Source organism: Ascidiella aspersa, chromosome 4 (genome assembly GCF_963924565.1).
Source record: "Ascidiella aspersa chromosome 4, kaAscAspe10.2, whole genome shotgun sequence".
NCBI lineage: Eukaryota > Metazoa > Chordata > Ascidiacea > Phlebobranchia > Ascidiidae > Ascidiella > Ascidiella aspersa.
In genome coordinates this window covers 33,554,214-33,698,392 of record NC_139450.1, presented here as the reverse complement: position 1 = coordinate 33,698,392, position 144,179 = coordinate 33,554,214, and the positions used below count along the sequence as shown (strand labels likewise).

At 35.4% G+C, this 144,179-nt stretch overlaps 9 protein-coding genes and 1 long non-coding RNA gene across 10 annotated transcripts in view; 4 read left to right on the top strand and 6 right to left on the bottom strand.

The window, feature by feature from the left end:
* Positions 1-294, bottom strand: part of LOC146157611 (lysosomal-associated transmembrane protein 4A-like) — a 7,404-nt gene extending 7,110 nt beyond the window's left edge. Inside the window, exon 1 of the mRNA XM_083386602.1 lies at positions 155-294. Coding sequence (XP_083242728.1) covers positions 155-238 — 84 coding nt within the window. The 5' untranslated portion in view covers positions 239-294. The remainder of the gene's footprint in view (positions 1-154) is intronic.
* A 2,132-nt stretch (positions 295-2,426) lies between these two features.
* LOC146157610 (lysosomal-associated transmembrane protein 4A-like) lies at positions 2,427-7,605 on the bottom strand. The gene is made up of 7 exons (XM_083386603.1): positions 7,456-7,605; positions 6,382-6,463; positions 5,798-5,871; positions 5,280-5,399; positions 4,148-4,309; positions 3,435-3,512; positions 2,427-3,035 (listed from the first exon to the last, which is right to left on the bottom strand). Exons 1-7 carry the CDS (start codon positions 7,528-7,530, stop codon positions 2,943-2,945), a joined length of 684 nt encoding a protein of 227 aa, XP_083242729.1. The 5' UTR covers positions 7,531-7,605; the 3' UTR covers positions 2,427-2,942.
* A 6,339-nt stretch (positions 7,606-13,944) lies between these two features.
* Positions 13,945-20,129, bottom strand: LOC146157609 (uncharacterized). Its single transcript, XM_083387311.1, has 4 exons — positions 19,972-20,129; positions 19,197-19,367; positions 17,272-17,358; positions 13,945-16,276 (listed from the first exon to the last, which is right to left on the bottom strand). The coding sequence occupies exons 2-4, from the start codon at positions 19,344-19,346 to the stop codon at positions 16,205-16,207; spliced, it is 309 nt and encodes a 102-aa protein (XP_083243437.1). The 5' UTR covers positions 19,347-19,367; positions 19,972-20,129; the 3' UTR covers positions 13,945-16,204.
* A 4,641-nt stretch (positions 20,130-24,770) lies between these two features.
* Positions 24,771-28,386, bottom strand: LOC146157608 (uncharacterized). The gene is made up of 3 exons (XR_014494813.1): positions 28,271-28,386; positions 27,621-27,705; positions 24,771-25,355 (listed from the first exon to the last, which is right to left on the bottom strand). It is a non-coding gene; the product is annotated as an uncharacterized LOC146157608 (long non-coding RNA).
* Positions 28,387-31,859: 3,473 nt separating this feature from the next.
* Positions 31,860-79,673, bottom strand: LOC146157605 (collagen alpha-6(VI) chain-like). The gene is made up of 37 exons (XM_083388275.1): positions 79,550-79,673; positions 78,763-78,919; positions 71,620-71,708; positions 71,064-71,179; positions 68,577-68,720; positions 68,166-68,238; positions 67,910-67,986; positions 59,000-59,103; positions 58,091-58,193; positions 57,062-57,184; positions 56,226-56,369; positions 55,395-55,535; positions 54,530-54,648; positions 53,521-53,677; positions 52,849-53,011; positions 52,155-52,295; positions 48,146-48,336; positions 47,328-47,421; positions 46,616-46,759; positions 45,930-46,075; positions 45,343-45,528; positions 44,784-44,856; positions 44,144-44,305; positions 43,695-43,803; positions 42,904-43,068; positions 41,847-41,958; positions 41,159-41,279; positions 40,485-40,682; positions 38,822-38,935; positions 38,294-38,359; positions 37,095-37,245; positions 35,574-35,712; positions 34,749-34,892; positions 33,419-33,610; positions 32,729-32,824; positions 32,467-32,533; positions 31,860-31,984 (listed from the first exon to the last, which is right to left on the bottom strand). The coding sequence occupies exons 1-37, from the start codon at positions 79,671-79,673 to the stop codon at positions 31,860-31,862; spliced, it is 4,770 nt and encodes a 1,589-aa protein (XP_083244401.1).
* Positions 63,154-63,609, top strand: LOC146157607 (peptidyl-prolyl cis-trans isomerase FKBP1A-like). Its single transcript, XM_083387255.1, has one exon. It carries the CDS (start codon positions 63,209-63,211, stop codon positions 63,533-63,535), a length of 327 nt encoding a protein of 108 aa, XP_083243381.1. The 5' UTR covers positions 63,154-63,208; the 3' UTR covers positions 63,536-63,609.
* Positions 63,735-64,061, top strand: LOC146157606 (peptidyl-prolyl cis-trans isomerase FKBP1A-like). Its single transcript, XM_083387353.1, has one exon. It carries the CDS (start codon positions 63,735-63,737, stop codon positions 64,059-64,061), a length of 327 nt encoding a protein of 108 aa, XP_083243479.1.
* Positions 79,674-87,628: 7,955 nt separating the features above from the next.
* Positions 87,629-97,718, top strand: LOC146157604 (uncharacterized). The gene is made up of 16 exons (XM_083386655.1): positions 87,629-87,806; positions 88,651-88,721; positions 89,230-89,381; positions 89,526-89,628; positions 90,407-90,462; positions 90,723-90,838; positions 91,453-91,573; positions 91,892-92,008; positions 92,353-92,406; positions 93,270-93,329; positions 93,651-93,694; positions 94,180-94,501; positions 94,808-94,934; positions 95,608-95,675; positions 96,279-96,481; positions 97,572-97,718. The coding sequence occupies exons 1-16, from the start codon at positions 87,723-87,725 to the stop codon at positions 97,683-97,685; spliced, it is 1,812 nt and encodes a 603-aa protein (XP_083242781.1). The 5' UTR covers positions 87,629-87,722; the 3' UTR covers positions 97,686-97,718.
* A 1,266-nt stretch (positions 97,719-98,984) lies between these two features.
* On the bottom strand, positions 98,985-103,245 carry LOC146157603 (ribonucleoside-diphosphate reductase subunit M2 B-like). The gene is made up of 9 exons (XM_083386443.1): positions 103,054-103,245; positions 102,605-102,691; positions 102,501-102,533; positions 101,433-101,555; positions 100,888-101,138; positions 100,296-100,524; positions 99,979-100,083; positions 99,612-99,725; positions 98,985-99,343 (listed from the first exon to the last, which is right to left on the bottom strand). The coding sequence occupies exons 1-9, from the start codon at positions 103,132-103,134 to the stop codon at positions 99,191-99,193; spliced, it is 1,176 nt and encodes a 391-aa protein (XP_083242569.1). The 5' UTR covers positions 103,135-103,245; the 3' UTR covers positions 98,985-99,190.
* Positions 103,246-104,257: 1,012 nt separating this feature from the next.
* On the top strand, positions 104,258-130,438 carry LOC146157602 (uncharacterized). Its single transcript, XM_083388273.1, has 30 exons — positions 104,258-104,352; positions 104,806-104,934; positions 105,336-105,444; positions 105,677-105,813; positions 106,896-107,019; positions 107,850-107,955; positions 108,199-108,263; positions 108,912-109,086; positions 109,789-109,859; positions 110,215-110,299; positions 110,620-110,722; positions 111,107-111,214; positions 112,143-112,225; positions 112,685-112,795; positions 116,571-116,705; positions 117,422-117,479; positions 117,939-118,084; positions 119,075-119,278; positions 120,193-120,359; positions 121,283-121,379; positions 122,031-122,155; positions 123,035-123,188; positions 123,555-123,685; positions 124,093-124,226; positions 124,610-124,677; positions 125,472-125,601; positions 127,054-127,180; positions 128,160-128,254; positions 128,466-129,262; positions 129,888-130,438. Exons 1-30 carry the CDS (start codon positions 104,262-104,264, stop codon positions 130,113-130,115), a joined length of 4,293 nt encoding a protein of 1,430 aa, XP_083244399.1. The 5' UTR covers positions 104,258-104,261; the 3' UTR covers positions 130,116-130,438.
* The last annotated feature ends 13,741 nt before the right edge of the window (positions 130,439-144,179 follow it).

The window sequence follows — 144,179 nt, the reverse complement described above, 5'->3', positions numbered from 1 at the left end:
CCAGTTGTTAATCTTTCATAATTTTTCAGATATTATTGATCTGGGAAGTTTTTAATGGAAATCCAATTGAAAATATTGCCTTACAAAGATTTGGCACTGGATAATTGGAATTTAGGAGGAAATTGAAAAAAATAGAATCAAACATTAATCTTACCAACATAAAGCCAGCTAGGAATGATGTCCCCGCTTTCACGTGAATACAAAAGCAACATTGCGGTTCTTGGTTAGAACGGCTCATCTTAATTTATTTTATCAGACTCTTAATAATAAAACGTTTTCTAGAACACTGTAAACAAATCTACATAAGCGCATAAAAAATATATTTTAATTAAACTAAAAAAAAGTTGGAATATTATTGAAACCATTTTATGGGATATTATGGAATCCATTTTAACTATTCTCACAAAATCGTATGAATATCACAAAAAAAAACAAGTTGTCATATTACCAAAACAAATTACATTTGTTAGAAACATCTTGTGAACAATTTAAGACTTTGAACATTTATAAAAAGGCAAAGTGTTAAATTTGAAAACCACTGTTTCCAAATATGAACCAGATTGACCTATGCTTGCATCTACAATGTAGTTTGATAATATTGATCAAGCCAAAAGGGTCGAGTAGATCGACAGCCTTTGTATAGAGACGTTCTAATAATAATTGTCTCATTATCAGTTAAAATGACGATTTTTAACTGATTTTAATACAAGTTTGTAGCGAAACATTTTTATCAAGATGATGTTGATTTGATTTACTCAGCCTTTTTGGCATTGACAATTATTATCAAGATACAACTATAAATTTAAAATTTGAGTGGATCAGAAGTTAATAAATAAGAACAGCGAACACCTTACAAACCCTACGAACTGTCGTTTACAGATACAAACGTACAAAATACTAGACGTAATTAGCTTAACATTCGGCTTAGACATTTAAAATTTAACTAACTTTTAAACACATGTTTTTCCTTCTTACAGATGCCATCATTGTTTTCTAATTAAATAAAACACAGTAGTTTCTAGTCAAAAGCGTTTAGAAAACTAAACGAATTACGCAATGTCCCGTAATAATGGAGAACTAGAAGTTGAGACGTCGATACTTAACAAAAGGCAAATTTTCAACTCGTCAGCTTTCGGAAAGGAACACCTTTATTGCGACACAAACAATTAAATCACGTGACCGCACGCTTCGGCGCTTATGACTGGCTGAAGTGAAATCAATTGTTTTTGTAACCTTGGAAAATCAATTTTCTATTTCCTTGTGCTGATTTACCGCCAATGCCGATTTTTATGCTTGTGTCAACCTGTAAACCGTCAAAAAATTTTAAATTTTGGGCAATTTTCTAATATTATTTCTGTTTAAAATACTTTTGATTTGTTTAACAAAACAAAATTTAATTTTTTTCAAACAATTTAGAACTTAATCCAAGGTAACCGTCTGGGTTCCACCACTAAACGTTTTTTTTCGGAGTTGCACGATTTCGTATTTAAAATTGAATATTATCGATGTGGTCATGACTTTGAAGTGAAAACTTGATTTATTATTAAAGATTTCCAATTTGTAATGGATTCACACATAAAAGGTATTTCCACAACTATAAACACCTTATATTTATGGGCCAAACCCCTAACTTAAAGGAAACTTATTTTCTCTTGGACCTTGCCATCTTAGTCTCCACTTTTTAGATATTTTACAATGCCTTTCGAAATGCACCACTTCTTGACCTTAGTTAGGTACAAATAAGCAATTACCAAAATCAAATAATTTTTTTAACTTAATAAACAAATATATTTTCGGTTAAATTACCCAATTCCCCTTCATTGCATACACGTTGTAGATTTTGCTTGAAATATGCTTTTGGCTGCTGGTTAGCCAGGTAACTTTGACATGCTACAATTTTTAATAAATCAACTTCAATCTTGTTTGTCACACAGTTCAAAAGTTCCTCTTTATGATAAATGGCTTCAGGACACATCACTGCTGTTCAGTCAATTACTTCATTAGTCATAGTTTTTCAATTTCACTCTTCTGGACACAAGTAATTTAAGTAAACAACTGGACATACATAATTCGAAAAGACGTTAGACTTTTTAGTAATTTTAACAAGATTTTTACACATCACTGCCATAAAATAAACCAAGGTACAATAACTGCACGCCCAGTTTTTCTTAAATTGAAGTGTTGTACTTATTTTTACAGTTGTTCACCAGTTTAACATTTAAAAGTAAATAATAAACAAAATAATATCTTTTCATTTTCTAAATTACACCTTTCATTACAAATTTAGCGTAACACTAATTTAAGTTCTTATAAAAACTTGTCTTAGTAGCAGTTTGCCAACATAATGTTCAACCACTTTCAGAAAAGTAAACGAAGGCTAAACTCTCACAACAGGCACTATTGTAGTATTTCACCAAATCAACAAATACACTTTGTGGGATGGTTTAATGTGCAAGATCCATTAGCAAATTCTCTTCAATGTACAACTAACTGAAAAATGACTGAAAATATACGAAAAAATTAATTTGTGTATTTAACTTAAAGTATCTTTTCTCTAGTCGACTAAAAACATCTATCGTGTATTTGGTTTTGCTTTACCAAGTAGTGACACATTTTTTTTAAGAAGTCAAAGAACACAAAAGCTATGTACAAGTACTGGGTTGAACTTAAATGCATAAGATTGGCAAGTACTAAACATCCTGACAAAGTTGCTAACAGTGGCATTTGAACAGTATGAACTTTTCTCTGAACTACTGGATGGTATAAAATGTGAAACCAAAGTGCAGTTAAGAATTTTAAGAAAGAAGGTGATTAAGAACAGAAAAAATGGAAACCCAGTAATAGGCGAGCAAAAACAAGCGACACAAACAATGCTTAAAAGTGTTAATAAGTTGGTTTTAATCCTTTACAGAAACTCTTGTATCCTCTTCTTCACCAGTCATTCAAGCAATGTACTGACTGGGCAACTTCTCGTGAACATAATCATCCACATCAGTCACAAGTGGCACCTTCTGCTTGTCAGAGTAGGCAGGAGGCTGAAGCGTTAATGAATTGCGATTAATTTTACAATGGAACACTTTTCTTAATGGTGTCCTCACGGTCACTCAGGGGGGCAAAAGCAGGAAATCGAACCGTTTAAAATTTGAGCAATTTAAAATTTCCAGTTCGACAAATTTATTTTTAAAACAGATATACTGAAATTAATTTTGTACACTAATTGCGCATGCAACTCAGCCAAATTATAGAGTGTTTTGGTTCTCTGCTGCACACACTATTGGCACCTATGCTATCAATATCCTGTTGTTAATATTGGGCAATACATAGACAACACCGCACATACTCAAAATCAAAGTAATTAATCAAAACATAATATCCCACCGACTCATAGCTTTGGTGTTATCAGGGTCTGATCTTGGTCTAATTTTTTTACTTACAGCATAAATAGGTCCTGCCTCCATTCTGATTTCTGGGGCAGACTGGAATTGGGTGAAGTTGCCACTTGACTGGGAACTCTATAAAATAAAGAAAACATTTTAGATTGGTTTGCATTTTGAACTCAACACGTTTTTACCAGCTACAAAGAACTTTAATTTTCAACAAACTATTTTGGGCAATTTTTTTGAAAAAAGTTAATTTTAACAAATTAATGACAAAAAAGTTGGACAAGTTTTCCAAATGCAACTAATTTTATGTTGTTATTAGTTGGCTCCACAATTTGTTATCTGCCACAAATAATTTAAACCAGAGTTGTTATGACTTCAGTCGCTGCTTTAAAAAGACTAACTTAAAAGTCATTTGTGGAAATTTTAAGTGCTTTAACATTGCATTCCAGTAAAATTAGGTTATTTACATACCTAATAATTGTAAAATAACTAAATTGCTATAAGTTTTTGAGGTTTTTTAGAGAAATATTGCACAAATGAAATTTGTCACTAATTTGTCGGTTTAAGCTTTATTTTTGATGCCAAAGACTTGACTTAGATTCAACCTGTTACAAGTTGACTTGGAATTTGCTAAAAGTATTGCGAATGACTTGAGTGGGACATAAGCCATACCAAAGTGACTAACTCACAATACTGATTATAAACCCCTAAAATTCCTTCTGCATAAGTATTTTAAACGTTAAAAATAACCACTTTAACCTGACCTGTTTGGCAATAAACTTGTAACATCTGAAGACCACAGTACCAAAGTAGACTTGAAGCAATATGTAAGCAGTCAAACTGCTGAAGACAATTGCAGGCAAAGCACTCGGGTTCTGTTGAAGCCATTCGAGAGTTTTACCATCCTCGTTCATCATTTCAATGTACTGAGTAAAAAATACCATTTGTTAAAACTTTTGTTGTAGACGCTTTACCATTTTTTTGGTCTAAAAATATTATGACTAATAGTATCGCCTTCGTCCTGAACTTTAAACTTTAGAGTGAAACAACAGAATTGCCAAGTTATTAATTAAAAGTAAAAACGGTAGTTTTATTAAACAATTTTCTTTTAGCTAGACATCACCTTGATAAAGAGGTTTTGATATCTGCTTGTCTCATCATCAGTGAACATTAAGTAGGTACCAAAACGTTTTTTTTCTTAAGATGATGTCGGTTTAAACTTTTTGGTTTTGATATTCATTATCAAGCTACTTTAGAGATCTGTGCATAGTGTATCTAAATTTTGTATTATACAGGGTTGGGTTAAGTACTCGCCAATGCGAGTGCAAATCGCTTCGGGCGAGTGCTGATTGACACTCACTCGCCTGAGTGGCTTCGGCGGAAAATTTATATAGTTGGTGCGTGTTAAGCACCACTACTAAGCGAAATTGTCTACTAAATTGTCAGTGTTATTTTTTCACTAAAGATTGTAACAAATATTTTGTCTAAAAACATTGTTTTAAGGGTAAACTGCTTTATGGGGCCATTCATTTGTTCACCCATGCATGGAAATAAACAAACAAGACTATTATAAAAACAAATGTTTACGTATGGATACAACAAGACAGATTAACGATAACCCAAGAAATGACTGCGCTAGGACGAAAATTTGCAGACGGCGTGCCAACAGTTTTGGCGAGTGTTGTTTCGTCTGGGCGAGTGCTGATTGATGCCACTCGCTCACCTGGCGAGTATAAATTTTTGCTTTGGAACAACCCTGTTATATGTCAAACTAAAATAGTACGTGACACATGACAGGTCATATTTTGTGCAGTCCTTGAAATTACTTAAATATTCCATGTCTTTTAAACCTAATAAGGATGTTTGGTTTAAAATGGTTGAATCTTGGCAACTTACAAGGTAGATTTGTCCTTCAATTTTAGACCAATAGATAGCCAGCAGTCCAGTAATGACAGCATAGCAAAAAAGACCAAGCATTTGAAGAACAAACATGGGCAGCAACAGGTGGTGTTGGTTCTGTTTAAAAGTAAACACAAAAAGAATCGTCAACAATGGGCTATTGTTTTTCTTTATATTGAATAACAATTGAGGCATTGTGACTGGTCTTTGTAGCCTATCAAGTTGCATAAAAGTTGTGTTTAAAGTTTTTGGGGTTAAATTACAGCAGCAAATATATAATAGCTTTTCAACTAAACTGCTGCGCAGTAAACAGTTTTATTTTATCGAACTTAAAAAGCATTTATTTTTTAGTGACAAGGTTTGTAGTTAAAAAAAAAACTAGTTACAAAAAAAGTTGTTCTAGTTAAAAAACACTGATTTAAATCACAATAAATGTACGGTAAATAATTAGTTTTGTTTGCAATTTGTTGGTTAAAAGTGATTTCATATAAAGGTGTTTTCCGTATAAAGCATACCTTATTAATTCCGTGAAGAGCCAAAGATGAAAATAAGAGAATCAAGACTCCAATAACAAGTGTAACCCAGGACTCTAAAAATTAAAATGTTTTTGTCAAATACAACAATAAACAGTGTGTTTCAAGAGTTGGGTAAAAACTATCTTAACAGAAAAAAACGTAAAATATACAATAATATACAATAGTAATATTTTCCTTTACTGTAACCTGGAGGCCGACAGATTTTTTCGACCAATACTTACCCTCTACTAAAAGCAATACCCTCTACTAAAAGGGGTATTGCTTTTAATACCCTCTACCAAGCAATACCCTCTACTAAAAAATTACTCAAACCCAACATATTGCAAGCAAATGTTTTACGTGCAAATTTAAATAACTCAATTTTATATTAAAAACACTTTATTTCAATCAACACATTTGTCAAAAGAAACTAAGTCCGGCCAAGTCATGTTCAAAAGATTTTAAGGAAAGACAAAGTAGTTTGTCCAAAAACCTAAGTTAAGTCATTTTAAAACCGCGACTTAAGTGCCCTAGTCATTGACTTAAGTCATTACAACACTGGTAAATAGTTAACAACGACATACGGGTAAGGCCATAGGAGGTTCCATAGTAGGAAGCTGCCGACACACCTCTTGCACCTTTGTACACGTCATACGCTCCTCCAAGCTGAAGTACACTTAGGAGGTTAGAACTAGAGTAAGGATATATGAACTGTTGCAACCAAGAAAAGTAATGTCAATCAAAAACAGCTCCTCTGGTGATTTTAATTCTTTACCATTTATCGCTTATTTTTTTTATCGTCTCAGTGCTCGCGTTTTTTTTAGTTTATTTTCCATTTATTGTACAAGCGTTTAGTGTCATTCACCCTGACGAAGGCGGCTTGCATAGGATGCCGAAACGTTGGTAAAGAATTAAAATTACAAAAGAAGCTGTTTTTGATTTACAATACTAGAGTAGGGACATTTTATTTCTGGACATTTTAACATTTTATTTCGTTACCTAATATTTTTAACGTAAAGTATCGCAATCCAAACAAATACCAAATGATGTTATTAGTACGCTCAAATAGTTAACATGAAATTAAAACAGGAGACTTAGCTATTTTTTGTCAGGTTATTAGGCTAAAGTTTGACATATCAGTGAAAAAGTTTGATTTTTCCAATCTCCAGTTATTAATCTACTATCTTCAGATAAATTACCTTTCAAGGTAGAATCGCTGCGTTAAATTACAAATTAAAGCTTAAATTTCTATATCAGTTTGATATCGGATCGGGAAAGAAGTTGGGAAATACTGGGAATGAATTCATTTAATCAGCACTATTTTCTAACAGTTCTTTTTGAAATTTTTGTTAAAATAATCAATAATATACAAACGAATTGAAAACCAAACTTTTTTACCCAAAATTTATTTTTAAATTTTATAACAAAGTTTTTAAGTTGATCTGTAATAAAAACAATTTACATTGTTTGAAATCAAAGCCGGGCGGCCTATATATAAAAAAGTAAGTTAAAGTTTAAATAAAAAAATTGAAACAGATTACTACGTTAAAAACATAATTTTGATCATGTTGAAATAGAATCAGTTTAAAGAAAAAAAATTTAAAGGATACCATACAGTATAGTAACATAAAAATAATTGCTACAATTATTGAACTTACCAAATACAAAACCAACAGCACGATGGTTCCGGTCTTGATTCCACAGCAACAACATGTAGGTGACTTTCCAGACATGATTATTGTAAATATTTCTTTCTTATCGTTTTTTTAATAAAAATACTAAATAAAAAATACATATAAAGAAGTGGACAAAATGTAAAAACTTTCATTATATTCCATTCCAGGAATATTCAATACCTTTTGACAAATTAATGACTGGCACCAATATCAGGACATTTTTGGGGCTGGTCTAAAATCTTACCAATTTTTTTACACTTAACAAAATTAGCCAAAAATAAAATTTTGAGCAACAAATAAATATGGAAGATTAAATATAATAATAATACTTGACCAATCCAAACTCAAACAATCAAATATTAATATGCGTTGCAGTATTTGTACTAAAAAGCCCTGAAAATCAATTAATTATAGAAAAATTCTACCAGTTACTGTAGGACCACAATTAAAATATATTCGTCTCTTAGTCTTAACGTAGTTACGATTGAACATAACTCTACTTTCGAGAAATACGTGCTTAATAATTCAAGCTAAAACTTCATATTAAAACGATATATAAGCACATAATGAAATATAACATTATGAAAAACTTGACAATTTGTCATTAATAGGTTAAACATTAATAGCTACTAAATCACTGCCCAGCGATAAAAGTGCTGCGTTGTAAAGTAGAAAAACAACACGCAGCCTTTAACCATGAGTTGCAATGGCGAAATAGGGTGGCAGACAGAAAGCAGAACCTCTCTTATCACGAGACTATTGACATGCGCTGACGTCAAGTTACCAGACCTGTTTCATTTTGCTCTTGTGAGCGCCCATTTCTTTTTGCTCCTTGCGTTTTTATGGCTTTGAAGGCGCTCAAAGAACTTAAGCAAAGAAACGAAGCAGCGATAAAATGGCAAAAGGAAATTCTAAATCCTAACCACTAACAATGGCGGACTTGAGATGAAATTAGCTTTGTAACGATCGGGAAATAGAATACAATGGCAAGAATGAGAAGTTGCTTGCAATATATTTCGAGTTCCATAGAATTATTATGCCTTTAATTAAACATACCTAGCTTTTATACCAAACAGGCAAAAAATAAAAACAATAATTAGTATGCACGCAAGCAAACGGCATTGCTTTTATTAGCCTACGTACTAGGTTCATAACGAAAGCGCTTTTTATATTCCCTTCATAATTAACATACCTACTGTACTATAACTTGCATCCAATAAAGGCAACACATAAAACGGCAATTCGTCAGCACGAGGAATACAAATCAGTTTTAATATACGTGCTGGGACTCTTCTATAACAATAAAGTTTTTGACTTTTTAGGTGTTTAACTAGATATTATAAGGCCATAGGTCTATCATGTGGTTTTTCACAAAGCGTTTAAGGGCAGTAAAACAATTACAAGGGTCAGCAGTCAGCACGGCACCTAACTCTAACAAAACTTAAAAATAACTTTAACTATAAACTAGGGTTAATTACAAGCAATTAAAGGCTTTTTCGATTTACGATCTGCGATCATAAAATCAAGGCCGCAGTCGCTTTACCGACGATTCTAACCGCTCAAAAGCTCCCAGTCAACACGAAACAGTCTCACATCCGACAGAAAACAACTAGGAGTCGGCCGTTGCTCAGTCGAGAGAAAAATGAGCTGTTTGGTTTTCCCCAGGAGCTCAAACTCCAGCACCTCTGCATACATTATTCAAGGGAGAAAAGAGCATCCTTGAAACCTACGGCGTTCGTAAACACGCCTTGGCGAAATGCGCCGGAATTTAATTCTCTCTTAGTTAAAGCAAGGGCCTTCATTAATTCTTTCCAGTGGGGTAGCTGACACACAAAAAAATTAATATTGTAGTGTAGCGGCGCTCTATGTCTCGCTTCAGTAGCCTATATTGTAAGGATCACAAATTTTCGCGAAAAAACGGAAATTTGTACAAGAGTTGCGAAGGAAATACTACTTTAAACAAGAATATAATTTTTCAGCATAATGGTTGGTTGTTTTAGTTAATTAGACGCATAGTAGGAATTTTAAAGTCCATATAAAAGTGGCTAACATTTTAAACGTTTCGAAAATCTATTAAAATTGAACAAAAAGATATTTTTAAAAAGCAAATAAGTGTACATTTGAAAAAATACGATCCAACAATTTTTTTTGCGGGACAGCAAATTTATTTCAATCTTGCAACTTTTGAATCCGCAAAAAAACAATATTTTTAAATAATTTCCAGGGGGGCAATAACCCCCCCCCCCTTAACCTGTTACACTCGCCCGCGCCAAGAAGTTTCACCTCATGACCACAAAGCGTGTTCCTGCCAGCCTTTCGTAGCCTGAGGCAACTTCATACTGAGAAACCTAATACCAGCCAAGTTGTGAGGAACCATTACCGGCCCTATGTACGACTGTACGTGCCGGTAGCCTAATGCGAAGTAGGCCGAATTCATGTTCCGTGTGAAACAATCTCAAACTTAAGATTGAATATCAGAATCCATAGCCTTTATAAGGTGGGATTTTATGAAAGTTCCGGATAAAGTAGCCTATTGAAAATGAATAAACATTTATTTGTTACGTTCACAAAATGCTACCTACTTCTGTATGGGATTTACTAACTAAATCATTCTACGTCTAACTACAAACTCCAGTCATTATATTGAGAATTATTCAACACATTACAAAAATGCTACCTACTTCTGTGTGGGTTTTAGTATTAATTCCACGTCTAACTACAACCTCCAGCCATTATCTTAAGATGTATTCGAAACGTTCAAAATGCTACCTACTTCTGTGTGGGTTTTTATATTCATTCTACGCCTAACTACAACCTCTTCGTTACATAATTACCCGATCACGCACATTGTTGTTTGCTGAACTACTAGTTTATAGTTCAAACTTTAAACACAATTCCGGATTGATTAATCTCATAAATAACATAACAGATGAGTTTAATATTTACGCCGTTTATCAAACAAATTTGCAATAAAGGTAATACAAAGTAATATATATATAAATACATAAGTACCGGCGTTGTCCATTTTTATATTGTTTAACCACAAAAGTTTACGTGTATTTAGAGTTTTAGACGGTGGTTGTTGCAGTAAAATAATTGGACAAGGCAAAAACGAAATAAGAAGCAAAGTTTGGTATAGCACGGGTGACTTTGTCACAGCAAAGCTGCTGTGGGCAAATCCACGCTGCTTTTATCAAAACTCCTCGACCCAATCGATAAAGGGGGCTTACAAAATGCTCTATCCCCACACCTAAGAAAATTATTCAGCCCAAGTTTGCATAGGTTGTCTTTAGCTGGAACAAAATATGAAAAAAAAAATTCTTATTTAACATACCATTGGAATGTTAACCTCTCTCTGAAATAGATTTTTATTTGACTTTAATGGGTAACCTTTCATTTGATTTAAACGAGCAATCCCATATAAGCCAATGCACTTTTATAAATAACAATTGCCAGGCCAGGGTGGACCCAAGGAGGTCACGTTACCATGGCCTTCCCTAAACTGTATTTTTTGCCTATTTGAACGCTAATGCAAATTAAAAAAAAAAATGGCCACCTTAAAGAAAAATCCTAAATCTTGTCTGCTAGGAGATCCATCGTTTTACCTCGTTATTACAAAATACTTGCTGGCTAAAAACAAGATTCAAAAACAAGGAAAAGTTCCATTTAATCTGTATGTAATAAACAATTTTTAAGTCATTTTGATGTTTATTTATTAATTAAGAACAGTTTGTAACGTTATAATTTAAAAAAGGTTGGTTTATTTAAAGAATCTCACGACAACCTACTTCTGTTTGAACTTTGTTTTTTTCTTTTTGCTGATGATTGTAAATTTATTATATTTCACCCCATTATTATTCAACAAAAAAATCCTTCAATATGCTTGTTAAGGCCCAAAGACGTTTTATCCGACTTTAAGTTCGCCGACGGCGCTCTAAAGTATCAGATAAGTGCTAGTATCGACTTAGATCGCTCCAAATCCGATATTATCACATTCCCCTTGTCTGAAGAAGTTCTTAAGACCACGAAACATAAATCTCGTGCCTGTATGTTTCTTAAAGTTTGTTGCCAACTTCTTTTCAGCGGTAAGGGACTTACTGTCTATGGTTAACTTATTTATCTCAGGTTGCAAATGAAAATGCTAGCCTTATTAGGGCTACATTGCCTTAATGCAAGTCGCCATGGTTTGTAAAATGGTAACAACTGATTCTTTAGATCAGTGCCTTTGGTAACCTGTCGAACCCCATGTTATTCTGCAATTGTTCGTCGAACCCCAAATTTATGCTCAGTATTCGTTTCTTCCTCCTAGCATCTGAAACTGGGCATAATCAAATTATAAACTTGCATTTATATAGGTTAAATTAGCCAAACTTTCAATTTATAATGTTACACGACACCTTGGCACATAAAAGAGATTCGAATTTAGCTTGAAATAACAGCATTTATGTTTCAGAGGACGTTCTCGCCGAACCCTTGATGCGTCGAGGTCCAAGGGTTCGATCGAACCCTGGTTAAGAACCACTGCTTTAGATTAAACTTTTCGAGAATGTATAAATCCAAAAATGTTCTTCAGGTTAAATTTTATTCCTATGTCAGGTTTTTCATAACACCAAGATATACAACTTAACTTTCAGTGTTGTAACCAGTTATGTAATTCCGATTCAAACCAATTCAAACCCCACTACAAATTATAAATTAAAATTGTAAGCTGCTTAGACGATTAAATATATTGTCAAAATACGTCATTTATGAAACATTCGAAGGTTCCGCTATTAGTAACAAGAGCTTATAATAACATGAATCATGGGTACACTATGCACGGATCTGTAATGTAGCTTAATAATAAATTTCAAAGCCAAAAAGGTCGAGTAGATCGACAGCATCTTGATTAAGACGTTTCGAAACGAACTTGTGTCATCTTCAGTTAGTGTGGCTGAAAAGATTTACTTATAAAAGGTAGGACGCAATTGTTATCATCAGAGTTTTTACAGTTGGAGCCAAAACTCTGATGATAACAATTGCGTCCCACCTTTTATAAGTGAAGCTTTGATTTGCTTTTCAGTCACACTAACTGAAGATGATACAAGTTCGTATCGAAACGTCTTAATCAAGATGCTGTCGATCTACTCGACCTTTTTGGCTTTGAAATTTATTATTAAGCAACATGAATCATATTGTTCAGTAGGAGAAATTGGTCAGCAAAGCTTTGTTGTTATAGTTTTTAAGTCGCCGCAATAAGAAGGACTAGATACAGTGTGTTGAAAGATATTATAGCCAAAAGGCTCTGCCTTGGGATAAACTGGTTACAAAGCTGAAAACCGTGACAGGACACATACAGGACAAAAAAATTAACCAAGGGAGGATGATTTAAACAGAGGTTTCCTCTACATGACAATGGTATGCAGACATGCCAGACCTTTAGCAGTCAATAAAACATTATTAAGACCAGCGCGAAAACCCGCTTCAATCAAACAGCCCACGCTGTGCCTTCGAAACCGAAACTGGATGACGTCATTTGCAAGCCTGCCGCATTTCGAGCGATCGCATTTGACCAGTTCCAAGTATTAGAACCATTAGCTTCCCACAGTGGCTAAATGATTTTCGAGTATTTTGCGTTGCGTATACTGTATACGTGTTATTAGCCTGCAAGTCGTGTTTATATGTAGTAATAATGTATATAAAGCTCATACAGAAGTAGGTAGCAGTTTGAACGTTTCTAATAACTCTTTATTTATTTTCAACATCATGCCATCTATATCCATTCTATGTCTAACTACAATCTACAACCTTCAGTCATTATCTTAGGATTTATTCGAAACGTTCAAAACATCAGCTACTTTTGTATGGGCTTTTTTATTCTTACTAGAGCTTACTACAACCTCCAACTATTCTAATCTAAAGTCATGTTTACTCTATCCTTTTTATAGATTTTTTGTAACTTCATTCCGCATACATTCTGCGAGCTAACTCGATAACCATCTGTTTTTACTTGATACTTTCGCTATCGTGTTTAAATTTGTGAAAAAAAATCAACAGTATCCCCTCATAGGTTAACAGCGCACATTTATTTGGCGACCAAACCACGACAAAACAGCACACACGATGATAAAAAGCAAAAGCTTTTAGAGGCATTTGTACAACAAGTATATATATGGGAGAACGCTCGAAATTGTACAATTAAAAAAGTTGTGCTTCATACACGCAGTGGAATATTATTGTCATACAAGTTGAACAACTGTGTCATTGGCCTAAAAATGCTGCGAATGTCAAAGGTTCCACTTTTGTTGTTAGTTTACAGCAGTGATTCTCAAACTGTTGGCCGCGATAAATTCCCAAGCGTGCCTTGTGATCGTTTGTAATTTGATAAAAAAGCACCCATCAGCTTACGTATCAAAACGCTGTTAAAACGATTCAACGAATTACTGCGCAGTTTATTTGTTAAATGCTTCGGCATAATATGCATGAGTTTTGACTTTAAATCTGTATGCTGCGTGCTATTTCGAGCAAGTAAAACAAGGTTAGCTACTCGATAAAAATACATGAATGTAAGTTTGTTACAAGGGAATATATGTTTTGAAATATATTGAATAAGAAACTGAAGTTACCGTTTGGCGAGAAATACGTATATATACCCATAAGCCTAATTGTTTGTTTTACTCGGGTTTTTAAACTTTTTGTAGTTGAAAGCCGTAATCGTTGGTCACAAAGCGACTTTAAAAAGGGCCATACCGCACTTGTTGCACGTATGTGTGTATCTTTCACTGTGCCGCGTAATACTTATTAATTTGATCAAAAGCACCCATCAGTTATACACGTTAAGGCACAAATGCGAGGCACAAATTTAAACTGCATGTTACTTCAAATATTTATCGAAGATAAACACACAGACATGTTCAACAACTGTGATCTACGTATGATACGTAAGTCGTTATAGTTTAAAAAAAAAAAAAAACGAGTCAAAACTCGACTTCAGTAATATAGAATACAGTTGTTAAACACGTATGTGTGTATTTTTCACTGTACCGCGTAATCTTCAATCTACAAAAAGCACTTTACCAGTTTTGCAACGTACAGGCAAAAAGAAGGAAGTAAGTAACTTCAAATATTACAAATATTAAGATACAGACACACATACATGTTCAACAACTGTGATCTACGTATGATACGTAAGTCGTTATCGTTTGGTCAAAAAGGGCTAGATCACAGCTGTTGTAGGCTACATGTATCTTTCTTTGTACCACGTAATTCATGTATAGCAATTTGACAAAAAAGCACCCCAGTTTTGCACGTACATGAAAAACATGCGAGGCATGTATATGCACTGTAAGTTAGTTAACTCACAATATTCAAGTATTATTTTCCAGTGATGTCTGATATTTGACACTTTTTCAATACTGATGCCTCATAGTTTTTTTTTTATACGAATTTTTATAATGTTTTTAGTGAGCCACAAGCTGGTTTGAGAACCACTTGCTAACAGTCTAGCACAAATTAAAAAAAATAATAAAACAGTCATTGTAACTACATACAGAGAAGTGAGAACCAATAAAAGGGGGCTAGCACTCATAAAAGGTTAAGAACCACTGGGCTATGTGTTCAATGGAAAATAACAATTGTAAAATAAAAAAACAAAAAATAAATTGTTTATTTCAACATTTATTTAAATCAACATCCTAAGGAAAATAAATACTGTGATGAAGGTAAGTATTATAAACTACTTTGTTGCCCTGAATTATTTCCAAAGTGCATTAGCTTAAAGGCCACCGTTAGAACTTGAAATCTTTAGCTTTTGTGAAACTGGCCAATTAGGCAAAGTGAGGCTTTAGACTAAACACCCCTGAGGGTAATATTTGTGGTAAACTCGTTTATGTGAGACTTTTTTTAGTAATTTACAGCGAAAGCACAAGGGTTAGGCAGAGTTTTATATTTCAAATTGAAAATAAAATACCTTAAAAAAAAGTAATGATTTGTAATAAAAGCACGCTAGTTCCGATAGGTTAAAAATTCAGGGTAAACAATTTGAAATCACGTAGTAAGAATATCAAAGCCCATACAGAAGTAGGTAGCATTTTGAACATTTCGAATAAATCTTAAGATAATGGCTGGAGGTTGTAGTTAGACGTAGAATGAATATCAAAGCCCATACAGAAGTAGGTAGCATTTTAAACGTTTTGAATAAATCGTGATTCATTTTCAACATCAATTTGAAAAATAAATGCAAACACTGTAAATCCAGGAAAATTACTCAACTCCAACAAAACACTGAACCAAGGACCTTTGCATAATTAAAAATACATGTGGGCCATTCATTAGTTGACTAATCAACACTATTATCCAAACCAAAAATAAAAAAATAAAAAGGTAAATGCTATAAATTTGTTAATATCAATATAACTTTACAAAAAACTTTTTAAAAACGTTCTAGTTTTACTTTTTTGAGTTTGTGGTTAGAAGTGTGTGTATCTTGTGGTTGTGGCAGAAAAAAGCAAAATGTATTTACAGATGTTAAAATGTGAGCAAGAATATGCATTTTGGAAAACTTTGACTTAAAGTACAATTGCAATACCTCAGGTAACAAGTATAACATGGCAAACAATTTTTATCGCAATATTAAATAACTGAACACTTAAGAAAAAATCAAACATTGTCTTACATTTAGAATTGTGAAGGATACCATGCCTTAAAACCTGAAATGTCATTTGAATTCTTTTTCGTTTTGGAAGCTTGGGATTTAGGCAACGTATACAGGTGGATTTTCGTTGTCAAAATTTTCAAGCAGTTGTTCCTTCTGGTTAACAGGAGCCTGAAATAATATAAATAATTGTAATAATGACTTGACAAACCCATAAAAAAGTCCCTATCAAGAAAGCAGTATACAGACCACACAAATAATTTTTGTTTGGTAGATAAAAACATTAATCAATAATATATTTATTTATGTTTCAACCATTATAAATGTAAAGTACTGTTATTAAATCTGCATGACATATCATAATTTTTAATATATAAAACCATACTACAAAAAAACACCTTTAATTTAAATATGTGTCATTTAAGATAGGTGGAATTTGTAGCTTAAAAATCGTTTTAGACCCTAAATAAAATAGGATAAAGTACTCTTGCACACAAGTTATGTCACCAAGAACTGATAAACAGGATGGTTAGAAAAAAGTTTTTAGATTGCCTACTGAGTCGCTATCTATCCAAGACTGCAGGTTGACACCTTATCAACACCGCTGTACCTGTTCAACACCTGAAGGTGCTAAATAACGCCCCAACTTTCAAAACTCAGATGATAACAATTGTGTCCCACCTTTTATAAGTGATGCTTGAAATGCTTCTCAGTCACATTAACTAAAGATGATACAAGCTCGTATCGAAACGTCTTAATCAAGATGCTGTTGATTTACTCAACCTTTTAGGCTTTTCAATTTATTATCAAGCTACATTACCAGTGCATAGCGTACCCTAGTTAGAAAAAGTTTGTACCATATTGTACAGGGCTGTCACGTCACACATTTGTATGAAATAAACCCCAAGGCATTCAAAGACTTTTCATGTGTAATTCAAAAACAAATCAGTATAAACACCACAATTACAAGTAGATTAAAAATTTGTTTTGCTACAGCTTTTCAAATCACCTAAATTTAACAACTTGAAATAAATTAAAAGAATTGGAAAACTCAGTTGTCTTTCAAAGATGTTTATGAACTTTTGTGCAAATAGCTTTAAAGACATTTAAAGATGCAAAGACTCTGTTGCAACAATAAATAAAGTTAATTTCAAATTAAAGCTTACTGTGTATATTGGTCCTGTTGCTGCCATCTTAGTTTCAGGGGCCGATCGCAACTGCACAAAAGTGGCTCCTCTCTGTTCCCCGGAATTCTGTGTAAAAAACAAACATTTTTGTTATACAACAATAAATTTAGTAGAGGCATAGCGCTAATTAAAATGTAATGACATTATCATGTAAATTTATTTAAATAATTATCTTAGCTTTTTTATTATTGTGATTTTTATAACAACAGTGTAGTGCAAAGCACTGACAATACTTGTATTTAACACACCCAGAGCCTTGAACAAACTAATTTAATAAGCATTTTCTTGGAAAAAAATGTAGTGATATTGAGCTCACAAACTCTGAACATACCAGGACTGTCATTCTTTTAACTAAGCTACACAGGCTCAGAAGAGAAAAAGTCAAGAAACAACCAGGTTTCAGTTAGATGCAATAGGAATAACAAAGCCCAAAGAAGTAGGTAGCGTTGTGAACGTTTCGAGATGATGTTAAAAATGGATAAAAACTTGAAATGTTTAAAATGCTACTTACTTATGTGTTTTGATATTTTTACTACAGCTAACCATAGAATTGTTGTTTGTTGTATCCCGTTATTACAAACAAACCTCATATTCATAGGCACCGAAAATGGGTGTGCAGAATTTTTTTGTTAGACGCCCTGCCAAAAGGGAGTAAAACGCAATGAATTTTGAAAGTTTGGCGCCTATGCTCATATTCAAGGATATACTTCTATCCATTTTGTTGGTAATTTATCAAAACAAATTACTGTATGGTTGCGAGAAATTCTCATAAATTAAATAGTGCCAAAAGAGGTTTAAGGTGTTCCCTAGGGCAGGATTTCCCAAACTTTTTGGGACCATGGACCACTATTTGTGAATCTGTTTTTTCGCGAACCACAAAATTTCATTTTAAGTTAGCACTCATAATAACTAATTCAGTATAAACACACAATTAAATAATGGCAGTATAAACACACAATTAAATTATCCTGTAACTTCACTTTGTTTCTTATATCTGCCTCACAACAAACTTTTTGCTCACTAATCTTCGCGGTGCAAGTAAGATTTGCGATACTAGATAGCAAAAGCTTTCAAAATTATTAGGTTGTGAATAACAGCGGCTAATAACTTGGAAAGGGTACATACTGTACAACGCATGTGTGACTTTTGAATTTCTTGTCATATCGCCTCGGACCACCTGAGAACTCTGCCCTAGGTACTAAGGATGTCCATTACTTGACACTTTAATTCCGATACTGATAACAATATTTTGCACAAAAAGTTTTGAGAACCAAACCAATAAAAATATAAAAGCCATAATATTCAATAAAAACGACATTTCGGAATTTACAGAGGTTTCAGCAATAAATCTGTCATCTCATGCCATCATTAGTGCAAAAATGAAGTCAATCTAATACCAAAGTTTTAAAACAATCTAAATAGACAAAATCAAAATGTGTCCAAAGATCATTTTACTAATTTAGTAGGCCAAAACTTGCTTAAGGATGTTAAGTTCTCCAGTTGATAACCCACTGTTTTTAAAAAAAGGATGATTTTTACAATGGAATCGCAAATCACGGCTGAAATTCTTGTAAAAACTTGGCTCGGATACCGGCACCAATCCAATATTATTGATTATGCCTAGTATTTATCAAGTTGCGACAACTCAGGGTATGTTTTAACCAGGGCTGGGGAGCCGGAGCTGGAGCCCGGAGCCATTGTTATTATTTTTGTGGAGCTGGAGCCATTTTTATTATTTTTGTGGAGCTGGAGCCGGAGCCAGAGCCCTTTTTATTATTTACGGTGGCTCCCCACCGGTGGCTCCCCAGCACTAGTTTTAACTGTATTTTCATAAATGCTTGCACAATTTACTGACATTGGAAAGCCTAACAAGTGATTTACTGTAGACATAAAAATCCTCCAACCTTTTCTTTGATGTACTTGAAGCATCTGTAGAACACTGAGAAGAAGTAGGCTTGTAACAACAACACAAAAGTCAAAGTACCAAAGAAAAATCCTGGCAGAACGGCTGGATTCTGGTCGAACCACTGTTGGACCATGTTCGCTTCATCCATATCACCACTGTCGGCAAGAGTCTAAAAGATTTAGGCATATTATTATTTACATCTTATGATGAAAGACGTTATAATGTTTTATTTTATTATTTTAGTCTTATTAAATATTTATATTGATTATCCTAAGGTCTGATGTTAGTCATTTTGCTCAGTTAAACTTCTGTCTATTCTACAAAATTATATCACATTGTATCACCAGACATACAAATACAACTGACACTTGAGATTTGCAAAATTATAAAACATACTGCACATAAAATCCAGTAACGTTTCACAGCCAGAGTAACATGGATTTTTCTAACTACATTTTGTTTTGGCGGCGCAAGGTATTAATTCAGGAGATTTTTGACGTGGTCAGTTTTCATTAATTGGACTGTGTTTTTGTCTGCAGGCTAACAGATGTCTTTAAAACATTTTGAACCACATAATATGTGTCGTTACAAAGGAGATCACAAAAGGGTAATGTTCTGGGTAGATTGTCTAAATTACTGTAGCTGTTTCATCATAAGTAAATGTTAAAACACAGAATTTTGTGGGTGCAGAAATCAAGGTATAAAACGATTGAAATTTTACAAAAATTAAGGGGACAAAAGTCTAACTAATAAAACTACTGATATAGACTTACATCATTGATGATAAATTGTTCATAATAACTCCAGCCAGCTGCTAGCACAATTATCAAGACAAGGATGCCAAGTAATCCAAGACCTGTTCCAATCAAAATGGGGAGCAGCAACCAATGTAGGCTCTGGTTAGAAATAAATATATATTATTTATAAGGGGATTAGGGGTAAAAAAATACTATTGGTGAAAATACAGGTAAGGACTATTTAACAGTTCAAAATTAGTAGTTTAGAATAATAAGCAAAGTTAATCAAAATAACTTTTGTTTTAGCTAACTTAAAAAAAAAATTATCATTAGCTTTGAAGTCGGCTGCTTAAAACTTATATCGCTACAGCATCATTAAAACAAAATTTCTAAGCAAAAAAATTTTAGGCACAAAAATATTTAAAAACTAGACAGGGTGTGCGGTTTTTGTATATTTTGCTAGGGGGTTATAGCGCGGTTCTACTATATTATACCAGGGGGGGGGTATAGCGCAGTTCCACTATACTTTACCAGGGTGTTATTCCTTGGTTATTCTATATTCTTTCAACGGGTCTTATTTGTCAGTGTCCATATACTCCTAATGTTGTGCTTCCAGTTTCGGTGCTTTAGCAGGTAAAAGCGGATGTGGCCCGAAGTTGCGTGTTATAGGTTGGACATGGTGTACTTTTACAAGATTGATTGCCAGTGGTCTTAATATAAATTTGGCTGCGAAGCAAACCTATAACTTGTCTTTATAATTGAAAAATATTTGGCAATTTTTTCTTGCACCCCTATACGCCTCTAATTGGGGACAAAAATCAATAGTGTGATGTGTTCGATTTAGTTCTTTACAGCTATCTACTCTAATCTAGCGGCAGAAAACCTTCAATACAGAATTTGTTCATAGCGCTTGCCTTATTCTGGCCGCGAAGCGGCTGGCTCCCTGCTGTGCTTTTTTTGTCCAGCGCGTGCAACATCCATTGTGCAAAGTGTCTCATCTTAGTGAATTAACTTATTGCTCTTACAAAACAAAATATTTTACCGCCGCAAGTTTAAATAAAAAATCTGCCAGGCAGTGTACACCACTTTGTTTGCAATTTTTTTTCCATCAAAAAATCACTTTAATTTCTATATTTTTGGTTAATTATTTTCACCCATGGGTTAATTATTTTGAGTTGAAGGTCAAAATTTTGCTGTGAAGCAACCTATAATTTGTCTTTATAATTGAAAACAATTTAACAATGTTTTCTTTAGTTTTTTAGACACCTCTAAACATAAAAACGGCCGAATTTTAATTTTGCCCCCCTAAAATACTCCCCTATTTTCAAGAGGTAAAATGTTTATTTTAACATCAGCTTTAAATGGTTCTCTAACATTTGTGAAATTTTCAGATTTTTATGTCATTTCCTTCTAGTGTAAATATATCATTGAAATTTCCTAAAGTGTTGTGCATTTTGACCCCCCGGATAAACAGTTCAGGTTTAATGTTTAAAATTTTGTTACTTAGCATTTTATATGTCATGTATCCATCATCCATAAATATATCAGATTTTTTTTACATTTTTTCATCTCTGAAAAGTGCCGAAAACCAAAATTAACAAAAAATGACAGTTTTGCCCCCTAAAAACCACCCCTTAGAACCTAGGCAATTTTTTTTTATATTAGAAACAACTTTGGGAGGGTATTTAACAGTTGTGAAAATTTCATGTTCCAACTATGTTTTTTTCCTTGTCAAAAGTGAGCCATAAAAAATTGACTGAAAAAAAAAATAATAATAACTAGACAGGGTGTGCAGTTTTTGTATATTTTGCTAGGGGGTTATAGCGCGGTTCTACTATATTATACCTGGGGGGGGGGGTATAGCGCAGTTCCACTATACTTTACCAGGGTGTTATTCCTTGGTTATTCTATATTCTTTCAACGGGTCTTATTTGTCAGTGTCCACATACTCCCAATGTTGTGCTTCCAGTTTCGGTGCTTTAGCAGGCAAAAGCGGATGTGGCCCGAAGTTGCGTGTTATAGGTTGGACATGGTGCACTTTTACAAGATTGATTGCCAGTGGTCTTAATATAAATTTGGCTGCGAAGCAAACCTATATCTTGTCTTTATAATTGAAAAATATTTGACAATTTTTTCTTCCACCCCTATACGCCTCTAATTGGGGACAAAAATCAATAGTGTGATGTGTTCGATTTAGTTCTTTACAGCTATCTACTCTAATCTAGCGGCAGAAAACCTTCAATACAGAATTTGTTCATATCGCTTGCCTTATTCTGGCCGCGAAGCGGCTGGCTCCCTGCTGTGCTTTTTTTGTCCAGCGCGTGCAACATCCATTGTGCAAAGTGTCTCGTCTTAGTGAATTAACTTATTGCTCTTACAAAACAACATATTTTACCACCGCAAGTTTAAACAAAAAATCTGCCAGGCTGTGTACACCACTTTGTTTGCAATTTTTTTTCCATCAAAAAATCACTTTAATTTCTATATTTTTGGTTAATTATTTTCCCCCATGGGTTAATTATTTTGAGTTGAAGGTCAAAATTTTGCTGTGAAGCAACCTATAATTTGTCTTTATAATTGAAAACTATTTAACAATGTTTTCTTTAGTTTTTTAGACACCTCTAAACACAAAAATGGCCGAATTTTAATTTTGCCCCCCTAAAATACTCCCCTATTTTCAAGAGGTAAAATGTTTATTTTAACATCAGCTTTAAATGGTTTTCTAACATTTGTGAAATTTTCAGATTTTTATGTCATTTCCTTCTAGTGTAAATATATCATTGAAATTTCCTAAAGTGTTGTGCTGTTTGACCCCCCGGATAAACAGTTCAGGTCTAATGTTTAAAATTTTGTTACTTAGCATTGTATATGTCATGTATCCATCATCCATAAATATATCAGATTTTTTTTACATTTTTTCATCTCTGAAAAGTGCCGAAAACCAAAATTAACAAAAAATGTCAGTTTTACCCCCCTAAAAACCACCCCTTAGAACCTAGGCAATTTTTTTTTATATTAGAAACAACTTTGGGAGGGTATTTAACAGTTGTGAAAATTTCATGTTCCAACTATGTTTTTTTCCTTGTCAAAAGTGAGCCATAAAAATTGACTGAAAAAAAAAAAAAAAAAAAAAAAAATAAATAAATAATTCGGATAAAAACAACATGTGTCCAAAAAAAAATTTTTTTTTTTCGGGCCACATAACTAGACAGGGTGTGCGGTTTTTGTATATTTTTCCAGGGGGTATAGCGCGGTTCTACTATATTATATCAGGGGGTATGGTGCGGTTCTACTATATTATACCAGGGGGGTACAGCGCAGTTCTACTATACTTTACCAGGGTGTCATTCCTTAGTTATTCTATATTCTTTCAACGGGTCTTATTTGTCAGTGTCCATATACTCCCAATGTTGTGCTTCCAGTTTCGGTGCTTTAGCAGGCAAAAGCGGATGTGGCCCGAAGTTGCGTGGTATAGGTTGGACATGGTGCACTTTTACAAGAATGATTGTCAGTGGTCTTAATATAAATTTGGCTGCGAAGCAAACCTATAACTTGTCTTTATAATTAAAAAATATTTGACAATTTTTTCTTGCACCCCTGTACTCCTCTCATTGGGGACAAAAGTCAATAGTGTGACGTAATCGATTTAGTTCTTTACAGCTATATACTCTAACCTAGCGGCAGAAAACCTTCAATGCAGAATTTGTTCATATCACTTGCTTTATTCTGGCCGCGAAGCGTCTGGCTGCCTACTGTGCTTTTTTTGTCCAGCGCGTGCAACATTCATTGTGCGAAGTGGCTTGTCTCAGGGAAACTAAGCGCGTGCGACTTGCCTTTTAAAAAGAGGCTTCTCTTAGTAAATTAACTTATTGCTTTTACAAAACAACATATTTTACCGCCGCAGATTGAAATGAAAAATTGTGGAGGCAGTGTACACCACTCTGTTTCCAGTTTTTATTCTATGAATGAAATCACTTTAATTTCTATATTTTTGTTTAGTTGTTTTCCCCCATAGGTTAATTATTTTAAATTGAAGTTCAAAATTGGCCTGAGGAGCAATCTATAATTTGTCTTTATAATTGAAAACTATTTAACAATGTTTTCTTTAGTTTTTTAGACATCTCTAAACACAAAAACGGCCGAATTTTAATTTTACCCCCCTAAATTACTCCCCTTTTTTTCAAGAGGTAAAATGTTTATTTTAACATCAGCTTTAAATGGTTCTCTAACATTTGTGAAATTTTCAGATGTTTATGTCATTTCCTTCTAGTGTAAATATATCATTAAAATTTCCTAAAGTGTTGTGCATTTTGACCCCCCGGATGAAAAGTTCAGGGGTAAGGTTTAAAATTTTGTTACTTAGCATTGTATATGTCATGTATCCATCATCCATAAATATATCAGATTTTTTTTACATTTTTTATCTCTGAAAAGTGCTTAAAACCAAAATTAACAAAAAATGACAGTTTTGCCCCCCTAAAAACCACCCCTTAGAACCTAGGCAATTTTTTTTTATATTAGAAACAACTTTGGGAGGGTATTTAACAGTTGTGAAAATTTCATGTTCCAACTATGTTTTTTTCCTTGTCAAAAGTGAGCCATAAAAATTGACTGAAAAAAAAAAAAAAAAAAAAATTCGGACAAAAACAACATGTGTCCAAAAAAAAATTTTTTTTTTCGGGCCACATAATAATTCGGACAAAAACAACATGTGTCCAAAAAAAATTTTTTTTTTCGGGCCACATAATAATAATTCGGACAAAAACAACATGTGTCCAAAAAAATTTTTTTTTTCGGGCCACATAAATATAGTAGATTTATTGGCCTAGCATTTTTTGGGCAAAGATATAAAAAATTATATACTCATATATTTGGTTTGTACCGGAGTGTTGGCCAATAAAATTAAACTAAGATAACAAAGCCTGAATTTCATTATTTTTATGAAATGATGTTGCATCCAACAAATATTAAGAGTTTAATAATAGTCGCCAGTAATAACAAGCAAATTAAAATAAAATAACTTTTGTTTTAGCTAACTTGAAAGAAAAGGTTATCATTAGGTTTTAAGTAAGGTTCTAAGACTTAAAACACTACAGCGTCATTAAAAAAAGTTTTTTAAGCTAAAAATATTTGAAAAATTTAAAATGGTTTTTGGTAATAAACACAGAATTTTTGGAAGAGCAAAAGTTAAAAAAAATACTGTATACTCTGATACTGGATTTGTACCCATGTATAGGTTAAAAATGAAAATAAAATAACAAAGCCCATCTTTCCTTGTTTTTTATAAAATTTAATTGCATCCAACAAATATCTCCATAAGAATAAATATATACAAACCTTTCTAATTCCATGAATAGCCAAAGATGTAAAGATAAGATCCAAAACACCGAACACAAGATTGATCCATGGCTCCGAGTACACTTTAAAATAACAGGTGAAATCTTACAATACACAACGATGAGTTAGTGACAGGTATGGATTCATCTTATTTAAAAAGGGAATCTCAAACAACATACAAAACTAATATTTTTCTTAGCGACATAACAAAGAAATTTTGTGCAATGACGGCTCCATGTCAATTTGTGTTGAAAAAGAGGTTGAAAATGAATAAAGAGAAATTCGAAACTTTCAAAATGCTACCTACTTCTGTATGGGCTTCGATATTCTTACTATGACTTACTACAACCTTCAGCCATTATGTTCCAATGAATAAAATGCATGATGAATTATGTATCATGCATACAAGTGTAACCGTGATCTTACTATTCTGAAAGCATGATGAAATACACTATGCCGATATTGGTGCCGATCTAATGCCAAATGAATTGTAGCATTACCAGTTTACAAGCATGTTTAGCAAACCAACGTACACTTTTCTACCTTAAAAGGTAAAATCTTAGAGAACATATTCAATCTTTAAAGAAATATTCAATAAAACACATATTTATTGCTTTAAATGCCGACTAAATCAGACATGCTGGTTTACAAAACAGTCGAACTGCACACGACTTGCAAGTTTCCTTCATTTGGGCGTTTATTGAAATGTTCAAAAAAACTTTACGTAACCAATAAGCCATTGTTTTAAGTAGCCTGTGACGTAACATAAGCCGTATTAAACGTACCAACAAAAGCAAACTTTTATAATTATGTTTTAAAACACATAGGTAGAGTTAACATATTTTTAACCGCGTCACAATTTTAAATCTCTCAGGGCACAATGGTCGAAAGGAAAAAAAATACTTCTAAACACAGTGTTTTTCAACTTTTTTTAGCTAAATGCAATTATGTACAAAAATAGAATTGCTTGTGTGCGTACCAACGCCCAACCAACTTACAAGTGGTTATTTGAAGTTTTTTTACGATTTTAGCAAATATGTCTAGTAGGTTCCGAGTTACAAACTAAATCACACATGCTGGTTCACCAGAATTAATAAGTTTGACTTTTATTTAAAAGTAGCTAGTAGTACAGGGGCGTATCCAGAAATCCAAAAAGGGGGGGGGTCCCAAATTTTCAACTTCGGGAATTCCCCGTTTTTCCGTCTGACGTAAATGACGTCATAAAATATTGACAGATATGACGTCATAAAACAGCCATTGTAATGACGTCATAAATAATAAAAAAATCATCAGAAACAGCCAATTAACGTCCAGCAAAAGCAAACTTTTAGACGCAAAACACAACGTCACACGTACATCGTTGACACTCCTCCCAGACGCCAGCTGCGAAACCCGCTTAGTGTGCAATCTTTAACTTTAGGAGAAAAACGAAAACAAGTCCGTGGAATATATGTGATCGATTTTGGTAAATCCATTTACGGGACTACGCTAAATTAAAAGCACGTCTTTCGCCACCTGCAATACTAAACAAAGATTGCTTTTCCCCGGTGTTATTTCTTTAGCGCAACATCTGCGAAAACGCCACTTCAATAGTTAATCTAGTTCAATGTTTTCAAGCTTTTTAAATGAGGACACACCTGGCGAGCGAAGTGAGCGCGATTTTTTTTTTGGGGGAAAATGGCATTTGTTTGTTTAAAGTTTTTATTACATTGCCGAAAATAAAAATAAAAGAAATGTTGAAAAATATATGTCCAATATTTTTTAATACGTTTTCCGTTTGGCCGCAAGGCACTTGGCAGCCTTCCACGGCGCAACGGTAGAGAAGCGCTAATCTAGTTCAATAGACAGCATCAAAACGTAAAAACCGGACGTAAAAAGAACATTTCGCGACCGCTTGATTGACTGTTATTAATTGTCGAACACCCACTTGTTCATCAGCCAACCCGAATGAATAACGAAAGGCGAAAGACAAAAAAATATCCTGCGTTTACGGTCCAAACAAGAAACGAAAAAGGCGTTTTGCCTTTGATTTTGGTTTCGCATTAGCAAGACATGTGACCCAATTACACTGAAAAAAACACGCAGCTTCGGACGGTGAGGTAAACCCTGACAAAAACGAACAATAAACGTTAATGTCACTTCCGAAAAGGGGGGGGGGTCCGAACCCCCAACCCCCCCCCTGGATACGCCACTGAGCTTGGACAATATTTCCTGTAGAACTAATGGAATTTAACTATTTAAGAATAAAATCGATGTTTTAGGGATTTAATATTTTTGCAATTCCTACTTATTATTGTTTGCGATCTTGTAAACGAGATGTACTGACTACAATGTTAAACGCAACTCACAAGCATCGAGAACATTTTTAGAATTTCCTTCTTTTCCCTTTACCAAGCCCTGGATACCATCAATGATGTCCCAAATACTAAAAATCTGCAAAAATAAGTGTAAGATTTGAAAATTTTTATTGAAAATTTCAATGATTTAGTAAACCATGTTTATGCAAACATAAAAAAAAAATACTGAATTAATAACCCCAAAAAAAAAATCCCAGACCCCCTACTTAAAATCACTTTTTGGAGCTGGTCTACAATCCTACCACAGTTTATTTTATTTTAGGTTCAGTAACTAAACGAGTTGTCAAAATTTAATTTACATATTGGGAGAATAAAATAATAATACTTGACCCATTCGAACCCAAAGTAACATCATACCCCAAATATTATACGTTGTTTTGATTTAACAAAATGTAACAATGCGCTAGGGAATAAGCCCAAACTTGGGAGGACATAAAATATTTTTTTTAGGGCTGCACATTGTTTCAGTTATTGGGGTAGGTTAAAATTAATATTATATTTATTCCTAAATATCTATTTCTTCCATAAAAAAGGGTAGGATTCAAGTGCTTATTTTTCTAATAACTGTTAAAACAAAGATAATTAATTAATACAATCACAAAATGTGGTTACAAAACATTTTTACAAACAATTAAACTCACCACAAAGAAAGCTGCCAAGACTTTTGTCCCAGTTTTTATTCCACAGCAACAACAAGTTGGTGAATTTCTTGACATGATTAAAAATGTTTTATTTTAAAGGTAGTTAGAAAAATTCTGAAAAAACATTTGCGTGAATCAGTTTCAATTTGCAAACAAGTTTAAACAACTTTTTGTCAAGTTTTCAAAAAACAACAAACTGAAGGAACACTAAACACCGATCTGTTCATAATCTTCAGTAGAAAGAGTGGCCACGTTGCGGCAAGTGCTTATGCCATCTTTAATGCGGTATAAGCACTTGCCGAAATTAGGGTTCCTCTTTTCCCCGGATTTTTTCACTCCCGGGAATCGGGATTGAAAAATGAAACTTCCCGGGAATCCCGATGAAAAAATTATACCTAAAATTGCGTCATTATGACGGTTGAAATTATTTTATATTAGCTTCAAACATTTAATTAAGCTCATTTATGTTCTGTAGTATTGCTTCTGCCATCTTACAAGACCTTCTCGTATTAAAGTCAGGACCCTTCTTAGTTTTAATTTAAAAACAGCGCATGCAGTACAATTTTTGGCGCTCCTTCACTTCTGCACGTATAAATTTATGTAAAAAAAAAAAAAATACCGCATACCATAACGCACAATATTTGGGAGCGTTTGGGTGAAGGCGGGTCAAGTGTTATTATATTTATTATTAATAACACCTGACCCACCCCCATTCAAACGCGAATCCGCACCCCAACCCAAATAATGTACGTTATGGTATGCGGAATTTGCAGACCGCTTTTTTGCATAACTTTCTACGTGCAGAAGTGAAGGAGCGCCCTATTTTTTCTTTATATTAGTCAAAAAGACAATTTTTTCAAAGGTTTGCAATATTGCCGAATACCCGGGATTATAAAAAAAAAATTCCCGGGATTCGGGATTGTTGTTTCGCGGGAAATCCCGGGAATTTCCCGTCGAAACATTCCTAGGGAGGAACCCTAGCCGAAACGTATGCAAATAAAATAATGAATCTTTTATCATTTATTTGGGTCACTCTTTTTCAAAATCAACAAACTGAAGATTTATCGAAAAAAGACCCTATAGCTAAATCTGTAAGCTATTCAAATTATCTGCCTTCAATAATTGTGATCAAATAACCATTTTTTGAAAATTAAACTGAAAAAAAATGCTGAACTTCGAGGATTATTATTACAAAAGCCTTATACACTTTTATATACAAAACTTAACAATTACTACAGGCAAAGCAAAATATAAATACCATAAACTCATTAGTAGTTATCAAATGGCTACCTTGCACATAGTCACACATGTTTGGCTGCATGATTATATGTAATACGAAAAAGTTGTTTTCTAAATTACGAAATTTTAACGATCTCTCCATGCACACAGTTTAAGCATAACTAATTTAAAACCATGCAATAAAATCTTTATATATCAACCCATCGCCCAAATCAAAAAACACGTGTCAATATCACCAGGTAATGCATCAATAGTAATTTTCCATTTGTCTGCGCCATTTGCAATTCAGGAGCAAGAATCTACAAACCAACATGACGTCACATGTTTAGCTGTTTACATCGTCACGCGTCAGTGGCCCTACGGCAGTTTCAATCGAGAAACTTTTCTCTCAATCGGAAAATTGAGCGGTTTTAAATCAATATGTCGCTAAAGTATAAAATAACTCAAAACAACAAAAAAGAAGAAAAGTATCATGTCGTTATATTAGTACGAAGAAGACAAAGAGAAAATAAACAAGCCAGGGACAAGACATTTTGAAATGATGAAGGTTCCAATAAAGTCATTTTTGAAAGAACTGAAGTCTAAATTTAAGTCATTTTGGGCAAATAACAAAACAAGTCGCAGTCCAGTCATAATTACAACAAGACAATTTAAAGTCCAGTCTTTGTCATAAAAACTAAACGTTAAACCAGGGAGTCGAACCGTTTGACTTTTCCGGTTCAGGTTCGGGTTCAAGGATTTTTTCGGAATCCGGTTCAATTCCGGTTCGGCTCCTTAAAATCTTATAAACCGGTTCAGGTTCGGTTACGGTTCGAAAAAAATTGACCCAAAACCGGTTCATAAAGTTCCGGTTCGACTTCCTGCGTTAAACTATCCAAATTGTTAAACTCGCCTGATTATGAGCAGAAACTTAATTAAAAAAACAACATAAAACAAGTGTAGATGTAGTTGATAATGAGTACTCATTTAATTGCCTTTTGTGCCTCGATGTATCAATCTTACGACTACAATGTAGATACTGATTTAAATAGAATTGTTCATTGTCGACTGCTTCTAACATACGAGCACTTCAATTGGTTCCTTGAGTAACAGACAACACTTTATTCGATACGGATCTTCATAATAATCATAATGTTAATGATTCACAATACTAATGATAAAGAGTCTTATAACGCAAGCTTATAAAGGCGTTACAAGAGATCTGTATAAAGGAAGGCAAGACGTACATACTCAATGAAATAGTTATTTGTTACATTATAATACGTAGGCGTCACGTGATAGTTGGGCGGTTCCAGCTAAGCTTTTTCTCTCGACTCTCTTATACACGGAAATAACATTTTTGTCCCAATATGGCCAAAACAACAGCCCTTCCATCGACAAAGCCACGTAACGGGCCAAACGCATATTCGATTCTAAAAATACCGAATTGTTGACGATATTACGAATTTCAAAACACGCGTTAACATTAAAACGGATGTAGTATGAGCCGGCGAAGCCTGACTCAGTGAAAAATGGTGTCTTTGCAAAATCTTGCTAGATCGGCAATTGATGTTTTTTACAGAAAAATTTCCATGACGAAATATTAAAACGGTGATACAGCGATAAAACAAAAAATCTCTGTGATAAATAACAATGTGGTGACGTGTCGCTACACAAGCAAACTGTTTTGTGTGCAAGGCATAAGATAAATAATCCATTTCTGGGGCAAATAGCTTAGTGAAAACACTTGATTTCAACATAAGTCATTTGTCCAAAAGACTTAAGTCAAGTCATTTTTGTGAAATAAAACCTTAATGCAATTTTTTTAATTGTTAGTGTTCTCCTGAAATTCGTTCTGACAATTTTCTGGAGAATAGGGTAATCACGTGGCACTATATAAAGACAAATTGTATTGAAATCTCGACAAGCTTCCACACAACCGTGCCTTATTAAGCCTTACAAAGACTGTTTGAGAATGTCCACCACTTTTCTATAATCTGTAATGTTTTACAATTCACTTGCTTAACATTAAAAAAAAAACATTGCAACTTTTTCTCAGTCGATTTTTAATCGCAAAATGCTGAAGAAAAATTCTATCAAAGTACAATGAAGCACACAGAAAGTAAAATTTACATATTTACAAAAGATTCACATTTCAACACAATAAATGAATGGTTAATTAAATATAGTATGTTCATTAACTTTATTACATAGCATAAAAGCGAAAAATCGCACATTCAGGGTTAAAAGTGTTATTGTTAGGTCTCATGTGCTAAATAAAGCACAGTTGACTACTATACGCGTCAGTCAATGTTAAACTCAGACAGTTGTTAATAATCTACAAAACAATCAGCAGAGATTAATTGTGCATCTAATTCCTTCTCCTGTGACCAGACGACCTCCTCTGTAAGGCTTGAATGCTCCGACGAACATCGTCGTGATTCAGTAAATCTTGTGCAGTAAGCCCCAGGGAAGAGATTAACTTGGAGAATTTTTCTATACAGGGATGCATCCATAAACAGCAATTAAGTATTCATCAAGCGCAGAGTTAACATTTCAAACCAGCAGGATAACCAATATATCTAATCCCCTGCTATAGGTCTACTTTGCTAACTAGGCAAATGCCAAACTTTTTAGAATGTCTTAGCCCATTTTGATAAAATGCGTGGTGCGTCCAATCGCACCCTCGAAACTGAAAGTTTTTGCAACTTAAACAATATAAAGGCGTTTTTTGTCGATTTGCGCAAATCGATAACATCTTGGGAATGTAGCTTTTGTTACTTCTTTAAGACCTCACGTTAAAAATTGACGGCCAAAAAAATTGCCCCCAAACAAAAACCTTGGACCCGCGTTGCTGGAATAGTGTTGGCCCCGAACCGATGTGAAATTAAAATAGGAATTTCAGTCATGCTGGAACAATTAACGCAGCGATTGAAATCTTGGTCGAAAGCAAAATACAAATTATCGGAACTTCTTACCCTCCACAATCCGCGTTGCTATGCTCGTTGCAAGGGAAGTCATTTGCTCAAGTTCCGCCTTACGAACCTGACGTAACAACAAATAAAGTTAGAAATATTCCAAGAAGTTGCTGCAGACATTATTTTATCACATATCAGTGTTTTTTGAAATGTCTTAATCCGCAACAAAGCCATGGTTGGTTTTATTTTGCTTTTCCTAAACAAAATTCAAATTTACTCCAAGCCACACATGCCATTATTACGTCACACTGGCAGCCCCCACCTGTGGGCTTTTGTCATCCGGCATACATCCACATGACGTCATCGCAGAAGCCGATTGTGACGTCATAAGCCGGCCAGCGCTGGACCGCGACGAGCACTGTGACGTAGAAACAAAAATATGCTGGATTAATAGAATTAATGCTTTGCAACAAATATCCAGCGTCAGTTTTTCTTACTGAAATATTTTCAAACTGTTCGAATGTTTGTTCTCTGAGCGTTAAAAGATTCTTGCGGTGGTACGTTAGGTTATATAAACAATTAAACATATATACATAATTACATATAGTGTTATGTAGGAGTTTTTATTATCCCAATGTAAGTTTGTTTTCCATTATGGAAAATAGTAGACAACATGCAGATATGTGTTGTATGTTAATAACCTATTCTAAATTTATAATTTTTCATGGATTCGATCCAGCATGTTAAAATCTCTATTCTTGTGTTGCCGTTCCAATGTAAATCACCAAGATTCAAGTTTTATTTTTTCGAATTATATTTTTTCTCCCCATCCACGCTTAACGCAATTCATAACTGAAAAGTAAATAACGTTACCGGATTTGGGGAAGGACCAGGATTACACCACAAGTGGTTATACAAAGAGACCGACCCTTTCTATTTTAGTAATATATGAGTTTGAATTTGCAAAAAAAGAAAAAAGCAAGGAAATAATCATATAAACACAACAACCAACCGTAAGTCCTGGAATCTCGCAGCAATCCTCTATCGCGCCGCCCTCGCATTTGATTGACAGGTCCTGGATGTCGACCAGCGCCGTGCCGTTGCTTTGTGGGAGGATACGCATCACTGCGCCCGAGTAGTCGCTACTCACGTGACTGAACTTAAGCTGGGTGGGAACTTGCATGCAGTCGACCATGACCGTTACCTGTGACGTCATACAGGCATAAGTTACACAATAAAAGTGTTTCTTGGACCATTTTTTTGCGGCGACTCTGACACTAAACGTAGGAATTAATTGCAGAAAAATCCTGACCAACCGATTATCTTCATTAAACTTTTTGCTTAAAGTGAACAAAACATGGGACATTAGCACTACAGTTTGAATTTAATCAATAAGTGGCGCGTCTTCTTATTGCTTTCATAGTTTTCTCAAATATTATATAAAACTTGCTCTTGATCAATCTCAAAATGTCCAACCAAGTGAACTACTGCAGTCGGCGACCCAACCAAATCAAACGGCGGCAAAATGTTAAGTTGTAATCTAAAGCAGGGTTTCCAAAACTGTGGTCCGCGACGACTGCACAGGTGGTCTGTGGCGATATAACAATAAATTAAAAAGTAACATATACGTTGTACAGTACGTACCCTTTCCAAGATATTAGCCGCTGTTATTCACAACTTAATGATTTTAAAAGCTTTTGCTATCTAGTATCGCAAATCTTTCTTGTTGCGCGAAGTCAGTGAGTAAAAAGTTTGTTGTGAGGCGAGAAACTAAATGAAGTTATAGGATAATTCAATTGTGTAGGTAATTACACTGGCATTGGATTAGTTCAGTAACTTAACTTTAATTGTTTTGCGGTCCGCGAAAAAACAGGTTCACAAATAGTGGTCCGTGGTCCAAAAAAGTTTGGGAAACCCTGATCTAAAGGTTACATTTACAAGAAACATTACTCGATACAGTGATTCTCAGCTTTAAACCTGACAAACTCATTTTGTTTTCTTGGAATAAAAGCATAACGTACCCACCCAATTAGAAATAAAACTAGAAAAACGACAAGCCTGAGTTAGATTCTAACTCACGACCTCGGGTAATTACTTTATATCCTTGTTAGATTTTAGTTTAAAAATGTTTAAATTTAAAATTTTAGTGAGAATGACATTTTAATTTACTTTTCAGCAATTTCAATGACAGTAATATTCAAAAAATTAAAACTATACTTAGTTACTCCAGCTCAATAAACTCAAACCCCAAAACAGCAAAAAAACAAAATTGGAAGGAACACAAAGTGCTTTGCCGACACGTCATATTACACCCTAAATACGTCATACATGACGTCACTTACCGCCTCTCCTTCCGCTATGAGCTCCAGTTTGTGAAATCCTCGATCGAAGAGTCTTGTCACTAGAGGGCCTCGGAGAGTGGAGGTTTGGGTGGATGAGCGGGGAGTATCGGATGAGCGGGTCACCAACAACGACCTGCTGGCTCCCTAGGACAACATACGTCATAAGTAGTGACGTAATGGAACAGTTTGAAAGGTTCTATGCATGGTTTCAGTTTGGGGAATTAATAAAGAATGTAGCAAGAAATTTACTGCAGGAGAATCTCTTTTCGAATGAATCTTAAGATAATGGTTTGGTGTTTTAGTTAGACGTAGAATGGATGACAAATCTCATGCAGAAGTGGGTAGCATTTTGAACGTTTTAAAACTCTTTCATTCATTTTTATAACTCTTCATTCATTTTTAACATCATGTAGAAACAGTTCGCTGTGAGAACTCATAAGTACAGGAAAAAAATATTTGAACCCCAATATTTGCCGAAAACATTTTTGCATTTTACAGGATGTTAGAACCAAGTAAAGACAAACAGAGCTGAAATATTACGGGATCTATTTAATTTATTACTAGAGTCAATCTGCTACAATCACGTTTTTAAAACCCTGAACTTTTTATCGCAATTAAGTTCTTTTCAGTGTTATAAAAATCAAAGCCCGTTCAAAACTCGGTTTAGGCATATCTTTTAAACTATTTCACCTTAAATATTAAAGATCTACAAAAGTTTTGTAGATTTACTTTAAATGTTGTTTCTCCTATTTAACTCTAAACCATCCTATTGCTTTACACTTACTTGATAAGTAAAAACTCTTACTTAATCTTAAAGAAACTTACGTTGAAAGCGACGGAGAAATGAGTTTTTGTGCTTGAGGCAACTTCCAGTAGAGTCCAGTCCTGCTTAATGGTTCTCCCGTGCATTCGAAACACACAAATCAGTGAGAACTCAGACGGGAGGCCGCCATTGAGCACTTGGCTGCATTAGAAGGTAGAACTGTTAACGTTTTGCTGTAGTTTTAAAACTAAAGTTCTATTGACAGTGATCAAACTTTAATATTGCAACCACTGGGGGCAAAATGGTTGGAGGTTGTACTTAGACATATTAAAAATGTGAAAGCTTATACAGAAGTATAGGTAGCATTTTGTGGAGTTTAAAATAAATCTTAAGATAATGGTTTGAGGTTGTAGTAAGACGTAGAATGAGTATCAAACATTTTGTAAACGTTTCGAATAAATCTTATGATAATGAATGGATATTGTATTTTTTTTACAGAAGTAGGAAGCAGTTTAAACGTTTTGAATAACTTGCCCAAACCTAATAAAAATGTTCAAAGAGGTGTTCGACAAGTTCAAAACGTGACCTTAGGAAGTAATAGCTTTATTGTTTCTGCAAGATTAATTTGCCCTGTTTCGCTTGTTCGCATAATAATGACGTCATTGATATCGGATCGAATCGCGATACTTGTCGTCTCCAAAATATCGGGCAACTATATCGTATAAAAATGTATCGGACAGCCCTAGTATAGAGTATCGGCTCCGATCCGATATTATCGGGCAATTTCGAACAAAAGCACAGCATTTTAAAATAAAAAACGCGATATATTTCGTCCAGAATATCGTGCATATGTATCGAAATAAAAAAGTATCGGGCATCGGCTGCGATCCGATATTATCGGACATATTTAATTAAAAGCACAGCCTCTAGTACAGTGGTTCTTAACCAGGGTTCGATTGAACCCTTGGACCTCGACGAAGCTGTTTTAAGGGTTCGGCGAGAACGTCCTCTGAAACATAAATGCTGTTATTTCAAGCGAAATTGGAATCTCTTTTATTTTCCAGGGTGTCATGTAACGTTATAAATTGAAAGTTTCAATTTAACCTGTATAAATGCAATTTTATAATTTGAATATGCCCAGTTGCAGCTGCTAGGAGGAAAAAACGAATACTGAGCAAAAAACTGGGATTCGACGAACGCTTGCAGATTAACAAAGGGGTTCGGCAGGTTACCAAAGGTTAAGAACCACTGATCTACAAGTTTAAAATCTCAATATCTTGACATTTTATTCCGATATCCGATATTTTGGACAAAACGTATCGCGATCCGATCTGATGTATCGGACATCCCTAGTAATGACGTCATTTGGTATCGAATCGCATTGCAGCATCGGTATCGAAATAAAAATGACAAATATCGGTTATACAAAATATTTAAAAAAAAAAATTGAAAAAAATAAAAAATAAAAACAAAATCAATTAAAAAAAAAATCGGAATAAAAATGTCATGTATCGGTTACCGATCCGATATTATCGGACATTTTGAAACAAAAGCACGGAATCTAGCACAGAAAAATTTAAAACCTTAATCTCATCTCTGAGGTGACGCCATCTTGGATCCGGAAAGATTTTACGTTTTCGGTGGTTCCCCTTCGTTTCTTGGGTGAACCTGGGGCCCTGGGGTGGGGACCCCTACGGGAGGGGCGACTGTCGGCGGCGTTGAGGAGGTCGGACCCTGTGGGTGAAAATATTAATACTTACGGCGTCAGTGAGTGGCTATAATAAACACACAAGATATTAGCAGATTAAATAAATTTAATTATAGTCTTCTTATTTCTCCCCAAAGTCATAAATTTGGGAGAAATTTGGTTCAAAACCAATCGCAATAAATTTAAAGATGTGAACTACTACAGCCGACGACCAAACTGGGTAAATGGGAAGGGGTATAAGCAGGGTTTATTTAAGGTTTGGTTTGGGTGAGCGCTTTAACAGACCGCAAGTGTTTCATTTAAATACCAAAAAGTTGCAAGTCCAAAATTTGGGAAAGCGCTGGAGAAAAAATTGCACCTTTAAAGTTAACTTTAACTTTTTGACTTTACAGTAAATTTAACAATTAGGAAAGCAATATTTAAAAGAACTTTAATAAAAAAGCACCTGGTTAAATCAAAGTTAAAAAAAATAAATAATTGTTTAAATATATTCTTGATAATAAATTGCAAAGCAAAAAAGGTCGAGTAGATCGACAGCATCTTGATTAAGACGTTTCGATACGAACTTGTATCATCTTTAGTTAATGTGACTGAGAAGCAATTCAAGCATCACTTGGAAGAGATGGTATTCTTTATTTTAAAATGTGGCATTTGGCCGAAACACTGAATATAACATTTTAGAAATATGCTCAGATTGGTGGTAAACAGCAAACTAAGAAAAATCTTTTTAAATAAAATTTTTATCTAAGTTAAATAAATTACATTGGGCCTTTTTTTTCGCAAATTGATTTTGCTTTGCTTTGTTATGTTTCAGAACGATTTCTGTCCGGAACTTTAAGTATACATCGTAGAACTGTCAGATTTTCGTATAGGGCGTATTAAGGGATTAATGAGTATGCACCCCCAGGGCCTTTGATTGGGGAAAAAAAAAACCTAAAATATTGTGACGTCATCGTTTTAGTTCGCTGTAGCTATCGAGTCGCCACAGGTTTGAGCCACCACACACCAATAGATTTTATATGAAGCTTAATTAATGTATTTAGAAATTATATACTCGATCATTAATGACGTCACCTGTGGATTTCTTTCCGTGTCTTCGAAAAGCGGGACATCCCCCCGATGTGGAACCGTTAGGAAGTTCTGAAACAGAAAAATATTTATAAAGAAACGATTTAATGCAGACTACATAACTTAACTCAGGCTGCAATTTTATTGTTGTCCTCACTAGATGCGCGACAACACTTACTCAAGTACTTTGGTTCTTGCAAGCTTTGGGTTGTTAAAATAATAACAATAGTATTATTATTATTGTTTTGTATTCGGATTTAAGCCTCTATCAACACTGCAAGATCTTTTGGTCATGTTATAAGATATAAAATAACCACAAAGGTTTAAAATAAAAAGATCCGAAGCAGCTGTTTGAATAAAGTTGAATTTAGATCTTTTTACCTCTGTGGTTCGTTTTGGATCTTGCTTCCAAATAACTTACAAAAAGTTAAAAGTCTGTTTTCTTTGATAAATCACGTATTTAGAAAAAGTCATGACAGAAGTTAAGCGAGTAATATTACGTGACACTCGCTACCCGGTCGAACAAATACTCACTGAGTTGTTTCGGGGGAGTGCGCAGTGTGGATGCTGTGAGCCCGGCTGGGGGTCTTCGCTGGGGGGTCGCGATTGGGGGGGTAATTAGAGCGGGGGAGTACCGACCGTTGCGACCTGTGAAAAAACATAATAGCCCCGATTTAAAGCCGAAAAACATTTTTGAACACCCCTAAAAATCAGGGTTTTGTGGGCTAGGTGGCATAAAATTTTAGAGATGACGTCTATTTGACGTTAATATTTGACGTCATAAACTAATAATTGACGCTTTTTTCGAAATGTTCACAAACTGAAAGTATGGGCTTAGTTCAAGTTAAGGTATTTGCAAAAAATAACAAGTCAAGTTCCAGTAAAGTCAAGTCAACTCCAAGTCAGGTCTTTGACATAAAAATAAAACGTTAAACTAATAAAATTACCAAAACTGAAAGATGTAAAACTAAACTGTTTTATTGCAAAATTGAGATAAATAACCCAATTTTATTTAAAAAGGTAAATTCACTAATCCATAAGACTTATCCAAGTCAAGAAAAATCATTTAAAAACAGTGACTTAAGTCAAAAATTATATAGTGGAGCTACATTCAAATTGACAATTGTTTACCAATCCAATGAAACATATGTTACACATATGTTTGTTAACAACTGAGATCTAGCCCTTCTGAAGTTGCTTTTTGAACAACGATTACGGCTTACGTATAATCTGTGCTTGTACTAACAGATTGAGTAAGCATTGGCGCATGGTTGTTTCTCGACTCGCTCCTCCCTGAGCCTGCATAGGTCAGTTGATAGAGCGACGGTCTCGGCTTGACCGGAGGTCGTGAGTTCGAACCTCGCTGCAGGCTAGTTGTGTTTCTAGCCTGTCTTGCTTGCTTCATTGATCGACAAATTCGGTGAGTATGTAATGGCTTTCAGTGTACTTGTTTCCCAATTTACTTATTTTTGGAGCTTGTAAATAATTGATCGGTGATAATTCGTAACATCCTTAGGGTGATACAGAAGCTGGATTCGAACTTACAACCTACAACCTTTCAAACATGTTGTCTTGTAATTGATAATCAACGTTTCAGTAACCTATTAAAATTACCTTCTTTAGGGTGAATGACGTTGAAGTACATTGAATGAAAAAAAAAGAAGAAAAACGCGAGAAGCAACACGATAAGAAATAATGTTGTGATACGGCTTGCTGTCACTTACCCTGAAGAAGGAGACTTGGATAGGTTGCCGAAAGTTGGTTGGCAATTACAATTACCTGTGCCCGGTAGCAACAGTTTATAGAGCAGGGGTTCTTAAACTTTTTTTACCGCGGACTCTCTAAATATTTACTTCGCGTGAACCACGGTAGGCGCGAGTTTTCAAAAATGATGTAAAAAACTTGACGTCACAAAACAAATATACTTCAGAATTCTGCCGATTTCAGTTCAAATAAATGTGAAAGTGTAATGGAGTCAACATTCAGTGCAAAACCGTTTTAATTTCAATTAAAGTTATTTTAAAAATTGATTACTTCGCAAATATACACTAATATTTTCATTAGGCCTTTATGGACCCCCTAAAACTAGTTCACGGACCCCCAAGGGGTACATGAACCCCAGTTTAAGAACCCCTGTTATAGAGGAATCAGGTGGCACTGCATAAAGACAGTTTATATGTTGTCTTGTGTTAATTACCTTGGTTTCTCTGTTTTGGCGACTGCGGCCTCCGTTGATTGACAGGTCTGGTGCGCTTGGGCGACGGTAACCTCCTCGCTGCTAAGTTGCTGAGACCTCGGGTTGGCGGGGCGACGCTTGGCGTGATTTCGGGGCTCGAATCCCCGCAGATGAGACGCGTGAGTCGGCCCTGGAACTTTCGCGTTGATGCGAAGTCGTCTTGGGAAGAAAAAAGAAAAAACGGTTTCAGATGACAAAATGAAACGTGAAAACCTTGGAGGATAGTGTACGAAGGTTGTCGTTAGACGTAGAATGAAAATCAAAGCCAATGCACAAGTAGATAGCATTTTGTGAACTTCTATATGGGCTTTAATATTTTTACAGAATCATAAACGTTAGGATTTTTGTGTCGGTTCATTTAAGACTGTTATGAGTTTATGACTAATAATCATTTGAGGGACAGGTAAAAATTGGAACCAAGGAGAAATAAAAAAGAAGAAATCGTTAAGGAAGCCAGTTGTGCATTTTTATTAAAATCGCTCTTCCAGCAAATGAAACTAATAGGACAGCAAACAAAATTAGTTATTTTGAAAAGTCGGTGTTTTTTCTCTGCATAAATACAACTTTTTAGGTCAAACATAGACAACAATACAGCGACACAAAGCCACTAAGTAATCGTAAAATGACCAACTCACTGGCGTAGAAAACGTGGTCAAAGTCGGGGTTGGATGCGAGGACTCCAAGCTCCGATAAAGAAACTTGCCCGATCCCGATCGCAAAGATCCTCCATCCCTGGGAGTGGAGGTTGCGGACAGCCTGGAGGAAAAATAAGCAAGGTTGAAAACAAATTACGGACCACTTGAAGATGAATAAACACGAGAAATTGAAGAATGCCCGGAAAAACTTAGGCAACGTAAACTCATTGTCTTGTGTATTTTGTTCTTGTTTTATTTTTTGTTTGCAACATGGTATTATGTGTAAATTGCATAGTATTATAAAAATGAAATTTGCAGAATGCTCAGGAATAAATTATGCAGCGCAAAATGTGACCGGGGCAGTTTTAACAAAGAACAAGATAAAATTGGAAATTGCAGACTGTCTTTAAACATCTCTAAAAGTAGCAAGATAAAATAGGTAAATTATGGAATGCTGGGGGACAAGGGAAGCATGGTAAAATGACTGGGGACAGTTTCAATAAAACGAAATTGCGGACTTCTTCTAAATAAAACGATCAAGGTAAAATGTGAAGGATGTGAAAAACTACCAAAACTTTACCCAAAGCTCATATAGGTTTTCCTACTTTCAGCAAAATGTCGTTCCATTAAAAAGCGACATTTACGCCAACTGTTAATATATTTTGTCTACTTTTTCAAGCGCTCTTACCTCTGCAACTTGGTCAATATCTTGTGGTTGACCATCGGTTATAACGATAAGTAGCTTAGTTGCGTCTTGATCCATCCTGGCTGCTACCTGGCCGTAGCTTCGAGACACGAATCTACAACAGAAATGTGCACAATTACACAAGAAATTAATGGTACACAATATGTGTGATGCCAGAAACTAAACCTTGACCTGAAAAGGTTAAATCTATAAGAACCACAAAAAGGTTAAAATCTAAAACGACTTTATTTAAATCCGAATACTGCAGTTACGCCAATTTCTGCTAAAAATATTATTTGAATGAATTTATTGTCAGTTTTATCGTATGAAACAAGTATTTTTTTGTAGCTATAGTTTGAGTAAATCCTACGATAATGGCTGCAAGTTGTAGTTTCAAAGCCTATACACAAGTATGATATTTTTTCATTTGTTTAACTATAAACTCCAACCACTAACTTAAGATTGATTCGAAAACTTCACAAAAGTCATTATGCTATCATTATGCTATCATTATGCACCAGTCATTATGCCCTAAGAGGGATTTTTTTTTATATTATTAAAATTATCTCTATAAAACTGTTAAAAAAGAAGCACAGGCCCAACAACCTGAGGGATTTAGCGGTGTTCGTGTTATTTACAGCGAGTAACGTACCAGTTCCAGGAGCAAAAAGTTAGCAATAATACAGTGTATAAAAGCAAGAATTTAACATAAGAAACCTGCCAGAAGCTAGGAAAAAGTGATGCTAAAACCCTTAGTTATTGTCCAAGCCGAAAGCTTTGGCGGTGTAGAAATAACTTAATATTGTACACTGGAAAAAATTAACATTAAAACCTACTAGAAGCTGTAAAGAAGTGATACACAACGTTAAACAACCCTCAGTTTTTCACCAACCTAAGGCTTTTAACATAGTAGGATAAAAAAATCAAAAATCTGCCAGAAGCTAGCAAAAAGTGATGCTAAAACCCTTAGTTACATAAACCAAAGAGCTTTAGAGGTGTAGGATCAAAAACATGCCAGAAGCTAGCAAAAAGTAATGCTAAAACACTTAGTTTCACCAACCTGAGCGCTTTAGCGGTGTATGTGTCCCCAAGCTGCCATTCCATTCCCCTGATTGCTTTGTGGAGCCCTTCCTTACTCTGGTGGTTCCCCAGGGGAATGTCCGACCTTGGCCAGGTGGAATATTGAAGGACCCCGACCCGGACTTCGTTGGGGCCGATCGGGAACCTGGGGGTGAAAGGGGTAATTTGGGGGCTGTGTGGGTAACAAATAGGGGGCAACAAGTAAGGGTGACCGATACTTGGTATTTTATGAATAAATTCACAAAATAATGTACACAGTTGCACTACCAATCGTGACACAACCACTTAGAATGACGACAATAAATATGCTGTTGCTACCAGGCATAGTATGTTTAAAATAGGTTCGTCTGGCCTATATTTTTTCAACCAACGTTTATTTTGAATGTTGTTTTATCGCTGTGTAGTTTGTACGTGTCACGCACATTTTTATCTCCTTTTTTCTTTGTGTCATTTTATTTTGCGTCATGTTGGCTATGTGTGTCAGTCCCTGACGAAGGCTTGCCGGATAGTAAGCCGAAACGTTGGTTGAAGAAATATATGCCAGAAGAACCTATTTTAAATATCAGAATGACGACGTTTGTTGAAAACCTTTTTTTAACAGTAACCAACCAACCAGTATACGGTTTTGCCATGAAATCTATGTTACAGATTTCAAACAAATATTTTGTACAAAACGATTTTATGTTTTTAGTTAGCCATCTTTCATTGCACTACATATGACAAAAGCTGTTTTTTTTACAACATTTCATTATTATGTTACTTTTCACTCACTTTTCAGTCATGTTGGTCATGAACGACTTCACGGTTTCCCAGTTTTCCAAACCGACTGAAGTTGAACCATCCACCATAAACATAAGGTCTGTCATTGTGGTCGCACAATCTGGAAAAAATCACTCAATTTGTCAGTGATTCTAAAAAATCGTCTTTGACAATATAGAGTTTTAAACTTACTCATATTCTATTTTAAGGGGTCATTTTCTAAAAGAATTAATCGAATGGTTGATATTTTCATACCATTGCGCTATGCAATGTACCCAAACTTAGTATGAACACACTTTTTAAGTTCATCGTTTACCAGCTGGTACCACTTCATCAATGTTACAAACAAGTATAAATCATTACACTTTCCTAAAATACGCTTTTTAAGGAATTATTACACATACAGTGTAAAAACTTAAAATGCCAGTCTTCAAAAAGCTGTCAATCATCACTACACTTACCTGGTTCAACTCTTTCGCACACATTCCTCAGCAACCGGCTCTGAATAGTCTTTATAGCGTTGTAGTTGTTCACGTGGTAAGTGTTCGGTGACTCTGTGGCCATATCAGCGCTCAGTTCGCCCATGTTCGCTCGCCCAACACCAATCACATAAACCTCGACACCTGGAAATAAATACGCACGAATGTCTACAATTGCTTGAACATTATACTACGAAATGGTTTATTGTTGTAAGATATGTTTCAATAAGGGTATCCCCAAATTGCGTCGTCGTTTGATTTGGTTGGGTCGCCGGCTGCCCTATACTTCACATGGTTAGATTTATTGGGATTGATTATGAGAAAGATTTCTCTCATACTTGAAGAAAAGGTTTTGTTCCCTTTCTTTAGTTTTGTTCTCTTACCAAAAGTTCAAGAGAATTTGGCCGCCAGAGTTTCGACGTTATACTTTAGATATTTGTGTGGCCCGAAAAAAAGGTTGACATTGTTCTAGTAAAAAGAGTTTATTGTTGACTTTTTTATGGGGTTCCAAGACTTAAAACAAACACTAAAGTTTTTAAAGAAGTTGTTTATTATATTCTCAACAGTCTTTGATTTATGTCCCCCTTTTTTAGTTACAATACCACTAGATGTGGCAACCTACCATTTCTCCTCAAATTGTCGAGAGCTTCTCTCACTGGATCATTCGCATCTCCGTCGGTGAAAACAATCAAAACCTGAAAAAAAAAAAGATTTATCAAATAAACCTACGGTTGCCAGATCCACAGCTTCTATTTCATAGATTTTTTTTTCTTATAACCACTTTTGTAGCCATGGTACTTTTTTTTGTAGCCAACCCTTGCTACCATAATAGTTATTTAGATACACTACGCGCTTGGTAATGAATTTCGTTTTCTAGGTTTTCAACGTTACTTTTGTTACGCCCCTTGAAGCCAAATACTAAGTTCTTTGTACACGTCTTTATTCAAAAAAACTACTTTTGCTACGCCTCTCTATAGTTTTTAAAGATAACTTTTTACTTCAATTACCTCAAACACTTCCTTTTAGCACGCCCATCTTTAAACTTACTTTTGACACGCCCCTCTACTAGCTTATACACTTACTTTGGCCCCTCTACTACCCTACACATTACTTTTGACACGCCCTTAAACTACCTTTACACACTTACTTTTGATACGCCCCTCGTTGGGTTTACAACTTACTTTTGGTACGCCCCTCCTCGCTCCATGCTGAGGCGAGAAGCCGATGTTTCTGATGTAGTTTAGGGCGGACCCGGTGTTAGTGCGTCCAGTGGCGAACCTGATCCGTGTTATAGCATCGATTAGCTGGTCCTTACCGTCGTAATCTCCAATCGCGATTTCTTGACGAACTTGAGAAGAATACTGGGTCTGTGGGGTGGGGGTGGGAGTAGTTTTAAACATTTTTATTTTAAAATTTAGAGCTATTGAGTATCAAAAGACTTCTTAAAAATTAAGAAATTCTATTTTGTTGGTAATGACTAATGAGAAATTCCATTTGTTAACTTCTGGTATTAAATCCGTTTGTTAAGGATTTATTTATCTGCCAAAATATTGCAATATTTTTAAACTTTTACAAAACGAAATTTTAAAACTTTTTCGATTTATAAAATCCTCCAACCCAACTTAAAAAAATTTACCATAAAAACTCAAAACTCGAAAATAACTATTATTAAAAAAGTAGCACAACTCTAAAATCCTTAAGTGCTCATGAAAAACAGAAAAAATCAACGTATTTTTTATTTTACAAAATAAACTTTAAACCAACTCACCACCCCGATCTTCGTGTTGTACTCCCCGATCTCGAACTGACGTACAAATGACGTCATCCACTCCTTGGTGACCTCGAAGTTGTTGGATCCGATCGAAGAAGATCCATCCACGAGGAAGATGAGATCCATCTCGGTGTTCGCGCATTCTGGATGCAACGAACAATAAGGAACAATGGTGTGAACAATGGTTTAATGCAGCGAACAATGGTTAAAACAATGGAACAATTCAAAACAATGGTTTGGGGACCACAGGAGGAACTTTGACCCTTAATTTTTAACTCAGTCTTACATGCAGAAAGCAATTTGAACTTCTATCCTTTGTTAAATGGTTTTGAACATTGTTATTTACGCCATGCCAAGGTCTTTTGAAGTGCGGCACATTTTTTGACAACTCTAAATGTTTTTACATTCAAACAAAGTAAATTGGAAAGGTCAATTGAACATCTTCCTAGGTTTAAAATGTTTTAATTGTTTTTAAATTCCAGCCAATTTCAGCCTAACATCATCAAAACAAATCAACAAACTTTTTTAAAATTATTTTAACCTATTTTATGACAGACTAGCGCATGAACCCACTACAAAAATGCGATTCTTAAAAAAACTTAATAAAAAGGAAAAAAAAGTTATAGCAGGATATTAGTAACAGATAAATAAATCAATTATCCTTCATATTTTTTTCATCTCACCAGCTTTGGTCTCGCGACAAATCTCGCCCACCAACTCCCTTCTCAACTTGTTTATTGCGTCATAACTGGCCGCTTCCTGCACGTGCGTCACTTCCGGTTGGGAACCGATGACGCGCATCGCTGAAACCCACGTGTTTCCGGCTCCTGAAAAAATAGTGAAATATCGGATTAAAACGGGGGTAAATAAGTGCAAACAGAGTGAAAAGAATAAATATGTGTATTAATGGTAAAACACTGGATAAAAATGAACTAAAATAGACAAAAAAATTAATTGGCAAATAAGGTAGAAGACAATCGAAACATCGGATAAATAAAAACGAAATTATAGGAAAAGCTTCTAGTTTGTTTTGGAATTTTTTGCCTAACTTTAAAACAGTTGTCAACCCACGAGACAACAGGGTTCAGGTCATACTGGGCATATATATATATATTCGAGTTTTCAAAGTTGGTATTTTTAAACGAAGAGTTTCCCTTTTTTGCGACACTGCCTCGCCCGATCGTTAAATTCGGCGAGATCAGTGGTGGAGCATGGCTCATCAATCAAAGGGCATTTTACTTGGTAAAATGTGCTAAAATAGATAAACACGGGTAAAAATAGACAAAAACAGGGTTAAATGTAAAAAAGTTATAAACTTTTTATTAATTTTTCCAATATAATTTGTTTATAAAATGCTTGTTTGTGTGTATAGGAACATTGTGTATAGCAACTTACCTATAGAGAAGACCCTTATCCCGTTGTCATGGAGACGTTGTGACGCTTCCTCGATGCTGTCTCCTGATCTTCCATCGGAGAGCACGATCAGCACCTAGTGGTCAGGAGGGATTAAACTCTTGCATAAAAACTCAACCATTGATTGTACAACTTGTGTATATACTACCATCATAAGCCTGTAAATTCTACTGACTAACGACAAACGCTTTGTTAAATTTCAACAAAATTAAGTTTGGAAGTACACCCGATAGCATGTAAACTGTACTTGTCTTGATTAGAAATTACTAATATATGCACCGGGTGCCTTTGTAAGGGTTTACCGAAATAGATCAGCTTAATCACGATAATCGTGCGAAGGCTGTAATTACAAACCACGCTGTTGTTGTTTCTCAATTTTTGCCAGATTAACTTAGTAGTTGGAATGACTGAGGTCGTTAGTTCGAACCTCACCGCAGGCTAGTTGTTTTTCTAGCCTTACTTTGTCGGCATAAAAATCCTGAACCGACTGATTTTGGTAACAGCTTTCGCAAGCACCCGGTGTACTTTTATAACGACAACGGGCTTGACAATTCTACCGGCAATCTATCAAGGTCCGGGGACTTATTCCTCGGCATAGTGGTAATTGTCCCTAGAATTTCCTCAAGCATGATTGGGCGCTCGCTCAATTCTTTCTGTGTCGATAAGTCTATGCTGATTTGTGTATTCAGTATATTTAGAATCGCATTGTTTGTATACCCTTTTAAAAAAAAAGCCAGTTCTTTTAAAATATAGTTTTGATCTGTTTGAATTGATATTTCCATTTTTATCACTGTATTTACCTTAGGTGCGCCGCTGCGCCCTCCCGCGGCGTTTGAGAATCCGTTTTCCCGCATAAAATCGAGAGCTCGTCCAGTATAAGTTGGTCCTCCCATCAACTTCATCTGCTCGATCGCGTGCACAACCTCCCGCTTCGTGGCGTACTTCTTCAGGTCAAACTCGGGATGAATGCTCGAAGAATACTGGGTGAGCGCTGAGTAAATTCATCAATACTTGGTGAGAGCTAAGTAAATTCATCAATACTGGGTGAGCGCTAAGTAAATTCACCAATACTGGGTGAGCGCTAAGTAAATGTGCCAATACTGGGTGAACCCTGAGTAAATTTAGGAATACTGGGTGAGCGCCGAGTAATTGAACCAATACTGGGTGAGCGCTAGGTAAATAAAGCAATACTGGGTGAGCGCTGAGTAAATGAACCAATACTGGGTGAGCGCTAAGTAAATTTGGGAATACTGGATGAGCGCTAAGTAAATTCACCAACCCTGGGTGAGTGCTAAGTAAATTCAACAACACTGGGTGAGCGCTAAGTAAATTTAGGAATACTGGATGAGCGCTAAGTAAATTCACCAACCCTGGGTGAGTGCTAAGTAAATTCAACAACACTGGGTGAGCGCTAAGTAAATTTAGGAATACTGGGTGAGCGCTAAGTAAATTCACCAACCCTGGATGAGCGCTAAGTAAATTTAGGAATACTGGATGAGCGCTAAGTAAATTTAGGAATACTGGATGAGCGCTAAGTAAATTCGCCAACACTGGGTGAGCGCTAAGTAAATTCACCAACACTGGGTGAGCGCTAAGTAAATGTGCCAATACTGGGTGAACCCTGAGTAAATTTAGGAATACTGGGTGAGCGCTAAGTAAATATACCAATACTGGATGAACGCTGAGTAAATTTAGGAATACTAGATGAGAGCTAAGTAAATTCACCAACCCTGGGTGAGCCCTGAGTAAATTCAGGAACACTGGGTGAGCGCTAGGTAAATGTACCAATACTGGGTGAGCGCTGAGTAAATGAACCAATACTGGGTGAGCGCTAAGTAAATTTAGGAATGCTGGATGAGCGCTAAGTAAATGTGCCAATACTGGGTAAACCCTGAGCAAATTTAGGAATACTGGGTGAGCGCTAAGTAAATATACCAATACTGGGTGAGCCCTGAGTAAATTCAGGAACACTGGGTGAGCGCTAGGTAAATGTACCAATACTGGATGAACGCTGAGTAAATTTAGGAATACTAGATGAGAGCTAAGTAAATTCACCAACCCTGGGTGAGCCCTGAGTAAATTCAGGAACACTGGGTGAGCGCTAGGTAAATGTACCAATACTGGGTGAGCGCTGAGTAAATGAACCAATACTGGGTGAGCGCTAAGTAAATTTAGGAATGCTGGATGAGCGCTAAGTAAATGTGCCAATACTGGGTAAACCCTGAGCAAATTTAGGAATACTGGGTGAGCGCTAAGTAAATATACCAATACTGGGTGAGCCCTGAGTAAATTCAGGAACACTGGGTGAGCGCTAGGTAAATGTACCAATACTGGATGAACGCTGAGTAAATTTAGGAATACTAGATGAGAGCTAAGTAAATTCACCAACCCTGGGTGAGCCCTGAGTAAATTCAGGAACACTGGGTGAGCGCTAGGTAAATGTACCAATACTGGGTGAGCGCTGAGTAAATGAACCAATAATGGGTGAGCGCTAAGTAAATTTAGGAATGCTGGATGAGCGCTAAGTAAATTCACCAACCCTGGGTAAGCGCTAAGTAAATGTGCCAATACTGGGTGAGCGCTAAGTAAATTCACCAACCCTGGATGAGCGCTAAGTAAATTCACCAACACTGGGTAAGCGCTGAGTAAATGAACCAATACTGGATGAGAGCTGAGTAAAAGTCCCAATACTGGGTGAGCGCTGAGAAAATGAACCAATACTGGGTGAGCGCTAAGTAAATTCACCAACCCTGGATGAGCGCTAAGTAAATTTAGGAAAACTGGATGAGCGCTAAGTAAATTCACCAACACTGGGTGAGCGCTAAGTAAATGTGCCAATACTGGATGAGCGCTGAGTAAAAGTCCCAATACTGGGTAAGCGCTGAGTAAATGAACCGATACTGGGTGAGCGCTAAGTAAATATACCAATACTGGGTGAGCCCTGAGTAAATTCAGGAACACTGGGTGAGCGCTAAGTAAATTCACCAACACTGGGTGAGCGCTAAGTAAATGTCCCAATACTGGGTGAGCGCTGAGTAAATGAACCAATACTGGGTGAGCGCTAAGTAAATTTAGGAATACTGGATGAGCGCTAAGTAAATTCACCAACCCTGGATGAGCGCTAAGTAAATGTCCCAATACTGGATGAACGCTGAGTAAAAGTCCCAATACTGGGTAAGCGCTGAGTAAATGAACCAATACTGGGTGAGCGCTAAGTAAATTTCGGAATACTGGATAAGTGCTAAGTAAATTCACCAACCCTGGGTGAGCGCTAAGTAATTGTGCCAATACTGGATGAGCGCTAAGTAAATATACCAATACTGGATGAACGCTGAGTAAAAGTCCCAATACTGGGGAGCGCTGAGTAAATGAACCGATACTGGGTGAGCGCTAAGTAAATATACCAATACTGGGTGAGCGCTGAGTAAATGAACCGATACTGGGTGAGCGCTAAGTAAATATACCAATACTGGGTGAGCCCTGAGTAAATTCAGGAACACTGGGTGAGCGCTAGGTAAATGTACCAACCCTGGGTGAGTGCTAAGTAAATTCACCAACACTGGGTGAGCGCTAAGTAAATGTGCCAATACTGGATGATCGCTCAGTGAAAGACCCAATACTGGGTGAGCGCTGAGTAAAAGTCCCAATGCTGGGTGAGCGCTGAGTAAATGAACCAATACTGGGTGAGTGCTAAGTAAATTCACCAACACTGGGTGAGCGCTAAGTAAATGTGCCAATGCTGGGTGAGCGCTGAGTAAATGAACCAATACTGGGTGACGCTGAGTAAATGAACCAATACTGGGTGAGCGCTAAGTAAATTTAGGAATACTGGATGAGCGCTAAGTAAATTCATCAACACTGGGTGAGCGCTAAGTAAATGTGCCAAATACTGGATGAACGCTGAGTAAATGAACCAATACTGGGTGAGCGCTGAGTAAATGAACCAATACTGGGTGAGCGCTAAGTAAATGTACCAATACTGGATGAGCGCCGAGTAAAAGTCCCAATACTGGGTGAGCGCTAAGTAAATATACCAATACTGGGTGAGCCCTGAGTAAATTCAGGAACACTGGGTGTGCGCTAAGTAAATGTCCCAATACTGGGTGAGCGCTGAGTAAAAGTCCTAATACTGGGTGAGCGCTAAGTAAATTCATCAACCCTGGGTGAGCGCTGAGTAAAAGTCCTAATACTGGGTGAGCGCTGAGTAAATGAACCAATACTGGGTGAGCGCTGAGTAAATGAACCAATACTAGGTGAGCGCTAAGTAAATTTAGGAATACTGGATGAGCGCTAGGTAAATGTGCCAATACTGGATGAGCGCTAAGTAAATATACCAATACTGGGTGAGCCCTGAGTAAATTCAGTAACACTGGGTGAGCGCTAGGTAAATAAATTAAATGATATAAAGGCATTTTTTCGTAGCTCGAATCGATAACATCTTCGTAATGTAGCTTTTGTATTGAAAGTAACAATACTCCAAACTATAAAACTTTTACAAAATAAATAAATTGTGAGGTGTTTTTAAGGTTATTTATTTATGACGTCACGCTTAGATGTAACTTTGTGACGTCACGTGTAGATGTTACTTTGTGACGTCACGTTTAACGTAACTTTGTGACGCCATCTCTAAGACTATCATACCCTTCAAACAAAAATCCTAGATCCGCACGTGGAACAGACTCGGACTTGAATTTTGTTGTAAGAAATTACAAGAAAGGTCTTTGGAAATCGACATGACTTTGGAACTGCTGAAAACGTGAAACTTTTGACAAACAAATGATGGAATACTTCCCCGAGAAGATCACCCACCTACTCTTGTGGTGTACTTCCCGACGTCGAACGAGTTGACAATGTTTTTCATCCAGGTTTTAATTTTCACGAGATTTTCTTCACCGATGCTTTCAGATCCATCCACAAGGAAATGGAGATCAACCTCCTGGCTCGAACACTCTGATCAAGCACAACAACCGTAAAACAAAGCGTGACATTATTTTCATACCGGTTGCGAAGGAAATACCGATACATCTCTAAACCTAACCATCCAATATTTCTGCAGACAGCGATTTAACCAAAATGAAACGGCCACTCAATTTAGAGGTCGCGACCCATAGGTTGAGAAACACTCGATCATAGGTTGACAAACACTCGACTAGAGAATGGGAGAAAAACAACACTGTATACCAGGGGTGGGCAACCTACAAACGCAAATTATGCGGCACGCGACCTATTTTACAACATGGGCGAAACACCATTTCTTATTTTTTTGGCTACTTGATTTACGCAAATCTTGTTCCTACATCGAGTGCATCATGTAGTTAAAGTCTGTTCAATTGCAAAATACACTATTTTTATCCTTGATTGATGGCCATTGCTGTTGTTACATACGTAGTAAAGTCTACACAGTTACAAATTTAACGGCCCACAGAGACCTTTCTGAGGTTAGTTTGGGCCTGCAACTGGAAAAAGGTTGCCCACCCTTGCTGTATACTTTACGAGACCTCACCCGGTTCTGCTTGCACACATATGAGCGACACCAACTTGCTCTGCATTCGTTGGATTTCCTCGAATCCCGAGGCTTTGAACATGCTGTCCTCTTGCGCCACCATCTGGCGGAGTTGACTGGGAGCGACGTTGCCCACCCCGAACACTAGAGTGTGGATGCCCGCCTGCGAAGAGAAACCCGTGATTTTTGGTGTTATTCCATCAGGAAATATATATATTTCGCTTGCCTGAATATGTGTGACGTGTTGTTGACGCAGATTAAAAACTTCTTCAAATAGAAATAACTTATTTGCTAAAATTCTTGTAATTTGGACCGCAGAGTTTAGATTTTCGGATTTTACAGGTAAAATAGCGAAGCTTTTTTTATTAATTTTCCCATTTTTTTGACAGAAAAATCAATTTTTTAGAAGTTTGCAAATAGTCTGGTATCTCATGGAGTTATACGATTTCCGTGGCGCATTCTGGCAGCAACAATTGAGTTACGTGTACTGCTCATGGAAAATAAATCTGATAGTAGAAAAATTAAAGACCTTAGCAATTTGTACAGAAACACTTTTGAAGCAAAGCTCTGACGAATGCAGATTTCAACATAAAAAAAATCGGCAATTATGTTTTTGACCTCCTTCCCCCAGTACCTTGTACCCCCTAAACATCCCCCTAACCCCCCTGTAACCTGTTGCGCGCGCTCCACAGCAACAGTGACGTCATCTTGCGACTGGCCGTCGGTCAAGGTCACCAGGATCTTGGGAACGTTCTTCCGTGCGGTGCCAAACACCTGCTTTATTGTGAAGTCGATCGCGCGCCCGATGTTCGTGCTGCCGTGCTGGTACCTGTGACGTAACAGGGGGAACAATGAAAGCGTATGTGACGTCAGAATGAATGAAGAGCATTCTAGAATGTCGGCGATTGTCTGCCTAGAATTTGTAGCAGAAATGGAAAAAGTGACGTCATAAGTTGTGGCGCTATATTTAGTATCGTTTTACGTCAGTTTTATTAATAATAATAATTCTCGAAAGTCTATACTTCGTAAAATAGATTTTAAATCGTTTGTACGAAAATAAACGAAAATTGATAAATGTGAACACCTTAATGTTGAGCAACTTCCAAATTACGAATTTATAAATAAAATTAAAAATATTTAAACTGGCATAAAGCTTTCATTTTAGAAAAACAAATGCTTTAAAAAAATTGTATATGGTAAAATACTTTTTGCATTTATAGAAATATTATAGTCTATATAAAGTTGGGAACGTGTTCCAAAGCTGCGCACTTAAGGAATAGTAATACCGTGAATTATTGTAGCATAAGTTTGTCATCAAAAGTTTTAATTCTTATTTCGCTACAATCAACCGCTTTCGGAAGCCTCTGACAGACTAACCGACTCAGCCAATTAATGATGATGCAAGCTAATATCGACTGGTTCAGTTAATATGCTTTTGGCGTACGAACGTAAGCTGTAATCGTTGGCCAATAAGCGACTTTAGAAGGACAAGGACACATTGGTTGAATACGTTAGTAGCTCAGTTGGTAGAGCGACCATTCCGGTTTGACCGGAGGTCGTGAGTTCGAACCTCACTCTAGCCTGCTCTGCTTGCATCATTGATCGACAGATTCGGTGAGTCTGCGATGGCTTTTGGTGTACTATTGTTGTACACGTATGTTTGTACCTTTCATCGACTTACCTTATGTTTTGAATTGCTTTAAGCGCAGACTGAGTGTTGCTGTGATCACCCAAGGCTATCTCCAAGTAGGGCGTCTCAGTAAATTGAACCACCCCTATGCGAGTGTAGTAAGGACCGATCTGGAGGAAAGTAAATAGCATTGCAATTAACGACTATTCTTATTTAAACGCAGAAAATTTTAGTTTGTATTATGTAGTTATTTGGACAGTCATCCGGTATATTAATGAAGATACATAAAAACATTTATCGCATAAGACATGGAGAAATATGCTTTGCAGCCATCAGTGGTGAAACTGTGGTCAAAATTGTAACTAAAAATAAGTAGGAAAATTCAAATAGGGGCTCTAAAAAGATAAGAATAAAAACCTTGAGATTATCAACTCTTGTTATGAGCCATGGAAAAATTACGCTAAGCGTCAATTAAAAATTATTAAAGTTTAAATGAAAAATTAAAAAATAAGAATGTCGAAAATATCGGATTGATGCCAAGTGGAAGTATCGGTACTCGTCCGATACTTAGGTGGTATCGCTGCCGATCCGATACCAGATTAAAATAGGAATCTCAGTCTTGATTTGAGATAAAATGCAGCGATTTCTAAAAAGGTAACTTGATCAAAAAATGGTTGAATTGCAGCTGGAGTTAACTAAATTTCGTAACGTTAAGGCAAATTTTAGCTTCCATCTGTTTTCCATGTTTGAGCATAGTAATGACCTATTTTGGATTCGGATCGCATTGCAATATTCAAGTCCAAATTATCTGCTATCGAAATAAAATCTTAAGTTACGGACGTCCCAAGTAAAAATATACAAAAATACAAATAATTGAAAAAATCCGAAATAAACGGAATAAAGAGTTGTCCTTTACCTGGAATGCGTCGACGATATTTTTGAGCCAGAGCTTGATTTTTTCGAAGTTGTTGAAACCGATTGAGTTTGATCCGTCAATGAGAAACACGAGTTCGGCCGATGCGGTTGGGCAAGTCTGCTCACTTTCTTGGCAAATACTCTGCACAAAATGGTTTGCAAAATATTACATTTAAAGTGTTAAAACCGAAGTAGTTTTTTTTTTTTTTGCGCGACCTATTTATTCATAAGCGGTGCACTGGCTTCAGGCAGAACTTATATTCTTAATAGTTGTTTATTTTATTCGTTACATTTACTACAGCATCGAGTTTCAGCTGGACTGTATAGTATTCTGGTTTCTTTTATTATTTGTATTTTTTATTTTGTAAAGCTTTTTTTTTATTGTATTTTCTCTGTGTTTGCAGTTTTAGGCAGAACTGATGATGCCGGTTTTAACGGCAGTATTCTGTTTTTTTAATAAAGTTTAGATCTTTTTTAACCTTTTTTTAATACCCTAAATATGGTAGAAAGCGTATGGGACACGCCACAATTAACGTATGTCCATTGTCCATACCATGAGTAAAAGTATTTCGGAGACAAATTTACTCCAACAAAAATATAGGTTAATCAATAGAGATGATACAAAAAATTATTTAGTTTAAAAACTTGTTTTAACATTTTTTAAATATACAAAAAATCCGAAAAAATAAATTGTATATTAAAACAAAAACAATTTGTGACATTTAATTTAAAACATTTGATTAAAAAAAAACTTATTTTTACTTGCACGAAACCATACTAAAAAAAAATGTATGTAGTTAATTTTATAGGAAGCCATTATAATCTAACAAACCTTGATCAACCCAACCCGCTCCATTTCGATCAAGTTGAAATCAAGAGCTTCGATCACAAACTTTTCGTCCGGGTCACTAGCGATAATCCGTACCTCCTCGATACTATAGTCGGCCACTCCAACAGAGTAAACCGTTATACCCGCCTGGTTAAAAAAAACGTTAGAAATTAAATTAGTTTAATGCTAGTTACATCTAAATTAATAAGATGCAAGAAAAGCAGTTTTTTAACGTTTCGAAATTATAAGAAATTGTCGCTTAATGTTGCCAAAAACTAAAAATACAAAGTTTAAAGATACTTTACTATTTAAAAAGTTGCTAAAAAAGTGTGTTTGAACAAATTATAAACTACAGATTTAAAAAGTCACTAAAAATAACCTAAAAGTTTGTTTTAAGGATTTTTATTATAGGCAGTTAAACAAGTGTAAAACAACAGATATTTCAAAAGCTATGATTTAACTTTAGTTAAATGCGCGAAAGGATTTGAAATACAGGTAATAGTTTTGCTGGATTCGGACTAGGGACTCCAGTAAGATTACGCAAGACTACCAGAGTCCCGAGTCCGACGTGCGCATGCGCGGTACCAAATTTTATAACTAAAAGTGGGATAACATATTGTGGATATTTTCAACCACGTATTGACACCCCTTTGAGTGGAATATACACCTTATTTTAGTTAATGGGTGGAATACCAACTTTAGAGTTGACACCGGACTCGGTGAAATGGCACATTTGGCAGAAGTCGGTCTCGGGACTCGGGTTTATTTTTTTGGTCGGAATCAGTTTTTTTTTACCGACTCCACAGCCCTGATTTTACTGAGGGGAATCCCCAACTGACCTCGTGGACTTTCTGAGCAGCTTTCTCCACCAAGAGTCGCTCTTGAGCCTTTCCGTCAGTCATCACGATTGCTACATCCGGGACGTTTGGACGCTCGCCGTTCGTCTCAGTGTAGATGGAGTTCTGTATGACGTCACAATGGAAAATTAGCGTCACAATAACAATGCTAACGTCACTATAACAATGCTTACGTCACTATAACAATGCTACAATGATGTCTTCATGGTTATTTGAGCAATTTCATGATGCCTAGCAATTTTAATTATGCTGTCAAAATAATTTAACTTACTAGTTCAACATTTAAAAACGAATAAAAGTATAAATAAGGCAATTCGATTATTATTCTATATTAATTTATTACTTATGTATAACATTTTTGGTTAAACTACGCATAGTGATTTGAAAAAAAAAACATAATATCAATGAGGCATTAACGCCACAAAACAAAAGGCACTGATGTTAGAATTTAACAATAAATTCAGTGATACATCAACGGTGATCTTACTTCTTTAAGATCGTTAGTTTATTAAATTATAAAACTTTGATGAAAGTTATGAATAAGTCCACAAGATAAAACAAATGTTTCTATACAAGATATTTCATCATCAGAGTAAATGGCGACAAGATATAAATTAAGGCAGAATCATTGACATTAAGAAACTGAAGGTGCATTGCTTGGCGAAATATATTTTTGTTTACAACTTATAAAATGGCTGACTTTCATTTTCGAAATAAAGTCTAAAGTCTAAAAATATCTGCAGGCCGACACGTTGCTTTTTGTATAAGTTTTCTTTTTTAAATCTTTATGCTGGACATATTACCCTAAAGAGGCAATACCTAAAACACGTTCTATCGACTTGTTAACAAAGCAACATTTAAAACTGCGCTGTTTCAAAGATTTAACTATAGCTTAAGCCTATAAAACGGCATGTTTTTACTCAAAAAAGAAAGGTTTATATCCACTACAAAGACATTCTCGTTTGTTATTTTAATAAATAATTATTAGTCCCATGTTTTGCGCCAACCCACCAGCATGTACATAAGGGCGTCTCCAGTGTGGGTGTCACCCATGATGTAGTCCATTTGGTCGATCGCTGACAATACTTCATCCTTTGTGAGTAGCTCGCCAAAGCTAGAATAAAATGTAAAAAGACCTTCAGGCAACTCCAGTCAAACATGTCTTGTCTGTCTTTATTTACCTTAAAATGAAGTTAATATTTTATATTGTAGAGTCATTGACCTCAAAAAGCAATAAAATTACTTAATATATATACCGCTATTAATTTTTTTAACAAAAGCACTTTATAAAAAAGGCCTATCCAGCTCCTCACGTTTAAAAATTGCCACACTTCAACTAAGTTCTATTTATGATAACAAATCTAAAACGTGTTACCAAAAAGAAATACTTTGTTTGAAGAACGTCCCCTACTTAATCAGCAGGGCAACACATTTTTCGAATATTGATCAGGATTAAAATTCAAATCATAATGAAAAAAGTTTACTTTTAAACAGGGTTGCGGAGTCGGAGTCAGACTCGGAACCCGCTTAAATTTGCTGGAGTAAGTCTCTGCATTCGAGTAAGATTACCAGAGTCCGACGTGCGCATACGCAGCACTAAATTTTGAAACTGTAAATTGCAAAGGCATATGAGCATATGGTGGAATAAGTATTTTCCAACGACGTATTATGGTGACGTGAATTATAAGACACCCCTATTGCTGAATATCCACCTTATTTCAGTTTGATTAGTTGGCGGAATAAAGGCTGTAGATTTGCAAACGGACTCGGGACTCGAAATTACATATTTCAGACCCCGGCCATTTTTACTAGACAACGCAGCCCTGCTTATTAGTCACTCCATTTGTTGGGTGAAAAGCAACTATCCAGCATCACCTAGCGGGTGATTTATATTATCTAAACCAACACCAGATGTCTTACTTGAACTCCTCCTGTACATTAGTGCTGTACTGAACAACTGCCACCCTGGTTTGGTCGGGGCCGATGTCGAAAGCGTTGATGATCTTTTTCATCCATTCCTTTACCTATGAGCAGTCAAAATTAATTATAATACCCTGCAGTGACAGTGTAGGTAGGGTATATCATACAAGGTACCGCATATTACCGACTATTTAGTTTGCTGTTAGCTTGTATTGTTTATTCCATCACAAAAGGTCGAGTAGAGGGGAAGCAAGGGATACCGGAAAAGGTGGTTCTGGCCTTCGCGAAATTTGGGTCATGTGTTCGTATTGCTTCTGCAATCCTCACAAATTTTGGAAAAATCTTGCTCAAAACCAATCTTAAAAAATCTAACCATGTTAACTACTGCAGTCGGCGACCCAACCAAATTAAACGGCGACCAAATTGTGGGTCGCGACCCATGGGTTGAGAAGAAACAATATCTTCTGTTAAAATTCAGTGCGACGTTTCGGCCGCTAACCACATAATGTGCCCTAAGGCCTACAGTGACAGCAATTATTCGCACAACATTTGCGAACATGTGTTTATATATTGTAATAAAAACTTATTTCCTAAATCTTTAACATTCTCAACAACTGTCATTTGAAGCAGTTATGTAAACTGTCGTGCATAACTATATATATAAAAACAAAAATATAAACATAAAACAAATACCAGGTTGTTGTCAAAAAACTTGATATTTTGCCCATATAGTGACTACCATGCAACATAAAATACTTTTAGCAATTCAGTCTCGTTATATAAAACATTATTGTGTATCAGTTCTAATTTACTACAAACGTGATCTGTTATGCAGTCAACTGCAAAGAATACAAAGTTGCTATTGGAAACGATATGCATCTAATACTTGACTATCACACTGTGCTAACCAAGAGGGGGTTTAACTTTTGCAACTTTACGCAGTCAAGGAAATTGCCAACTCTGCACCTTGCATTACACTGTTAGTCGCTCGCCCAATAACGCTTGATTAACACTCAATTATTAGGCGAAGTTTATCGCGAGACGCGAGAGTAACTTAAAGCAATCAGTAATTGTTTCGCCACCGCTACAGACTCTTCCAAACTTGCCACTGGCGTATGGACAATTAGGCGCAACCGTTCGCGGTAAAACGAAGAAATTAAACCTGTTCCAATTACCCGAAATAAATGACAAAATTGAATACGAATCAAAGCATTAGATATTGTACTCTGAAGTTTGAACTCCCCTAGTCGTAAGTTTCACGAACAGGATGCAGCAGTTAATGGTGCTATGGTCGTTTCACGACATGCTCCTCTCTGAGAATAGATAAATCTAAACATTTTGGCGCGCCGTGCCGCATGCCGCGCGCGGCATGACAAAGTTGACTTGAAAAGATAATAGAGAGCAGTTAACACATGGGGATGATGTTTCGTCTTAAAAAAGTAAGCTGTTGAGCTGTTGTCTGAACTTTTATGTATGAACTAGCTTTCTTTGAAGTGTTTGTTGTGTTTCTTCTTATAAGTGTTTTTACGAAAATTACAGTTTTTAAGCAACATGCATTAAACTCATAAACCTAAAATCACTATAGAAGATACTCCATTTAACAGTACTACATAATAATTTTCCAGCTGGCGAAAATAATTTGCACTGCAGCGCAGCTTGCGAACACAAACTTTATATTCACACCATCTCCAGTTGAGATGTAAATCGCGCAGCGTGGTCAAACTACCGCGCAGCGCCTTGTAAATAAATTTAAACATTTTGCCGCGCCGTATACCACGTGATGGATTGCAGAGCTTTATTTTCATTTTTTGTGAAATAGTAGGGTAAGAAACGAAATTGAAAGCCATAGTGTATTTATTTTTATTTTAAAAAGTGTTTTTTAGCTATAAAAATTCTTTCTTCACACCAACATGACTATTTAATTTAACATCCATCGACATTTCATGAAATGCGGTAACGGGCGGTTCATCAAGTTTTAAAAATGGTACAATTTTATAACCTAAATTTAACTTCACTGAAATAAAAAATGCATTAATACGTTGGACTGCTTAAATTTGAAGATGGAAACTAAATCTATTAAAAATAAGCTAAAGGCAGGCTAGTTGTTTATTTTGCCCTGTATGGCAAGTTCAACATATGGCAGGACATGGGGGTAGTAGCTGAAACAAAGTCCCAAGGTGTTGTGAATAAAATGCCGTTTACTGCTTGTTGGACAGCCATGTTGATAAAAGGGCGCTCTTTAAGTAATGTGTGAAAATTTGACTGAAAATCAGGGTTATTTCGCGAGGTATAGTACTTGAATTTTTCGACGTTTATGAACTTTTGAACAAATATCATGAACTTATTTCTAAATAACTGCATGGCGGTCGAGTCATGGCTCTTTTTGAAAATAGACTCATAGGTATCACCCTCTGTGGGTCACTTTGGGCACATTTAAATTTTAACGCCAAATATGACTGAATAATAATATTCATAAATATTTTCAAAACTTTTAAGGTATGTTTTTTGTATTCCTTGCTTATCTTCAGAGAGATATTTTTCTTGTGCTAGGTGTGTATAAATAAAGCGGACTTCATCCTGATAAATAGTTATTTAAAGCAGGGAGTCAAACCGTTTGACTTTTCCGGTTCAGGTTCGGTTCGGGTTCAAAAATTTTTTCGGAGTCCGGTGTAGTTCAGGTTTCAGTTCAGCTCCGATTCGAACATCGTTATTTTAAAACCGGTTCATAAAGTTCCGGTTCAGCAACAATATAATTTGCGTTAAGTCTCAAAATGTGGGTCGATAAATGTAGAGAACAATCTTTGAATTGTAAGTCATTTAATCTAGGTTCCGTGACTTATTAAAAAAACAGCAACTCAATATTGAAATATCTAAAAAATAAAAAATGAACATTTTTTTTTATTCAATATTTACATTTTTTCATAAAATTTCGATCATGGCATAACTTGACTCTGTAAAATAGAAGTTGTGACGTCATGCTGGAGCGAACCGCCTTTATTTACAGGTTCGGGTTCGGTTAATGTTCAGGTACTTTCAAATTATTCGGTTCAGTTCCGGTTTGGCTCCTTAAAATCTTATAAAAACCCGTTCAGGTTTGGTTACGGTTCGGAAAAAATTGACCTAAAACCAGTTCATAAAGTTCCGGTTCGGTTCCGGTTCGACTCCCTGATTTAAAGTGAATAAAGGTGTATGGTCCTTAAAATATCAGCTGCTTGTTAGTGTTAATTTAAAACAATAATGTTTTTTTTCTTTAAATGTATTTATTTTAGGTATATATATATTGCAAAAAGTGCTGTTGCTATCTCTTGTTAGATCTTCTGTTTTTGAACACTAAAGAGCTTTTTGAACTAGAAAGCCCAACCACATGATTGAAGCTCGGCCCTGTTTTTTTATGTATTAAACTATATCCTTCGGTCCATATCTGGCCCGAATGTCAATTAAATTGGCCTGAGGCTCACTTTCTATAAAACTTTTTAAAGTAAAAAAACGCTTTTGTCGTGAATTTAAGAATATTTCAATGGATAAATTATACATGTAAGGCAACCTTACTTTATTCCGACTACTGCCAACTTGTAAAAACTAGGATATTTTGTGTATTTCAGTGTCCCTTTTTAATCTGGCCAGCCACAACATTTTTTGATTTTTATGCGGCCCATGTCAAAAATAATTGCCAGGCCCTGCTTAACCCTTTTCTTACTAAAATTTGTCATAGTCAAATAAAATGTGTCTTATTATTAGTTCAATGTTCTAACATTCAGTTTCAGGGCTAACTGTAAAAAGTATGAGCGAGATAGTTGTCCTAGTAGCACTAACCCCACCATTCCTTTCATTTTGCAGCAGGTGCAGCTAATTTAATTTCACGAACTAAATTGGGTAATCAAGTGGCACCATATTAAGACAAATTGTATTGAGTTCTAAGCACAACCGTGATTCATCAAAGCTGCCTACAACCCCAGTCCATGGACCCAAGTTTTAGAACCTCTACCTTAGAGTCCTAACAGTTTACACAATATATGATTCCAACTTTAAAGTAGCCTTCTACTTTGACCTGTTCGGACTCAAAGGGTTCTCAAACTGGGGTCCATGGACTAGTGGTTTTAGGCTACTTTGACCTAATAAAAGTTGTGTGATAGCTTGCCGAGAATTCAATTTAAATTCAAATACCCTATATTTAGAATTAGACAAATACATCTATTTACAATAACTAAAATGGGTGTCACTGTTGAAGTAACAACACCTGGTGACGGAAAAACTTTTCCAAAGTCAGGACAAACTGTAGTTGTTCACTACACTGGGACTCTGACAAATGGACAGAAGTTTGATTCTTCAAGGGACAGAGGAAAGCCGTTTGAATTCAAGATTGGAGCTGGTCAAGTCATAAGAGGATGGGATGAGGGCGTTGCAAGGATGTCTGTCGGGGAACGAGCAAATTTAACCTGCTCGCCTGATTATGCTTATGGACCAAAAGGCTACCCTGGTCTAATCCCACCCAATTCTGATCTTATATTTGATGTTGAACTGCTTGGTTTGAAATAAACGTTATATCAGTGCTCTATTTAGGATGTATTACCCTGTACAGTTTGGTTAACACTTTTACTAACCTAACAAGTAAATGTTGCATGTCATGCACTGTTCACCTGATTTCCATAATTTTAATACAATTTGTCTTTGTATAGTGCCACCTTGTTGCCCTAGATTTAGAATTAGACAAATATATAAATTTACTTTAACTAAAATGGGTGTCGATATTGAAGTAACAGAGCTAGGCGACGGAGCAACTTTTCCAAAGATGGGACAAACTGTAATTGTTCACTACACTGGGACTCTAACAAATGGACAGAAGTTTGATTCTTCAAGGGACAGGGGAAATCCGTTTAAATTTAAGATTGGAGCTGGTCAAGTGATAAAAGGATGGGATGAGGGTGTTGCTAAGATGTCTGTCGGGGAACGAGCAATTTTGACCTGCTCGCCTGATTATGCTTATGGACCAAAAGGCTACCCTGGTCTAATCCCACCCAATTCTACTCTTATATTCGATGTTGAACTGCTTGGTTTAAAATAAACGATATATCAGTGCTCAATTTAGGATGTATTACCCTGTACAGTTTGGTTAACACTTTTACTAACCTAAAAAGTAAATGTTTCTATATCTTTCCTTAAAATGACGGGCCCCCCAAAATATTTTCTGTTTTTTTGCGCCCCCCAAACACCAACTGCCCACCCCTGCTCTAAACTTAACTACTAAACAATGAAAGTTGTTATCATTCACTAACAATTGAAATGCGTTGAAGTGCTTATTATCAAATGAACCTATATCTGTAATTTTGATGTTCCCTAAGGCTGTATAGTACGTTAATGAACTTGCGAATAAAAATGCTTTTCAAATATCCATTTGTGATACAAGAAAACCTTTTTAGGGTATTTTAGTCGAAGTTAATGATAGGTTTTTCGAATCACAAGCTGAATTAAGGCATTTCATGTCATTTCCGCCAGTCTAGTTATTGAAAATGATTGCACAATTGAACACTGTAATGCCTGGTTAATAAACTTGGCTAAAATACGCTTAAATCAGTGATTCTCCACCTTTTTTAGAGCAAGAGCGGCATTTCAAACCTAAGGTTTGCAAGGAGCCGCATAAAAAACAACAGTAGACATATAATTAAAAAAACATTAAAATAGCAACAAGAAAACAACAAATATACATTACGCTGGCCTAGGCTAACTAATTAACACTGTTTGCCATAGCTTGTCGATCGGGACTAAATATATTGTGACGTAACAAACCAAAAAATTATTTTAAAGAGCCGGATGGAAGTACCCCGGTAACATTAGTACTTCGTACTCGGGATCCTTGCTGATACAATTCATAAATTCTTGATTTATCTTACTTACTTTGTTGCAATTCTGCTACTTCTAACTAATTTTTCACTCGGTTAGTGAGAGCCGCAAAATGTACAGTTGAGGGCCGCATGCGGCTCTGAGAGCCGCGGTTGAGAATCACCGGCTTAAATGCTAGTTGTATGGAACCTATTGTAGTTCAGTTCGGTGACATTTGGATCAGCATATACGAATTTTAACTGCAAGGGTTTATAATGTGGCCCACGACGCAACAATGGGAACACACAATAAGACCTAAAAAGCAACCATACCTAAAGCAGAAAAAATCTATAAAACCATAGTATAAAGACCAACGACATAATACAGCCAAATACGCAGTAATATCCAGTACAGAAAAAGATCGAAATCGTCTGAATAAGACCTAAATCTGCCGGAATACGTCATAAAATCATCTTAATAAGGCCTAAATGGCCAACATAGCGCCTTACATAATATTGTAATTTGAGATCATTGATTTTACCCGGGCCCTAAAGACATTTTCTGTTTTTTTGCGCCCCCCTAAAAAATAAACTGCCCACCCCTGTTCTAAACCAAACTACTAAACAATATAACTTGGTTTTAACATCGCTAACAATTGAAATACGTTGAACTACTTTGTATCAAATTAACCTATATCAGAATTCAGGATGTATTATACGCGTTTTTGCTCATGTATTCCATATATTTCTATGTGTTTGGACTTTCAATATTCCCTGCAAAGTTTGTTAATAAACTTGCAAATAAAAATGCTTTTCAAATATTAATTGGTGAGACAAGAAAACCTTTATTGGGGATTTGAGTCGACGATAAAGCTAGGTTTTTGAAATACAAGCTGAATTAAGCCATTTCGGGTCAATTCCGCCAGTCAAGTTATTGAAAAAGGTTGCACGGTAACATTAGTACTTCGTACTCGGGATCCTTGCTGATACAATTCATAAATTCTTGATTTATCTTACTTACTTTGTTGCAATTCTGCTACTTCTAACTAATTTTTCACTCGGTTAGTGAGAGCCGCAAAATGTACAGTTGAGGGCCGCATGCGGCTCTGAGAGCCGCGGTTGAGAATCACCGGCTTAAATGCTAGTTGTATGGAACCTATTGTAGTTCAGTTCGGTGACATTTGGATCAGCATATACGAATTTTAACTGCAAGGGTTTATAATGTGGCCCACGACGCAACAATGGGAACACACAATAAGACCTAAAAAGCAACCATACCTAAAGCAGAAAAAATCTATAAAACCATAGTATAAAGACCAACGACATAATACAGCCAAATACGCAGTAATATCCAGTACAGAATAAGATCGAAATCGTCTGAATAAGACCTTAATCTGCCGGAATACGTCATAAAATCATCTTAATAAGGCCTAAATGGCCAACATAGCGCCTTACATAATATTGTAATTTGAGATCATTGATTTTACCCGGGCCCTAAAGACATTTTCTGTTTTTTTGCGCCCCCCTAAAAAATAAACTGCCCACCCCTGTTCTAAACCAAACTACTAAACAATATAACTTGGTTTTAACATCGCTAACAATTGAAATACGTTGAACTACTTTGTATCAAATTAACCTATATCAGAATTCAGGATGTATTATACGCGTTTTTGCTCATGTATTCCATATATTTCTATGTGTTTGGACTTTCAATATTCCCTGCAAAGTTTGTTAATAAACTTGCAAATAAAAATGCTTTTCAAATATTAATTGGTGAGACAAGAAAACCTTTATTGGGGATTTGAGTCGACGATAAAGCTAGGTTTTTGAAATACAAGCTGAATTAAGCCATTTCGGGTCAATTCCGCCAGTCAAGTCATTGAAAAAGGTTGCATACAAAAATTAATTCGTTTATAAATAAACATGGTAATGCCTCGTAAATATACTCGAGGCTAAAATACTCTAAAATGCTAGTTGTATGGAACCTTTCGTAGTTCCGTACGAGTTAAGACTCAAAGTAATCTGCATTTTGGCGCTCTTTCTTTACAAAGGAATTACAATTATATTATGTGTATTTCATGAAGCGGCCCTCCACGACATTTTCAGTTTCTCATGCGGTGCCCTGTCTTTAAGCTTTTCCTACTAAAATTTGTCATACTCAACAGGGCGCGGTTATATCTGTCATATCCGTCGTGTCAGTTTATTGTGCTAATGTTCGGTTTCAGGGTTAACTGTAAACAAACAAGTATGAGCTAGCGAGATATGTTGTTCTAGTAACACTAACCCAATGTCTTTCGTTTAACAGCAGGTGCTGCTAATTTAATTTCAAAAACTAAATTCAGCCTTTTTGGATTTATTCCGCCAGCCTAGCTATTAAAAATGTATTTTTTTGCGATAAAATAATTAATCAATTAACTAATTATTCAAACCTCTGTTCTAAACCTATACCCACAAAAAAAAACTAAATTGGTTATATCATGCAAAACGTTTTTTTAATGCGGACCCTTTAATTTTGTTTTGTTTGCGTGGAACAGGGCATAGTGACGTCATATTTAGAGCTCACGTCATAAATTGACGCAATCAGAAAAGCGAATCATTAAACCTGCTGTTTTCACGAGTAAAATGTCAAACTGAAATGAAGTTTAAATACATTGAAGTTAAAAGCGCCAAAGCATATTTTTCATTTAAATTATTTTATTTACAAAAAAATATTCTATTTTTCAAATTATACACTAAGATTTTAATTTGGCCTTTATTGGCTTCCTAATACAACTCCACCTCAGTTGAAAACATCCACACGAACAACTAACAACTGAAATATGTTTATGTTTCGTAATATATCGATACATGAACTGTTACCAGGCCTAATATTATAAATCAAAAAACGGCTCCTCTGATAATTGTAATTGTTCACCAACGTTAAAAGTTGGTAAATTTATAAGGCCGTTTATTACAATTTATATTATATCAATACATTGTAATTGATTCACCAAATCAACTAATTACTGTATCATAAATAATTGTAAAAAAAGCTTTTTGTTCATTAAATGTAAAAAAAAAAAGCTTTTTGTAGCTTTACAAAAAAACTCATTACCTTCATGAAATCGTCATATCCAATAGTTGATGACGCGTCGATTACGAAGGCGAGGTCATGTTTGGCGGTCGGACATTCTGGAGAAAACGAAAAAAATTGTTATGTGCGTTTTAATGTAACTTGCAAATAATTTACTTCATAAAGAATCGATTTTAGAAACGCACTTTTTCTTGTAGCTATGTTTAATATTTTTATTTTAAAAATGATTTCTCATAAACTATTGTGTTTTCCAGCTTTTGCGTTCACATTAACTGACCTTGAACCGTTTGCTGACAAACTGCGTCCACTAGACGTTCTTGGATTTGGCCGATCGAACGGAAATCCTTCACCTGGAAATAAAGCAGAATATTGAAATTGCATGAAAAACAAACTGTAATTTTCACATGTCACCTAAGGTAGTTGCTTAAACACCACAGCAATAAATGTTAAGGTTCAAATAAGACTTATAGTATAGATCGCAAGCTGTGTATGAGATGTGTGTTGGGAATATCAAAAAATCCCTACTCTGTCCACTCAATTGAACTTTTGTTTTTCGAAAAAAATATTCCATTTTACAAATTAAACACTAAAAATTTAACTAGAAATTAGTCCTTCCCGGCCCCTTAAAAGTTCACTTACTCGAGATTAACTGACACTAACACAAGCAACTCAAAGCACCAATCCTCACCATGAACACGCTCTCGTCCGAACTCCCCATCCCGTTGGTGATCAGACGTAATTCCTGCAACCTCCCTGATGACGTCATATCCCCCACACCGACGGCGAACGTTGCGATTCCCTGCTCCCTCAAAGCTGATGCCGCCTCGTTGGCCTGAAAACGCAGAATAAGTTGAACTTAACTTTTTTTGCTTGCCTGTAAATGCTCCAAAAAAATTGGTTATGTCAAGCAATCACACAGGGGTACTTTTTTTTAATTTTTTAATTTTTATTTTTTAACGCGGACCCTCTATTTTGTTTTGTTCGCGTGGAACAGGGTATACGCCATAAATTGACGCAATAAAAAAGCGAATTATTAAACGTGCTGTTTTTTTTTTTTTCACTAAAAAAATGTCGAACTGAAATGAAGTTTAAATACGTTCAAGTTGAAAGCTTCACGGAATTTTCTTCGCTCACCTGGAAATGCAGCTCACAATTTTAAAGGTAACATGCGTTTCTTGTAATGGCTTGTTAGAGATTATTGCGTGTAGAAAATACAGACCCTGCAGGAACAGGGATCGTTAAACTTATTTAGTAAACCGCTGATAACTGTAAGGCCGGACGATCACGGGCCGGTTATAAACCTTTGTTTCGAACTTCATTAACCTAATTATTATCGTTATACAAAGGAAATATAAATAAGTCTGCAATAAAAACTGTAGTGGGCTTTAATAAATTGTCGTACCGTTTGAATTTGATCAAAAATGCCGCTTCGTTCGCCCGAAAATAAAGATCACGTTTTGTTGGAGGGTAAAATGTTTTCCTTGTATAGGCTTTTGTTTGTTTTCGAATATCGCGCAGAAAATAAATTGCAAAATAAAGACCATTGCTTTTAAACCTGAGCCACCAATTTCTTTTTTAGAAATAGGCCAATTACGCGAGAAATGAAAAATAGGAGATAAGCGATTTCGATTTCTTTCACTATAAAACATATACACATGGGGACCTAGACGTATATATTTCCGCAAAAAAAGTTGTCTTTTTGAAATATCAAAGTATTTGCACAGATTAACTGAGTGGCGGCATTTTGAGCAAATCTTTCTCAGTCGTAAAGTCTATTAGAATTGCTGAGGATAAAAAGTGCGATCTAGGAAAAAAAAGCACCCAGTGTACTTGGCACCGTGTTGGTTTAAATAGGCGTGATGTTATCCTAGTGCTAAACCGCCATTTCCACAACAAAGGATTAACTTGTAGCAATTCGCCAAATCCCTTCACCTTAATACAAGTGACACGGATCCAGGGACGGATCCAGGTGGAGATCAAGGGGGGAGAAGGGTACATGCAACCCCCCAAAACCTGTACCTCTGCTACCGTAAACTTTAACAAAAAAGGAATATGTGGTGTGTTCCCAAATTTACTTTTATGTCGCCACGTAAAGATGTATAGAATATACTGATGCTGCCAGGCATTGTTTTAATCGTAAAACGGTTCTTCCGGCAAAACTTTAGTAAACTACCAACGTTTCGACCACCTGTTCGGGCAATCTTTTTAAAAAATATAAATATACCAGAAAACAATACAGGAGAAAAACGAACGTGGATCACAACGTGGTCGGTTGTGTTATTTTCTTCATTGTTTGCCTGGTATAATTAATTATATATATTTTTTCGCCTAAATAGTTGCAATAATATTGCCCTGAAAAAATAGGTGGTCGAAAACGTTGGCACTTTATTAAAATTTTGCGCGAGAACAATTTTAGAATTGTAAAGATGTTATTTTGTGACGTCACATCTGAAAAAAATCCATGTCGCCCCACTCAATCTCCCCAAAACACAATCCCTGGATCCGCCCCTGATGGAACGAATTATATCCGCTTTGAAGCTGACTTAAGCCCACAGCAAACAGGTGTACGCCAACTGCTGGTAACTGTAGCAGCTGTGAGGCTACGTGCGACGAGCAATAAACTGGGGATTAGGCTTATGGTTTGCTGACATTGCTATTGGAGGAATGCTGGCCTTTTCCGGTTTTGTGATGCTTTGTGGCTTTTGGTGGGAAAATAACTTGGGGTTCATAAAAGGGGTTTAAATAACAAGGATCAAACAGAAGAACGAAACCGAAAATGAAAAAAAAGCGATATTCGAAACGTTCAAAATGCTTCCTACTTCTGTATGGGCTTTGACATTCTTACTATGTCTAACTAAAACATCCAGCTATTGTGCTCCAGGGTTTAAACAAGTTATGTTGTTAATGTTTCCTAAAAAATGCGGATTAGGCAAAATATGACTTTTTTGGTTTAAAATTGGTTTTTGATTTAGCAATATAAACCAATTACGTCACTTGTACAATATTGCTAATTTTAAAATAATATTTTTTTATAAAAAATTACCAATTCTTCAATAAAAATATAGGAAAAACCATCACTATTACGACGTTTAGAAATTTTGTAAAATTATTTTTTTCTTACAGATTAGCTTAGTTCCAAGCCCCCTTTTTAATTAAATAATTATTTTTTTCTCACTCTGTCCTGGGAAGCCCCATCGCTGAGAAGCACAACGACCTTGGATGACCCCTGGCGCGATTTGTCCAACACTTGGTCGATGACGTATTGAAGTGCACGACCTGTCTGCGTGTTACCTGGAAGATAGAAATCGTAATAATAAATGGAAATCAGTAACAAGAAAAAAATTCCCTGGACCTTCTTACAGTAAATAATATTTGTCGGCTAGTACAAACTAAACGTTTTGACGTGATTTTTTTAAACTAATTTATGTAATTTAAAGAAAGATATTAAAGATTTTTTTAAGATAAAATTATATGTTAAACATTCGTAATTCTGTAATTAATCGAAAAATCAGAACTGAATAAGGCTAAGCAAAACCAAAGTCGCGTCTTTCAAATTAAAGAAATATAAAACAATTTTATCATAAAAAAAATGATTGTTATGCTTTACTTATTTTGTAATACTCACCACTACTTATAATTATAGCTTGATTGTACATAGTTTGGGGGAGATGTGTAATACACACATTATTATAGATTGTAGTTTAGTGTGTGGTTAGAGTTGTTTTACACACCTGACATGTATCGAATGTTGTCGATTCCAACAAGAACTCCTCTCGCGTCTTCGTAAGAATCAAGCTCTAACTCGGTGCGCGGTTCTGAACTGGAAGTAAATACGTAATAACGGGTTAATCAAATATGTTTTCACGTCTGAAAAGATAAAAAATAAGAACAACTAGAGAAATTTCGAATAACAGAATCTGCCTGAATCCGGTGAAAAACAAACGATGATGCTTTTAGAAGTAAAATGTATTTAACATATAACATCCAAACAAACTGATTTTCGGTTTACTAAGTTCTGTACTTAGTTTAATCTTTAACTAGACAAGCATTTCACGATAATTGAACCTTCAATTAGATTTCGTTAAAAAACTATTTCTATTTTATTATTTAAATGACATGAATTGAAAACAACGAACATATTTTGAATTGTGTATTAAAACTTGGTCATTTAAAATGCAGCATCGTCTGTAACCGTCAATTTTTTTCAATCAACTTCTTTAAGGTGGTTTTCGTTTTACACTTAACATTGTAATGTTTCTTTATCGATGTTGTTCTTTTTATTTAGCCCAATTTTAGACAACAATCGCAATTAAATGCTGGGTTTTGCTGTTTTAGTTTTTTGACTTTTCGCAAAAACTTTGACAAGAAGCCAAAATTTTCCGCTCAATTGATACGTAACAATGCACTTGGCTTACAGGTGCGATTGTTGGCCCTTATTTCGTCACAAGCCGTTGCACTTGTGACGTAACAATTACACGCCTTCGAATTTGACACGACGTCACAGAAAAATCGAAACAATGACATCGATTGTTCAACGATTGTTTCAAGTCACTGTTTGTTCAAGGATCCTATGCCTTAAAAATGCAAAAAGCTTTGAAAGCTTCAAGACAAACCTGTTTAAAGATAGAATACTGCAGCTACCCACGTGTTTTTGAATAGTGTTTTTATTGGGTTAGGTCTATTAGCCATTGATTTGAATGTGTGAAATTTGAAGTGTGTGGAACAAAGGAAAATCAAAACTAGCGTTATTAAATGTGTATTCTTGTGTAAATTAAAAAAACTTCAAAAAAACATTTTGTAAATAATCGATATTTAAAACAGATAAATTGAACATGGATATTTTTTTTGCACATTGCTTTCGTGTTAAAAGTCTTAACAACAAACTTGTCGCTAGGAATTATATATCCTAGTGCTGTTTAACGGCCCACCAAATATAGAAAACACATTATAGATGTTCTCTTCAGTAAAACGTCCGAACTAGGAATAGTTTTTTTGCAAATTATTACCATTTCCCGTTAAAATGTGGCATTGTAGAGTTGGCGAAATGTACAATAAGAAAAAAGTTTTAAAAAGGAAAACAAACGAGCATCTTTTGAACTGTTTCGTTAAAAAAACAATTCTTCAAGGTAAAGATTTTTTTTAATTGCAATGACAATTAAATTCCACTCAAGTAAATAATATTGGATGGGTGAGTGCCCTAAACAAGTTAAGATTTCGCAAACGGCGATCTGTGGCATTTTAACAATGACGTAATTTATGATGACGTATGTTAATAAAGTGCTAATCGTTTGACGTTTAAACTAAGCCAACATTAGTGTTCTTACAAGCTTTTCACACTGCAACACGAAAGCACCACAATGCAACAGCTGCGGTACAGGTGACGTCATAAGGGGATTGTTTAGTCCTCAATCGATTCGAAACCTACTATTGTTCACAGTTTCGTACAATACCTTGTTTGATGGTTTTCGTGAGATTCGAACACTAACCATTAAAAAAACGCGGCTAGTACTTTAAGAACGGGTTTATTAAAAGTTTGAACTACATAAGCACGATTATTTGCTTTGCTATTTCAACATAGAACTCATATTATTTGACTTGAAAAACATAGTTGCATTACATGAAGGATATTGGTAGAAAACTAATTTATGACGTAATGATATTACGCAATCAACACAATAAATAAAAAAACGACCCTGCAAGCTAGGATAACGTTTGGTGCCAATGTTCTCGTATGGAAATTGCCAGTTGTATTTAAAAATCGTGCGGCAGGTATTTTATAAGCATATAGCCTATGTTCCTAATATTAGCGGATAACATCATTTCTGACAACTTAAAAGCAGCACCTTACAGCAGAAATACAATAGGGCATTTCCGATCCAGCATTGGGGCTCTAGTAGGGGTACAATTTAACGTAAATTTGGGGTCAAAATCGCACAATGGTCTGTATTCATTTGTCACAATTGTCGCGTACTGCGCGTAGCGTTTGATGTCGCGCGTCGCGTTGCAAGGACAGCACGGATGCTGCTCCGGCCTTGTAATTTAACGTGATTGTTAAACAACTGCTTTAAAAAGCAACAGCTGCTCTATACAGCGGCTTTTTTAGTTGATTTTTTTGCAAACCTTGACATCGCTGGAAATTGTGGGGTTAAAGTTGTGGCTTTTTAGCCTAAAAGTGACGTAATTCCGTATATTCACGAACAAAATACATTGTTGGACGCTTTGTTTATTACGTCATACAGATATGAGATTCGCGAACATACCCATTGTCATCGAATGTGGCAAATCTCACTGTAACTTAAAGATTAACACAGACAACCAAGGTTAAAAAACGGACTATAAGCGAGCAGATTTACAGATAGGGCGACATAATACAACGGGCGGATTGGGGTTTTGTAAAAAAGTTATTCTATTTGTAACATTTGTTCACGGTTTAGTAGCGTTTTTACAGTTTAGTGGCGTATTCGCCGGTTATACAAACATGTGATACGCTTTCAGGGCAAATTTTTTAACTAGCGCGGCTTTTTGCCGCTGGTTCAAAATCCTACCACATTTCGTCCGGAGTTTATATTGCCAACATTATTTCGGGTTAGGATTAAAGTTTGGCTTTGGGTGGGTCAAGTATTATTATTATATTTATTCTCCCATATTCATTTCTTCCACTGCGAATTAAATTGTGACAACTCGTTGCGTTACTGTAAGAACAAAGTCGTATTAGGTCAAATCAAGTCGTTTGTCCAAAAGTTTTAGGTCAAGTCATTTAAAAACGTGACTTAAGTGCAAAAGTTTAAGAACCACTGCTATAAATTAACGTTGCAAAAATGTCTTGTTACGTCACAACAACCTTCTCGCGTCCTTCTTATTGAATTGGTTGAAGTAATTATTTACCAGCGACGGGGGTTGGGTGCGAAAAATCAATGATGGAACTTGTATTATTTTATCTAAATTTAATGTTTTACCTGCCATTAAACTAATAGTTGGCGCCTAAAGTGCATTAGCTTCGTCTCACATCCGCCAACGCTCTGGTATGTTTGCCTTGATTTGTAATGTTGTTGTAACGCACAGCTGAGCGCAATATAAACAACTGTGGTGGACACAAAAAGGAATGACGTGTGGCAATCATGGGGGAGGGTTAGGGGGCATTGGGGTGTAAATAGGGGTTGTGTGTTTTATGGATGTTCGATACTTGACATTTTATCGCGATAGCGATACCCGATATTGTTGGACGATAAGTATCGAGATCTGATCCCAAATGACGTCATTACTTTGGCTAAACAGGCAAAATCGAAATATGTTTTTTTAGATTATTTGGCAAAAAGTTATTTTAGCGTTATGTCGGAAATAAATCGCTGTTTTCGATCGCAAATTATGGCTAAAATCGATACGATACCACCCTAGTATCGGACGAGTAACGATACTACCACCGATATTATCGGACAACGTGTTGACTTTATGGATTATCTCAAAGGGGTAAAACTTAATTTAAGACTTCGGCAAAATTTAAAACTGACATAAACACAAGAAAAATGTGGGGAAACACGAAACTAAAGAATGTGTTAAAATGCTATTACTAAAGAAAATGTTTCAAAATGATTTAAATAAATAAATGCGTTAGAACTCGAACCTTAATCGAATAATCTGGTATTTTTAAACTTCAGCGCACATTCTTCTAAAGTTCTAATCTTAAAACTTTACGACGTTGATGTTATTCTTAAGGCTAGACGTGATAGTTGACGCTAAACTTGGTTGTATAACGCAATATCTATTTGGAAGCAAAACATACCAATGGGAAACACCATTATAGTCGAACTTATTTGATGAATTTTCAACAGAGTCTTTATATAAGTCTGTAAAGTTTTGTGATATGCAGCTCTTGTTAAAATTTAAATAAAACGTCGTTTTAAAAAGCAACGTTTTTATACGAAACGTTAACTCAATTAAAACTTGTTTAGTAAGTGTTAAAAGAGTTCTTCTACTGTTTTCGTGTTAAATATAACAATCAGAATTACTTATTTTCAACAAAATCTGCCTGAACCCGAATGATGAAAAACAAACGATTCTGGTTGCACATCAATTGATAAAGATTAAACTAAGTACAGAACTTAGTAAACCGAAAATCAGTTTGTTTGGATGTTATACGATAAATATATTTCACTTCTATGAGCATTTTCAACAATTATAGATGTGCTTAGTTTGATTTTTTTTAAAAGCAGTACAGTTTTCGCAATCCAACCAGTATAAGTAGACCACCGGGATAGACAGACGGAGTGACACTTTTAAATTTTACTGCTTTTTATTACACACTGGCCTTCCCCGCAGAAATTTGCTGAGTGCGATAATATGAAGGGCATCTGGATTATGTTATAGAAGATGCGTTCCGTGCAATCTAAACACTTTACGAGAGGCGAGTTTATTATATTTTTTTACTCTGCAAGTAAACAAATTAGTTTATTTCAAATTTCTCGGTCTCTTAAAATATAGCCACATTTTTGTAATTACGGCGGAGAATTGACGTGGTACTTGAAACAGTTGTAGTTTTTTCAATGTTTTTTGCGTTCACCAAAGCCATGCCTTACAAAACCCACAGTTGGTGAAATGAACTAAATCTGGGGGGATAGTAGAACACCTTTCACCGGAACGTGTAAAATTTTCAGGGATGACGTCAGAAAGTTACGTCATAACGGAATGTCTACAATAAGTAACGTTAGGAAACCTGAGGTTATCATTCGAAGTCGTGCGCGCAACCGAAAGCTTAGTTTTAATACAATCAAGGCGATGGCGGGATAGCCTGGTATAACAGATTACAAAAAAAACATATTTTTACAGGTATAGCTTTCCTGCCGCAAAAGTTATTTTACTGATACGCCGTTCTGAAACATTTAAGCTTACTTTTACCACCTAACAATATTACGCTAAGCGCAGGGGATCTTAACCTGGGGTTCGTGGACCCCTTGGGGGTACGTGAACTAGTTTTAGGGGGTCCATGAAGGCCTAATTGAAATATTAGTGCATATTTAAGAGGTAATCATTTTTTCAAAGAAAACAGCTCAATCAAAAATAAAACGGTTTGCACTGAATGTATTTAGAATCCATTTCACTTTAACATTTAAAGCGACGTTAAATGTGTAAAAATATCTCCATTTTATAGTTAGCACAAAATCAGTCTTTTATAGATTTCTAATTTTCACGCATGCGAATCCAATTGTTTGTCAAATTTTGTAAACAGTGTCCTGAAATCTACTACCCTTTTAACGAGCTAAAAAAACTTTTTCGTGGTAAAAACTTGTTAATCGAAAAATGTATTACGAAAAGTTGAAGTACATTTTTGGGCCGAAATCAGCGTAATTCTGAAGTCTATTTGTATTGTGACATAATTTATGACGTCATTTTTCAAATGTCTTGCCTACCTAATCCATGCGAAGCGAAAAAAAAAATCTAAAGGGCCCGCATTATAAAAAAAGTTGCGCTAAGGTTATGGAAAGCGACGTTAAATGTGACGAGAAACCACAGTCATTCGCTTTCTAGTTTTACTGCCCAGCTGCGAATATTACTTGCCTCACAACTTTATACTCGGCTAGATTCTTGTTAAAATACTTCTGACGCAAATGTCCGACACAATTTTGAGACTTGAAAGCGCAAAATCTATGACTTTATGGAAGTAATTTTATAAAAATATCATCAGCCGAGTTTATAGACATAGATGAAAAAAATGAATATAGTAAAGAGATCCTAAAATGTATTCAGTGAATGGGTTGAGCGCTTAATAGCTTCTAAACCAAAAACATGCAAATCGTGTTGCTTGCATCTTGGAAAATAAGGAAGTTGTTATTTACCCAGATCATTTGGCTACAACAGGGGTGTCCAACTCAAACATGCCGGCGTGCCAATTTCTGTCTTATAACTTCTTCCCGTGCCAAAGTTAGCAACTATTTTTTTCGCCTTTATACAAAAAAACAGTATAATGTTATAATATCAGAATAAATTGTTTGTTGTTGTAATTGCTGGGATTGTTTCGTATTGTGAATAAACAATGACAATTGGCTGAATAACAAATTTAGCTTTTTTGACAATTGGCTGTATTTTAGGGGGGCTTGCGTGCCATTTTTTATTAGGTCGCGTGCCTCATGTTGGACACCCCTGAGCTATAACTTTTAGCGATCAATCAGATGCGTTTGGGCTCCGGTGTTGGTATAATAAACTTAATTTTCCCAGTTTTGCATTAATTCAATGATTTAATACTGGACCCCTTTACATATTGTGTTAGCCAGGTAAATAGCGTCGGCTTTTTGCCACACAGACACCGATTTAGAGATTATACATCGATTTAAAGCTTTGTTGTCCCAGTAAATATCCTCCTTTAAAAAATTGAAAAAGATAACAGAAAATAGAGCAGTATAAACTGGTTCGATTGGGCAAATATAAGAATGTTTTCAAGTTTATTTTCAGCCACATACAAAATGCCATAGCAGCTGACCCGGCACGCAAACTACACAGCAACTAAGACATGCCCCGATTCGCTCTATAAACTATGTTAGACATGGAATTTTAAGGGGATAGTTGCTATTCCGGTCTCAAATCACGTCAGACTTTGCATAAAAGGTGCTTTTTGTTCAACATTTTTTGTTGCCTTAGCTTTTAAATAGGTTTTAAACTGTATTGAAGAACTTTTTAAATATCTAAACTTTTTTATTTAAATCAAAACGCTTTCATTTTTAAATCTTTAATCACTTAATTTAAAAATCTTAATTTTTTATATTTCAAAACATCCATTTAAAACCTGAAGACTTCCTACTTAACAAACAAGTTTAATGACGCCTTTATGAAACAAGGTGCGTTGAAATACACTTTATACGCTGCAGGTTTATTTAGTCACTCACCTGTATTGTACAACTGCAACCCTGGTAGTATAGGGGCTAATATCGAAGTTGAGTGTCATGTTGTGAATCCATTCCTTAGCTAGGTCGAAGTCGCTGTAGCTAACACTGCTCGAGCCGTCAATCACAAACACCAGTTCCAGTTTGGTGGTTCGGCAACCTTAGAAGGATAATGCGTTTATACAGGGCACAAGCAGAAAAATCCGTTCAATTATTTAGTTGTTGAGTAAGCCATTTTCAACTATTCAAATGTATTAGCTTTTTGCCAACCTTGAAAACATGTAATATGTCAGATTTTGGTCAAATTTTATACATTTTCCGTGAAAATATCTCCATTTTATAGTTAACACAAAATCAGTCTTTTATAGATTTCTAAATTTCACACATGCGAACGTTAAAAACATGCGAAAATCCAATTGTTTGTCAAATTTTGTAAGCAGTGTCCGGAAATCTACTATCACAGTGAAGGAGTTAAAAAAACTTTTTTGTGGTAAAAACTTGTTAATCGAAAAATGAATATTACGAAAAGTTTAAGTAACGTTTTAAAACCAACAATGTAATTATTTTATATAAAAAAGTGTAATACAGCTTTTGAAATCCAAACCACAATGTACAGCTTTTACCAGTTTTTGCAAAAAGCAAAGTCGTCTCCACGGTTCTAAGTTTTCCATAAATTAATTTTGTATTTATTTTTAAGAACAAAATGGTTTTGGTGAAAGCATTGTTCGATGTACAAGCGGGAAATATTTCCCAAACTTCGAGAAAATATTGTAACGAACAGTGAAATTACCTGGAATTCCGTCAAACCTTTGACTTCGTGCTAACGAGGCTGCCAGGAGCAAGTAAGAGCAGAGTGAGAGGAGAAGTGTGCTCCTAGGAGCAGAAAGGAGCAGACAATCTCTATTCATTGGCATATTGCGTCAGATACAACACCTGCAAAAATATGACCAGTTTTATGCGGGATTTCTTCTGAGATGGGTTAAGGTTTTTTACGAGTATTCAAGATTCTGAATAACTTGAATATGATTAACATACTAAATATGGAATGTCCGATACTGGACATTTTATTTCAAATTAACCGATACCCGATATTTTTTTAAGTATCGCGACCCGGTGCCAAATCAATTACAATCGAAACTTCCAAGGGATTATTTTGTCCAGATATTGGGCCAAAATTTGCTATAGTCATAATGAGTATAGTTACCTTCAGTTGATAATCTTATTTTTTTTAATTCTGTAATAATTAAGCATTGGATCGGCACTGATACTACTGCCACTTGGTATCGGGTATCGGTTCCAAACCGATATTATCGGACGAGTACCGATACTACCACTTGACATCGGGTATCGTCACCGATCCTATATTATCGGACGAATGTCTAGATTCCATGCAATCGAAATTTGTTTTCAAAACAAACAGAATTTGCGCAAACAATTAGAAAAAAAGATCAAGCGCGTAAATGAAACTTTTAAAATTAAAAAAGCTACAAATTAAAAAAAATAAAGTTAGGAGAAAAATAGGAAAAAAATAACTTTTCTGTCCTTGCCATAAACGTTGTTAAAAAACCTCGTAACTTCTGGCAAGCGTCAAACAAGCTACCTAAATTGTCCTTTGGTAAAAAAAATGTCTTTAAAAAAACAAAATCGCTAAAGCGGTGGCAGCAAAAAACACAAAATCGTCGTAAAAAATGAAAAGACCAAACAACACAAAATCGACTGCCCAGCCTGTTTGCATTAAAAACACTGTCCAACCATAGCATATGCGCTGCCGAACCAGATATGTGAGCTCGGTCTATCTTGGCTTGTTGTGCCGCAGCAATTATATAAAAAAAAATTGATAAAAAAAACGTGGCTAAAAAGCAGTTAAAACACTAAAAAGCGCTAAAGTCCATAAAAAACTGAAAAGCGCTAAAAATGATACTAATTTAAACGTAAAACCGTGAAAGCTAAAAATCGCAGCTAAATAAACCAAAAAAATTAGCGACCAAGTATCAGAAAAGCAAGAAGTCGCAGCTAAAAAAATAATTTAATGGGCCGCAGAACCTATTAAGTTGCAAGATTTTATTGCTCTTTAGAGTTATAACGGGCCTTAAGAATTATATATATGTTTTTTTACCCATGCTATACTATTAGTGCGCCCCTAAAAGCTGACTGGCACATTTTAATTAGGCTAATATTGAACGTTCAAAATACTACTTGGGAGTAAAAATGACTAGCGGGCCGCACAAAAATTTCAGACGGGCCGCAATGTGGCCCGCGGGCCGCAGGTTGGACATCCCTGGTTTAGCCTGTTTACAAAACAATAGCACTATCGCATAGTCACCGCCAATGTTACCTCAGCTTAAGTCGGCTTGTTAGGCCGCAGCAATTTACATTAAAAAAAGTGGCTGAAAAGTGGCTACAAAACATAACATTTTGAGCCGTTAAATGTCGCAAAAAAACGAAAAAATCGATAACAACAGTTTAAATGAAAAATCAACATAAGCCCGGCTAACAATAATTCAACCATAGCAATATCGTATTCGCTGCCGAACTGCCAATGTTACCTCCAGCCTACTTTGGCTCGTTCTGCCGCAGCAATCGCCCGAGCCGAGCTTTTATAGCCCAGCTTCGCTCATCCAATATTTTCGCACTTCGGGGCGAGGAGAGGTAAACTGGATGAGAGGAAGGCGCGAGTCGCGAAACGTCGACGACCCGCATCCTATGACGTCATAATGGTCGACCGCGATTTGACGCGAGAAGGAATCTGCGAAAGTTGAGCTGAAGTTGAAGAATAGCGGTGAGGTTGGAGGTTTTAATTTTACTGATAAATATATAACAATGCTGTAGTAATCAAGTTGGAGATGATTTTGAGAAAAAAAATGCTTTGAAAGCAAACCTTCTTTTTATTATTACTCATAGTGTAACTGTTAAGTTGAAAATGTTCAGGTTTATTTACATAATAATCATTCAAGCTCGAAACAAAATTTGCATAAGATTAAAACTGGAGACGTTCATGGTTTTCATTTTCCTGTTAAATATAACACAATGCTACAATAATAAAAAACGAGGTTTTGCTTTAAAACCATATTTTTCAGCTTAATCATAGTGCCATGCTCAGTGAAATCATAAAAACTTCGGCACAAAATTGGCTAAAAATGAAAACTTTTAAAGACAATTGCAAAACTAAACGCTAACTTGATCGTACTTCATATGAAAAAGAAACATGTCCTTTTTAGTTTTCAATTATTGACAAGTGCTTGAAATGATTTCCAAAGGCCCGTGACCTCCAACAAATTCCGTTTTATTAACATGTTGAACCTAACGCTTTTAAATTGGCACCTCTATGCACCCACACTCCGGTCATATGAATTACACGACTTCTTATCACACAGCCCGAAAATAAAAATAGTCCATAAAGCATTTTTTTCCGGATTTTAACCAATTCGCTTTTTGCATAAACACAGTAAACTAATAATTTCTTATCGTGAAACGTGACTAAAAAAAAAAACCAAAACTGGACAAAAATTAAACAAAAAAGAACAAAAAAAAATATTTTAACGTTTTCTGCCTCGGTTATTTTCCTTGTTTTTTAATTTAATAATAATAACAATAATATTTGACGAAGATAAACCGTGAAAGAAGAGCACCAACAATCCAATGTCCAAGAAAATAGTAATGTGCTTATTTTTAGATTAAACATGGTTATTTTCGGGTTGTGTGCTATTTCTAACAATGTTTTTTAACTTCTTATATTGATGCTAAGTATAAATAACCACAACTTTTAGCAATAACCCAATAATTTCGCCAGAACAATTACGTGACAGATTCCAATAAATATTTACGGGTGGTAAACTATTATATAGCATTACAAATCAGCGTGCTTGTTTTTTGGTCTTAACAACAGTTAACCCCGCTTATAGCGTAAATATCTTTATTTTCCAACAGTGTACTTTCTCTCAACGCGAAAGCGTGCTCGCAAAATTTTTCGGTCGCTATTTCATGACTCGTGACCATGAGGTAATCCCTTTAGGCCCCGGCTGTTCTCACTTTGAGCCCCCCAATTTCAAGTTTCCGCCCCACACAGACCCCGTAGTTACGGCACAAGCGATTTGTGTGGCTTCGGCACAAATTTGCGCGACTACAAATCATAAAAACGACATATTTCGCAAGATTTTTAAGCTAAAAAATGCAGGTTGAACTGAACCTAGCAGAAAATAACTGTGGTTAATCTTGGAAATGGTACAAACTGTGCTTTAAAAGAAATCCTTTACATTGTAAACTTAGCAAGAATTTTAACTTTTAATTTTTTATTAATTCACTTTAAATTTAACACAAGAAATGAAAGATAAAAAGCCTATTTTAAGAGGTGCATTTTAAGATGATCGAACGTGTCATTTTAAAACGTCTTATACACTGATAAAAGAGCAAATTGAAATATTGACGTCACTTTAACATATAAGTGACATCACTTGCTAAAAGTGCGCACCTTATTCAGGTAAATTTACTTATTTTTAAAGTTGGATACGTTGTAATTACACATGTGTAACAAGGTGCGTTAATTGGCTGTTGTATTGTAGTTGAGTAAATCTCTTCAGGCCATTCAGCACACTTCCAAATACGGTCGCCGTAATTTATTTACCGCCCAACAACATAAAGCGTAATAAATCTAATGATTTCATTTGCAAATATGATATCACCGATAACGTTGAACAATAACGCTATAGATGGCTTAGCAATAAAAGGCCAGTAAGTCAACCCTTCAGCACCAAGATACAATCGTTAAGATTTACCGACCCCTTAATAATTGCAACATAACTAAAACCACGCAATCAGACGGTAATGTCTAAAGTGCTAAAAGTAGCAATGTTAGGGTCTTGTCGTTATTTTTACGACACCCTATAGTGACTTATTTGAACGTAGGGTGGAAATTTCGCGTTTAACGTGCTCGTAAATCTTACGTGGCGTTCTCGTGTTAAACAGCTACTTGCTACTTGCTTTGCCCGCGTTTGGCCTCTTTCACTTAACTCGTCAAACGATCTGTCGGCCAAGGGGGTTTTCAGTCGCCCTGCCAACATTTATCAAAAACCTTTAGTTTGTTAACAAGCTATAGACGTCTCCGTAACTAATAGCTTTATAATATTAGTCCTAACCGCGAAAAAGAGCGAATAAAGTGCTTAAGGTGGCAAAACGTTTAATTTTGAAATGTGATGATTTGTAAATCTTTAAAAAATTTAATTTTCAAGATTTCGTAAAAATTCGAACTTCGGTTTTTAGTCGGTCTGCAAACATTTATCGGCGCTTAACTTTAAGATAAAAACCTTTAATTGCTGAACAAGCAACGGACGTCTCCAGGACTACTAGCTTAATAAAATAGACCTAATCGCGGAAAAAGCGAACAAATACCACCCCATATCGGACGAAATACGATATTATCGGACTTCCCCAGCATACGTCATACCTTACATACGTCATACCTTACATACGTCATATCTTACATACGTCATACCTTACGTGTAGAGTTGCTGATTTACATTTGTGCAATAAACGAAATCGCAAAGAATATCATTGCTTGTTCGTCATAGTAATTGTAATTGTCGTGGTCACTCTGCGACGAAAATATGTTGGCAATGACGTCATATCTTCGTCCCGTGACGTAATAGAAAAAAAAATGGTCAAATAATATCCAGGATCAATGGCCTATTGTAATGGCGAACCTATTCCCTAAATTCTAGTGTTCCCTAAAAGTAAAAAAAGCCCATGATCTCATGGTATACAAGATGGTTAGTGGCGACATTTGTCCGATTTAAAACCCAAAAACAGAAGAATCTTATAAAAGAAAATTTTAATTTGAAAACTAATGAAATTTCGCAGAACCGTGCGTTCTAAGGTCAACGACTAATAGTTAAAATATTATCCATGCTTACAACCAAGTTTAGAAAAAAAAACCTTATGTTAAACGAATTAAAAAAAAATTGCTTCACCAGGCAACGTCTCAATATTTATAAATCGCATCAGGGTTAAGGTCAGCTGGTATCTGCTGCCAGAAGAGCGATTTCTATCTATTGATAAAAAATTAGTTAACTTACTATATTAGTCCGGTTTCAAGCCTATTTCGAACTGCATTCTATTCCCAGGTTAATATAGTTCTATAGTCCATTTTTATCCCTGGGTCCCTCTTAAAATTTTTATGTAAAACAACGATGCAGAATTTTTTTTTACGTTATTACGCATTTTTTCCAGTAGAAATTCGTTAAAAACCATAAAGTGGTATTCTACCAAGTGATTAGCCAATGGTATTACAAATCACATAATAATCACTGTGACTTCATGACAATGCCTCCAAGAGAAAAATCGAAACGCACACTCAATGCTGACATCTTGTGGAAATTACCAATGCAAAATATAAACCGCTAGATGTCCGTCAAAAGGGCACCGCAAGGGTACAAAAACATTTCCCCATTTGCTATTCCATCTTTACGATTTACAGATTTGCGCCCTTCAATGTGGTACTGCGCATGCGCACGTCTTCAAAAATTGATAAATTTGGAGAGATACTATGTTTTTTGTTAGCCTTGAAAAAAAAGCTAGTGATTTCTCAAGCTAAGGAACTTTTTGTAAGTTGCAGAACAACCTAGTTGGATAAAAATTATCGTTCAGCCAATCATGTTCACAAATTAATAAAAAAAAACTGATAAAATAATTTTTTTGGTGTTTACTTTTTTACGTAGGCTAATACCGCGTGGTTAGCGTAAATTTGAAGTTTAAGTGTTTCTGAAGGCTGGTTCACACCACAGGCGTTTTGCGTTAACGGAAAACGTCAACGTCTAAAGCGTAAAACGCATATATTTCAGCTTTGACGCTTTCGGTTAGGAGCGAGGAATTTTGCCGTATGTATGAACTGGACGACGCTAGCGTTTTGCGGCAGACGCTAACGCTAGAACCAAGACGCGTCTAGTGTGAACCAACCTTGAACCTTTTTTTACCGTCGCTCCAAATACTAATGGTGAGTATAACATCAGCGAACCTTCATTGAACTTTGGTAAGTAAACGAAACTTATACCATTATTCTTATATGTGGAAATTTAATGAATATGAGCTATGTCTTCGTATTTCATGTGCTAAATCTCAATAAATCGATTCATATAAATTCAAAATTAATCTCGATAATTTATTCATATGAACTACTGCAGTCGGCATCACGATTTTGTGTCGCGACTCTTTTGGAGATACACTGTTATTAATCGGTTTTGTAAAAACAGTGCTGTGAGTTTGTTGGAAGGGAACTGGTTCGCAAAAGATTCGCTTTTGAACTTATGCTTCGCAACAGGTATGATATGATGTAATACGTACAGGTGCAAACGGAAATGCATGAAAATCGTATCTCAACGTAACACCACTGAAAACAGAATAGTTGGAGCTTGCGCATTATTTAGTAAAAGTAAACATGTTTTTATTTTGATTTCACAACCAGGCTCACAGGCTTAAGAAAGCAATTAAAAGAAATTGAGTAATTACGCCATTTGCACAAAACTTATTCACAGCAAATACGTATTTTTATCGCACTAAAAAATTGCTTTTTGGCGTAAAAAGTTCAGTTTCTACTTAAGGGAATATATTACTAAAATGGCTAAACAATAAACAAGGACAAAGTTAGGCGCTCTTTCACTATTGTACGTAAAAATTATTAAAAAAAAAAATTTCTTTAAATGCCGCATACCACAACACATATTGTTTGGGTTAGCGTTTGGTTGAGGGTGAGTCAAGTTATTATTAATAATAAACATAATATTACTTGACCCACCCTCACCCAAACGCTAACCCGCACCCTAACCCAAACAATATGCATTGTGGTATGCGGTATTATTATTTTTTTTTGCATAACTTTTCACGTACATAAGTGAAAGAGCGCCCAAAGTTATACAATGTAAACAACTTGGTAATGAATGTTTAATTTTTGCCTTTGTTTGTGTTTGGCAAATATTTTCTGTATGCCAGACAATTTCCAATAAAATGTATCATAATTCGTTTGAAATGTGTCAAACATCTTACCTTTTCTTGTTCATTTTGACGAGAAAATCAAAGCAAAAAAAAACTTTAGTTTACAAACTTAAAGCTTTCTCTTCAGAAAAAACGGTCGAAAGTTACTGATGCAGAACGAAACAGTAAAATAAAGGACTGTATTTTTATTTAACATTTTTTCCAACTTAAATCCAAATTGTAAATCATAAAGACATTGTTTCACATTATTTAACTTATATAAGTATGCAAATAAATTTTAAAATGTGATTATGTTGCTTTTGGAAGCAAAAAGAATGGTTGCTAGCTTCTTCCCTTTAAACACGTGGTTGAACCTTTTGTTGTTATTCTTTTTTCCCCTGCGTTACTTGATCAGCTGACCGCCATAAACAAGATGTCGTTTCGGTTCTGCAAATGTCTTATGGTACGATATCGTCTTTCAAAAGGCCGTAGGTCACACACTAAGGTTTTATTATCGCAGTTAAAGCCAGCTGACACACTTAGGATAGCGTTATATATTTTAAAATAACGGAAACTAATTGTTAGAAATTCGAATGTTTTTTTTAGCAGTATACGGTGTTCTACAATCAGCCATTCATACTGTATAAGACATTAAGTATCGTGATCAAGTCAATCATATGTAACCCTAATTGCAGAATTACAAAAATCAAAAAATCTACAGTTAGTGTTGTCAAATTTAAATTACAAGGAAGAAATGCATATAATAATGTTACTTGACCCAAACTCACACCCTAACACAAATATTGTTAGCAATATAAACCCCAGACGAAAATGTTGTAAGATTCAAGACCAGTTCCAAATATCTGACATTCACATTTGACGCTGTTCTCATTGTTCAAAGCTCTGCAAGTTTCCTTGATTTAAAATCGTTTTTAATTGTTTTGTAGTTTGTAAGTTAATATAGTACTTCTACTACAAAGATATTCTGGTATTTCTTTGATAAAATGGGGGGAGCAGTAAGTGCAGGTGAAAATAATGATGAACTTATTGACAATTTGCTTGAGGCAAACTACATAAGAACAAAACAGGTAAAAAATTGTTGGCATTACTGAAAGATATACTGTAGTGCAAAACTTTTAGCAGAACTGAAGATGCCATGTTTGGCGTTACTACCAGTAATCTGTGTTTGTATCTTTTTAAAGTTAGATTTTTTTTAACCTTTGTGGATCTTACGATATGAATGAAAAACAACTGACAGTGTTAAAATAGGTTAAGATCCTAAAAGAAAGAGGCTTAGATCCTAATATAAACTATAAAAAATATCATTATTAAGGCGAATATTTTTTGACTTGTCAAAAAAAAGTCAAAATGTACATGTTAGGTCAAATTTGGCAAAATTTTTTAAGTCAGAATCAAATAAAATTGAACATAAATCGCTTACAAAATTAAAAAAAAACTAAAGTCAGCTTTTTAAAATTGGTCGTTCAGTTATTTTGAAATTTATCTTTCATTTTATCAAAAAAAAATTAGTTTTGATATAAGTTCAAAGTCATTTTAACCGTATTATATCTTTATTAGAGCAATATACAGTATAAAAAACGTGTGATTAACGACGCCAAGGTTATTTATTTTATAAGATGTTAATAGCGATATATTTTGCGCGAAAAAGAAAAATTTTTATTTTTAAAAATAAGCAAAACAATGCAAACGTAAAACCTGGTTTATAACATTTAATGATAAAGTAAAGACTACAGTAGAACTAAAAGCAACATGGTTGGTATGAGTAAATATAGGTTAAAATTAAACGATAAGGTTGCAAGGTGAACATTCTCAAGATATGGCGCATAAACTATACAACGAAAATTTTACATACATCTGTTGTAATGTAAACTTGCTGTATATGCTTAAAACACCAAAATGTTAAATTTGCAGATTGAGGATATATTTCGTGCGGTGGACCGTGGAAGTTTTTATCTACGTGGACATCGAGATACAGCATATCAGTAAGTTCATGTCAAAATTTTGGTGGTTTTATAAACTCTATGTATAGTAAGTAATATAATTTATTGCCCGTCTGTTGTTTGAATGTAAATGTCAATAACACCTTGAAAAAAATTGTATCATATAACCAAAATACAAGTTGCAATGCACCCAACAAAACTATTAAATATCTTACTAAATTGCCGTTTTTGTCTAATTCTAAATAAGGTAATCAGGTGGCACCATTAGAAGACGAATTGTATTATACTCTCGACTTTGACCTGATGTAGCACGTTTGTGCGAAACTTGTCAAGATTTCAGTAGAATTTGTCTTTTATTGTGCCACCTGATGACCCTATATTATCTATGTAAACCTATATTTAATTAATGTTTACTTATTCTTAAAAGTAGCCCAAAACATAATTATACCTTTTAATTTTTTTGTTTGATTTTGTCATTGTACCAAATTAACATAAATAGTACAACTTCTGTTTGTGTAGTTGTTTTAACTCGTTATAATTTTATTTTCAGTGACTTAGCTTGGAAACATGAACACCTACATATCTCAGCGCCTTGCATTTATTCTGAAGTGATGGGATCACTTCAGTTACGATCTGGATTATCTTTCCTTAACATCGGAAGTGGAACAGGCTACCTTAGCACCATGGCTGGATTAATGCTTGGTATACAAATTTAAACAATGAATTGTTTCCTGTTTAAATAACTGTAAAATACAGGGGTTTGTAAATATACAGGGGGGCCAAATCCTGCAATCTATACACCAGAAAAGCCAATATATTTTTAGGCCCGAACGTTAATATTTTTAGGCCCGAACGGAATCAATCATGGCATCGAATTGCATTCTGATGTTGTTGAATATGCAAGAACAAGGGTAGAGGACTTCATATCAAGTTCTCATGCTTTTGACAGGTGATCAAAGGTTTTAAAACTGTTTGTAAGTTCATCAAGTCCTTATGAAACTTTATAATTAAATATGCTTAAAAATTCCTTATGTAATATTTTGTTAATTGACACCAAAATTTTACCTTTTATGCACAAAAATGTAACCTTAAAATAATAACCATATGTTAAATTTCATTTTAATTTTGCAATTTAGTGCTAATTTAGAAAAAAAGATGTATAAAAAAATCAATGGTTTGGAACGACAACCCAACATGATGGATTTTTCACCATAACTGTACCACCATATTGATTTACACTGTACAACACATGTGCAGTGTAATAACCTGATAAGAATAATCTGCACCACATCATATCTGTCAATGCCATCTGCTTTTCATCCCATCTACATTTATCTGTAGTAATGAAGATGCATAAATGGGTAGACTTTCTAGACCTTTGCTGTAGGATTTACCATGTTATGCTGTTATGCGTTATATTTTCAGATAAGACTCTATTTACAAATCTAAGTTTGCTATGGGCACCCTACAGTCGGTCGAGTGGGTGTCAATGCGCACTTATCACAAGCGAATTTGCTTGCAGTGGCGAACGGGGAGTGTATAATCCCAACCCTGAATTTTATTTATCGCTTACTAGACCCTTCCTGTATAGAATTACCCATATTATACATTTTTACACTATTTTTTATGTGTTAGACACATAAATACTATATGTTGTTTAAAAAATTAGGGTTAGGGTTGCCAGCCATTGAAATAAATTTTTAATTGGTATTTAATTATTTTTTCAGATACGTTTTCTGCGAACCGGAATTTTCTGTTGGAAATTGCCTTAATCTATCTCCTGGTAACTATTTTTATTCTTGAATTTCTTAAAGATAAATGCTTAAAAAAACACAACCCTATGGTGAATTACAAAGCTAAATCATTAACTGTGATTAATAACATATAAGTTGACATAGATTTTAAATATGTTGTGTACTGTAGTGTTATTATTAACTATAAATATACCTCCAACCAAAGGGACTGGCGTTTGATTATTTTTACTTCATTTGCTGTACATGCTTTTGATGCATTTTTATGAAAAAAAATACATTTATAACTTAGATGTTCCAAGTTACGACCGAATATATTGTGGCGCTGCTTGTCCACCAGAATATGAGTCCTTTATGAGGAACTTATTGAATGTCGGTGGAATTCTTGTCATGCCATTAAATGATCAGGTAATACTAAGTTTTTGTTTTTTCTTCATTTATCTAATAAAAAACATATTTAAAGAATGCCCTAAATATGTTTTATTTTACTTAAAAGAAAACCATGATAAAAGCCTTTTAAGTATTTAGCATAATTTATTTATTCATATATTTTCTAAAATGTAAATTACTTAAAAAAAGAAGTCTATATATCAGGTTAAACATGTAGCTAGATATTGTAAACATGTAGTTAGAAAGAATTGTCAGTATAATCAATAAATAAAAGCTTGAGAAGCGCACCGCTCCGAACAAAAATCAGTCAGCAAGGTCTAAAACTTTTAATGTAAATATGCATTTCGCCACAAATGGCATCATCAGTTTGTCTTATTTAAATTGACCTTGCTGACTGATTTTTGTTCGCATCGGTGCGCTACTCAAGCTTTTATAAAAAAAATTTTAGAACTTTTATCGTCGGCATTATGTGTTCTGTTGGAGGGCCAGATTCTGTTGTTAATACACATACAAAGCTTATAATCAATAAATTGATGATATCATTAATGAATAAACTTTTTTTTTTTATGGTATGCTGGCAGGAGCTTTTACCTTAGGTAAAAGTTTATTTGGTTGATTTCTATGTTTTTCAGTTGCAAGTTATCCAACGTGTCAATCAAACAAAGTGGGATTCGAAAAATATTTTGTCGGTAAACTTTGCAAGCCTGGTGGTTCCCCAAACTGAAGAAAACAGTGCCAGTCCTCCAAAACTGCGTAAGAATAAAAACAATTAAATTATTTAGATGTAAAATAACACTCTAACATTGTAAGTTATCCCAATTTTCATGACGAAGTACTTAAAAAATGTTGTGCTGGTAAGAAGAGTTACCCTCTTAAACATTTATGTAAACTATCTAATGAACAAAAAAAAAGGTTTTATTTTAAATGTTCACAAAATACTCTTTACAAATGGTTGTGAAAATTTAAAAATGGCTTATGAACTGTTGTATTTCAAATTAATACATAATGTTATATAATAAAAAGCTTTGTATTATTCCAGGCCTTTATTTTATAAATTATTTCATGTTTTAGCGGAACGAAACCCTCCAACATTACGCTTTGTGTGCCGATCTTGTATCAGAAAAACATTAAGCGCAAAGTTTCACAAAGGGTCGTTACGGATTCACAAGAAACGTAAAATACCAAAAGGTAGGGTAGTAGTATGTAAGATGTTTATGATCTAACTTTGTTTCCTGTTAATCATGTGATGCACATAAAAATTGTAAATTTTTCGCAAATATACAGTATAAAGGTTGGTAAATAAATGTCAAATAGTTTGCAATATTCTTAATTTGTTATTTACTTAATAAGATTAACCAGGAAACATATTCAATCTGTATTTATACCTTTGGAAATACTAAACTTTATCACAAATTTGGTGACGCTTCAATAAAATCAAACCTTATCCAAATACCTTTACATTAATTGAATAAATCTGATCTATGTAAAAAAAACCTGCTTCAAAAAATGAAAAATAATAATATTTTTTTTAGAAGCATCTGCTAGCAGTAGCAGCAGCAGTGATGATTCTTCAGATAACTCGGACGGTAAGTGGTGTCACTGTGCCATTTTAAGTAATGAATTTTGTGTTTGAAATATGATACTATAAACCGGGGGTGGGCAACTGTATTCAATGGAAGAGCCATTTGCGGAAAATATAAGTACCTCAAAATTATTTCAATACGCAAACGGCTAACCTCTGAAACCTTAGCACTGAAATTGCGTTGACTTGCTGTTAACTAACTCTTCAGATTCTATGTCTAGTGTTACGTCATAAACGAAATGCTGGCCTAAAAAAAGAAAAGAAAAAGAGAGAAACGTTTATAAACGGTACTCTTGGTAGCCTTTACAATTTTTTTTTTGAATTTGCCAAGAAACATGCCGGGAAGCCGCATATGGCTCACAAGCCGCAGTTTGCCCACCCCTGCTATAAACTATTATCAAGGCACACATTGTTGATACTAATTGTTACTATTTTAATTAATGTATTTTTTTAAATAAAAAATAGAGAAAAATATAACTCATTTAAAAAAAATCATTCAACTAAAAAACCTGGTAAATAACTAGTTTTGTGCAGGGTTCTATGGAAATACTTTACTGTTTTGTCACAATAAACTCGTCAAAAAGCGAAACATTTAAATGCCTCCTGTACGCAATCAACATATGAATGAAGTTTTTCTTTGTTACTCTTTAAATGACACAGAAAAGAGGCTCAGTTTGCCCATGTCTGGTAAAGATAATTGATGTTTAAAAAACTAAAAAACCTAGTTGGTGAAACACTACTAAGATTCTTGGGACAAAACTCAAATCTGTGTCCAAATGAACAGAATTCTACTTTTTTTAACCTTGTTGATAAAATAATGTGTTGACATAAATGTGTTTATAAACTTTTCGCTAATTTTATTTTCAGAACACAGTACAAGACGGAATAGAAATAAGCGTTATGAATTTTCAGACGACAGTTTAGAAGGTAATGATTAGCTCGTACAAACTCAATGTTGTATTTGTTCCTTTGCTTTGGACAATAAACCTAATTCAGTATTGTCATGTGTCACATCGTAAATCAATAGTGTGTGGATTAGGAGAAAGAATGCACTTAAAGCTATTGATTTTGCCATGTTCTTTAAGAAGACAGTATAAAATAGACTTAAGCATAAATATAAATACAAGATGTTGTCCTTTTATAAAATATTTTACAATTTGAAATTTCTGATAATTTTTTGGATGTTTAAAATAACTGTTGGAAGTATAATATCACTGCAATTTTAATATAAATAACCTATGTTAACAGACAGTGATTCTGATGATAACGAAAAAGACAGTCCTCTATCAAAAGTAAGTATTTACATCTTAGTTCTATCTGCGCTTAAAGCTTTTTTTAGGTTTTTTTATTTTTTATTTTTTTTTTTTATAAATGTTCACCAATTTGGAAAATATAAACTAAAATTTACAAGTAATCACAATTCAAAAAAACAATGTTTTTATTGTACTAACGCTGAAAGCAGTGCCAATGACATAAAATAGGTCTGTGTATTTTTTTTCGAATGACTCAACTTAAGTTTACTTAGGTCACTGGTTCATAAACTAAATTTAAATTGTCCACTTGAGTCACTGTTTTGAAATGACTTGACTTAAGTCCAACTTCTTGAAAATAATTTAAATACTTTTTACTTTTATTTTTACAAATAACATATACTTTTTCAGATCCGCCTTAACTTACTGCAATTAAGTTACTTGACTTAAAAACTTAAGTGCACTTAAGTTTAGTCAAGTCATCTTGTTCACAATATTGCTTGAATAACAACTTTTTTGTCATCCAGGTACGACGTAGCAGTTCGATACTAAACGTGGCAACGGGGACAGTAACCGACGTAGTTGACGACTCACCAACAAAAAAGTCCCCAAAAGACGAGCAATCGGTGACCAAAGTATCCGGTTCAACGTCCTCAAAAAGCAACAAAACGAATCCGCAGCGTGACGGGGAAAGTGGTGAATCGCTGGACTGGGTCGACGTTGAGACTTCGAAGTCATGTGGAAGCGGGTCAAAGGTCACGGAATCGAGGAAGCGGAAAGAAAAGACGAGAAATCTTTTCAGTTCTGGGTCGACTAAAAAGAACGGGGATGGAAATGGAAAAATGAAAAGTATTGAAAAGTGTTTTCCTTCTATATATTTGGTTTTAATATTTTTTAGAACCTACTAATAAATACCATGGTTATATTGATGATGAAAATCTACCTTTATAATGCAAACTGAATATGTAAAAAGAAGATATCTCCTCGCCCGAAAGCACGTCAATGACGACAATGACTTTGAATGTTAGCAATATACTTTCGACTTTGTTGTCTGAGTCACAATCAGTCATTAATAAGATCTAGTTTTTAATAGAGAAATATATTTTGCCAATCCGGCATCATTCTACCTTTATAATATTGTGATTTTATGTTTAGGGTCAAAACGTGGATGTTACCCATTCTTCCGACGTCGCTATAAAACCAAAAGTTCTGAAGAGAACGCAAAAGAAAATAAGGAGATTGTGGAAAAACCAAGTGAAGAAACATCATCAGTACAACCACAGTATGTAGCAGCAAGTAAACTTTTTAATGCGGCCCCCAAAACAATTTTTTCAAGTCTCGTGGGCCAGGGTGTGCAGGTATTCTTCAGACATGCTGTCATAAAACTAATAGACTAGAAACCTGCTGTTTTCGGTTCAACAAATGAAAATAAAGTCGAAATAGTTTTATGAAAAAGGCGTCATGTAAGTCTTGTTGTATTAAACTATTTTGATTTGAAAATTTTTTACCATTTATCAAATTGTACCCAAGACTTCAATGAGGCATTCATACACCCCTAAAACTAATTCACAGGCCTTCATGGACTCCAGTTTAAGAACCACTGCACTTTAAAGCTATCTTAAAAAATCAGGCATTTTTCTTCTAACATTGAACCACAGTATGCATCAGCCAATAAGATGCTAATAAAAAATACTTAACTTAGAAAACAGATGACTTGTGACAATAATAAAGAAATTATGCAAAAATAATAAGGTATATAATTATATATTTAAAAACTGGTAAATACCCAATTTTTAATTGTTTTTTCTAGTGCGCTACATAAGGTGGCCTTAAACAGGCTATAACTTAAAATTAACATGCCTCAAACTGAAATAGAGTTGTCTTTTTAATTTTTACACTTAATTCTATTTCACTCATACTAAATCAGTTAAAACCAACAATAAATGTTCTTCCAGACAATCAACATCTAGACAACGAACATTTGTAATGTACGAAGAAACAAGAACAAGATCGGCCGAACAAGGTAAGATATCTATGGTTGGCATGAACCACATACATTAAATTGTCAAGAATGATTATTTTAATTTCAGCAATACTCTTAACAATGTGCTATAAGTGGCATTTTCTGTAAATTTGGTGGTCTCCTTATCGTGCATTTTTTAGCGGTAACCACAGTCGAGTGCTGGGAAAATGATGTCTTTTATTAAATACCCATATTTAAAAAGTTTGTTTTTTGAGAAATACTATGAAGTAGGTTTAAACAACAAGCCCAGCTGTAGCCTCAGAAATAAAATCTGGTCGGAATTTGGCTCTGACTCCGTAGCCCTGTTTCCACCCATACATTAAACAAAAACAAGGTGGATATACAGCACTCACTAATAGGTGTGTCATATAACATCCACCAACAAAGATAGTTGGAAATATGATATTCCATATTTAAGATTTACAATGTGCGTCCTTATTCATTTCGCAATTTGGTACTGGGCATGCACACATCCGACTCGGGACTTTTGTAGTTTTACTCCTGAGATTCTATGTAATCTTGTTTTTTTTCGTTCTTTTGCTGTCAGTTATTTGTACTATCTATCAGTATCAAAGTTTGAAATAAATACCTTAATGTCACCAGGAGGACAGAGCACCACAAGTTTTGACCTCCATGTTGGATCCGATTCTGTCACGACGCTCCGTTCGTTCCTCGTCGGTTGCGCAAACCGAACACCTTCTGCGATGCGCACCACCGATCTCTTGTCGCTCATCACCGACCGTGCGATGAGGCGTATCAACAGCTCGTCAACTTCTTCAGATGACGAGGACGACAAACAAAATAAGGTCCGGGCATTTTTTTAGGATTGAAAGTTGAAACTGTAAAATATCAAGGACGGAGGTGTATTAGTGTTGTAAACAAGTCATTCACAAAAATACCTTAAGAAAATAAATACAACTATTTAAAATTGGTAAACTTGTCCGAACCTAAGCGATAGTTTATTTAGTTAAGATTGAAAGTTCTAACTGCAAAATATAAGACTGAGGTGCATAAGTGTTGTAAACGAGTCATTCATAAAAATAACTTATATTGTAAAAAATAGTCAAGTCCAGTCTAAATCAAGAAATTTGCATTAAAATAAAAATTATGAAATTTGATTGGTTTAAAGTTGGACACAGTGTTGTAAACAGTCCCAATCTAAGTCATTGTAGTAGCAGGTCAAGCCCGAGTCTAAATCATTTGCATTAAAAGTAAAATACAAACGATTAAAATTGGTTTTCTTATCCTGAGAGATAGTTTAATGTTTTACAAGCAGAAAGTAGGGTTCATGAAGCAAATATTATCGAACACTTAAATCCAAGGTTTAATAATGTTTGAGGATGTTATTTTGAAATGACTCACAGCCAAGTGGAGTCATTTGCATTGAATTAAAAACATTTTTTGTTAAATTGGTAAACTTGTTCCATCCTAAACAATAGTTTAAAAATGTAACATATATCGAGCAACTGTTTACAAGCTAAAATTGGAGTAACGAAAACACTTGGCCAAGTCAAGTCAATTTTCGCAAAAGCTGATCTTAGTGTTAAATATTTCTACAAACTAAGAATACTTGAACATGTTATAATGATGTTCAACCTGGTATTGTTTTAATTTAAAGAATTGATATAGATATATGGCTACGCAATGCTTATTTAACTTTTTTAACCAAAAATTGTTTTTTTTTAGTTTTATAAATGAGAAACTTTTGAAAAAAAAAAAAAAAAAAATATATATATATATATATAGTTGCTAAACTTGACACAGGAAGAAATTATAAGATAAAAATTGGCACGTCGGCATGTTTGAGTTGGACACCCCTTATTTAAAGATTTGGATTCGATGGCTACACAATGCCTATTTAATATTTTAACATAATTTAGACATTTTTGGTTACAGGTTGAAAAGTTTGAAAAAGAAGAAAATACATCAAATGTCATTTTCCGGGAAGCAATTCTTATGCTGCCAGTGCCAGAATCAGTAAAAAACTATTTGCTGTACTACAGAGAATGATGCCTTCAACACAAAAGTAATATGTTTCAATCCGTCTTTTTTTATATACCATCAGTAACGTTCAATTTAAATTACTATTTGTAAAAGACGCATAATCTTAAGTGCAGCTTGCTCTTTATGAATACTAGTATTTGAGGCTAGTGCTAAAATAAAATAAAAAATAAGTTCAGCCCCAATTTTGTTAACACCTTTTTGTGTACTGTTCTTTCAAAGATTACTTTCTTTTCTTTTTTATTTTATGTATCACGAAACACTCAATACTGCATGAGGAGTGAAAGTAAAACGAAAAGCCCATACAGAACTACGAAGAATATTTTAAACGTTACAAGTAATTTTTTATTCAGTTAGATCATAAACTATTATTCGAAACGTTCCAAAATGCTTCCTTCTTCAGGCTTTGTATTTATTCTGTGTTTAACTACAACCTCCAACCTTTATGCTTTATAGAGTTTGACTATTGCACAAAACTTAAATTTCACTTTTCTCACAGCAGAATATTCGAGATACCATTAAGTTTTATTTGTTTGTGCTGTGAGTTCTTTCTTGATTTGTGGCGTGTTTCTAGTTTAAGGTCACCTCACTGGTACCTTGCATGAAAATGCTTTTGTACAAAATATTTCAAATAAATTGTTCCAAGAACTATTCAAAGCTTTGATGAACTAAATCAGCGTGGGCCAAAGTTGGCCCACGAGTTCAGCTTTTTTGGCCCGCGAATTGATAGTCATTTGTTTTTTTAATGTTTTGGTGTTGAAATTATTTCATAACTACCGTAACTGAACAAAGGTGTTCCATAAAGTTAGTATATATGTCATAGACTATGTATAATTTGCCAGCAATAAGCCGAAGAATCGCAATTTGAAAACATTGGCCTGCAAGATAAAACAAAAAACTTGTTTTTGGCCTGCGATAAAAAGAAGTTGGACCACCCTGAACTAAATGAGTTTTCTGCACAACAGTTTGTTAATCACCTAGTTCCGAGTATTGCTTATACATATTTAGAAGACATTTCCAGGTTTTCAAAGCTTAGATTTTAGTAAATGTATAATCACTTAAAAAAAACAAACTACAGATTTAATACAGGCCTATAAAAATTCTTGGTGTTGTTTTCAAATAAAAAAAACTAATTCAGTTTCATGTTTCACCCATATCAGCACACAAAAATTTTTGAAATATTTTTTAGGAGACCCTGGTCTGAACGAATTGAATCAGGTTGGAAACCACTGATGTAAGGGTTCCTAACCACTTAGTCTTGCGACTTAAAAAACAATGTTGCTGCATAGTTAAAGAAACACATAAATGTACGATCATAGAACATTTATTAGCTTCCAAAGCAGATATGATCAAGCTCAAAAGAAACAGAAAATAAACAATAAAAAAAACAATTTCACTACCACTAAGTAGCAGATTACAAATAAAAGAGTCGATAAAATAGAAACCCTAACGGCAGTTGCAGTATAGCTAGGAGGAAAGTGGAAATAGCAAGCATAAAAACGATAAAATAACAGTTAAAAATCGGCATCAAGCGTAAATTTCATGTCCTCAGCTTTTGCCATCACCCCAGCTTTTTGATATTCGCCGACACGCTTTTCAAAAAAGTTTGTTTTGCCTTCCAGGGAAATCAACTCCATAAAATCAAAAGGATTTTCGCTCTTGAAAACCTGTTGGAAGTAAAATAAGATATTATTTTGTTTTGTGCATAGTACAATAAATAATGAGCTGTCTGTCCAATTAACAGGATCTCATGCTGTAAATCTCTACTGAAAACATGGAGAGATTCATTCTACATCAACTACAACCGGCAGCCCTTTTTTTATTAAGATGTATTTAAAACGAGCGCAAAATGCCACCTACTTATGGATGGGCTTTGATATTCAATCCTGCATCCATTAATTCATTATTAAAATCCTACATAAAGAATCAACTGACCTTGGGGCATTCAAGTTCGACAAGCAAGCGGTCGGCTACAAACTCAATATATTGCTTCATAAGCCGGTTGTTCATTCCAATAAGTGCAACTGGGAGAGCCTCTGTCAGGAAAATCTAAAAATACAGAAGGGGTGCTGGCTTTATTATACATTTCCACGATTCCATCACATAATTTAATCGTAAATAAAAGTGAATGTCTAATCATGCGATCTTCAGTTTTTGTAGGGAATATTAATTGAACATGTGAAACTATAAACCGATGTTTTTTTACTTGCAGTCAGGATTTGTTAAATCGAAGTGTATATTTTTGACACTCAAGCGGAATATATTAACATTGAATGTTTATTTTTAAACCAGATTTACTAACCTGTTCAATCTTGACGGCATCTTTGATGATTTCGATCACTCTTGCTTGAGTTGGTTTGCTTACGAGGTGCTTGTACATAAGGCAAGCAAAGTCACAGTGAAGACCCTGAAGATTAAAATCACATAGGGAAGTTAGGGTTAGGATTTTGATTTTAACAAATTTGGTGAATCAGCAAGATTTTTTTACCTAATTAATGACATTATGAAAGACCAATTATATATACGACAAAAATCTCTAGAAGTATTTTATACACTGGGAGTTGCCACTAAAACCTGTTCCCATGAAAAACAACAACTTTCAAATAATGGTATAATTACCTCATCTCTGCTGATGAGTTCGTTCGAAAAGGTCAAACCCGGCATTAAGCCACGTTTTTTCAGCCAGAAGATGGCAGCAAAGGAGCCACTGAAAAAGATTCCCTCTACGGCAGCGAAGGCAATAATTCGCTCGGCGTACGAAGACTGCTTATCTCCGATCCACTTGAGGGCCCACTCCGCCTTTTGGCGAACGCACGGCATCGTTTCAATTGCATTGAATAAATACTCTCTGCAAAAACAAAAAAAAAATGTAAGCTATGTCACAATGCATCAACCGATTTGGTTGGCAAAGACAGAACTTTACCTATAGTTTAACACACTGCTTTGTGCGAGTCACAATTCCTATTATGACGTAAAACTATGCTGTGAAGTTAAGTGCAAAATTGTCATTCAAAACACCCACTTAAATTGCACACATTTTATTTGATTGCCACAAATACAACTATTTTTAAAGTTCTACAAAACAAGCCACATATGTGCTACCTACTTCTGAATGAACTTAAATTACATGTTGCCTTTCTGTTCATAACAGGTTATATGGGCCATTGTGGCATTTTACTATAATAACAAGATCAAACATGAAGAGTCTTACCTTTCTTCTCTCTCGCGTACGTATGTGTTAATGAGAAGTGAATACATCTCCGAGTGAATATTCTCGATTGCGATCTGGAAGCCGTAGAAGAACCTCGCTTCCGTTACTTGAACCTCCTGCGCAAATCTCTCGACCAAGTTTTCGTTGACGATTCCATCGGAGGCAGCAAAGAATGCAAGCACATGAGTGATAAACTTTCTCTCATTGGGTTTAAGTCCCTCCCAGTGAGCCATGTCCTTCGAGAGGTCGACCTGAAAAAAATTACATTTAGGTTTAAACCTTTAACTTGACCCAAGAACTTTATGCTTTTCAGTGATTTGGAAGCAAAGGCTGTAAAATAAGATTTTTATTCTTAAATTTACCATTATTATTTTTATTATATTTTGTATTTTTTGCAGAATTTAACTTTTTAGTTTTTATGCACGACTCAGGATTCTAGAAAGGAGCCCATACAGAAATAGGTAGCATTTTGTAAATGTTTTAAATGAAAAGTTTGGATTCATTTAAGTAATATTTTAATGCTAAATATTAGGTTGTCTTATTACCTCTTCTACAGTCCAGAATGAAGCTTCAGCCTTCTTGTACATTCTCCAGATGTCATGATATTGAATCGGGAAGATGACAAAACGACGAGGGTTGTCGCGGAGAAGGGGCTCAGTTTCACGTTCCTGGATAAAAAATGAAGAGTTTAGCAAACATAAACAAATATACGCCAGATAACATACATTATTTGATTATTGTAAAATAAGGTTCCAAAATTTGCTCGCAAAAAATGATGAAAATTAAACTCAAAATAAAGTGAAAATGATGGACAAATGGAATTGGAAAGAACAATTCTATAAACTTTAAAAAAATCTAATTAGCGATCAATAAGTTAAATAAATGATGCAGGCAATTAATTTGAATCCTATGCACTAAGATAATATCAAAGTCAAAATTGTCTAATGATTAATTTAGATTAATTAGCTTTTTGCTTACAATGTGGCTTGTTAGTTTGCAATTACAGCAAGTGCAATGCTTAGTGCTGCTCGTTATCGCTTTATCGGCAGAATGTTTTACGCTTTCGTATCCCATTTAAGCCTACTTAACGCGACACTAGCAGCTTCCGTACAGTACCAGCAGCAACTGTACAGTTCCGACTGCAGCCACAGTCTTTCATGTCAGCCAATATGACGTCACACATGCGTCGGGCGGCAGGATTACAGCGAATGTCGCAAACCAGCTGCCCTACTTATGCCTACTCATCATGGGCGTTACAAACTCCGGGGCAATTCTGGTTTCCGCTGGGCTTGTAAACATTGTCTAAATAAGTTATCGCGCGAAAAAACGAGGATTTTTCTGGCGCCAATGTTGGTTTGGCAAACAGGGCAAACAGTTGTCTAGAATCCTGTCACATTTTCGTCCGGGGGTTTACATTGTGAACAATATTTGGGTTAGGGTGCGAGTTGTGGTTGGTTAGAGTTTGTATGGGCCAAGTATTATTATTATATTTTCACAACTTCAATTTTGACAACTCGTTTAAAAAATGTGTTCGGACTCTAGACCAGCGTCATTATAGTATTTTCTTGCTTTGAACAAATTGTACAGCACTACTATAGCGGTTAATTTATTACCTTGATTGCGACTTCGTTGCGTTTTTCCTTCATCTGAAAATACAAATATGCCCGGTTTAATAATTTCCAATATTAAGGTTTTACTTTAAAAGGCCGTTACTTACGGTTTCTTTTAGGGAATCGTTCTGAAGTTCGCCAAGGATTCGTTTTCCGGCATTTCTAGCCATCATTTTCGTTTTCATGACGTTTTCCTGTTAAAAAATATTAAATACCGGTAACTAATAAAAAACGTAATTACAGCATCTCCATATTTTTTTTTACTGATTTTTACAAAAAAATAAATAGTTAACTACATTGACAGATACATTTTGATTTAGATAATTAGGCAACGTTCTACCAACACCAACATGTATTTTAAGCTTTATATGCTAAAATAAAACTCTTGCAAATCAACTTTACGGAAATACTGTTGGAAACACTTAACATATTTTCATTGATAAATTGTACCTAATACCTTAATAACATTGCTTATTATACATTTTTTACAGAAAGAATACGAGCTAAAACGCAAAACGAATGTACACGTTTCGTAAAAAAATGGCCAAGTACTTACTGTGTTTTCATCCATAGTCATGGAATTGACAGAGCTCGAAAGCCTTTGCATTTTTCTTGGCGAAGCGGTAACCGAACTCATATTGATGAAAATAAAGGATAAAATAGACTAAAAACAAACTAAAGCAAGTGGTTTAAGAACTGCAAAGAACTCAACTGACTAACTGAAAGAGCTCGACTGTCTTTTAAGTTGCAAAGCTTCTTTGTTTGAAAGCTGGCCGCCCGATTTTCTCCAACGCCATTTCGCGCGAGAAAAAAAGAAAAACGAACTCGAATTTGCCGCGGGCTTGATCACTCAAGCGTGGACCAATCAGCGCACAGATAGGCCGTGGAACGCGGAAGTGTTTCGAACCGTGGGAGCAAATTTGTAAACACGACCAGCTGATAAACGCGCCAAATGGGTCGAGCGATTTCGCGCTGTTCGGGAACCATTCTATTGTTTCCCTCGCTCCGGCGATTATTTGTTACGTAACAGGAGAATCTGGGTCACAAGAGAAATATTACGTAACCAATTTTTTAACGACCCAATGCGGTTTTAATTATTTTTGTTTAAATGAAGTATTTTTTATGTTAGATGTTAAAGCATAGAATACTAATTAAAGTACTTGTTCTGTTTTTTTTTCCAATGTCGCAATGTCACTAAATACAAGTTGCATAAATTGTTTTATACTCCCTAAATAACTTACATAAAATATGTAGAAAACGACCGTGTACAGATATGTGCCAAAGTTATATTATTTTCAAATTATAATTTCTTGTAGATTTTAGGCTTTTTTTTATATTTTGTTACAGTATAGTGAAGTTTGAAATATGCGTAAATATAATTTTTTTATTATTGATAAACAAAAAAACTGCCAAAGACAAAAGTTGGCCGATAGCTAAAATAAGCAGGACGTAGGCCAAATATTGTTCGATTTCTATGAATTTTAAGTCTTTTATTGCCTACGTTTTGTTCAAAGGCAGGTTTTTAACAGCTGTTGTCCAGGTTATACGTTGCTAGGCTCGTGAAATATAATTAGCTTTACACAGGAGATTGTAGACACGGCGATAATTATGCTATTAATTGTCATTGAAGCGCAATGGTTGCTTAGCGCTGTCACCTCGAAACTAGACACAAAAAAACACAGCATCAATAAAAGCCGAATCTAACTATGCTATGCTCCGTTCTGTATGTTGATTATCGCCATACGAGTGTAGGTCAGGATTAGAATGGTGAAAAACAACTACAGTTTAGCTTTGATTTGTTTTACTGCAGCTTTTTTCTGCAAAACTGCACTTTGCATAACGTCTGTAAAAATTGGTAAGTTTTTAGTATTTGTTGCGGCAAATCATCTGCATAAAGACTGAGAAATAAAAGTTTGCTGAAGTAGGCATAAAAAAATTCAGAGATGACGTCACAAATAACGTCATAACGATACGTCACGAATTTACATTTGAACGTGACGTTATGAAGAAGTATCGTACGAACACTACACAGTTCGTTTGTTTTGTTACAGTTTTAGATTGGAGAGGTGCATCTTTCGATACAAAACCTCTGTTACAAAGATGTATTTTCGGGGGTGCGATGAGGCGAACGTCTCCATCGCAAACTAACACATTTTATAGCTGATATTTGCTCAATGACCTTGTTAGCAAATGTTATTAATTTTTCTTATTCAACATTATAAATACCGTGATTAGGATTAAATGACTGCGTATTTTTTCCCAACTTTCCCTATAACTTTTCCCAAAGTATAATTGTGTATTTTTTAAGGAATCCTTTATGACGAAAGCCACAAAAGCGCTGCTGATGACGTCAACAACACCGTCACACAACTTCGATTTAATGACGTCATCATAAGCACAGCTTACATCCTCCAGGAGAATGTTCCCAGCAGTGCAGGTGACATCATTAAAAATTTAAACGAAGTTGTAGTTATTTTTAACGTGGAAAGTTATTTCTATTGCTTTAGAAACAGATGCTGTTAAGTAAGAAAGGCAAATTTGGTTTAAGTAAGTTGTGAAAGTTAGTCTGAAACGGCTACTGTCAGTAAAATATGTTAGTTTTTACCAGGCCATGTATCTTTTTAACCTAGCCATCCCGCCATTTATTAAATGCATTTAAACAAGGATTTCAGTTAAATATATATACACTACCTCGCCGATTTCTTAAAGTTGCTTGTTTTATACTTTCCGTTATGACGCAACATTGTGAGGTCATTTCTAAAAAAATTTTATGCGTTCCGAAGCCCTGAAAACAAAGCATTATACGTACGAACTTTTTCACAACAGCTTCTTTCTTAGGTGACATTCTTGGACTTAATCTTGCTGCGATTTTATCAGTGGTCGGAAAATTAGATTGTACAAAAATCTCGGTGCTGGGAAGACTGTTGCCAATCTATTCTATTGCAAAGTGAGTCACATCGTCTTGAAATCACTTCACTTTTATTGGTCAAATAATACATACAGGGCTTTTGGTGTCCAACACTTTGGCTTTTGAGAAAGTACCACATGAAATTAATGCATTTATATAAGTTAATGACATTTTCCTTAATGTATAGCGCAGTGGTGCTCGTTCCCCATCTATGAAGAATTATCTTGTCTTTTTTTATGCCATTTTGTTTATTAAAAAACCTTATATTAAGGACGCTGCATCCATGTGAAGGTGACCTTGGAATAACTTATTTGTTCCCGGCAAGCTCATCCATTATATCGGCGCTCTCATCCAGTGGAAGGCTGTACGACTGGCACAAGGCTGTAGTGTTTGAGAAACAGAGCAATGGTAACTTAAACTTTTTTTAAGTTTATGTAAATTATAACTTGTCAACAATACCAGCTTAGCCACAAAGAACAAACGTCAAGGGCGCTGGTCTAGAATCCTACCACAACGCACATTATTTTGGTTGGGGTGCGAGTTAGCGTTGCCGTTTGGGTTAGGGTGGATCAAGTATTAATATTAAATAATGAATATAATAATAACGCAAACTCGCACCCTAACCCAAATATTTTCCATTCACAGAATCCTTCCACAACGCACATTATTTTGGTTAGGGTGCGAGCTAGCGTTTTGGGTTAGTGTGGGTCAAGTATTAATATTAAATAATGAATATAATAATACTTGACCCACCCACACTCAAACGCTAACTCGCACCCTAACCCAAATATTTTCCATTCATTTAATAATTGTGGTAGGATTCTAGACCAGCAGCACGCCAAGATTTGTTTGTCAAATATTTTATGTAAGATATCACATTGAGGTGAATGCACGCCTGGTAAACATAACAATGGTAACATACACGTTTTATGGCGCTGATCTATAATCCCACCATCTTTTTCTACAGTAACAAAATAAGTTGTCAAAATTGAAATGGCAAGTAACAAATGTATATGAGAGAATAATAAGAATTTATTAATAATTCCTTGCCGATTTAACACAAACGCTAACTCGCACCCAACCCAAATAATTTTAGCAATATAAAGCCCCGGACGAAAATGTGGTAGGATTCTAGTAGACGAACGCTATGTTTGTTGATGGGAAGGATGTGATGACAGTATATACACGTTGGGAAAATGAATGTTTTAGTTGCTGAATATGTTTAAGGTTTGTTTTTCGTACTGTTTAAAATTACATGTTTATTTTTCATTATTTCCAATTCGATCTGAATTCCTGCTGGAATCAATGCAATGTCGCTAACTGGGGTGGGCGTTATAGTCCAACATGCCAGCAGGAGGGCTTAAATAGGAAATACTTGAAAATAAACATTTTGCAAATAAATGACCCCCTACACTTATGTCGATATTTTTCGCTAACAATCGACGTTTATCCGCATAACTATGCGCTTTTTAGCGAGAGTATTTTCGCAGAAATCGGCTTTTCATTCGGTGACATGCAATACACACGCGAGCAGGGAATTGAAACGATAGCTTATGAAGCGAACGAAGATAACATGGTGGGTACCATGAAGCTAGCGCGGAAAGAAGGGCTAAGGTAACTACAAGTTAATGACTGAACTTACCAGTTGTTTTTTAGATGTCATTGTACCTATGCAGACAAAAGAATATTTTACAACAGATTACAAAAATAAAGCAAATTACTCTTTTTTTCGGGTAGTACGTTAGTTTTATTGACTTTTTTAAACAAGAGAGTCGAAACCGACTTAAAGGTGGACTTAATAAACTAGTTTTGAAAATTAACTTGATCGAACCGGAACTGAACCGAAATTCAATACAATTTTTGAGCCGAACCATAACCGGAAAAATCGAACAGTTCAACTCCCTCATTAAAACTCATTTTTGTTGTATTTTCACATGGATCCATTTCGTTGTTGAACGGTATTTTACAGAGAGTTATTTCTAACAAGTTCGGTGGGTCAAACCGGAGATAAAACTTAAAATTTTAACTGGCTGTGAACGTAAAACTTGAGCGAATTCTAATACAATTTTTTAAGCCGGAAAAGCTACACGGTTTTACTCCCTACTTCATATTAAAAGTTTAACATGATTTACGCGTTTTTACTTAATAAAGCAAAGCTTAAAGCGCGGAGACCGAATATTTAAACTTAAAAAATTAAGGATGGCAAGGTTTTAAAACAAAAGCTTCTTGACGCAAATTAATTTGACAAACCTGGACTAACTAAAATGCCTTGAAACAAAATAAATTGATTTTAATAAAAGAGCAGCAACAGATTATTGAGAAAAAGTTGAACAAACGCAATTTAATTTAAGAAACCTGAACCACCTGAAAACAAAAACAATAATATAAAATAATAAATTTTCTTCATATTATTATTTGAGCATAGTAATGAGGATATTTTGCAGGGAGTTCGTTCTCACAAGCTCCGTTGTATCAGCGCCGACGATAATGGAAACAGCGAAAGAAATGCAGCTCGTCACATCAAACTTTCACTGGTTCCTACCAAACACTGTAAGCTATTTCCACCCTGAGTCGGTGACAGAAACTTCGTACTTTTATTATTTTGGCAATTTTTGTTAAATAATTATGTTCCCTAAGATTACATATAGTAACCCCCAATAATACAGTATACCCGTTTGGCGTTTATGATGATTGGTTATTTATTTCTTGCCTTATTGTTGTCCCAGGAAAGATAAATCGTTTTTTAACTTTTCCTTAAGCTAGTCTTCTTTTCTACTGGATGATTTTTTACAGTTTTTCAACCCTGAAGATTTCTTGAACATCGCTGAAGATGGAACGAGAATGACATTTCTGTCTAGGTTAGATTGTGTTTTTTTTAACGCTTCCCGCCTTTGTTGGTTTTCCAAACCTGCTGTGTGTTACTTCTTCGATCAAATTAGTAGAGGGATTTGATAAGTATCACATGCAGGGTTGAAAGTAGAATAATTCTTACCGACAAGCATGAAAACAGTACTTACAGCTACACAGGAAATTTTCAGGGATGACGTCACAAATCATGACGGAATGTCTAAAACAAGTAATCTTAGAAACATCAGGTTATCATTCGATGTCGTGCACAACTATACAACTGAAATCATAGTTTTATTACATAAGGAATTGGTGCCGTTCCGGACCTTTACGGCTTACTTCACCACTGACAATATATTTTATTACCTTTTTCGGCTACATAGAGATAAATTCAATAAAGGTATAAAAGTCGGCTGGAGGTTAAAAAGTATCACAGCCACATCAGAGTTACAACAAGCCCTGCTAAAGTAGTTGTGACCACCGGTTAGGGCGTCCCTGTATTAATTGAACGACTGCCGTATTAAGTTAAGAGAGTATTACCCCCCTCCCATTAACCGGGTCCTAGAGTATGACTGCAAATCCTATGATAGGTTAACGCCTCTAAATACGAACATAGCCCTGGTAACGCTCAAAAGTTATAATTTTATTTTATGCATCAGTCCAATAGTTACGCCTCTGGTGCGCCAACTAATGGCAAATTACAAGGCGCAAAACATCAACGTCACTTCCGCCCGAATATATGACGACGTCACCGGCGCTCTGGCGCTACTAGCGGTTGATCAGGTGGTTGCGGCGTGCGAAAGTTTAAGCTGCGGGGAAGCGGAACATGGAATGGTGAGTAAGAATCAGAGCATTTCCTGGGTTTGGTATGAATGGCTTTTAATTTTTTTTTATCTTAACTTTTTTTTAATTTTAAGGTTTAGCGTTGGTAGCTGAGGAATGTTAAAACGGGCGATATATGCTTTTACTGGTTTTGATATAAATGGCCGTGAAAGTTTAATCATTTTAATTTTTTTCGTTTTTTTCAAGGTTTAACGTTGATATCTGCTAAAGAATTTTAGACCGGGCGATATATATATCATCTCCTGGGTTTTATATAGGCGGCGGTGTACGTTTTTATCAGTTTTTTGTCGCTTTAGGCTTCGCTTTGGTGACCTCTGAGAAATTCTAAAAGGTCGGAACGACCCGCTTGCTAAGACTTTTGGGTCCACAAACGATGAACGAAACAAAGAAAAAAACAATAGAAAACAGTGTTTAAGTTGTAATTTTGTTAAACCCAAACCATTTTCTGTATTTCTAGTGTGTTAAGGTTAATACATTTGCATTTACCGTTCGTAATTTTTTTTTTTCAAGTTAACTGCAGTTCGCAGTTTATTTAATGTGGAAATGAAACATTTTTCACTGTACGGTAAATAAAATCCATATTTTAGTGTTTGACATCGGCAAAAACTTGTATGTTTTACGTTTAATGTTTTTCGCCCCCCCACAAAAAAAACATTTAACGTAAAAACTAAATGCCATTTTTTTTACACACAGGTTGTTTGTGCTCCTCGCTTAGCTGACATCGACTCATCTTTACTTAACAGCGTTCCAAGTGCATCTGCAAGGTGTTTAAACAGATAACTACCGTTCATTTGGTCCATAGTACTGAAAATAACGAAAGTCCAAGTCTAGTCATAATTAGAACAAGTCAATCCCAAGTCAATCCCAAGTCAAATCCTTGTCATTAAAATTAAACGTTACTCTATTAAAATTGGTAAACTCTTCCTACTAGTACACCGAAAGCCATCGCAGACTCACCGAATCTGTTTGATCCTACTATTATGAGTAATAACCTACCTAAAAAAAATCCAGCTTAAATAGTTCACAAAAAGGTAACAAAACGCAATATATAGCAAGAAACTTGTTTATTTTCAAAACATTAGATAATGAAAGTGAATAATAAATTAGTGTCAATCTCAGGAAAAAGCGTTCGATTCCATTGGAGGCGAAAAAACTGATGGACGATTGCAAAAACAACAAGGACAAGAACGCAGCTTGTCAGCAGGTGCTATTTAATATTGTATTTACTGTTTAATGAAGGTCTTCAACAATATATTCTAATAAATATATCCACGCAGCAATTTAACAAAAACAAATAAAATAAAGACTCAAGTATATGAAATGTAAACATTTTGGGGAAAACAGGTTAAATATTTTACTTAACGAAAACAGCTTAACTTGATTTTCTTATTAACGTGTTTTAGTAATTCTAAATTGATGACATTTTTTTATCCTAATAGTATTTTACCTTAAAAGAACAACGACTGCTCATTTATTTCACAGTCACCGATCTATACAGTAGATGTAATTTTTTTTGCTTTTCAGATCGCCAAGTTTCTGACGCAGATTCCACGTGGTGGTGCCAAAGAGGAGACCAAGCACAAAGTTATTTTCGATCCAGGGGCAAAAAGAAAGAAGCGTGCTAGCGGTGAGCGTATTACAAGTTCGTATCGAAACGTCTTTATCAAGATGATGTCGATCTATTTCAGGGGTTCTTAAACTGGGGTCCATGGACTCCTTGGGGGTCCGTCAACTACTTTTAGGGGGTCCATCAATTTTTCAAAGAGACCCTAATAATTTCTTGCCTACCGTGGTCCACGCGAGGCAAAAAAAAATTGGGGGTTCCGCGGTAAAAAAAGTTTAAAATCCCCTGATCCACTTGCATTATCACATTACAGATCTGTGTACTGTATAGTGTACCCAATTACAGGGTTTATCAGAAAAAATGTTTTGCCTAAAACAATGACAATTCGTCGTTTGGTTCACGCAATAACTTATTACAGCTTTTATTTCGACCAATTTCTTATTTCAGATGCTTTAAACGCCAGATCGCGTCGAAAGCGGGAAATCCCCACAACTGCAACTCCTCCCAACTGCACTTTGTATAGTTGGCGCCAGAGAGCAGTGGACAAATTGTTTGGTAAAAATTTCACATTATTACCAAAACAAGTCTCACAAGGAGTTGTTTATATAGATAGGGACGCCCGATAATTCAGATCGAAGTCGATACCCGATGTACTCGCCCGATACTAGGGACATATCAGCTCCGGTCTGATACAAATTAAAAAAAATAATTCCCACATTTTTTGCAAACCGATGTAGCTATTTTACTTTGAAAGTTAAATTTATCTTAAAATAATTATAGTTTAACAACTAAAAGAAACTAAACTTTTCAACGCTATAAAGCAAATTTGGCTTAATAACCTAGAAATAACCAGCGTTGTAGACAAGTCATTCGTAAAATAACAAGTCAAGTCCCAGTCCCAAGTCATCGGTTGCCAAAGTCAAGTCATAATTAGAGCAAGTCAACTTCAAGTCCAGCCCTTGTTAAAAAAATAAAACTTTAAATCATGAAAACCGGCAAACTCCTCCGATTATTATGAGAAACTCAAGTCAAAAATAACATAAAAGCAGCATATTACAAGCAAATTCTTTTATTTGCAAAGATTGGGCTAAATAACGCAATTTTATAAATAATTGCTTTAATTAAAACAATTTATTTTAACCCAAGTCATTTGAACAAAAGACTTAAGTCAAGTCAAGTCATTTAAAAACAGTGACTTAAGTGCACTTAAGTCAAGTCATTACAACACTGGAAACAACTGCTTTGAACGTTTAGAATTGATCTATTTGGATTATATTTTAGCAGAGAAAAAACGTCATTTGGTACCAGATTGCGATACTTCTGTATAAAATATCGGTTATCGGTTTTGAAATACAATGTCAAGTATCAGACATCCCTATCTGTGGCCCTCAGAACATTATTCTAAATGTTTATAAATGGGAGTTAACCGAAAAACAGTTCTAGATTATTTTATCACGTTTTTTTCATTTATAAACGTTTGTAGGTCCAAATATCACCAGAGAATCGCTGGCCTTGGATTACAACAGCACAGTGGACCTCTGCTTCAATCAAACTCACACTAACTGGGTGAGCTCACTAGCGACACTATGCGGATCGCTGTTAAATTTAAACGGTCGCTGTGTGGCGCTATTGATGTATTACTTTTCTAAGCCTACACGGCCTATTAACAAAAATGTTTACGTGTATATCAAGTCATTGTTTTTAGTAAGGTTATATATTATATAAAATACGTTTACTTTACCAATATGAGCACATTAATGTTAGCGTTGGGCACATAACAAAAATATTCGGGATTTCAGTGATCGAGTTTTAATTGCAATTCAGAATTCGCACGTATTTTTGAAATTGTGTTTGAAGCTTTCTGATGGCATCCGGTGTACTTAACTTTTTAACAGTTTAATGTAACTTGATGTAAACCTTATACAGATCTTGTTAGTTATCAGTCACAATAACTATGGTGGTGTACAGTTTGCTAACGGTTTTTAACCAAAGCCTATTGAAAATAAACGCGATTTATTTTTCCAGGCTTACATAGGCGGATCTTGCAGCGCCCAGCTGTTAAACAAGCTTGAAATAAAAGGAGGAAACTTGATTATGTTGCTCGAGTACAGCAAGAAACAACCAGCCAACCAGTCGGTAAGGTCAGGGGGAACTTGACTGTCATTTCGCCTTTATCCTATAAGTATCAAACTCTACACATACACGTGAAAGTTGAAATTTTCGAACAGGAAGAATGCCGTTTAAACGTGCTTCCGTATCCACAAACTTACGCCTTTTAAAATGCTCAGGAAAAGGTGTGATGAAAGATAAATGTGCTTTTAGCGCTATAACATTTTGCTGGGGGCTCGTTAAAAAACGATATTTTACGCTGTACATTTGGACGCAGTATTTTAAACAGCCAAACATACGTTGCGTCAAAAAGATGCTGACATCCCTTTATAAAGATCATGTGTCACTTTATATGCAGCCAGCTTTTCGAACTGCGTTTATTGGAAAAATGTTATAGTAAAAAATACCTTGTAAAGCTGTATTTAAAGACGTTTAAAATCTAATAGTTGACGCAATTTATCAGGAGTATTCGTTAACATATTTCCGAACGATATATGGGTTTCTAATACAGTTTTTTAGGTTATGGACCCTCCTAATCCTAGTTTAAACAGTTTAAAAAGCTTTACTTGCAATTCATCAGGAGTATTCCTATCGATATATCGACAGCGAATACATGGTTTGTTAGGATACGTCCCCTATTGACCCCTTTGAAAGCTTACAAGTGTAAAACCCGTTAATTCCGCAATTTATCACGCGAATAAATTAAGTTATTCCAAGCAATATATCGGCGGCTAAAGACAGGTTTTGTTCGTCTATACACCTAGTAACTCCTTGTTATGCTAAGCGGTTTATAACCCTGTGGTTGCCGCAATTCATCACGAGTATAAATCAACTTATTCCACGCGAGAGAGGCTAAAGTTAAACAGCAGTTAGCTCACGCCACTTTAAAACCCATTTCCAGCAAATTCGACACCGCGGTTCTTGTTACTCGATTCTTGTTAATCACCAACAGCTTACTGGGCATATGCCACTGGAACACAACACGTTAAAACAGCAATATGCACCCCTGCTTGCTTACCAGGGCTGCCCGGGCTGTTGGTTGACGTACGGTCTGTGCTATAAGGGAAGCAATAGCTGCCAATTTGGCTTCCGAGCGTCGTATCTTGTTACTTGGCGGCGCTTTTTGATTAAGCAGCTTTTTCGTTTTGCGTTTTTACTAAAGGTTGCGCGAATGGAAAACTTAACGGAAATATTTCTTCGAAGAAAACGCTATTATTCTACCCGGGGATCATGTTACTGAACAGAATGGGGAGAAAATTGTGCCAGTTTCATTTGATAGATTTCAATAAAAACTGTTAGAATTATAAAATGATCGATATCTGCATATGCTTTGCTGTTTGGTGACACTTTTTCCACTGAAAGAGTCTTTCAACGAGTAAGGCCAAAACGTAAAATGTATAGTTTCGTGGAAAAAAACTGAAACATTTCATTTCCTTCAAATTAACACAACACTATAGATTCGTTTGTGCAGATCAAATTCGAATCTTTTGTGCAGATTAAATTCAAGCCCAAATCAATAGGCACACAAGTTATAATTTTCGCTGAAAAATGTACTAACAATTGAGTTCTTTAATTTTGCAATAAAACACCGATCGAACTAAAATGCTCACTATGTCGCTTCCCCGAGATTTCGTAGAAGAAAACCAACAATTGATTTGATTTCGTATTGACACTTGACATCCTAAATTTTTTCATGGCCCGCGAAGCACTGTTGGATTGTTGCAACGCGTAAAGTTAAGGGTTTAATCAAAGAAACATTCCAATTGGTTGGTTACAGGCCTAGTTACATTATTACATAAATTAACCGGTTTACTATCGCCCATTAAGTTTTAATCCAGGGGTGGCAAGAACGCCTAATTTTGGTATGTGTTAGAGCGGTTTGAAAGTCGCAGTACGTTCTTTATAGAACTTTTTAAAATGGCTGTTTTGCGAACTTGTAGGTTACATTTGCGCTTTGTTTTACGTCTTTTTAATGTACCAGTAAACATAACATAAAAAGTACGACCCTATATATAAATTACTATTTTGGCCACTTTGAAGTACATAAACGATAAAATATATAGCGCTTCGGTAAAGTATTGTTTTACAGGATTTCACTGTGACTAAAGGTTAACGCCCTGGACCTTTCCATCGTACAATTCTAGCCAAATATATCTATAGTTGAAAACATTCTACGCTTATAAATGCAGTCTTCTGTTTTGTCAAGTACGCAATTTTTTCGCGCTTCACGCGCACCATTTTCCAGCAGTCTAATTATCACATTACTTTTTGACGATGCGTATGTCGTCATCTTTAACATATCATGCCTTGACCAAACTAAAATCGTTTCCGCCCCATACGCATGTATCACTTTATGTGGCCCGCGAAGTATATCAAAGAAATACTGTGGCCCGCGATGCTGTCAACCTTGGACCACCCTGTCCTAAAGCATAGGAAAACTAATATAACGTCTGGACGTCTTTACGAAAAAGTAAAAAAATTAACTACTGGTAACAATATACCATATGCCCAACATTACACAAATATTCGATACTATCAGACTAAAGCCGATACCCGGAGTGGTAGTATCGGTACAGATCCGATATCAAATTAATTTTAGCATTTTAGCCATGGTCTGAGGTCGAATTAAACGTTTTACCCACTCAGAAGATATTTTTTGTGAAGCTTTGGCCACCAAATTATCTTCACTAAAGTGTTTGCCAGCTTTAAACATGTGACTTGAGCATAAATAAGTTCAAATTTAATTGCTATGAACCATGTCTTGGTATGGCTTCTGCAATATTATCCAACTATATAAAACTATAGTATACAGTCGGTGACCCAACCAAATCAAACGGTGACACAGTTCTGGGTCGCGGCCCATGGGTTGAGAGATACCCAAATAAATGGTGCTTTATAAGTTTCTAAGGGCTTATGCATTTTTTATTTGCGGACGTGGATACATTACAATGGGTAATTTGGTAAATTTTAACATTTTCTGCCATAGTAATGGCGTTATTATGTGTCGGACCGCGGTGCTTTTTGTGCCGAATATCATATATTGCAACAAAATACGAAGATTTAGATATCCTTATATTAAAGCGGAGTTTCCAAAAATGTCATAGCTCACCCATTAAAACACATTCTATCCCTGATTAATATTCTGCAATTAAGTTAATGTAAATTCAAAGAAATAATCAATTTCGAAGAACTTGTAACTTCAAAACCCCAAGTAATATAGATTTTGAAAAAAATGTACAGATATTTTTGGCATCTTTATCAAAAGTTGTCTGATTATGCGCCTTTTAGAAAAATAATACCTAACGTCGGATTTGAAACAACCCTCAAATTGTCATGTGTCAATCCTCACACTAATTTTACACATGACAACTGACATTGTTAGAAACAGAAGACGGCTACAACTAAAGTTAATCGTAGAATTTCAAAGCTTGTTGTATTACTTTACCAAAGTGCACTTAAGTCACTATTTGTACTTGACTTGACTTAAATATCTTTTGTGCAAATGACTTGACTTAGACTTAAGTCATTGTGTCAAATAACTTGGGTTTAAATTAGGTGTTTTCATTAAATATTTTTCATAAAATTAGAGTATTCACCAAAATTTTGGCATGTAAAACTATTTGCTTGCTATATATTTAGTTTTTGTTACTTTTAAGTTGACCTATTAATCACGCAAGGTCAAGTTTACCAATTGTAATAGTTTATGACTTTGCCGCCCACTCAGCACGACAACATTTTTTTTTCAACTGTATTTTATTTCAATGTTTTTCGACCCGAAAAAACGTGCCTTAATTTCTCATAGAAATCGCACATCCAGGATGTGGTCACGGTCGGCTGGTTCAGCGGCTCAAGGTCAAATCTCAAGGTCGCCTACCCTCAGTTTTCGGTGGTGGACGTCAAACTCCCAAGGAGGCCGCTAAAAATATGCGCCGCATGGGTAAGTTCAGGTCTTTTTTAAGTGTTACGTCATAGACCTGCGTAGCATAATGACGTATTTTGTTCGCGACGTCACCTAGTTTTACTCGACACGACTGAGTGAACTCACGTGGGTCAGATAAGCCAATCAGCATCACCCAAACTTGCACCATGGATTTGCTTTGAGTAGGATTTTGGTTTAAACCTTTCAAAGTGGCAATGCCCCCAAAACTGTATTTTCACATATTTTAACAACGTAAATCAAATAATTCTGCTCTTAAATCATATATATTTTTCTGAATTATATATACAGTATATCATGGCCCATTTTGATGAAATCAGTTTAGCACAAAGGCGTCGTTATTCTCATCGCACCTTCGAAAATGAAAGTTTTGCCAATTTAAACAATATAAAAATTTTTTTCGCCTAACGCGCTCTGCAATCTAAAACTTTCATCAAATAAACGAACATCGTGGTGTCCTTTATACTTGATATGACGTCACGTCTATTTGTAACTATGTAGCGTCACCTCACGATGCAACTTTGTTATTTGTTGAAAAAATATTCCTTCAAAAAACAAAAATCCTGTTAATAATCCTATCTTACTATAGATATTAGTTGTTTGGTCAATTATCGAGTGCCACAAATGGACTGTCAGAAAAAATTTGACCTTAACAACAATTTGCTTCGACGCAACTTGAATTTCTATTTATTGATATAGTTTTTATTGTTACTTAGCAACCACCGTGGCTCAGCTGGGAAACCGATGACGTAACAGGGGAAAGTACCTTCAAAGGTGAGGTCAAAAGTTCACATTTTGTTAAGCCGTGAAAGGGCAATCGTGCTCTTTTGCGTCACTACATTCTTATTAATATAAGTTTTAATCACGAATTCCGATCAGAACAACACGATTTTTGACAAACACAAAATAAGCTTGTCATATATAACCAGAATTGACTAATTTTTTTCAAAAAATTAAAAGTTTATTATTCTTAGAATGAATATCAAAGCCTATAGACAAGTATAGGCAGCATTTTGAAAACGTTTCGACAAATTATTTATTTGGAATCAACATGGTCATTCTATGCCAAGTACAACCTCCAGCCATTATTATCCATTTTAGAAAAACTTCTAATAGGCTACTCGCACACAGTTCCAAGTAATCTTTTCTTCTTTTCTTATTACTAATGTCGTATTGCACATCACGCGGTATGTTTGTCTGTCGTACGTGTACCATCATGTCTGTGTGTTCCAGGGTACTTGGCTGACGTACTGGGGCATCTGAGCACTTCGATGAACTTCACGTATGAGATGGTCCTCCACACAAACCTTACATCACGTGACAGACTTAGCGATCAGCAAATGGAGCGATTTATATTCGGAATGTTCGAGAACGATTCGGTGGGTTTAATGCAGGGACTTTTCTACCGCGGACCCCTAAATTTTTTTGCCTTGCGTAGACCACTGTCGGCAAAAAAATTCCAAAAATACGTCATAAATTGACGTCACAACACAAATAGACTTCATAAATCTGCTAATTTCGGTCTGAAAATGTGAAAGTGAAATGGAGTCTAAATAGGATTCAGTGCAAAACCGTTTGAATTTTAATCAAACGATTTTCTATAAAAAAATATTACTTCTTAAATATACACTAATATTTCGGGTAGGCCACCGCGCTGGTTTAATGCTATAAAACCGCAATGTTATAAGTAGATTTTATAGCAGGGCTGCGAAGTCAAGACTCCGGACTTGACCGGGTCGTTTTTTGCTGTCAGACTCAGGACCCATGTAACACTACCCGAGTCCCGAGTCTGAAGTATGGAACCGATGAGACCGCAAATTATGAATCGAAAATATGCGAAATATTTTCCAGCATGTATTGCGGGTGGATGAGTTATATGACAGTGATAACACCTCTATGATTGGATTGCTGAATATCCATCTTATTTTAGTTGCGTAAATGTGTTAATTGATGGCTGTAGAGCAGTGATTCCCAAACTGTGTGCCGCGAAACTTTTGTAGTTAAAGAAAAAAAAAAAGTTATCTGTATTAACAATAGGCATACACGCTAGGAATTTACACTTAAATACGCACTATCCATTACAAATTAATCATATTGAGACACTTACGTATGGTTTGTCGTGTGTTAAGGGAGATTGTAAAATTACTATATTGTTGCTCTGTTACAAGCGTGCCGCGAAATATATGAGGTTTTTTAGTGTGCCGCAAGCTAAAAAAAGTTTGAGAACCACTGCTGTAGAGTCTCGGGGTTCGAAGGAGGTTGGGATTTTCTTGCAGGAAGACCTTCAGATCTCTCACCAATTTAATCTTCTCATTAGTTTAATTCTGATTACTTATTGTTATTACTTAAATTCTTCATTTTTCCTCCAGTGTGACTTCTTCCTGTTCGCGAAGAGCATCCGCGGAGGTAGATTGGGAAGAGCTGACTCGGTCGACCTCTCCCTGGCCTTCCAGCAACCATCCATGTTCCTCCTCACAAGAAGAAGTGAGAAGACGGAGTCGATCAACATCTGGCAGTTCATGACACCTTTCCACGAGGAGAGCTGGATCTACCTCTGGAGCTGCTTCATTTGTGTAAGTCAGGTTTAAGTTTTTGAACGAATAGTGGGTGAAATGACTTTTTTATTATCACTTCTATCAATGGGTTTTGAGGCTGATTAATTACGCTTTTATAGCACAGGAACTGTTTTAGGTAGAATATGCACAAATGTAGCTTAATAATTACGTTTTTAAATTTATAATAATTGTTCCTGCTTGATATCGGTTTTGTAATGGTTTATTTATTTTAAATCCACCTTTTTTGAAAAAACTACATTTTTATATTTTAAAGGTTGTCTTTAGAAAACATGGTGTATATTCGTGTTTTTATTTCTGGAGTTACTTCATCTGTGTGAGTAAGGTTTTAAATCTCTTTCAGAAAACTTTATTGTTGGTGGAAAATCCATTTTTTCTCACTTCTTCTCTTCTTTCTTTTGGACGTTTTTTTTGTCTCCAGTTTCATATGTCTGTGCAGTTTTCAACCAGCCAGCATTTCGTATCACAGTCCAGAACAATCAGACCGTTTACCCCGTTGGGAGGTCGATAAATAGGGCATTCCGAAATAATGTGGTTAGCGGTCTGTTCCTCCGCGCCACACTCGCACGCCGCAGAAGAAGCAAGGCCCCATTTGTGCATAAATAATTTGAAGCGGCCGACCTCAGACCGCAGTCTGTTCAGGCGAACTCATGCTAGCCGCTTAAATCCAAAGCCGAGCTTTTCTAACTAAAGTTGTTTAACTGAAGAGCAGTTTTGTTTTAAGTGTTGCATTCTCACGCAGGGAATTAAATCATTTGGAATTCTTTTAATAAAAATCCACATTTTATTTAAACTACATTTTATTTCATATGAGTAAGTTAAGGTTTCAAGTTTTTTATAGGTTGAGGAGCACTGGTCTAATGGTCTATATTGGGTGTAATTTACGCCTTAACGTTGCAGAGTTTTTCCACCAGGTCTCTCTGTTCATGGCGTGGATTAACCACAAGAACCCGTATGAGTATCAGAAGATTGCCGCGACATTTGGGCCCGACTCCGACCCCTCAGACCACCTCGGTGTTCTTAACAGTCTCTGGTTCACCTTCTCCTCCATTGTACAACAGGGAGTCGATATTGTACCAAGGTAAGTGGTTTCTGGGATTAACTTGTGCAATAAACGTGTAGTTTAGTTTGTAAAGCGACGGTCCTGATGTGACCGGGGTATACTGCCACAGAATATAGTTTTACGAAAAGAATGCAGAAGGTAATGGTGTCATGGTTGTTTGTCGACTTGCTCCCCTCTGAGTCTGTGTAGCTCAGTTGGTAGAGCGACAGTCCCTGAATGACCGAGGTCGTGAGTTCGAACTTCACCACAGACTAGTTTTACGAACAGGATGCAGCAGGCAACTGTACTATGGTTGTTTCTTGACTTGCTCCTCTCTGAGCCTGTGTAGCTCAGTTGATAGAGTGACGATCCCTGTATGACCAGAGGTCGTGAGTTCGAACCTGACCACAGACTAGTTTTATGAACAGGATGCAGCAGGCAACACTTGCTATGGTTGTTTCTCGAATTGTTCCTCTCTGAGCCTGTGTAGCTTAGTTGGTAGAGCGACGGTCTCAGTTTGGCCGAGGTCGTGAGTTCGAACCTAATCACAGACTAGTTTTACGAACAGGATGCAGCAGGCAACTGTACTATGGTTGTTTCTTGACTTGCTCCTCTCTGAGCCTGTGTAGCTCAGTTGATAGAGTGACGATCCCTGTATGACCAGAGGTCGTGAGTTCGAACCTCACCACAGACTAGTTTTACGAACACTATGCAGCAGGCAACACTTGCTATGGTTGTTTCTCGACTTGCTCCGCTCTGAGCCTGTGTAGCTTAGTTGGTAGAGCAAGCTTAGTTAGTTAGTAGGGTAGTGTTTACTTCGTTTCGTCATTCTATTTTTTTATTTTTCGTGTTTTGATTTTCATGCCCTGTTTTATACATAAATTATACCCTTTCTTGATTATTTCTGTCTTTTATTTTATGATTTTTATGTCAATTTCACGATTGCCATCTTATATTTTCAGGTCTCGAGCTGCCAAGATGTTGACTGGAGCTTGGTGGTTTTTCGGTCTCACTATAATCACAGCTTACACAGCAAACATGACTCTATTCATGACGCAGGTCGGACACTGTTTCGTCACTATGACTGTTTTATAAAGAAAAATACAGCCTCAGATTTCGCCAAGTTTGATAAAATTAAAAGCTACAAAACTTTACCACTAAGGAGGGATTTAAAATTACTTCATTTTAGGATACTGTCTTTCTTTTTTTGCTGTTCGTAATTTTTCAAATACTACTGTTTTTTTTAAATAAACCCATAGTTTTCCATTAATCCTAGCCTTTAGCTTCTGTGCTATAGTGGAAAAAATCCATACTGGCGTGTATTTTTCAACATTTAATAAATTTAGCAAAATTATTGTTTACAAGGGATGTTAATGTTACCTACTTCTGTATGGGCTTTAATATTCTTACCACGTCCAGCCATAATGTCAGAAGTTTATTGTCATGTATTGTTCAATATTTGTTCAACAATATTGAATAAGTTTAAGCCCAAATAGACGTAAAAAGCGACATGCTTTATTGTTCAAACGTATCGGCAAATGCTCATGCCATCATCAGTGATATGAAGGCCATATCAGTTACACCATTAAACTTATGAACAGATCCGTATATAGTGTTCCAAAATATTGAATAAGTATTACAAATATATTTTTTGTTAGATGTAAATCTCAATTTTATGGTATATAAAACCCTGTAGGTTTTATGTTGTAGGTTAATAAAGGAGGCATTGAGACGTTGGACCAGTTGGCGAGCCAGAAGGAGTTCTCATACGGGATGATGCACGACAACCCAATGCTGGAGTTGTTCCTGCCTGACGCTAAAGAAAGACCTTACACGTGAGATAAGTTGGCAATGATACAACGTGTGGCTACCAAGGAATGAACTGAACTAGGGATGTCCAATACTTAACATTTTTTCCCACTGGAACCGATATTTGGGATAAAAAAATTTTGCGACTCGATAAAAAATATTGACATGACAGACAAACGAAATAAATCAAAGCCATTTTTTAAGAAGTTGTTACATCCCGCTGTTATCCTAGTTTTTTGATAAATTTACCATTTAGGGTTAAATCACTGCGTGGGTCGCAAACTATGGCTGAAATTCCCTAGCATCAGTATAAATATTATCATCGGACACCTCTGTAGGGCATATCATAATAGTAGATAGCCGACTACTAGGTTAACTGTTATCTTGTATCGTTTATTTCATCACAGAAGGTAGACTAGAAAGCAAGCAAGGGAGACCAGAGAAGGGTAGGTCTGGCCTTAGCGAGAGACTTGGGCGGTTTCTGACGAAAAGAGTAAACACAGAGCATATAAGGAGTTGGGCAGATGAAGTAACCGCTAGGCAGAGGCCCCCGCTTCTACTGTGTACATCCCTAGAGTAGTTACTTTGTATGCGCGTAAATGCGGCGATGTTGCGGCTTAAATATAGAAAATAGTACCTCAGGAGCGTGCGGAGATCCGTGGTAATTAGCGCTATTACCTTCACACCTCCAATCTAAGGTGTTTAGAGGCAGGCCAGTTGTAATTTTTGTGTACCGGTGTAGGAAAATGTTTTGAAACTTAAACTGACATTTTTAATAGCAAGAAAAACAAGCTGATATCTTGTCCATGTTTTGTTGGAGTCTATATTTTTTCTAAAATGTTTAAATATTAAAATTATCAAATTTAGTTAAAGAAAGATTCGTTTCTAAGTTTCTTTTGGCGCAGTTTGTTGTACAATTACCTGAAGAATAGAGGGAACAGTTCTGTCTTCTCCAACACCGAAACAGCTCTTGAGAAGATTCTAGAAGGTGGATTTTACCTCATGGCTTCATTCGAGACAACGGTTCAAGCTCTCACGCAATCTTGCGAGTTCGACAAGGTTTGTGTCTAAAAATAATTTTTATGCGATAAAATATGGTGGTCAAATAAAGTTTTGTGCGCAAATCACACCAAACAATGTAATTACGCATAAGCACCAACACATTTGTATCCTATACTTGTCCAAAAAGGGGATCCGAAATTACACGTAATTTTAATGTATTAGTAATAACAAAAATATCAAGCCTTCTCACGCAATGAAATTGAGTTGACCTGGACTACAAACTTGACCAGCTTGAGGATAATTGGCTGCCTTTGTGTTATCTGTTGGTTATTTTTTTATTTCTAGGAAGCATAAACGGTCCGCAAGGTGATAAGTTTTGATCCTTTAGTCCCAAGTTTATTTCCCACACTGTACTTTGTGTAGGTCGGAAGTGGTTTTTACCAATACCAGTTCGCTCTACCCTTCCCCAAGGGGTCTCTGGTCGTTCCCCTCTTCAACGACCACATCTCAAGACTGAGGGATCGAGGAATTTTGTCACAACTAGAGGACAAATGGTGAGTTGGTTGTGATACGTTGGTATATGCATTTATAGGCAGTTTTTACCTAAACAACAAACTGTACACTAGCGCATTTGTCATCCTTATAATAGCTAAATTGGTAAACTTATCCGATTCTGATTGATAGAGTTTGATAAGCAAACAACAAAATGTAAAACACATAACAAGCAAACTGTTTTCCAAATATATATTGGGGTAGAACTATGCCAATCATTCATAAAAACATATTACATTACTTTTTTGTTTACGTAGAGCCATTTTTGGGGTTGTAAAAACGAATTATTAAGAGTTTTGTTTGTTTTTAATGTTTCGTGATGACTAGAAATTTAAATTTTTAACCTTAGCCGTAAATCAAAAACGATTAGCGTTTTTCTTCCCTTTTCTTTGGAAGCATATATTTTAAGGTTTTCTTTGGAGTCGAGATGTGAAAGTAATGTGGAACAGACGCTCGAGAACCAACTCGACATTAAGGCGTTCACGGGAATGTACGCCTTCCTTATTATCGGGAGTTCCATCGGGGTTTTTATTTGCGTACTCGGTGAGTTAATAATATATATCGCGTCCAATTTAACGAAAAAAAAAAGAAATTTGTGCACTAACTTAACTTTTTGAAGGATTTGTATAGATTAAAAAAAACTAAATGCTTAACAGAGACTCAACGTTAAATGTCAACCTTTCATTAAAATGGATGTAGTTTGCAGAGCTATTACGTTAAAGAAAAAGTCAAATTACTGGATATAAAAGCTTGGCACAGAACAATATTTAAACACGAGCAACGATCCATTTGACAAAAGTGCCCTATCAATTTGTTCGAATAATTGTTTCGTTTAAAAGCATACTGTTGGGCTTGTAATATTACTAGTCATAACTAAACAACTTTCTCCCAGTAGTTAGTTTGATTTTGTGCTTTTGTGGTTTCAGAGATATGGTGGGTGAGGTTCGGTGGGATTCAGGGAATGTTCGGGAAGGCTCGTCGTTATCAACTAGAGGTAAAGCTGCGCGGATGAACCTAACTAGGAAACGTGACAGTATATCGTCATTATGTCCGATACGTGACATTTTCATCTAATACCCATACACGATATTTTAGACAAAAGTACGACGTCATTTCCTTTGCTTAACCAAGCAAAATAAATGAATTTAAAAGGGTAAAAGAAAATATTTGCCAGGGTATTGGCTAACCTTTGCTTTGGCATTAAAAAGTGTAATTACCATCAGTTGTTATAACTAACTATTTTTTAAAAGTTCACCCTTCAAGGTAGGATTGTACCAGAACTAACATTCGGTATCGGGTATCGTACTTCGATCCGATATTATCGGACATACCACCTACTTATAATATAAATCAAAAACAGCTTCTCTGGCGATTGTAATTGTTAACCAACGTTTCGGTAACTTATACAAGCCGCCTTCGCCAGGGTGAATGACACTGAACGCTCGTACATAAAATGGAAAGGAAAAAAAGCAGTAATAAACGCGAGCAACGAAACGATAAGAAAATAATTAGCGACTGCCTCTAGTCCTTCAGCAGGTGCTTGTAGCATGCAGAAAGCATCACGTCAGTTTTTACGTTCATGGTGTTACCCTTCTTATGGATGTTCCACGATTCTAAAAATAATCTTTTCCTGTATACCTACTTGTAATAATATAAATATGTTGAGTATGCCGTAATCTTCGGTAATTATACTTCAGCAGAGCTGATCACGGTATATATGTGGGTTCCATGGTCCAGTTTTAGGTTATTGTTACTCTAATTATTCGTTCATTGTTCGTGATGTTGCAGGAGAACAAGCCTGGCAACCGAAAGCATCTCGATCTTCTCGAAGATGAGTTCGAGAATTGGAAGGGAGGTTGGGAAGTTTGGAAGTTTAAGGAGTGGAGTAACCATGGCAACCCTAACGCAATGGAGAAAGGTGCGTGGAAAGAAGTGTCTTATATATTGTCGGATTGTTACCGATGCCACCCTAGTATCGGACAAGTACCGAAACTGCCTACCAGTGTTGTAAACAAGTCATTTGCAAAATAACTCAAGTCCAAGTCAAGTCTTTTTGAACAAATACCAAATCAAGTCCCAGTCAAGTCATAATTAGAGCAAGTCAACTTCAAGTCACGTCCTTGTCATAAAAACAAACGTTAAACTATTCGAATTTTTAAACTAGTACGATTATGAACAATAACTGAACTAACAAATAAGACAAACCCAACATACATCAAACAAATTGTTTTTATGTGCAAAAATTTGGTTAAATAACTCAATTTTATAAAAAAATACTTAAATAAAACACTTCATTATAACCCTAGTCATTTGTCCGAAAGACTTAAGTCAAGTCATTTAAAAACAGTGACTTAAGTGCACTTAAGTCAAGACATTGACTTAAGTCATTACAACACTGCTACCTACTGGTATCAGTTGGGATGTACCTTATAAGTATTATTTGTCATTCAAGAATCTCAATTAGACAAACATCTATTTTTTCCGCTCTTGTTTTTTTCAAAATGCAGGAGACAAATAAACGCAAAGCTTAATATATATCTTTTAAGCGCAGTGTTTTGGGTTGGTAAAATTCTGATGAAGTGTTATTGCCCTATGTTCAACACAGGTCGTGCGGCTACATATTAACGGACATTTAAAACTGTTTGATACTATAGGCGGGATTACAAATACCGAGTACGTGGAAAAATTATTATATCGAATGGGATCCGATATCCGATGGCAAATTATAGTATTGCTACTTGCCCGATACTCGGGTGGTATCGGCGCCGACCCGATATTATCGGACACCCAGACCCGATACAAGGTGATAGTATCGGCAATAGTCCGATACTTAAGTGGTATCGGCGCCGATTCTAGACCAAACTAACTTTTCGGCTTTAGCTTTGCGGTCTAAAGGTTTTTACCGTAAAAGTCAAGTTTCGTAGGAAATGTAACCTTAAAAATTAAAGTTAACATTTTTTTTCACCCTAAAACAGATTTGGCTTAACTTTTTACGTTTTTCGGTTTCAAATTCGATAAAATCTATGTATATTAATGACGTCGTTTGGCATCGAAATGTACGGTCGTTCGTTTCGACCAAAATATCGGGTATTAGTATCAAAATAAATATCGAGATATCGGATTTCATAATTTATAGGAGTAATAAGAATATAACATTTTTTTCTGCAAACGTCCTCGGCAATATATCTATTTAATTAAAGCCAAAATTAAAGAAATTGCAATTATAGTTTTTATTTTATATGCATTAAACTATATTTATGTTGTGTATGATGTTAGAAGCCTCATTTATGCAAAAAAATAAGGTTTGAAATATTATTTTTAAATGCCTTGGTGTTTCTGTGCACACAGTAATTACTCCACTTCTACGCAGATAAAAAGAAGCAAGAGCTCTTCGAAAAGATCAAAGAAACCGCCATAAAACACTCCACAAAGACATGTGGTCTTTGCGGTAAAACTGTCAAACAGAAGGACAAGACAAAGCTATATGTGCCATACAGGTGAATTTCTTGGCACCAGAGTCGGACGGCTAAATTTAATTTATGTTTTAAAAATTAGATTGGAATGTTGCTTTTCAGTTTTTCCGAGTTCGATTAGAATTAGAATTAGTTATGCTTTCTTGGGTTAGAATTACCTAAAGTTTGAAAACCAATTTCATTAAATTTATCACAATTAATTTAATTTAAACCACTAATTATTATTATAGAAAGTTAAATGTCAAACATTGGTGAGATAATTTTATAGGTTTAAGCATAGCGTTTGCTTTTCAAACTGTAAAAGTCACCTACAAGTTATTCAGACTAATTCAAATCCTTTGTTTCGACTGAGAAAATAAAAATACTGTTAGGCAAAGTATTTTTAGTGAAGTCCTATTAGATTTAGGACTAGACTAGAGCACACAAGCAATTCTCAATTATATTACAACTAGAATTAGCCGCATTTTGCTAATTCAGTGAATTAAAAAACTAGAATTGTTTAGTTGTCCAAGTCTGCTTGGAGCATAATGGTTGGAGGTTTTATTTAGAATTAATAAGAATATCAAATCTTACATAAAAGTAGGTAACATTTTGTAAGTTGAGAATAGCTTATTATTACCCATTTTCTTATTATGAGAAGACTTTATGTATATATAATATATATATATACTGCCGAGGCAGATCGAATAAAAAAGAAGCCATAAATATCACTATCTAAAATCTAAATATATATAAAGAATCAGTACCTTTAAATCGTTATAAACGAATAATAAGTTATTCGAAACGTATGTACAATTGTTAGCTACCTTTCTCACATTTTCCGTTTGATCTTTAAGGCATATATTATTATTTTTGTGTGATTTAAAGAGCTAAAATATGCCTGCAAACCAATATGTATAAAAAACTCTTCACCCCTGAATATTTATATTAGTTTCGTCCGCTAAAGACCAATATAACAAAGTAATCCTGGAATAACGTTAACCAACACAACTTGTTTCAACAGGAGTACTTTGGTGACCCCTATGGCTATGGGAAAGGTCACCGATAGTGGGCGCTCAAGCGCGCTGACTGACGTTTACGACGAAAAAAGCATTTCGGGTAAATTTGCCGTTAAAGTATAAATAACTGACAAAATATAAAATATAGACTGAACAGTTGATAAGGGATTAGGATATAAATGTAACGTAAAAAACTGTTTTAAATGCTTTAATATTGAATACGTTTAAATTTAAATAACGTTTGAAGTTATTTACTTGTTTACCTAGATGTTTATTTACGAAAAAGTATAGAGTAAATTGCAATTCAATAGAAAAAACAAAAGCAAAGAAAACGTCGTTGGAAAGCATCGAAGTTAAAGATTTCAAACCTACCGTTTCTTTACCACAAACTACCGAGAAAGAGCTAAAAACTACCACTAACACCCCCAAAACCCCGCAACCAACTGTTGTAACCACAATCGACCACAAAAATCCGAAACAAACCACAAATCTCCACCAATCTACTCAACCACAAGTTGCTGCAATTAGCCACAAATTGCCACAAGCACAGCATGAAAGCGAATATTTCTCGATGTCAATTCCGCCTCCGAAAGTTCCTGAAGAATACGTTGCAACAAACAACCATATTTTACCGCAACCTGAAGATTTTACCACAAACGACCACAACCTACCGCAACCTGAAGATTTTACCACAAACAACCACAACTTACCGCTACCAGAGAATTTTACCACCAACAACCATATTTTACCGCAAGCCCAAGGTTTCTCCACAGATGACCACAATCTACCGCAACCTCAAGACATACCCACAAACGACCACAATCTACCGCAACCTCAAGATATAGCCACAAACGACTATCAATTTTCGATACCTGTCGTTTTTACCACAAACAACCACGAATTACCACAACCAGAAGGTTTTGCCACCAATGACTACGAATTACCACAACCCCAAGATTTTGCCACAAAGGACCACATTTTACCGCAACCAGAAGACTACGAATTGCTTGAAGATTACTCCACAGATGACCACGAATTGCCGCAAGTTCTATCTAGGGCCGACACTTCGCGGCAATATTACGCCCCGGATAGTAGGATGTCTATAAGGGTAAGGAGTACTTTTTCAAATAACTTTGCCAGAAAAAATAGGTTAAATCGTAGTTTTATGACAAAATTTATAATGTGATATTAAACTACATTAAGCGGTTCGGCGATTTGGGCTATTTTTGATATATCTGATTTTTTTGTAAGGCTAAATTCCTGTTTATTTTGGAGTTAATAAGTAAAAATCGTTGTAAGATTGCCAGTTTTTTACTTTTAAAAGTAAGTTCCAACAGCACCACTCTTACTTAAGAACTAAACGCACGGCCTCGCATTAACGCGGTGGTTCTAGGACTAAAGTCCGAGGACTCCTTTGTATAGTTTGTATGAAAACCGATTTTATTGTTAAGCAATTATTATTAATTTGTGATTTTAAGAAAAGAAAGCAAAAGAGTTAAAGAGTTGAGAACCACTTAATTAACATTTTTATTTTCAACCCTGATTTAGTTTTAGCGGTCATTTTGACCCTGAATTACGTTTTAATGCTCTAATTTTACCCCTGCATATAATTTAAACGCCCATTTTCATCAACGAAGCTAGTTCAAACGTTCGTTTCATCCCTAAAGTTAAGTTTGACGATCATTTCCATACCTGAAGTTAGTTTTAACATTCATTTCCACCACTGCATTTAGTCGTTCTCTTCACTCGCGAGCGGACCTCTCAACATTCCCGGAATAAGCGCTTCTGATTGGACCATTTCCACCGTACATCACCACGAACCAGCCAATCACGATCCGGCATTCGACCCGCCTGACCAATTCTCCGAAGCCCTTTATGACGAAATAACGAGCGACGCCAGTTATTCGACGTGGGAATCAGATTGGACGGAGACCGAATCGTATGACGAGTTTGGGAATTAAAGAGAAAATTTTGTAAAAATGTTGGATAAAAATTAAAAAAAGTCCAAATTTGGTTTAATTTTCAGGACGAACAAACGATTTAAAACTTGCTGAAAAAGTTAAAAAATGAAGCAAAAACCGAAATTAGTAAAATTGGCAAAATATTGTGTTAACAAAAGTAAAACAAACGTTATTGTTAAAATAAGAGATTAAACTAAGACTGTTATTTGTATCCGAAATAGCTAAAACTTAAGTCATACATTTTTGCATATCGTTGTAGCTTTAGTGTAGTGCAATATTTTTTAAACTACTGCTAAAAGTAGATTAATGAGAACCTGCATGAAGTTCATATATTGACGTTGCTGTATCGTTTCGTGCTAGCGTAAAATGTATAGTTATTAAATATAACAAAATTGTATATCCTGGTTATTTTTACAGGCGGGGGGATTTGCAAAATAGATTTTTCGAGCAATTTAAATTCAAATTTAAAATCGCAAAACTACAAACCACGTTTTAAGGGACTTTTTACTATTTTTATATAGGGTAAATACTAGTTCAAATTGACTTATTTCGCCTTTGGAAGACAATGGTTGTAGGTTGTAGTTTGACGTAGAATTAACTATAAAGTCCATATGCAGAAGTAGGTACCATTTTGAACGTTTCCAATAAATCTTAAGATACAGGCTGGAGGTTGTAGTTAGACGTCAATATAAAAGTCCATACAAAAGTAGGCAGCATATTGTTTTGTTAAAGTTTCGCATAAAAATTTATTCATTTGCAATACCATGCTCTTATATTAAACATTTTCTAGATTTATAAACGAAAATTAAGACACTTTTTACGAGAGCAATCTTTCAGATCTGTTTTCACTTTGCGGTCGGCATTTTAAGCAGAAGATCTACTTAACTTTTGCAAAAGTGTGTTTCACCACAGAGAGAAAAAAGAAAGATTTGCAATCGATCAAAAACTTCAACTTGACCCACATTTGTCAGGAAACCAAGAAAACACACAAACTGTCACGAGGGCGAGTGCTTTCAATCTATCCTCGACTGCAGGGTTGTCAAACGCTGCAAGGGTCAGTGACGCTGGCGCTCGGGAATTTAATCTTCGAGTTCATTTCGTTTCGTCACGACCGGAAGTGGGAAGGGCGACCCCTAGCGAGGGTCAACAGCTAATCCTTCAGATCAAAAGATTTCTCTTTACGTAGAATTGAGAAACGAACGGACGTGTTTTTAAGGATTAGGCGAGTCAGGGGTTTAAATGTAATTGGATCCTTATGTAATTGGCGCTTGTGATTTTGAACTTTTATTTAAAAGTTCACCTAACACTTTATTTAAAAGTTCACCTAACGTTGAAATATGTTTCTTCCTAAATAAATGATTTGTCGCAGGAAACATTCTTCGCATACAAAGTGCGAATAAATTGAGGTAAAAAATGCAGCAAATTGTATTAAGATTTAACGATTTTTTTCAATTTTTGGATCTTACTAGCAGTAAAATAAGTTTAACCCTAAGTCATATGAATCTTTTAATTATTAAGTTAGATTTAAACTGGTAATATTTTTAAATTAATTACGTTTGTACTTTTTCAGCAAGACCAAAAAACTTCTCTCTGTCAACATTTAGAGCAAGGATGTCCAATCTTTTCTACAAAGGGCCGCATTGCAACTTCAAATATTTTAATGGACAGCACAACCGATTAAATTAAATTTTACGAAACATAACTAGTAGTGTAAACAGGCCTTTTTAGTTATATATACATTGTTTTACCCATACCATACTCTTAATACGCCCCTGAAAGCTGACTGGTACATTTTAATTAGGATAAGATTCAAAGTTCAAAATACTACTTGGAGTGAAGTTGACTAGCGGGCCGCACAAAAAATCCAGGCGGGCCGCAGGTTGGACATCCCTGATTTAGAGAGTTGTTAGCATAATTTAAGGCCTTGTGTTATCATTTGTATAAAATCGTATCTATATTTTCCGGCTAAAAATGTCCGATAATATGGGTTCGACGTCTATAATTCAACACAATGTTTCCTTTTTTTATCTTAAAACGTAATTTTATCAAAAATATACTCTGGAGGGTAACTGAACTTTTCAACAGTAAAAAAATCGTGGACTGGAAAACCTAAAAAATACCTCTGAATCCATACCTCACCATATAGTCAAAATAAAGTGCCGGCGCTGACTTTGTTACCCAAGGTTTAATCGTATTATTCACAGAACTTAATAAAAATCATTTGGACTGTTTCAATGACTGTGTTTTTAGCCTTTCAAATATGAATGTGTGATCTAAAAAAAATAATTTTGTGAAATAAAATAAGCTAAGCATGACTTTAACCTATATTTGAAATACTGTTCAAGAACCCTTGTTTTAACCAGAGATTTTAAGCGCATTTAATCAGTAATTATCAGTAATTAGCTAACTTTGTTAATAATTTCAACAATAGGGTGTATCTTTATAGAATCGAAAACCATCGGCGGCAGGTCTTAGCCAGTCGATCACCGCTCCGCTGACGCCTATATATTTTTGAGTTTTACTTGTTGTTAATAATTTAGCTTGTTTTAGCAAAGGAATGACGTCATTTACTATCGAATCGGATTGCGATATTGTTTGTTCAAAATATCGGGAATCGAAATCAGAGTAGAAGAATAAAACATAAAGTGTTCGAATTCTTACTTGTAGATTTGTAAAAGTTGACTGAGTTAAATTAACTCTTAATAAAAAACACACGGTTACATGGAAAGCTAATCTAATTAGGGTTTTACCAAAAATGCTACTTTCCAATAATTTCAACATGGAAGATTTAGTAAGTGCCCAAATTTTGGGTTTAATTTAGCGCTGCCGTGTAATTAATTCATTGTCGTTTGGATTTAATTTTTTTTTTATTTAGTATTGACAAAAACTACAGGTAAGAAATCCAACTGGTTATGAAATTATTAGTTATTTTTATGAAAAGTTGTATTTTTGGAACTTCTGGTTGTTCAATGTAAAGTACCAAATACATTTTAAAATCAATCTAAAGGACCGAGAATTTTTTCCCCATTGAATTGGTGAATTTAGCGTAACGAAGTCCTTTGTGATTTTGCAGCAAGATAAGACATAAAGCTGAACGCGTGCCAACATTTGAAGAGTGACAAGGTGTTGGGTGTCAGTTCTTTAAATGGCAACCAGGAAATGTCAACACTGGCAGGTATTGATGTGGCAATTGCCACTGTTTGTGGCAGCCACGCTAAAACGATCAGAGAAAAGTGACATTCGGTGCTCGTCATGCCCAAATGCACCCGTGCATCGCTTGACCGCGCAGCAGGAATATGTGCGTAGGCGTTGGGCGTATTATCCGCACGAGATTCAAGGAATTTTCAATTGAATTCGAATTTAAGTGATGCTTGCCAAGTATGTAGTGAATACAGGACCTTTTAACTAGATTTTTCAAGATTTAAATTACAAAGCGCGATAGCAGTCGGTGTACAAGGTTCGTTATTTCAACCGAACAAGCTACTTACCGAATCTTAAGGTTAAACAAGTCCGCAACAATTTTGTTGGCCCTATTAAGGCATCTAGCACAGCAAAAGTAGCACATTATTTTACATTTAAACGGTAAACAACATATCACAGTAGCAGTGTAAATCCTTAAAGATCAAACATTTTTGTTTCAACAGTGCGAAACAAGTTTTACATTTTATCTAAGAATTTGCGTCTGTTTTAGTTTAACTTCAACGATTTGAAAAAAAAAGTTCACCATAAAAACAATTACCGCTATATGGCGCTATTGAGGCAAGAACGTATGTAATGATGACGTCACTTATCGTGGGATGAGTCAAAATTCCTTCGCTCGCAAAAATAGATTCAAGTAGAGTTCCCATGCGCAAAACTCAACTTCAGACAAAACTTTACAAAAAACAGGTTCATTTGCCAGCACTGTCATTTGTTTGCAGTTTGTGAACTGGATAAATAAATACGGTCAACGACCACACAATAAAGTTACAGAGCTTCTATAGAACTATATATTAACACAGTTGGATTTTGACTCCTAACATTTGATTTGAAATTTTATAGTTTTACTTTAAGATCCTGTCCGATATCTAGTGACGTCATTCCTATAGTCAACAGGCAAAATTCATAAAATTGAAATATGCAAATATAGTGTATTTAACAAGGAAGAACTTCATGCCATTTCATGTTGGAATTTGTTCCAGTTATTTATTATAATTCGTTTAATGAAAAAAGTCAAATGCTTCTGCATAAACCAGTGGTTCAGAATAGGCATTATGGAATTCTCCTTGAATTAGTGTAAAGAAATGAATATATGTAGAATGAATAATATTAAAGCTTTTACAGAATTGGGAAGCATTTTAAACGTTTCAAATGATCTTAAGATAATGGTTGGAGTTTCCAGTTAGACGTAGAATGAATATCAAAGCCCATACAGAAGTAGGTAGCATTTTTGAATATGGATATGTAGAATAAAATATTCTTCGTATTATACAACCTCCAGCCATACGCTCCAAAGTCTGTATTACGCATTACGTAACATTATTAGCTTTGGTGTCACGATATCACACTTTTAATTTGGTTTCAGCGAAAGATTCAGCTGTGACATAATTACGTATAGCAGAGACGGGAGTTAACCTAAGCTGCGAATACACTTGACTTTGGAGCCTTTTGAATCTACAGTTGCCTTTTGTCAATTCGGGTTCAAGTAGTTTGGCTATTCGGTGAGCTAATTTCGCAAAGTCGCCAGTTTTGCGGCTTTTGGTTTATTGGCCCGGCTCGCATGGAGCTAGTCACTGATCGGCAACCGTTAAGAGACAAAATTAATCGTTTTTTTTGTGTGTGTTGGGTTTAACCTGAGATTGTCAGGGCGGTATTCAGTTAATGAGTTTGGTTGGCCGTGGCAAAAAACGTTACGTAAACTAAACCATAGGTACCTCAGCTCTGTGAGTAAATATCATTATTATATCCAGAGATTTTAATAAAGTTAAACAAATATGTTACAATACTGCCACACATAGTTTTAAGGGTTTGCTTTAGTAACCGCTAAGTAATTCTAATGGAACGCAACCATTTTGGATAAAAGCTAAATGCTGGAAGTTAAAGCTGACATGCGTGACTCTATAGGCTCAAGCAAAATAACGCCTCGATTTCAAAAACTCACTGAGAGCAAGCGAGCACAACTATCTCATTAAAGTAACTGCTTTTGTAGAGCAATTTGTTTGCAACGCAATCTTGTATTTGCTTGGGTCGCAAGATTATACCAAATTAATTTTTTTTCAAAATGAGTCGCCTTAAAAAGCGTGTTGGGAACCACTTCTCTAATGTACACCGAAAGCCATTGCAGTGCTCTTATGTAGTTACAAAGGTAGGATATCATTTTAAAAGATCGATGGAGATCAGTTTCAAGCGCACTTTGACCAAGAAATCAAGAACCAAATAAGCAAGTTCAAGAATAATTACATCACGCGAAATTTACGAAAGGTTTCCGCCCAGCTGCTAAACACACCCAGGTGAAGCTGACTGTGAATCAAAACAAGAAATTCAATCGGGAACATTTGATCGAATTTAACCATTATCGCCAAGGACGACTTCAAGTTGGCAACAAACAAATCGCGCTACAAAAAGCCCATTGAAAATTACAACAACCATCAACACCCAAACAATATTCCCGAAACGGAACTCGGGTATTAATCAACGAGTCAAGCTCTTGAAGTTAACAACAGAAACCGCTTGAAAAGCGCGGCATGACTAGCAACCGTCCACAGCCCAGCCATAGCAACGTGGGCTTGGTGTTCCAGTGGCACGAGCCCGAAAGACGCCAATCAAGTCACGCCACAAAACGATTTCCTTGGAACTCTGCGCGGCGCTGGGATAGCGTATAGGAAGCGAGAAAGTTGGAATAACAAGAGCAGGCCGCAAGGTTATCGCTTTTGGGAGGCGAGCGCGTGCCAAGTAATTGTACAACAACACATCCTGGAGTTTTTCAGCGTTGAAAGTGCCGTTGGTGGTTTGGCCTTTTGAAGCGCGGACAAAACGCGACTAATGACGCCCTGTTATGAAAACATAGAAATCGACGTTTGATCTCGACCGTGGCACGCGTCACGCACGGATGAGCATCTCCGGTCGAGCGTGGCGCTGACTGATTATGACGCTGACAATCGGAAATGGCAACTTAACCCCTTAACCAGGCCGAATTATTCCGATTGAGCATAATAGGTGGGGCGGAAGTATCTGTTAAGGGAATCCACCCGTGAACCAGTTATTTTGGTGAAAAAAGCGACCTATTATGTTTTCAAACTCGTGAAATAAAACAAGGATGGGTTTAAAGAGAAATAAAATAAAGGAAAGAGATCATTGATTGACGTTGGAAAGGCGACAGGGTAGATGATGAAAAATGAACAGCGCACAGGTATTTTGCTTTCTATAAAGGGCGGGGCTTTAAGCCGCTTTCTGATTGGTTGTCACCACTTTGCTTCGGCAACATACAAGTACTTGAAATTTATTTTTAAGTAATATTGACAATTACCCGACAGGAAAAATGTTTTGTTCGGTTGATTATGTTTAAGGTAAATAACACAGCCAGTTGGCAAAAAGTGTGAAAAATAAACTATAGATCGTTAATAACCTCAAACTTATCGTATTTAGCGCCTAACATACAACCCCCCTTTTTGGGCTTAAAGTTTACGAAATATGATTTTCTAAAACTGGTTATTTTAAATTTTCGGACGTTTGGTTCAATAACAGTTTACTATAAACAAATCGATCAATCATTTGTTTAAAGTCATTTAACATATGTTTAAAATATGTTGAAAATGAATAAAGAGTTATTCGAAACGTTCAAAATGACACCTACTTCTGTATTGCTTTGATATTCTTATTGCGTCTTACTACAACCTCCAACCGTTATGCTCCAAAATTTAACATATAGTTACGGAAAACACAAAAACACACTTCGTATATTGATAAATTCACACATACATCGGGTCAAAACTGAACATAAGTATCCTTAAATATATTTGACACCGTCGAATATAGGCTAAAAATAGAAACAAGCAGTTGCCAAAATTGCGCATTCTCACACCACTAGTGTGTCAACCCTTCTCTCCAAAAACAAAAATCAAGAAAAAACGTCTTTGCTAGATTTAGTTGTACAACAGCTTTTAAGCCAGACAGGGATTTTTCACTCCTAATTAAACCGCACATATTGGTTTAGGCGAGAATTTCACATCGGCCCAGTAGGCTTGTACGTGGCGTAAGGTTACACTCAAGGTCATCCACGAGGTTGTGCAAATCTCACCCGCAAGGTCCTTTCAAGGTCAAATGTTCTTTACCCAGAAACCCGGTAAACTGGGAAAGGAGAAATGATTGAAGAGACCCAATCACTAATTCGAGGAAATTATCCGAATTTTTACTGACCCCAAATCCTTATTGTCACTTGAAAAAAAGGAGATTTTTCATACAATTCTTTAAATTGTTAACCTACTAAAGTTTTTACCTTTATAGTGTAAAATTTACTGTGTAAAAAGCATTTTAGCGGCCTTTGAATAACATCTCAAAAAAAATTGTTTAGACCCGCTTATCTTGTCCATTGGTTATTTTCATTGTTATGTATTTGTCAATGTTATTTTGGAAATTAAGCGTTATTTAAGTAAACCATTTTCTAAATTTGAAAGGTTGTGCAACGTTGTAATGAAGAGTCAATGATTTACGTTAAGTGCACCTAAGTCACTGTTTTTAAATTGCTTTACTTGGCTCAAGTCTTTTGGGTGAAATTACTTTTATTTTTTACAAATGTTTTAAGTGAGACCTTAGTCAATTCAAAATGGTTTGGCTTGCATTGGTGCTCAAAGTTAGTTCACTAGTTTTGGCTGAATTTGCAGCATTGAAATGGGTTGTGACAGAGTGTGAGCAAAACAAACAGAAAACTATGTTTGGTAAAACACGGTTTTAGAAACTGAGCTGCGTTTTCAAAACAGGCTTACTTCAACCCAAAACTTCCCTTATGCAACCGCAGTAAATTTAAACCTGAACTCAATAGTACATAGCATGTATAATATAACAAAAGTACTATTTACCCGGCTAACAAAGCAATATTAATGAATTAGAAAATAAATCACAGGAATAATTTAAACTAGGTAAATTTAATTTACTAATATCGTCCGAACCCAAAAGCTAACCCCAACCCTAAACCACATCGATGTATATAATCATTAATGATATGTTATACTTAAAGGTCAAAAGTAAGGGTAAATCTAGCAAAGGATTTTACGAAAAGAGGATTATTTTTGCACCTTTCACTAGAATGGGTTATCTGTGTTCAGTATTAAAAGGCCTATCTAATATTTATCCGGCAAACAAAGAAAGTAATTTATTCAAACCCCTAATCAATGTATAATCACCAGTGAGTGTATGTGTACCCGAGCGATCCGGGCTAATAAGCATTTCCATAATTGGGAAAACTATGAATCATGATGTGCAACTTAAAAAAATTATTTAAAGTAAAAAAATATAGGATTTCGTGAAAAAACGGAAATATTTTTGCGCAAGAAAAACGCTGCAGGGACGCCATTTGTTAAAGTTGGGTTTAGGTGGATTTAGGTGGTTTTAGGCGGGTGAAAAGGGGTAAAGGTGGGTGACTTGGAGACCCAGCTGGTTCCGTTTGCGACCGCGGTCGTTTGGGGCAAAACATGTAAACATTGGGTGAGCGTGTGGGTGAACAGATGCACTTACCACGGGGTTACTTTGGGTCAAAAATAAGGGTGAGTTTAACCCACGAACTGGACTAACGTTTGTAATAACAAACTTACACAAATAGTGATCGAAAATCGCCTAAAATTGAATCATTTTTCTTGTTTTCTTCGATATTTGAAATAAAAAAGAAAACTGGGCATGTTTACTGAATGTTTCTAAACATCGTTTTTGCTTAAAAGTTTCTTTCTTATAGTTGGATTAAAGCCAAAACGCAGACGTAGTAGGTAGAATTTTGTGAACGTTTCGAATAAACCTTAATATAATAGTTGGAGTTGTTGTTGGACGCAGAATAGATATCAAAGTCCCTACAAAAGTAAGTAGCATTTTTTGAACGTTTTGAATAAATAACTTACCATTGGGCTCCAAAGTCAATAAAGTTTGTTACAAAATTTCATTTTCGGTACCTTATAGTTATCTTGCCTTTAATGTTTTGTTTTAGTGGTCAACCATGATTTCAGCATATACTTTAATTCCTTCATATTGTTAAATGTCACAGAATCTGTGCATCAGCTTGCAATAGTGGTTGGTCGACGACAATGAAGCATTAGACCCTCAGTGAAAAAAAATGGGAACTCCAGGTTTAAACATATAATTCAGTTTTCTAAGTTTCTAAATAGCTATTGTTTATCTACGCTACAAAATTTCATATCCGGCTTGTGAAATATTTCAAGTCCTTATCTGGCCTTTTAATTTTTTTTTGGTTGTACCATGATTTAAACATATAGTTTAGTTCCTACACATTGTTAAATGTCACAGAATCTGGTCACCAGCTTGCTAGCAGTTGTTGGTCGACGACAATGAAGCATTAGACACGAATGTTTTCGCACGGCTCTTTAAATTTGTGGCCAAACAAACACAGATGTCTGGGCGAGAAATTTTAGAGCCTACTTCCACTCAGCTGGGAGGTTAGCTAAAGGAGTCTGTTGTCTCAAGTCTGTGAGTTGAATAGTGAGTTCGAATAGTGGTATAAACTTGGTCAAACTTGGGCAAATTAAACAAAAAGTTCCAAAATTAATGTTATATTTGGGGTAGCTTTAAAACAATTATATTCGGGACATTTAATCTCACAATATGCAAAGACGCATGTAGCTTATTGAGTTTAAAGTTTTTGTTAAAGATGTTATTTTTTTAACAAAAGCCCCGTCAGTTTTAACGTTCTTGTAAATCTTCCAAAAATGTTTCTTTTTTTTCATAGGGGTGTAGTTGTTGCCAAACAAAACAAAAACACATTTATAAATTAAAGTAATAATTTATTTATGAAGAGCTCGGCAAAATCACAAATTTCGCAACTTTGCTGTTTTTTTTCCAATGTTGGGTGATATTTTATCACGCCATCTCGTAACCTAAAGAGCAATGTAGACCACTCACAAAAAATAACTTTCCTTAAAATATTGCAACAGCAAATAGCAAAAGAGGCTTCCATTATCGGCTTTAAAAGTTGTTTCGTTAGTAGGAGACAGTCAAGGTTTATCTCCCCTTAAATCAACCTAGTTGTCGACCCCCCACATACAGAATACAGAGCACACATAGACACACGGACACACGTATTGCTAACATATGCAAGGCAAGCGAACCGTGGTGTGTATAAGTGTACAGCTGCCCTGTTAACAACGACCAGAGGTGCATTAGTTGCTAGACGTGATGCTCTCAGACGAACATATTGCCTTGACCCCATTTTGGGGTTATCCGACTTTATTTCGGGGTTAGTTTTGGGTCTGGTTTTACATTTCCTGCGCCCCACCTCGGTTTGCAGGCCGGAAAAAAGGAATTTTCTTTTTTCGCAGCGTCAAAGTGATTGGCGGGTTTATATTTGCTTACAGACCGCTGCAAATTGCCCGTGATAACGAACAACGTGGTTTTAGGACTGAACTAGGCAAAAACAAACACAAAATTTGTATTTTTTTTTGCGCATTATTACGCTTTGGCTCCCTTCAGAAAAATTGGAATAATTCATCAAAATATAGAGTTAGGAAATTTTATCTTTAACATGCCAACTAAAAAAAGTTTAAAATATAAAAAAAAATATATATAAGTATCAAAAATCGTTGACTATTTCCGTTCTATTGCAAAATGAGTTGAAATTTGGAATTAACAGACATATTGAGTGAAAAATGAAAATTGGTTTATGACTGCAAAAGAAATAAATGTCATCTTTTAGTTTTCTTCAAATTGCAAAAAGTTCTCCAGCTCCAGTAACCTATTTTTACTGTAGCGCGCTTTTTTCGGTTCAAGTTTTTTCGCTCAGCTTGGCTCGCGTCTCGCCGTCTTTCGCATTTCCTGGGTTTAGAATAACGCCGGGGGCGATTTGGGCCCGAACCGGGGCAATTAGGAACCGCTGGCCCCATTGTAGCGGTTCCGGCGCGCCCGGGAAATTTGCGGGCGCACTTGAAACACTAAACGGAGCAAAGTGTTTCACACACTGGCGTCCAACTACAATCACAGTTTGGCGACATCTTTTGTCTCGGTCGAGAGTTGAATTGGAAAGCGCAGAGTTTGGCCGTTTGCTGCATTCCGCGGTTGCAATTGAATGCCGAAGATTACCCTGGTGGCGCAAGGGCTTCACAAACTGAACCTTTGGGGTCAAAAACGCTTCTCTATGCCCGCGAGGTTTTTATTTGTACTTTGGACTTTTGCGACCGATGATTCCTGGTATATGTCTGACATTTTAAAACAAATGTGTATTAAGTCTAAGGTATCGCGAAAGCTACAACAGTTTTATTGTTACATCAATAAAAATTTTATTTTCTGATTTTTTTAACAAATATTTCAAAATTAAAGGGCGGTCACGTGACAAAGGAACTCCTGGCCGTTGGTGGAGTCCTTGAGTTTGACCTTGAAAGAAAGCCGCACGGTGTTGAATCTACCAGTATTAAACTGAACGTAATGCATTGTCCTTTGTAAAACAAAGGGAGAAAATCCACGGAAAATTTTGCCTACATCGTTTTTTTACAATTTAGCTGGTTGAGGTTATTTTTTTTTAAGTTGGTGTATTCTTGTATTCTCTCTGGGTTTGCGCGGTAATTTAGATTTCTGTGGTGATTTTTTCTCATTTTTTTTAAAAATATTGGTATCCCTGTATTTATCCTTTTTTTAACAAATATTTCAAAACCCAAATATATAGGCTGCCTTTTATCGTGTATAAATCGTTTTCAAATAATTTAAATAATATTAGTATTAATAAGTTTAAATAATTCTTGTGTTTGCTAATATATATTGGGATAGGGGGCACCTTGACTGGTAAACCTGTTGGTTGTATCAGTGCCTCCTGGCATATTAAATAATCGCTTACTGCTTTTGCTGTTGTTTCAACGTTATGTGCCAAAACAATAAAAATTGAATTCAAAGGCGGTAGTAATGATACGTGAAACCTAAAAGCTTTTATTTGCCATTTGGGTTTTACGAGCAATATTTTTGGTCGCTATTGTTCTTTCGCTGAACAACGTGTTTCGTCGATTAATTTTTTTTTTACACGAAGTGACCATCATTTGCAGACAACTTTTACACAAAGGGTCACTAATACAAAGTTGTGTCTATGTTTTCTGTGCTAAAATAACTCCCATTTTAACACACAATGAGTTAATGTTTTGTTGCTTTAGCTGTTTCTTGATTTTCATCTCCCTTTGTAAAGAGTAAGTTGTAAACGTTGCAAAGAGTAAGTTGTAAACGTTGCAAATATAAATATGCAAACTCAATAGCCCAAGCTGCACATTATTTAATACATATTATGCAGTAATAATTAACTAAAAAACTTCTTTATCGCTTTATCGCGATTCTTTTTGCCTAAAATATCGGTTATCGGGACGAAATGACAAGTATCGGCCATTCATATAAGCCACCGCCTATCATCGTGAAGTATATCAATTCTTTATGTAGGTAAGCAGGATAAATAGGTTCTATCAGCTGGTCTGCAACCCTATAAGGCTGGTTATGGTAACTGTGGACTTTGAGCAACCTGGGAGGCTACGAAAAAGTTTTCGGGGGGCGCTAAAGAGTATTGTATTTTAATAATTGCCTCGTTGAACTCAAACTTGTTATTTTTGTCATAACTTCAGAGATCTTAGTTCTTAAGTACACTATGCACGAATCAGAATGTATCTTGATAATTAATCTCAAAGCCACAAAGGTTGAGGAAATGGACATTATCTTAACAACGACGTATTGATACACACTTCTATCATCATCAGTTAACGTAATATTGTTATTGGACCATTTAGTGTTAACTGACTTAGTAACAGCTGATATGCAAATATTGCTTCTCGAAATAAAACAATACCAGCTTGGCAAGCTTTTAATTGGTTGGTGGCAAGTAGGGATGTCCAACAATATCGGAATATCGCATAAAAAAGGTTTAGATACGAACTGTCATCTTTAGTTAGTAACTGATGTTTATACAAGTGCGTATGAAACGTCTTTATCAGGAGGATTCGATTTACCGACCTTTTTGGCTTTGAGATTTATCATCAAGTTTCAGAGATCTTCCCAGTGATATTTCGTGGCATATTTTTGATACGTGAGAAAACGGGCCACAAAGTAGAGAGGGAGCCACCAATGAAGAAAGATTAAGAACCAGTTTAAAAGAGAATTATATTTGGCAATAAATTGACGTATTACGTGCGTCAAAAATACAAAAAAATATGAACGTGAGTCGATAAAAACCTTCTAAAGAACCAACATTTAAATAAACCACCATTGAAATGAGTCACTTTATATTCCGTTAACAGACGTCCTTCTAACATGTGGCTTAAATAGACACACAGCCCTCTTGAAAAACAAAATGAACTTCTAGTGCTTTGAACTTGGGTTTTCCCGTTCAAGCAAAGTTCGAAATAATTAAGCTAGATTCGTAGGAAACGTTCTTCAAGCAGCTTAAGTGGATTGTATTTAGGCCCGCCAATCGCGGCATATGCTGCTGTACACACTTGAAAGCATACAACCGACTAATCCCTTGTAACCGACGCAGTGAAATGTGTCAAGGTGGGACTAATCTGTGTGCGAGAATAAAGTAGGTGATGCTTCGTTCAACTCTTTCAGCACCATAGTTCCAATAAAGAACGCACTTTTATCACATGGGATTTTTTATTAAAACTATTTTAAACGTTGGAAAATAATGGGCGGAAGTTGTATTTAAACTTAAAATAAATATCAAGTAGTTCAGTTTGTGAACATTTTAAATAGTTTGTAAGATAGTGGTTGGAGTTTGTAGTTAAACGCAAAAGGAATACATCTAAGCCATTGGTTCTCAACCTTTTTTCTTTCGTGGCCCATTTACGTTGAAAAAAAAAATTCTGTGGCCCAATAGTTTTATAAAAGAAAAAACTGTAAAATAGGTTTAGA

Bases quoted from the DNA above. Each gene is read 5' to 3' on its own strand.
- LOC146157610 (XM_083386603.1), bottom strand. From the start codon at position 7,530: ATGTCTGGAAAGTCACCTACATGTTGTTGCTGTGGAATCAAGACCGGA. The intron at 4,310-5,279 runs GTAAGTTGCCAA...TTTTTTACTCAG, and splicing joins TTGAAGGACAAATCTACCTT to TACATTGAAATGATGAACGA. The intron at 3,513-4,147 runs GTCAGGTTAAAG...TTTATTTTATAG, and splicing joins ACAAGTTTATTGCCAAACAG to AGTTCCCAGTCAAGTGGCAA.
- LOC146157609 (XM_083387311.1), bottom strand. From the start codon at position 19,346: ATGGATGAAGCGAACATGGTCCAACAGTGGTTCGACCAGAATCCAGCC. The intron at 17,359-19,196 runs GTTGGAGGATTT...TTTTTTACACAG, and splicing joins TCAAGTACATCAAAGAAAAG to AATTCCGGGGAACAGAGAGG. The intron at 16,277-17,271 runs GTAAGCTTTAAT...ATATTATTTCAG, and splicing joins CAACAGGACCAATATACACA to GCTCCTGTTAACCAGAAGGA.
- LOC146157607 (XM_083387255.1), top strand. From the start codon at position 63,209: ATGGGTGTCACTGTTGAAGTAACAACACCTGGTGACGGAAAAACTTTT.
- LOC146157606 (XM_083387353.1), top strand. From the start codon at position 63,735: ATGGGTGTCGATATTGAAGTAACAGAGCTAGGCGACGGAGCAACTTTT.
- LOC146157605 (XM_083388275.1), bottom strand. From the start codon at position 79,673: ATGCCAATGAATAGAGATTGTCTGCTCCTTTCTGCTCCTAGGAGCACA. The intron at 40,683-41,158 runs GTGAGTTGGTCA...TTTCTTCCCAAG, and splicing joins TGACCACGTTTTCTACGCCA to ACGACTTCGCATCAACGCGA. The intron at 38,360-38,821 runs GTGAGTATTTGT...TTTCTGTTTCAG, and splicing joins CACTCCCCCGAAACAACTCA to AACTTCCTAACGGTTCCACA.
- LOC146157604 (XM_083386655.1), top strand. From the start codon at position 87,723: ATGGGGGGAGCAGTAAGTGCAGGTGAAAATAATGATGAACTTATTGAC. The intron at 91,574-91,891 runs GTAAGAATAAAA...TTCATGTTTTAG, and splicing joins TGCCAGTCCTCCAAAACTGC to CGGAACGAAACCCTCCAACA. The intron at 93,695-94,179 runs GTAAGTATTTAC...TTTGTCATCCAG, and splicing joins AAGACAGTCCTCTATCAAAA to GTACGACGTAGCAGTTCGAT.
- LOC146157603 (XM_083386443.1), bottom strand. From the start codon at position 103,134: ATGAGTTCGGTTACCGCTTCGCCAAGAAAAATGCAAAGGCTTTCGAGC. The intron at 100,084-100,295 runs GTAATTATACCA...TTTAATCTTCAG, and splicing joins AACTCATCAGCAGAGATGAG to GGTCTTCACTGTGACTTTGC. The intron at 99,726-99,978 runs GTTAGTAAATCT...CTGTATTTTTAG, and splicing joins ATGCCGTCAAGATTGAACAG to ATTTTCCTGACAGAGGCTCT.
- LOC146157602 (XM_083388273.1), top strand. From the start codon at position 104,262: ATGGTGAAAAACAACTACAGTTTAGCTTTGATTTGTTTTACTGCAGCT. The intron at 120,360-121,282 runs GTAAGTGGTTTC...TTATATTTTCAG, and splicing joins GGAGTCGATATTGTACCAAG to GTCTCGAGCTGCCAAGATGT. The intron at 121,380-122,030 runs GTCGGACACTGT...TTTATGTTGTAG, and splicing joins TGACTCTATTCATGACGCAG to GTTAATAAAGGAGGCATTGA.